The sequence below is a fragment of the Eubalaena glacialis genome, chromosome 8 (assembly GCF_028564815.1).
Source record: "Eubalaena glacialis isolate mEubGla1 chromosome 8, mEubGla1.1.hap2.+ XY, whole genome shotgun sequence".
Lineage (NCBI taxonomy): Eukaryota > Metazoa > Chordata > Mammalia > Artiodactyla > Balaenidae > Eubalaena > Eubalaena glacialis.
This window is the reverse complement of record NC_083723.1, coordinates 18,429,027-18,550,922: the sequence shown is the minus strand read 5'-3', so window position 1 is coordinate 18,550,922 and position 121,896 is coordinate 18,429,027. Positions and strand designations below refer to the sequence as shown.

Sequence of the window (121,896 nt, the reverse complement as noted above, 5' to 3'; positions counted from 1 at the left end):
GGGCACCCCTCTCCCAGCAAGCAGTTCTCGAGTGAAAGGAGCAGGAGAGAGGGTCCAAGTCCTGCTTCCTTCCACTGTGTCCACTGTCTTCCTCCTGCCCCACGTTGAGGGCATGGGCTGCTCCACCACCACCTTCCCTCTGCACGGCCACTGCTCCTTGTCTGGGTGGAGGCTGGACTCGAGCTGTGGTTCACTCACTGGGCCTTGTAGCCTGGCACAGGGCTGCATGGGGCATGAAAGCACTGCACAGGGCAACACCTGGCCCCAAGGGATGGGCCACATCACCCCCCCAGTGGGCAGAAGCTTCCTCCAAAATCTTCCTCCAAGGACATCTTTGAGGGCTGGAGGGGCGGTGGATGGAGTCAAAGGGCAGTGTCTACGGTTGCAGGTCTGCCTTGAGGAGGGGTCTGGCCCCAGCTCTTGGTTCCTCTCTTTATTTTATTTATTTTTATTTATTATTGTTTTTTCTTTGACTCCTCTCTTTAGAATGAGTGCTTTAGTCTCCAGCTCTGAGTCTGACTCATCAATTCAGGACAGCAGAAAAATTCCTACTTGCCTACCCCTGTTTCCGAGAATGACAACGTGCCTGGTGACAGGAAGCCCATCATGGATTACTCTGTTTATGTCCAGCTTTTACCATCCACTCTTTCTTTGCTCTTTTGACTTTTCTTCTGGGGTTCTCTGTGCAGATGCATGGTGGGTGTGGACTTTTAAGATGGACTCCTAGCTGATCCGGGCTGGTTGGCTGGCCTCTTGGTACCATGCGGTCACAGAAGGGGGGAATCAAAGAACAAACAGTCCTGTGGTGTTTGGAGTCTCCCTTAGTGACACTAAAGCCTCTGTTTGATTTCTCGCATGGTAACAAAACCAGGAGGGGAAGGTGAGTGGCACCTGGAATAGACTCTGGGTGTAAGGCGGATTTCAGGTCCTGGATAACATGCTGGAAGGGTGCACAGAAGTGAACTAAAGATGCAGGAGGCCGTCCCCTTCCTGCTTCTCCTGGGCGCCCTGTCAGGTAGGAATTCCGTTTTGCCACCTGTCTTGGCCCGTTCAGTTTGCTTGATATCATTGTGTGATAAAGTCCCCAAAGAGGAAATTGCCTCTGGGAGGCTTTGTTCAAGTGTGGGCTTCTCAGCATCAGGGAGCCCTGAGAGGCTGGGATGGCGTATCTGGAGAAGAGGGTACCCAAAAAGCCACCATCTAATCAATGTTCATACAGACTTCACTTCCCCTCTTGTGCTAACTGGCCTGTGTGGTCCTTTCAAGACCTAAAATTGGGAAAAGAATTTTCCTAGTAGGGCTTTTTATGTATGTCAGCCAGTCTTTGTGGAGATTCTGGCCTTACTCTGGAACCTTCTAGGGGCAAACTGAGGTTGCAAATCACCCTATGGGAAAACCGAGGTACTGAGGGGCTAGTGTCTCAGTCTTGAGCAAAGAAAATTTCTGATAGAAGCCAAAGATTCACCTCGTGCTTCTGGCACTCCCTCTTCCTAATTCAAGAGCTTCAAGGATCTTGGATGATTTTTCAGTGTTGTCACCCTGGATTACTTAAATTGAGCTTTTTAAATTAAATCTTATTTTTGAATAGGTAGTATATGCATTATGTATGGAATTCAATCATGTTAAATTTGCAGATTAATTTAGGGATAATTTACATCTTTGATGAGTTATATAGTAAAAATGCTTAGAGGAGTGTCTGGTACCTAGTAAATGCTTAGTAAATGTTAGTGATTATTATGTACGACGTTGAGTCTTCCTATCCAAGAAGAGGGCTCTAGAAACTTGTTCAACTCTTCATTTGTTTTCTCAGGAGTATTTTGAGATTTTTTCCTTCATATAGATCTTGCACATTCTGATTGTTTATTTCTAGTTCTTTTTCTCTTTAGCAGTTGTAAATGGAATTTTCTCTTTCCTCTTATCTTTCAATTGATTGCTATATAATGTATGGAAGTTTTTTGATGAATTATCTTATTATTTGTAATGATGTTTCAGTTGATTCTCATGCGTTTTCCAGGTCTGAAGATGATAAATATTTGTTCTTTTCCTCGCTTGTTTTTTTTTAATCTCTTATTTCTTTCTCTTATCCAACTACTGGGTCTGTACCTTCAGACTGTTGTTCAATAATGATGAGTGTATACTCTTGTCTTGTTCTCCATGAAGCATGATGTTAGCTTTTGGTATGAAATAGCTTTGGGTATGTTTTATATGTTAAGGAGATAGCTTTTATTCTTATTTAGGCTATTTGCTTGTAAATCAAAATGGATTTTTAAATCAGATGTTTTTTCAAGATCTATAGAAAGGACCACTTGATTTTCCTCTTTGATCTGTTAATAACATAAATAAATCACGGTTTCCTAATAATATTGAACTGTCTTTAACCTTGGGCTTTTAGAGGGCAGGAGGAACTGTGAGTGTGAAGCTGGGCCTTGAGCTTCTCAGACTCTCACTTGAAGTAAACATTGGAGATTTTCCCAGAAATATAGGCTTTTAGGATCATAATCATTTGAGTTAAGAGGTGACTTTTATTGTCATTGGGGGAAGAGTGAGGTTAGGAAGAACCCAGCATCTTATACTGAAACACTATCATTTGGAACCTTCTCATCAGATGTGTGAAAGGAACAGATCACAAAAGTTTGCAAGAAATACTTGAGATTCTTTATAAAAACCACATTCCAATCCCTCCCTCTCCAAAAGACCATGCACTGTACTGCACTTTTGCTTCCACAGGTCAAATCCTGTTTTTTGGAAGGTCTGCTGTGATGCAGACTGTTTCTCTCTCACCTTCTTAGGTGAGTCTGAGAACCTGATCCTTACCCTTGATCTCAGAAACATCAGGGTCACAGAGGACTGGGGGAGGGGAACAGCCACACCAGTCCCTGCCTTCGGGGAATTGGAAACACGCATCACCAAAATAATCTCAAACAAAGTAACATTCTCCAGTATCCTTTTTCCTCTCATTTGGTCTAACTCCTATGCATCCTCCAAGGCCCAGTCAGGCCCAACCTCCTCCATGGAGCCTTCCCAGATTGCCCTAGCTCTTGGTGCACACTCTCCCTGCTGCACCCTGGAGCTCCTTTCGTCTGCACATGGAATGCGTTTTAAGGGTTTAGTACAGAGCCTAACACAGAGTAAGTGCTCAATGAAAGGTAGCAGGAGTTATACTATAATTCATCCGTTATGTGTCTGCCCTGTCTCCTCAAGTGGAACGTCAGCCCTGCAATTAGAGGTTTCACGTTTCTTCTTGCTCTGTGGTCCCTGACTGCCAACACATATAGGGTAGCTAATAAATGTTGTTTTTGTTGATCATTATCCCTTTGGGGACCTGTTTTTCCCCCCACATTTACTGATATCCCCTAAATGCAGAAATTTAGATCATCTGCCTGCTTAATATTGGCATTGAGATTGGCTTCTGTCTTTTTCACCTCCTGTTAAGATGAGGGAAAGAAAACATTTTCTCTTTGGGATGCTAAAGTGTCCCGTTCCAGTGACAAATTAGAAAGGAAGGCCCTAAAAGAACATACACTACACAAGACTCCCAACTGTAGCAGGGGAAAGAGTTGAGATGAAACAATCTCTGGCTCCATCTGTACCAAAGGACCATGTGTCTGTCATTCCTGGGAGATAGAGGACTTAGCAAAGGCCCCTTGGTGTATTTAAATCCACTGCACACTGAAGTAGTCTCCACTTTGAGAAAGTCTCCAGGGAACTAGCTTTTGTCTGAGTCTCAGGGAAATGAAAAGTACCAGTGTGTTTAATGAAAGAAGGGCTCCTTGGTAGCTGGAAGACCCGCATGAACATGAAAAAGTTACCAGGCCCATTGACCTGAGTTTTGTCCACGGAGCACCAGGTGTGAGGCCATCTTGGTCTCTCTAGGACAATCCCCAAGTCTGCCATCTGGGCCTAGACCCCTGCTAGGTGGTGTCAGGAATCAAAAGAGACCCCAGGCTCAGTGTATTTTGCTGCTTGAGGAAGCAGGTGCAACCCCTCCTGAATGCTCTTATTAATTTGAAAAGGCAGGAAGGTATAGTCCATTTCCAGAAAGTCTTTCTGTGGGTGATTAATCCTTTGTATGGGATCCAAAGAACATTACAAAAAGTTTCTACTTTTTCTCTCATGTCACTTTCCTATTCAGACAACCTCAGAGAAGCAAAAGGCCATCCCTCCCCTCAGTCCTCCCTCCCTCTTCCTTTTCCATGGCAACCCGGTTGTCTCCCCCTCACCACCAGCTGAAGCACTCACTTCCTGGAATCTGCCTGCTTTTCCACCTCCAAGGAGCTGGAGGAGGTTTGCGAGAAGCCAGCCCTCCTCAGGCCAGCACCAGAGTGATGTGGCAAGACGAACAACCCCCCCTCTCGCTAATGATGACCTAGTGCCATTTACACTGTAGGTGCAAGTGCAGATTTTACAGAATCATTACAAGACTCACCATCCTTTCTTCTGTGTCCTACTAAGGGCTCCCTTCTATTAGCCTTTGCGGGGCATGAATCAGCCCCCCAAAGTGGGTGGGTGAGCATCCCATCCAGGAAGGCATACACTGTGGAAATGAAAGACATAGGATAGGAAGATGTTGCATATAGTGAAACAACAACATTGTATAATGCTTTATAGTATGTTGAGTGTATGCATTTTCTTATACAGTACCTGTGAGAGTGAATTCCAGTAGGGCTGCAATTAGTCTGAGTGGCTTTGGTAAAGTTCCTGCACAGAGCTGACTCCCGTTCAAGGCAGGAAGCCTGCTGATTAATAGCACTGCTTTGTAACCACGGGTTCCGGGAGTTTGGGGACGGTTTGCAGTGGCCTGGAAGCATTGTTATTGATGACGGTGAGACTGATGATTGGCACCTGGCCTCGGTGAGCTCCTCAGAGGGCTCTGCTCTTGGCGCTGGTTATATAACAGGATGGTACTTACATGAGCATCAAAATAGAAACAGTTCCAGCAGAGACTCTAACTTGGGCTCACTGTTTCCAGCGTATCAGTGACTATGTTGGTGGTTCCTGATCTGAGCAAGTGCACTTTGTTCTGGCCCTTAGGGACAAGAGGACAGCAGGAGCTGGCACCAGGCCTCTCCCGTCCTCTTGCTACGAGGCAGTGTTCAGCTGGGTTGCACATCCTTACTTTAATGTTGTTGCTATACCGTATCCTCTTTCTGTAATCAACTATAGATGTGGAAGCATTCTCATTTGGGTCCTGTGCGTCTTCTTGAACAATTGAACAATTAGAAGTGTTTAATGGCTACTGTCAGTGTAGCACCACAGCCCTGAGAGATAGAGTTGACAGAGGGCCCAAGAGAAGTTAAGGGATCAGCCCAAGGTCACACAGTCAAGTAGCAGCAAGGCACAAATCAGCTGATTCCAAATCCCTTTCTCTTTTCACAACACTCCTCTGACTTCTTTCACTACCATTTGGATTGGTTAATAGAGAGAATGAAGAGGTATTTATCACCTCAGATGAGACCTGCCCTGTGTACCGAAAGCAGAGCTGTAACTAAGAGCTGCTGCATCCCCGGAGGGAGAAGATGGCATTGCCCCACACTTCCTGGACCACGTCATCAACTTTGGTGTCAGAGACCCAGATGGTCAGCTTCCTCCCCTGGAACCGAGGCTGCGGAGGCCTTCATTATCCCCACACGTGCTCCAGGGAGGGGGCCTCCTTGGTTCCCTTCTGGCAAGGCAGTGGTTTTGCTCATTTGGAAACAAGCGAGCCCATCATCCAGCCAGCTCTCAACCACAAGCTAGATGTTTCAGTGGGCTCAGTGACTGATAATAAACCTTTTTTTGTGCTTTTTCTTTTTCAAAGTGTACCCGTCAAGCAATTATAATTTGCTTCTTAATTAAGATGCATGTGTAAGTCAAATTCCATTAAAGCCTCTTTCTTGCTCTCAAGCACTCAGACCACCAGAGAAAGTTTGGAACACCAGTCTCAAAAGGAAAGTGCATGATGTCTTAGGGAGAGTGGGCCCCTGGCTCCCAACCTTCCCTCTGCCACTGATTAGGTGGGTGCCTTTGGACACATCCCTTAAAAAAAAAAAAAAGAAAAGAAAAAAATGTTTAACGTCTTTACTGGAGTATAACTGCTTTACAATGGTGTTAGTTTCTGCTTTATAACAAAGTGAGTCAGCTATACGTATACTTATATCCCCATATCTCCTCCCTCTTGCGTCTCCCTCTAACCCTCCCTATCCCACCCCTCTAGGTGGTCACAAAGCACCAAGCTGATCTCCCTGTGCTATGCAGCTGCTTCCCACTAGCTATCTATTTTACATTTGGTAGTGTATATATGTCCATGCCACTCTCTCACTTTGTCCCAGCTTACTCTTCCCCCTCCCCATGTCCTCAATTCCATCCTCTACCTCTGCATCTTTATTCCTGTCTTGCCCCTAGGTTCTTCAGAACCATTTTTTTTCTTTTAGATTCCATATATATGTGTTAGCATATGGTATTTGTTTTTCTCTTTCTGACTTACTTCACTTTGTATGACAGACTCTAGGTCCATCCATCTCACTACAAATAACTCAATTTCGTTTCTTTTTATGGTGGAGTAATAGTCCATTGTATATATGTGCCACATCTTCTTTAACCATTTATCTGTCGATGGACACTTAGGTTGCTTCTATGTCGTGGCTATTGTAAATAGAGCTGCAATGAACATTGTGGTACATGACTCTTTTTGAATTACGGTTTTCTCAGGGTATATGCCCAGTAGTGGGAATGCTGGGTCATATGGTAGTTCTATTTTTAATTTTTCAAGGAACCTCCATACTGTTCTCCATAGTGGCTGTATCAATTTACATTCCCACCAACAGTGCAAGAGGGTTCCCTTTTCACCACACCCTCTCCAGAATTTATTGTTTGTAGATTTTTTGATGATGGCCATTCTGACCGGTGTGAGATGATACCTCATTGCAGTTTTGATTTGCATTTCTCTAATGATTAGTGATGTTGAGCATTCTTTCATGTGTTTGTTGGCAATCTGTATATCTTCTTTGGAGAAATGTCTATTTAGGTCTTCTACCCATTTCTGGATTGGGTTGTTTGTTTTTTTGGTATTGAGCTGCCTGAGCTGCTTGTATATTTTGGAGATTCATCCTTTGTCAGTTGCTTCGTTTACAAATATTTTATCCCATTCTGAGGGTTGTCTTTTCAACTTGTTTATGGTTTCCTTTGCTGTGCAAAAGCTTTTATGCTTCATTAGGTCCCATTTGTTTATTTTTGTTTTTATTTCCATTTCTCTAGGAGGTGGGTCAAAAAGGATCTTGCTGTGATTTATGTCATAGAGTGTTCTGCCTATGTTTTCCTCTAAGAGTTTGATAGTGTCTGGCCTTACATTTAGGTCTTTAATCCATTTTGAGTTTATTTTTGTGTATGGTGTTAGGGAGTGTTCTAAGTTCATTCTTTTACATATAGCTGTCCAGTTTTCCCAGCACCACTTATTGAAGAGGCTGTCTTTTCTCCATTGTATATTCTTGCCTCCTTTATCAAAGATAAGGTGACCATATGTGTGTAGGCTTATCTCTGGGCTTTCTATCCTGTTCCATTGATCTATATTTCTGTTTTTGTGCCAGTACCATACTGTCTTGATTATTGTAGCTTTGTAGTATAGTCTGAAGTCAGGGAGTCTGATTCCTCCAGCTTTGTTTTTCTTTCTCAAGATTGCTTTGGCTATTCGGGGTCTTTTGTGTTTCCATACAAATTGTGAAATTTTTTGCTCTAGTTCTGTGAAAAATGCCATTGGTAGTTTGATAGGGATTGCATTGAATCTGTAGATTGCTTTGGGTAGTATAGTCATTTTCACAATGTTGATTCTTCCAATCCAAGAACATGGTATATCTCTCCATCTGTTTGTATCATCTTTAATTTCTTTCATCAGTGTCTTATAGTTTTCTGCATACAGGTCTTTTGTCTCCTTGGGTAGGTTTATCCCTAGGTATTTTATTCTTTTTGTTGCAGTGGTAAATGGGAGTGTTTCCTTAATTTCACTTTCAGATTTTTTCATCATTAGTGTACAGGAATGCAAGAGATCTCTGTGCATTAATTTTGTATCCTGCTACTTTACCAAATTCATTGATCAGCTCTAGTAGTTTCCTGGTAGCATCTTTAGGATTCTCTATGTATAGTATCATGTCATCTGCAAACAGTGACAGTTTTACTTCTTCTTTTCCAATTTGTATTCCTTTTATTTCTTTTTCTTCTCTGATTGCTGTGGCTAAAACTTCCAAAACTATGTTGAATAATAGTGGTGAGAGTGGGCAACCTTGTCTTGTTCCTGATCTTAGTGGAAATGCTTTCAGTTTTTCACGATTGAGAATGATGTTGGCTGTGGGTTTGTCATATATGGCCTTTATTATGTTGAGGTAAGTTCCCTCTATGCCTACTTTCTGGAGGGTTTTTATCATAAATGGGTGTTGAATTTTGTCAGAAGCTTTTTCTGCATCTATTGAGATAATCATATGGTTTTTCTCCTTCAGTTTATTAATATGGTGTATCGCATTGATTGATTTGCGGATACTGAAGAATCCTTGTATTCCTGGGATAATCCCCACTTGATCATGGTGTATGATCCTTTTAATGTGCTGTTGGATTCTGTTTGCTAGTATTTTGTTGAGGATTTTTGCATCTATGTTCATCAGTGATATTGGCCTGTAGTTTTCTTTTTTTGTGACATCTTTGTCTGGTTTTGGTATCAGGGTGATGGTGGCCTCGTAGAATGAGCTTGGGAGTGTTCCTCCCTCTGCTATAATTTGTAAGAGCTTGAGAAGGATAGGTGTTAGCTCTTCTCTAAATGTTTATTGAATTTGCCTGTGAAGCCATCTGGTCCTGGGCTTTTGTTTGTTGGAAGATTTTTAATTACAGTTTCAATTTCAGTGCTTGTGATTGGTCTGTTTACATTTTCTGTTTCTTCCTGGTTCAGTCTTGGAAGGTTGTGCTTTTCTAAGAATTTGTCCATTTCTTCCAGGTTGTCCATTTTATTGGCCTATAGTTGCTTGTAGTAATCTCTCAGGACCCTTTGTATTTCTGCAGTGTCAGTTGTTACTTCTCTTTCTCATTTCTAATTCTATTGATTTGAGTCTTCTCCCTTTTTTTCTTGATGAGTCTGGTTAATGGTTTATCATTTGGCTTATCTTCTCAAAGAACCAGCTTTGAGTTTTATTGATCTTTACTATTGTTTCCTTCATTTCTTTTTCATTTATTTCTGATCTGATCTTTATGATTTCTTTCCTTCTGCTAACTTTGGGGGATTTTTTTTGTGCTTCTTTCTCTAATTGCTTTAGGTGTAAGGTTAGGTTGCTTATTTGAGATGTTTCTTGTTTCTTAAGGTAGGATTGCATTGCTATAAACTTCCCTCTTAGAACTGCTTTTGCTGCATCCCATAGGTTTTGGGTTGCCGTGTTTTCATTGTCATTTGTTTCTAGGTATTTTTTGATTTCCTCTTTGATTTCTTCAGTGATCTCTTGGTTATTTAGTAGTGTATTATTTAGCCTCCATGTGTTTGTATTTTTTACAGATTTTTTCCTGTAATTGATATCTAGTCTCATAGCATTGTGGTTGGAAAAGATATTTGATATGATTTCAATTTTCTTAAATTTACCAAGGCTTGATTTGTGACCCAAGATATGATCTACCCTGGAGAATGTTCCATGAGCACTGGAGAAGAAAGTGTATTCTGTTGTTTTTGGATGGAATGTCCTATAAATATCAATTAAGTCTATCTTGTTTAATGTATCATTTAAAGCTTGTGTTTCCTTCTTTAATTTCATTTTGGATGATCTGTCCATTGGTGAGAGTGGGGTGTTAAAGTCCCCTACTATGATTGTGTTACTGTCGACTTCCCCTTTTATGGCTGTTAGCATTTGCCTTATGTATTGAGGTGTTCCTACGTTGGTTGCATGAATATTTACAATTGTTATATCTTCTTCTTGGATTGATCCCTTGATCATTATGTAGTGTCCTTCTTTGTCTCTTGTAATAGTCTTTATTTTAAAGTCTATTTTGTCTGATATGAGAATTGCTACTCCAGCTTTCTTTTGATTTCCATTTGCATGGAATATCTTATTCCATCCCCTCACTTTCAGTCTGTATGTGTCCCTAGGTCTGAAGTGGGTCTCTTGTAGACAGCATATATACGGGTCTTGTTTTTGTATCCATTCAGCCAGTCTATGTCTTTTGGTTGGAGCATTTAATCCATTTACATTTAAGGTAGTTATCGATATGTACGTTCCTATTACCATTTTCTTCATTGTTTTGGGTTTGTTATTGTAGGTCTTTTCCTTTTCTTGTGTTTCCTGCCTAGAGAAGTTCCTCTAGCACTTGATGTAAAGCTGGTTTGGTGGTGCTGAATTCTCTTAGCTTTTGATTGTCTGTAAAGGTTTTATTTCTCCATCAAATCTGAATGAGATCCTTGCTGGGTAGAGTAATCTTGGTTGTAGGTTTTTCCCTTTCATCACTTTAAATATGTCCTGCCACTCCCTTCTGGTTTGCAGAGTTTCTGCTGAAAGATCAGCTGTTAACTTTATGGGGATTCCCTTGTATGTTATTTGTTGCTTTTCCTTTGCTGCTTTTAATATTTTTTCTTTGTATTTAATTTTTGATAGTTTGATTAATATGTGTCTTGGCGTGTTTCTCCTTGGATTTATCGTGTATGAGACTCCCTGCACTTCCTGGACTTGGGTGGCTATTTCCTTTCCCAAATTAGGGAAGTTTTCAACTATAATCTCTTCAAATATATTCTCAGTCCCTTTTTTTTTCTCTTCTTTCTTCTGGGACCCCTATAATTCGAATGTTGTCCCAGAGGTCTCTGAGACTGTCCTCAGTTCTTTTCATTCTTTTTTCTTTATTCTGCTCTGTGGTAGTTATTGTCACTCTTTTATCTTCCAGGTCACTTATCCGTTTTTCTGCCTCAGTTATTCTGCTATTGATTCCTTCTAGAGAATTTTTAATTTCATTTATTGTGTTGTTCATCCTTGTTTGTTTGCTCTGTAGTTCTTCTAGGTCCTTGTTAAACGTTTCTTGTATTTTCTCCATTCTATTTCCAAGATTGGGATCATCTTTACTATCATTATTCTGAATTCTTTTTCAGGTAGACTGCCTATTTCCTCTTCATTTGTTTGGTCTGGTGGGTTTTTACCTTGCTCCTTCATCTGCTGTGTATTTCTCTGTCTTCTCATTTTAGTTAACTTACTGTGTTTGGGGTCTCCTTTTCGCAGGTTGTAGGTTCATAGTTCCCATTGTTTTTGGTGAATGCCCCCAGTGGGTAAGGTTGGTTCAGTGGGTTGTGTAAGCTTCCTGGTGGAGGGGACTGGTGCCTGTGTTCTGGTGGATGAGGCTGGATCTTGTCTTTCTGGTGACATCCCTTAAACTTATCTGTAGAATGAATGAATTGAATATTTGGTGAATTTTATATCTTATTAATTGTTCTATTTTTAGGGTGTGGACCCTAGCCACTAATTATTATTATTACTATTGCTTTAATACTGCTACTACTGTTTTTAATAGCAAGGAAGCTGGAGAAAGTGGGTGTTGGACTAAGAGTTGGGAGATCCAAGCTTGGCCACCTTTCTTATCAGTGTCCCTGGAGTGTCTGCCTCAAAGTTTTTAGGGTTCAGTTACATGACCCTGGCATACATAACTTTTTCCTGGGAAGAGAGGCCTCCAGATGAAGAGAAGAACAGCTCCGGCAAGAATGTCAGCAGAAAGGGCATATTCAAAGACACAGCCTGGTTTTATCCATACATGGAATAGGTAGTTCTCAACACAAAGTGCTTAAGGGCCACTGGATAGATCCACTTCTCCCTCTGAAATATTTCCCTCACTGCTATGTGAAATAGGACCACTCAGGGAAGAGCACAACAAGCTCTATAAGTGTAAGGAGGCAGCACGGAGCCATGCAAAGGAGTCCTGTCCTTGGAGTCAAAGACTTGGATTGGAAGGTTGGTTCTTCCATAGAGTTACCCTCTCAAACCTAGGGCTTATCCAAGTTATAATTAACGCAACAAGATCAATGGATACACTCCCCACGAAGCAAACTAGGAGCTTCAGCTGGAGATATTTGGGGAGCACAGCCTCTCCAGTTTGCCACAGGACACGCAGCAAGGTTGGTGGCTGTGGTAATCTATCTGTTCAAGGTGAGGCTGTGGGGAGCCCTGAGTAGGGCTTAGCAAGCCTCTCATAGCCGAGCCCATATCAAGCTAATACTCCAGCACCATGCCTTATGCTGTTCCCCCAAATGGCCTCTTACAGATCACATCACCCAAATCTAACATCTTGGTCATGGGTCCAATCTCTTACCAGCTCCCAGCACTATCTTGCTATGCTGTTACCAGGTCATAGAATAACCACGATGCATGCCACATGCAGGGTCACCTGATGAGCATGGAGCAACAGACTGTCCATAGTGGGGGACATGCAGTCTGTTATCTACAGACCCAGATGCATGAGCCAGAGCCCCCCATGGCCACTTACTGGGTGTGTAGTCTCAGGTGTGTGAAATGGTGGCAGCAATACCTACAACCGTGGACCACCTAGCATGATGCCCAGTGAGTAGGTGCCCAGTGAAGGCGAGTGGTTACTAGTTTCAGTCTATTCCTTTGGGCTGGGCACTACCTTACCCCAGGCTATTCTTGAGAAAAATGTAGTGAGTTACATCTTTGCTTAAACGTGCTCAGAGGCCTCCTTCCTCGTTGGCAAGAGGGGCACGAATCACTGGGGTGAGTGGGAGGGGGCAAGATAAGGTTGGGGGTGGGATCCTTGGAGACAAATTGCCAACCTTTCATTTTGCTCATGACCATCTTGCCCTGCTGAGCTGGGAGGGAACACTCTTGTGAACAGCTTGGGGGAGTGGGGTGGAGATTCCAGTGGTGGGAAAAGAGGGCTTGAGGGAATTATACCTACGAAACCCAACCCACCACAGCAGTTGATTATTTTTCTCATTTTGAAAAACTATTTTGGGGAACTTTTTGCCTCTAAATACTCCAGGCATACTACTTTGCTGCTGGTTTTTTAATCACAAGAATGCTCTAATATTAAAGTCAATTTTAATAGATTAAAAAAATCCATTTGTATTCACATCACCCTAAACCTCGGCTGTTTTGATATTTCTGAGTCCTTGCACAGCCCTTGTCCATAAAACCGGGTAATGCCGCCAGCAAAAAATAACTTATGCATAATGCATTTTAGTCTCTAAACGAAATCAGATGATTTTAGATTTAGGGACGCTTGTATCGGTGAATGTGTTTATATTTCATTTCCTCCTGCATTTCTACCTACCTCTCTGCATCCCCTCCCCCAAGTTTGAAATAAAAACATTCTCTTATAAAAGCCAACATTTTCCCATGGCTTGTTGGTTTCTAGAAATTTTGCACCTTTCAGATCTTTCTACTGTCCCCCCCCACCTCCTCCCATTCCAGGAATTTTTGTCCCCAGTGGCTAACAGTGGCCAAGGTGGGAAGCTGGCTGAGAAGCAAGACCTCAGTGTAAATTTTGGCTTCGTTACTTATTATTCACCATGTGTCCTTCAGCTTGGTTTCCTCATCTGTAAAATGATGACACTAATATTTATCTGAGAGGATTATTCTGAGGAGTAAATGAGAGAAAGTATTTTACATGATGCATTTATTTGGACCATTGGATAAGTGGTAATTGTATTAATTTCCTAGGGCTGCTGTAACAAATTACCATAAACTGAACAGCTTAAAGCAGCAGAAATTTATTCTCTCACAGTTAAGGAGCCCAGAAGTCTGAAATCAAGGTGTTAACAGGATTGGTTCCTTCCAGAGACTCTGAGGGAGAATCTGCTCCAGGCCTACCTCCTGGTTTCTGGGGGTTGCTTGCCATGCCTTGGCTTGTAGCTACATCACTTCAGTTTGTGCCTCTTTCCTAACATGGGCTTCTTCCTTCTGTGTGTGTCTCTGTGTCCTATCCTGTTCTTATAAGGACACCACTCACTACATTTGGGGCCCACTCTAATGCAGCACGACCTCCTCTTAACTAACTACATTTACAAAGACTCTATTTGCAGATAAGGTACATTCTGAGGTTCTGGGAGGCCATGAATTTGGGGGGGCACTATTCAACCCCTACAGGAACCATCATTATGGAAGCATAAAGAATATGACCCACTGCTCTCCTCTGTGCTGGCAAAATCCTGCAGAGTGTCAAGGAGACCTTAGACTGTCCAGAGGCTTTCCTGGAAGAAACACATTTTCTCTGACATCATAACATTCCCTGTTTGTAATGCAGCCCAAGGTAATTCACAGGCCTGCCCTGAGTCTCTCACTACCTTCTCTGTGAAATGGGAGTCACTCTATCGAGCATGATGTACTGATCGACCCTCTCCATGACGCCCACAGCATCCAGTAATAACAAGTCATTGTCCGTGAGATTCCTTAGGGATGTGGGGAGAGCTGGCATGATTTTGGAGTTCTCCAGTCATGCACACTCCATTCTCAATGGCCTCTGAATCAAACACTGACACCGAGAAGGAAAATGAATTCTTAGAGACTCCCTGGCCCTTGTAAGACAGAGGATGCCATGGCCAGACTGGGTCCTCCAAGGGGTGTCTGTCTTCTAAGGCATCACATTTCCCTCTCCCTGGCTCTTCACAAAGGCTGGGAGAAACCAGAAAGGAAGCAGAGAGACAAAAGAAAGACAGCAGCGTTATTTCCAGAATGACAGAAGCAGATTTCATGGTTGTTTGGTGGTGGTTGTTTTCTTGGCTTTGAGATGATCTCGCATTCCTGTTTCCAGCTCTTGGCAAGAGTCTTCATTCTTGGGGAGTGACCAGGTCCCAGTGTTGCCCTGAGCTACGAGTTGAAGCCACAGACCAAGCTGCTAAGTCCTTGTTTCCAGCACAAGGCTTTGTGCTCATGTCATTTTGCATCCTTTTTAAATCCGCAGTGGGACATGCACTACACCTAATCCACTTACCTGCTACAAGCCACGTGGCAGAGAATTCTCCACCTGAGACTTCAGTGCACAAGTTTTCTGTGAAATTATCAGCATCACTGTCACCTGTGATCCCAGGGTTCCCCCTAATCAACTCAAGTCCCCTCACTGAGGCCTTCAGGGTGAACTGGCTGTCAGACACTGACTTTGAGGTAAGCACCATCTTACCCCCGATAGGAGCTGCTCACGAAGAGGGGTCCTGAAGACGGGGTGGATGGGATTCTGGATCAGTGATCATTTCCTCCTCTTTCCCTGGTTTAATCTCCCTTATTGTAAGATCCGGGCATTCTGTTTGGGGCATTCTACAGCCCTCCGTGCTAGATGCCCCTATAGCTTTGGACTTTTTCTCCATTTAATTCAGTCCAAATGAACAATATGTTCAATATGTTACAAATAAAAGGTTTGTTTCTTATTGCCAACCACCCTCACACGATAACAGGTGTTAGAGGTGCTGACAGTAACTGAATTCTTTGGGTGAGACAGTTTGTGTGATGATCTCCTTAAAAACGAGGCCCTGATGAAATTTGTACCTGGTGATTCTTCTTTTCTATGATTCTGTAATTTTTCAGAAGGAAATTTATGAGGAGACATTTCATATGGAAGAACGCACCCTTAATAAAAATATAAGTCTGGATGTCCAGCCATACTATGTGAATGTTTCCTCTTGGACAATTCAGACCCAATCATTCACATTCAAGAGCCACGCCACTGCTGCTGTTCTCTAGTTTGTCATTTGGGTCTTTTCCAAAGTTTTTGCTTCTCCTTAGGCAGGACAAACCTGCTGATTCCATGTCAACTGGTAACCTCAAAGGCCTTCTAAGGATGTCTTTAGGGTCTAGGTGTCTGGACCCACTTGTACTACATTATCCCCCAGGCCTACCTCATTCCTCAATGGGCATAGGGACCTCCTACAGTCATCATCAGCTTTGCCCCTGCTCCCAGAGCCATTGCTCTGGGTTTCTGGTGGGACCCAGTGGGCCTGCTTGGTCTAGGCTCGGTTGCCTCTCTGAGATACATAAGGTGTTCTTAAACCCAGCTGATGATTAGAGCCACTAGGGGAGCTTTCAAAAAGTGTGCATATCTGGGCCCCAGAGCAGACCTGTGGAGCCCAGGACTTGAAGGCAAGAGCCCAGCATCTGGTATTCTCTGCACCCCAGGGGTGGGCCCTCTGGTATGCAAGGAGCACACATTCAGGAAGACTTCACCTCACCATCCAGTGTACATTCCCAGGGCCCACATACTGCTTCTGTGACTTCCCTGCCTATCTACCTGCTCCCTTGACATCTGGTTCATCTTTAACAGCTGCTGCTTATCTGTGCCTCTAAGCCTTGCCAGTTGCTTACACTTATAGGGCACGTAGTATACACCGGACACTGTGGAAAGTGCTTGACACGTGTTTACTCTTGTAATATTCACAACAAGCCAATGATTTTATTTGTATGATTATCCCCTTTGTAAAGATGGGGGAAATGATGCAAAATTTAACAGAGAGGTGAGATAACTTGCCCTGGGCTGTACAGCTACTGCTGTGCTGAAACTGGAAGGCAGGTAGTTTGGCTTTAGAGCTCTCACTATTTTTTTAAACAGCTCTATTGAGAAATAATATGAATAGCATATAATTCACCCGTCTAAAGTACACAAGTCAGTGGTTTTTACTCTATTCACATACCATCACCACGATCTAATTGTAGAATGTTTTCATCACCCCAAAACAAAACCCCAAGTCCATTAGCAGTCGCTCCCCTGTCTCCTATCCCCCCAGGCCCTGGGAACCACTAAACTACTTTCTGTCTTAATGGATTTGCCTATTCTGGACCCCTTCATATGAATGGAATCATATTGTATTTGGTTTTTAATGACTGGCTTTTTTTCACTTAAGCATACAATTTCAAAGGTCACACATGTTGTAGCATGGATCAGTACTTCAGTCCTTTTAATGGCTGAATAATATTCCACTGAATGAATATCCCACATTTTGTCTATTTGTTCATCAGTTGACAGACATTTGGGTTATTTCCACTTGAGAGCCCTCATTCTCAGCCTCTTATAGTCTATTTATTTATTTATTCGACGCAGCCGAATAAATAAATACATATGTACATACATACATACATAAATAAATAAACATTAATTTAAAAAATGAGGGCTGTTTAAAAAGAAAAAAAGCACATTCACATCCTGGTCTCTTAATTGTTACTACTAACACTGATATTATCACCATTAAAATTGCAAATCCCTATTCTAGAAATAACATCACAAAGAGACAGCAAGGTTAACTATTTGTCTGAGATCACAGAGCCAGAAAGGACGAAATAAGAACTTGACTCAGGTCTTCCCATTCCCAGTGTCAGGCTCTGTCCCCTACACTGCCCTGCACATCTACTCCTGCTTGCATGAGCCCCCAAATCCTCTGCTATCATACCTGCCCTTCCCACATTCCATGTGATTCAAACAGGGCTGTCAGTCAAGGAGGAATTCCATCCTGTTCCTGACCTCTAGAAATGGAGAATTTCTGAGCCTCTCCACTGATCTAGGTCACGTGTTCAGTGTATAGCCCCAGTCCTGGTGCCCTCCTGGCACCACAGCTGCCCAGGACCCCGTGTCGGTACTAGGATGGGCCACGGGTTCACACATCCTGAAGCTGTTCTTAAGAATTGGTTGCTGCTCTCCAGAAACTACCCAGTATTATCAACCATCCCCTGCAAGAAGCTGCTATTCTCCAACCCAAACTGCTCACAAGGGCTGTTCCTACAGAACACAACAATGCCATCTCTGTGGCAGAACCTGGCTCCTCCTTGACACTCTGCAGGATGACCTAGCCATAAGGTGCTGGGGTCTCCGGCCCAGAGGTCTGGTCACTGTTGGCCTTGGGACTCAGTCATGCAGGGCTTTCTGAGGGTGACCTCCAATCATGCCAGAGGCAGGTTGCCCTACTTTTGGACAGAGCTGCTGAGACTTCAGGGGTGGGGGGTTAGGAGGATTAATAATGCTGATGGTGATGATGATGACGACAACTCACATTTATGGAGCATTTACCATATACCACGAATTCCCCTAAACATTTTGTGAATGCATTCATTTAATCCTCATAACAATGCTATGAAGTGGTACGCTATGATTACTTGCATGTCAAAGGTGGGGAAACTGAGGCATAGAGAGGTTGAGCAACTTGCCCAAGTTCACACAGCTAATTGGTGGCAGACTTGAGATTTGAGGTCAGGCAGGCTGGCCCCAAGAACACTTGCTCATCGCCCCCAAGCCGCGCTGCCTCACTGTTGCCTCCCAAGAGGGATGTCCGAGCCTCATCCAGCAGCGCATGTGGCTCACCTCTGGAGTCCCCTCCTGGAGCAGCACCAAGAAGGAAAGCTCCGAGGAGTCAGGGAGGCGGGACTAATGGGCATCCATGAGAGCTGTAAGGGCAGCCGCTCTCTGAGGTTGCGTGCCGGCCGCGCCTGCCCCCCTGCCATTGGCCCATCTCTGAGCCTGACACCCCTCTGTCCTCATCTGCTGTCGTGAGCACTGTGGACCTTGTAAATTTGCTCAGCCTTGTCCAGAACAACCTCAAACTTAACACACCTAAAACTAAACTTATCGTCTTTTACCAAAACTCTGCAGCCAGATTGCCCACCATCAGAGAGACTCCACCACTCCCAGCTGTGACCTTCGGAGTTCCTTCTCCTCCCTGCCCTGGTCTCCTGATGTGTGAAAGGGGAAAGTTTTTCCAACCTATGGTTATTGCGATGATTAAATAAAATACTCCACAAAATGGCTTGGCAAGAGCCTTGCACATGAACAATTAATTAATGCTGGTAAAGACAACAGCAAAAGCAACTTTTCCATGTGTTGGCAGCAACCTAATTCCTTTGGTTCCAAGATATAACATTTTAGACCTTTTTTTGACTGTTCTATTTTCTTGCTCTAGGGTGTTAGAGCCAGGCCCCAAGGAGAAAGGCTGTCAATAGGTAACATTGTGGTGAAGGATCTGCAAGCATGGAGTTCAGGAGAGGACTCCAGGCTTAGGTAGCTGGAAGCTAGGGTGTAAATCAGGAAGCACAGAGGACCGTTGTGACAGAGGGCAGCTCTGGTGGACACACATTCACTGAACAGTTTTCGACATCTAATGATAATAAAAGTCAGCATTTGCTGGGTGCTCGCTCAGCACCAGACAGGGATGAAAGTATTCCATGGATTAGCTCATGGAATCCTCCCAACAACTGCAGAAAGCAGATGCCATTAGTATCCCCATTTTACAGATGGTAAAATTGAGGCACGGAAAGGTTAAGTAATGGGAAGGCTGAGCTTTGAAGCCGGTCAGTCTGGCTCCAGAGTCTACACTCTTGACTCCTATGTTATGCTGCCTCTCACCTCCCACGTGCCAAGCAGAGAGACAGGTCATCTCCACTTGTGTGGAGCCCAGGCTGACCCTGCTCGTTGGTGGTGACAAGATTACTGTGTTTTCCCCTCTCAACCCTCCTCCGTACGTGCTCCCTCCACTGCATGTGCTCATTCACATCTGTGGCCATCCTCTCCTCTCATAATCAATCCAGATCGTGCAAAGTCAAACACAATGCCCACCACCTCCTCCATGAAGTCCTCCTTGACTAAACACATCTCACAATGAACTTTTTTCCCCATGATTTTCCATAGTACCGTGATCTAGCTCTTTGTTATAAAACCTTGTATTATACTTCAGTTGTTTAACTAGGGCGAGAATTATTTACCTAACGATAGTCGTGTGGAAACAAAATCAGGGAAAAGTCAAGTAACTTTCCCAAGGTCACACAGAAGTCCAGTGGTGGAAACTGGATAGGAGCTAAGTGCTTTTCTCAGTAGAGGATACTGAATGCCTCTCTGCCTGGCCCCAGTCGTATTAATAACCAAAAGGTTCTTCTATGAGCATAAATTAAGATATTTATGAAATTTAGTCCTTGATATCTCAAAGGGCTCTGGGCCTTCTGGAAGCTCCACAGGCTAAGCTGGTGGCAGGGATGTGCATATAGATGTGAGAGGTCACAGACGGGCCTCCAGTTAACCTCAGCAGGGCCCTTCCACCATGTACCACGGGGGTTCCTGCTGGCAACAGCCTAGATTCTGGTGATATGTCTCTGGCCCTGGTGCTTGGTGCCCCTTCCACATCTCCACTCCAAAACACTTGTCTTGCACAGGACACATTTCCGACAGTGGAAGAATGTGTGGAAATGTACCAAAAACCCAAAGAGCCTGTTGGTGTAAGTAAATATCATTTCTTATTTCTGCAGATGTATCCTTCTCTTGTTTATTCTTAGATGTGGCCTTGGGAAACTTAGAGGGGAATGATGAGTCAAGACGTAACTTAACAGCAGTCCCAGGGAAGTGCAGCATCTTATTCTTAAAGACAAGAAAATCAAACTGTATTCAGGGTAGCTAAGGGACTTGTCTAGGAGCCTACCCCAAGTAGTGACAGGTTTTAAAATTTTTGGGCTTTCCATCTCCAGTAGATGGAACTAGGATGTCTCCTGAATATTTGTCTTTCCTATGAAGAGCAGTATCCCACAGAGGAGTCCCTTTAGTGAAGTGTCATGGGGTTTATGTCAGAAAGACACAGGCAGAACAACCGGTTCCCCTGACAGTGAGTGAAAGATGGTTTCCAGGATGCTGGTTGCCTCCTTCCTAGTAATATCCCTTTGCAAAATGTGTGCATACAAAACAGATCTTCTTTCACATGGTTACTAAGAATTGTGCATTTGCTTTCAGGTTGTCACCACCGGGAAGGAACAACTAGATTTTGAAACAGGACCGCACATATTTGATTTGCAGATTTGTGTGAAGGATGACGTGGGTGTCACTGACCTGCAGGTCCTGACGGTCCAGGTAACGGATGTGAATGAGCCGCCTGAGTTTCAAGGCAACTTGGCAAAAGGTAAGACACACTGGGGTGTGCGATGCAGCCCAGACGGTGGCATCAGGCAGGACGCTGGGGGACAGAGTGAAATAGAAAAGTAAATAAACAAGCAGCTGTTTCCCTGGAAAAGGCAGCTGCTTAATGAGTGGCGAATAAGTGAAACGTCCACCAGCCCAGGACTCCTAATAGTAACACCCAATAATTTACAAAGCCCTTTCCATCCATGGCTTCTCTTGGGCCACTCCTGGTCCTGGGGAGGAACCTGGGGCTCAAGGACCTCAAGTGGATCATTCTGGAGGAACCTGGGCTGAGCCCGTTTACAGGCTTAGCACTGGATACCGGCCACTGACTGACTGGTTCATTCTCCCCATGGATGCTGACCCCTCAAGGGGACTGTGTATTTGGGGTCTGCTACAGGGTAGGGACAATATAGGGGACCGGAGCATAGGGTAACATCCTGCGTGATCTCCCCCTGGCTCATGGCTTTGAAGGCCATCCATGCACTGACAACTCCCAAGTCCACTGTTATTTTTGTTTGTTTTCTATTTTTTGGATTCAATCATCTTTATTAATCTATCAATGTCACATTTTATATCAGTACATACTACCTTGTTATTTTTTCAAAGGAATCTACTTTAGTACATCATATTAATAGCAAAAAGTCAAATAAGATGGCTAAACATCAACCTAGCGTATTAATGTCCTCTGGACAAGGCAAGCTAGAAACGCAGTCACTTTACACACATGTAAGGGTAGTGTTCCAAATTAACTAAGAAGCTGCTACACCAGCTTCACCCTTGAACTCCTGACTCAGATAAAAACTGTTCTACCCAACATCTCCATTTGGATGTCTAATGGACATCCATGATATTGTGATTTATAATAAGAAACATATATTTGGTCTTTGTCCCCTCCTGGCACAGATCCTAAAACCGCTGGAATGTCCTAAGTGATGAGAGTGATAAAGGTGTCTTTTCTTACATTAATGAGGTGACTTTTGGACCCCACCTAAGGATGGGGGCTGACCACTAGAGAAACCAACCATATGATTAGAAGGTTGGACAGTGGAGAGGGGGGAGGGGCTGGAGATTGAGTTAAATTGAGTTCAGTCACTAATGGCCAATGATTTAATCAGTCGTGCCTATGTAATGAAGCTTCCATAAAAGCCCAAAAGAACAGGGCTCAGAGAGCTTCCGGGTTGGTGAACACGTGGAACCTGGGGAGAGTGGGTGCCTGGAGAGGGCATGGGAACTCTCTGCCCCTTTCCCGTACTGTGCCCTATGCATCTCTTCCATCTGGCTGATCCTGACTTATATCCTTTTACAATAACCCAATAATCTAGTAAGTAAAATGTTTCCCTGTGTTCACTAGAGAGCAAACCCCTCTAGCAAATTATTGGAACCCGAGGAGGGGGTTGTGGGAACCTCCCATCTAGAGCCGGTTGGTCAGAAGCACAGGTGACCACCTGGACATGTGATTGGCATCTGAAGGGGCAGGGGCTGTCTTGTATGATGGAGCCCTGCAGCTGTGGAATATGACGCTATCTCTGGGTAGACAGTGTCAGAATCGAGTTGAATTGTGGGACACCCAGCTGGTGTTGGAGAATTGCTTGGTCGTGTGGGAACCCCCCTAGACACACACTGGAACTGGTGTTAGAATCTGACATCTCAAACTTAATGTGCCCCCAAACCACTCTTGACTCCCATCTCCCTCCCCACCATCCCAGCCCAAATCTGCTTCTCTCATCTTTCCCATTTTAGTTACTGGCAACTCCATCCTTCCAGTTTCACGGGCCAAAACCTCACAGTTACCCTTAATTCCCCTCTGTCTTTCACACCCAACATCAAACCCATTAGGAAATCCTGCCAGCTTCTAAGTTTATGCAGAATCCAACCTCTCCCCAGCAACCCCACCATGGCTCGCCGGGATCACGGCAGTGGCCACCTAATCGGTCTCCCTGCCCTGCCCTTTTTCCCTCTGGTTGATTCTTCTTACGACAGCCAGAGGGATCCTGTTAAACATTGGTTAAATCAAGGCACTCCTCTGCTTAAAACCCTGCAAGAACTTCCCATCTCCCTCACAAGGAGAACCAGAGTCTCCCTAAGGTCCTATCAGATCTGATGAGCCCCTACCAAACCCCATCTCCTCTCCAACACATCTCCCCTTCACTCCTCTGCTGCCGCAGTCCCGGCCTCCTCACCCATCTGTGAATACCCCAGGCACGCCCTACCCCGGCATCTTTGCATCCGCCGTTTCCTCTGCCCCTTCCTCTGCATCTCTATGTGTCCTCCTTCCTTTAAGAATCTTGACTCCAATGTCAGTGAACCTTCCAGAAGCACTCTATTTAACATGGTAACCCAACTCACCACACTCCTTTCCCTGATTCGTCTCCGTAACATTGCTCAGTAACATTCACATATTTTACTCATTTATTTTATTATCTATATCTCCCCACTAGAATGCAAGCTTCATGACAGCAGGGTTTTGCGTTTTGTGAACGGCTGTACTCCCAATATGTAGATCCGTGTTTGGTACGTAGTGAGAACTCAGTCAATATTTTTTGAATGAAAGCCTGAGCAGTGATCAAAGCAAATGTAAGCTGGAGCTTGGATGTAAGACGGCCTGGGTTTGAACTGTGATTCTATTACTTAGCAGCTGAGACAACCTCACAACTTCTCTGAGCCTGTGTCCTCATTTGTAAAGTGGAGATAACTACCATACCTACTTTACAGGGCTGTTGTGAAGATGAAAGGAGAAAACATAAGTCCTCGGCATAGTGCCTCCAAAAGAGTGAGTTAATGTTAAAATTCTCAGTCATCTCTCAGAAAGGTTCTCAGAAAGAAATGCCAGGGCAGAGCATGGCGGCCCCTCGGGCAAGGCTGGTGGTGCCAGTGACCCTGTCTGCTCCCTCCTCACCCTGACGGCCGAGAACTCCGAAGTAGACGGAATCCATGTGTGGTCCCTTTCCTGAACCTTTGTAGCCCTCCCTCTCCTTTTCTCCATATTCTCTCTGTTCTACTATAAGGCCTCTCATTTCAGGGACTCATTTCTGCTGAGATGCTAAGTGCACTTGAGGGGTGACCTAGGCTCGGTTTAGGAGGAATTTGCACGTGAAAGTGGATCTGGAACTCACACTGGAGGTTCCCACTGGGTTACTTTCCACCGCTCTGTCCTTATCACTCCCCTCCCCCACGAACAACAGTACCCTAGTCACCTCTCAACCCAGGAGATACATAAAGACTTGACACCAGCTTGGTCAACCCTAGCTCTTTCTTAATTCCCATAAATGGATCCGCCCACGCAAGCTGGTCAGTGGTCTTACTCATGGCCTTAATCACTGCTTTCTTCTTTCCCGCAATGCTTGGCTCCCTTTGACTATATACGGCTGTCCTGGTTTGGGAATTCCTCGTTTGCTTTATTTAATAAAATGTTTCTTTTTTCCCCTTTGCATGCTGGTATAGGTCTAGACCTCTACATAGTGGAAGGAGCAAAGCCTGGATTCGTTTACCAGGTGGAGGCCTTCGATCCAGAAGACACAAGTCAAAACACACCCCTCAGTGTAAGTCTCCTTGTTAAACCGCAGAGGGGCTTTTCTGTGTGGTCTTTGACACAGGAGCCTGGAGTCTCAGCAGGGTGGGCTGGGTGGTGGCAATGGGAGGAATCTGCTGTCCACTGCCAGGCACAGAGCCCCGGGGAGGCTGGAATGGGTGAGGGGCTTCTGGGGACAGACACCCCACATTGGATCCATGGCTCTGTGTGACCCTGGACAAGTTCTTAATCTCTCTGAGCTTCAATTTCTCCATCTATAAAATGGAAGAATAATAGTATAGCACCTACCATAGTAGGGGGATGGTTAGTATTAGATAACGCACATAAAGCCACTTAGTCCAGTGCCTGGTGTATCAAAATTGTTGATATATTTTTTAAAATATTTAAAATATAAAATTTAAAAATATTTTTTAAATTCTAAGGTGATAAAAAACCAGCTATATTATTCTAAAAATAAGCATAAAATGTATACCTCAAAGGCAGGCATTAACACTTCCTTTCCAAGAGATGAAGACAAGCTGCTTGGAGCCAAGTTTTAAAAGAAAATTAAAAGACAGTCCCAGGAGTTCCGAAGAAAAGGAGGATTTCCACAGAGAAAAGCAGGAGACTGAGTCCTGGAGCATTCCCTCATGGTTCAGTCTGAGACAGCTGATCCTTACCTTTTTAATCAGTTTCCTTAAGGGGGCTGCCAGTGGAGCTCTTGTAACCACTAACCCTCAGGCCAAGAAGCCTCTTAGCTTATCCCTGGGCAAGGATGCCTCAGCTCCCAGCTTGTGCACCCACCGCAGCTGGGCAGCCCAGGCTGGAGAGGAAAAAACCAAAGCTAATGCCACCTGACTAATCTCGGAGCAGACAAAACTCCAGCAAACCCACCGTACAGAGAAGAGAATTCTTGAAATATGACACCTGGGGAATTGGCAACGCCAGGAGGCTGTCTCTGCATTTGCTGCATGATTTGCAGCTTCAACAGGACTACTTTCTCTAACAGGAGGGAGCTTTGGGAATGAAATCCAGAACCAATAGAATATGGTTCTACAGGGTTTGCAACAAAGCTATTTTAAGATTATTGAACATATCTTAAGTTAGGAAATAGTTTATCATTGGAAGACAATCCTTCTGTCAAAAAAACAACCAATCAACCCATTCGTTCATCCAAGATTCTATTTGCATGACTAAGTGATTAATCTGCAAACACTTAGTGGGTCCCTACTACCTGCTAAGAGCAATACTAGGTGCTTTAAATGCATACTTATTAATAACACGCTTGTTATATAACTTACAAATGTGTTTGTCTGAAAGTAACAGAAAACTTAACCACAGTGATGGATGGATATGAGATTTGTTTTCCTTCCATAACAAGAAGACCAGAGGCAGGCACGCAAGCAGTCCAGGGCTGGCACAGTTGCTACCCTCAGAAACCTTGGCTCTTCCTATCTTTCTGCTATTTCATCCAGTGTATGTTGGCTTTGTTCTCCCTTTGTTAACCTCATGATTACAAGATGGCTGCTGTACTTCCAGGCTTTACCTCTAAGTCTCAGGCAGGAAGAAGAAGAAAAAAAGAAAGCAGGATGGGGTACAGGATAAAGGAGGCAGGCCAACCCAGTTTGTCCCTTTTTTGGTGGGGAAACCAAGACCCTCCTGGAAGCCCTACCCAGGGGTCTTCTGCTTACTTCTCACTGGCCAGAACTGTGTCTTATGGCCACTGTTGCTTGGTGGTGACCAGGGGAAAAGGGATTCTGGATGGACCTTAAGTCAGCAACCCAAAGCATAGTACCACACTTATACATTTAGTTCATTTCAACATTTACCAAGAATCCACTATGTGCCAGGCTTTCTATTAGATGCTTTGGATACAAAGATGAATAAGACACATCTTTGTACCTCTGGATGGGAGACATTCATGCATACACCAAATAATGATAATTCAATAAGATCATTATTATAAAGTTTGAACAAGATGCAGTGGGGGCAGAGTGGAAGGAATCTCGGCTGTGAAGAAAAATATTTATTTTTAAATCTCCATTTTAATATATATTTCGAAAATTAGGCAGAAGGAACAAGGTCATGGCCCTTTCAAAAATACCTCCTAAGTCAGGTTGTTACCCTTTCAGATGAAGGGAAGCAGCCCAGGTGGGGAGCAAATACAGTAGGTGTCGCTCCCTTAAAAGAAAACGTAATGCTATCCAAAGATATCGGAGAGCAGCTGCAGGCCCTTGGAACCTGGAGTCGGGTGGCTGCAACTGTGGTTTCTGCAGTGAGTTTAGGATTGTTTGGGGAGGGGGCACTGCAGCAGAAATTGTTAATGAAGTATTTAATACCTGTGCTGGAACTGACAGCTGCACAGAAAGTCAACAGCCAGCCCTCAGGAGCAGTGAACATAACCTAGAAGGAACCTTTCTCAGACTAGCAAAAGGTAATAACAGTTCAGGAAGTAACATGCCACGGCCTTTGTACATAGACATTTTATTCTGCCCACTTGGTGGTACTAAATGATATATTTTGCTCCCTACAAGGAGAAAGGAGATGGGTTAATTTGCTATTGACCAAACCTGTGCTTCTCAACCTTGGCTGCAAATTGAAACTACCAGAGGAACTTTCAAAACCACAGAGATCTGGGTCCCACACCCTAAGAGTCTGATGTGATTGACCTGGGGTGTGGCCCAGGCATCAGGTTTTTAAAGCACCCCACCCAGTGATCTCTTGTGCTGCCAGGGTTGAGAACTGCTGCTTTTTTTTTTTTTTTATTGGAAGTATAGTTGATGTACAATATTACAGGTTACAGGTGTCCAATATAGTGAATCACCATTTTTAAAGGTTATACTCTATTTAGAGTTATTATAAAATATCAGCTACATTCCCATGTTGTACAATATATCCCTGTAGCTTATTTAATACCTAATAGTTTGTACCTCTTAACTCCCTCCCCCTAAATCGCCCCCCTCTTCCCTCTCCCCACTGGTAACCACTAGTCTGTTCTCTATATCTGTGAGTCTGCTTCTTTTTTGTTATATTCACTAGTTTGTTGTATTTTTTAGATTCCACACTATCATATCATCCAGTACGTGTCTTCCTCTGACTCATTTTGCTGCTTTAAGACACTGTTTCCCACAGTCCCCAGGTCTCTCCCTTGGAGTTTTGGATTCTGTGGTTCTGAGATGGGCCCGGGAATCTACAGATTTGCCAGATACCTTGGGTGATTGTTCTGGTCAGAAAGGCTGGGAACACTGGTTTATGAGTGCTTCTCACTGGGTGTTCAAGCCCCTGCATGAGAACATACCTAGGATGCTTCAAAAACGCAGATTCCTAGACTCTGCATCGGAATGCTGAATTGGACCACAAACTTCCCAGGTGATTCTGATGCATTCTGCCCTTGGAGAATCACTGACCTGAGTAAACAAGCACAGACTTTAATAAAATACACAGCACAGACTTTAATAAAAGCACGTGCAGGAAGCCACCTGGGCTTGGTTTGTGCCTGTCATCTCACCTGGTGGGTTCCAGGAGTCACCCTGCTGATGGCAGCGACTCGAGGAGGAAGGATAAATTAAATATTAGCTCTAGGACATCTCCGGAACCTGCAACTCTTTTACAACAAATCCTCCACACTCATCCAGCTTAATAAAGTGAAACTGTGTCTGTCACAGATTGTGTAAAATTGGGGCTAATACAGAAACCACTGGTATTTGCTCCCTCCCTTTTAAAGAAAGTTTTAAAGCATGTGGTTGTACATTGTTTGGACCCGCACTGCCCAGTAGAGCTGGACTGTAAGCCAGAAATGAGTGCTGTGCGTTTAAATGTTCTAGTAGCCCCATCAAAAAGGTGAAACGAAGCAGGTGAAATTCATTTTGATACAGTTGAACTCCATATATCCAAACTATTATCATTTCAACATGTAATCAACATAAAAATGACTCGTGAGATATCATACATCCTTTTTTTCATAGTATCTCTTCGGACTCGTGTATTTTACACTTAAAGCTCATCTCCTTTTGGACCAGCCACAGTGCAGATGCTCTGTGGTCACAGGTGCCCGTGGCTGGTGGTCTCTGTGCTGGACGGTGTGGCTGGGGCCCAGCATTCGCTCCCCTGCCGGTGCACCTTCTGTGTTGTGATGGGTGCAGATGGAACCGGCTCAGAGGCGAGCATCAGGACACAGAGGCGCGCAGGACGGTCCCTATGTGAATAATTATATTGACTGGCATTTCTTCCTGCCCTTTCTCCACCTCCTGAAGGAGGCTCTCTGGGGCCCACTCCCTCCCACTCAACTCCCACACTCCCCGCCCCTCATGCTTGGAAATGGCCACTGTGACTGCAGCAAAGCTGCCTTGGAGACTCGAAGGACGTTAATCAGTTTCGCAGCTGGAGGCAAAGTGACCTAGTGCAGCAATTCTTCCATTAAGGGGCTTTCTCTTGTCCTTTCCATTAGGGAAGGACTTTTGCATAAAGTGAAATGTGCTTTGTCTTCACCAGGGCAGACAAAGGATGAAATTAAAAGAGCAATAACCTTGCTACCAGCTGGGCTACCAGGAGGGCAGCAGGGGAAGCAATTCTCTCTCCACCTCCATCTTGCTCATGGCTCTGAGAAGTGGCATCACCTTTCAGTCTTCCTGAGAGTAAAGTGATCATCAGATGACTGTCAGTCCCACTGGATGGAACTTTTCAGGTCCCTGAGCAGCCCCCTATTTCCTGGTGAGGGAAGGAACTGAGGCCCTCGCCTGGGCCAGGTAATGCCAGTGAAAACCAAGGAATCCTGCTCACCCCCTTCCACCCTGTTCTGGCAAATTATCTTCGGTGTCCTGCTCCTTTCTTTCCTGAGTGACAGCGCCCTTCCTGTTCCCCAGGCACCTCCACCCCTATGACACACACACACACACACCCCCCTACTATTCACTGCCCCCCAGGCATCTGCCTAACTCAGGAGTCTCCACTGGAAGTCTTTGCAAAACACTTTATACTCCAGGTTCTCGTGAGAATGCTTGAGAAGGGAACAAGCAGTGCTATTGGAAAATTCCCACTCAAAATACACCACCACTGATGACTGTTCATACGTCGGGAGAGATACTTCCTCAAATAGAAGGGGATCATTGTTCTTAAGATTAGTGACGCCCGAATCAAAGAACAGGACCCAGGCTGATCACGGAAAAAGACTGACAGAATACAGGAAGATCTGCAGCTTCCTCAGTAAAGGATTGCATCCTTTACATATCTATAGCATGTTGCATTTATACATGTGGCTCTTCTTAAAAACAAATATTTGTCTATAACCCACCTAGCTCACCCTCATGATAATAACACACGCAAGCAGAGCCCAGCTGAGTTAAGGGCTTGCAGTAGGTTTTTCTATGGTAGCTGTTTTTTTCCTCCTAGGCGCCCTTCCCTCCCACTCCCGTCCCCCACCTCCCACCTCTGAGCTCCTTTGGGGTGGAATAAGGGGAAAAGAGAGGAACGGAGGCTTTTATAAAACATTCAGCTTACACTGAAAAATAATAGGACTGTGGTGTCATCTTTAAAACTTGCCCTGGCCCGGTAGAGAGATGCTGCCTGTCTGGGCCCTCTGGGTGGGCTTGGGGGCAAGTTCTCAGTGGCTGGTAGGGTCATTGGCACTCCCCGGACTTGGGAGGAATAAGGGTCCTGCTTCCCCCTGGAAACTTGGCCCCTGGAAATTGACTGCTCTCTTCCTACGAGCTGGGAGGCTGAATTCTTGCCGCTTGATTCCACTGCAGGCCCGAAAGCAACCAGCAACCCGAGGGCTGCAAATCAGCACAGGTTGCATCATTATTCGCCCGTGACTCCAGCTGTAGCGGGGGTGCCGGCCTGGAGGTGGCGCGCCCTCCCCAGGGAGCCTGACATTTCAGGAAACTGGGCCAGCTCCCTCGCAGCCTTTCTTCTCCCCGCACCGGTGGCACAATAAAGGATGAATGGGGCAGGAAGCCTGCACATCGTCCTCCACCCCGAAGCTCTGCATCCGTGAGCAAAACATTGCTGCCAACGGGCTGCAAAGAGAGAAACCTGGGGTGACGGTAAAGGAATATTCCCTGCGGGGACGCTCGAGAGCTTGTCTGACAAGCATTTGTTCACCGAATTGATCTGATTACTCAGGACTTTTCTTAGCCAGTATCGGAGCAGAGAGGGGCTGCCGTTGTTTTTCATCCTATTTAATTTCTGTTTTCCAAGAACGAATATCAAGGGAGCAGCTTTGATTAAACAAGCCTTTAAAAAGGGGAGAGAATGCCAGGTTTTACAGAAAGCTTTGCTGAGTCGCTGGCAAATGGCCACATGACATAATATTTTTAGTCTATGGATATTATCTCCTTTCTAAGTACCAAACTGCTATTCCCATTAACATAAGCTCGTAGGTTCAGGGATAAAGGAAATTAGCCTGGCTCTAAAAGAAAAAAAAAATCGGGATTCCAGGAAATCAGCCTCTTAATAAAAATTTAAAAGAAATTCCCCGTGCTCTAATCCTACAGCTCTCCACCCTTTCTGTCTGCTGCTGTTGCTTTTTTCTTGCTTGCTGAGACTGGAGGACGATTTCATACCCAAGTCCAGCATTACCAAACTGAAACAGACTTTATAAAGGTTGGCAAGGTTTTTGTTGTTGTTACCTTTTTGTTTTAAGATCCTTTCAGGTGGGAATGGGGGTCTCAGACGGGAAATACGCGAGAAGAAAGCCCCAATATTGAACATTTAACAAATATTTATTGAGCACCTAGTATGTGTTAGGCATAGGGATAGAGCAGTGAATAAAATGAAGCCCTTTCCCTCATGGATCTCACATTCTAACTGGACAGTAGTCGTTAACATACATGGACGGCTTACCTCTGGTAGGCACTGTTCTAGAACTTTACGTGATCTCCCCAGGGGGCATGCCTTATTATTATTCCTCTTTGTTGCACAAGCTCTCATAAAGTGGTAGAACCAGGATTCAGATTCAGCAGTCTGGCTCCAGCCTGGATCCAGAGCCACTTCACGACTCAACTGCCCCAGTGTGTGACTCATGTTCCGGATGGGTCTAAGAGGCCTCCTTCTCTGTTGCCGTCATATCCTATATTTATCCCTCCTGGAGCACCTGCCCCACATCTTCTTTGTATGTTCCTTCGGTTGACCATCATATTTGGCAGAGCAGGGCTGTCTGTCATCTCCTTATCCCAAGACCTTTCACTGTTTGGGAAACAACCAGATCCGGGGACCTATCTCCTAGAGCATTTCAAAACACATGTGGAAAGGCATCCCGATTCAGGTGCATATAGTAAATGCCTTGCCGGGGTCTCTGAACTCTGCCATTCCAGCCCATCCAGCTTGGGCCTCTGATATGTGGATATGTGAGGCTTCTCTGCAGGAAAGGCTCCGCTCACAGAGCCAGGACTGCTCCACGTGCTGCCGGCTGCAGGCCCAGGCAGTGAGCTGGAGAGTTGGTGGGGGGCTTGGGATTTAAACATCACACCTTTGAGTGCTGTCAAGGTGCTTATACAATTTGGAAGGCGGGGTAGCTGGCAGAAGGGCACTCCTTGGCATTGCCCAAATATTTCCTCTTAAAAAAGGGTTGGAAGCACCTAAGTAACCAGCAAGAAAGACTTGGTAAAATAAGCCCTTACAGTAGAATGCCATATCATCATTAACCAACCAGTCTATAAAATAAGACAAGAATATGGGCCAATGCTCAAGCTATAAATAAAAAGAACAAAATATTATAATTGTGGTTAGAACATCATCTCAATTTTTTGGAGGGCGTACGTTTGCATAGAAAAGAACAGAAGACTTCATGAAAATGATGAGATTTTACAGGTGACTAATATTTTCCTTTTTAGACTTTTCGGTCCCAGTTTTTTGGTTAAAAATATGTTCATTACAGTTAGAAAAATGTTATTAAATAATAAACGGAAAGTAAACACTTTTAAAAATGGTTTAAAAATCTTACATTGGCCCCAAAGGAGAGCGTTCATCTATTTTCTGTACGTTCTCTCTTCTCTACGGGGAGCTCAGCTGCGATCACAACACAGCAAATCACTGGGTTAGAAAGCTCGGCTGACGTTTCCTTTGATTCTAGACTTCAGGGGCTGTGGCTCTGGTTGCATAACCTCCACTTATGATCTGATCCAGAGAACATCCCTCACCCTAGTGGGAAATAATGAAACCTTCTGCCCTTAAAGCCCTTTGGAACAGATGGCTATAAATACGTAAGCCTCACGTGTTGCCGTGCAGCCCTTCACGTTTTCCAGTGTGCCTTCCGATTTAATCCTTACCATAACGCGGAGGAGCAGTTGGTGGTCTCAGCCCTAAGTTACAGGCAAGGAAGGGACTTGTCCCAGGTCCTGAGGTGAGAACCAGAGTTTGGACTCAGCTCTTCTGATCCAGGGCCTTCCCCTGCTTCTTGACTCCACGATGGGAGCAAGGAAGCAATTCTGATGAGCGCCCGTGGACGGACAGGGGTGGGCCTCCTATGGGCTGGCCCTCAGTGGGATGTACAAAGAAGCCTGTGTTCTTATCAGAGCAACTGATGCTGGGCAAGGGGTCCTCAAGAGAGCTGGGCTGAGCACTGGGAACCAAGGAGGACAGACCCTCAACTCCCCAGGATGTGCAAAGACTTGACCAGTGGCCATAGCCCTGAGATGGGATGTTAAAAAAACACGTCTACATCCCAAACCAGCTTCCAACTTGGACTCTAGTACCTGCCAAGGTTCATTCTCTCTAACACTTGTCTCTTTCCTTTTCCCTGCCATCATCGTAATGAACGATGCTTGTGAACATTTTCACAGCGCACCATATCCTGAGTTATTTTAAGGAAAGAGACCGGATCGTATTTGCTTTAGTACTGTCCTATTTCCTAATGCATGGGAGCTGTGTTGAAACAGTGTTGGTTAAAGCCAAGACACCAAATCAAAGCCAGAAGTTGTCCTGGGAAGCAGAAGTGAGAATTCGGTGATGGGGATAAGTATGCTGGACTCAGAAGCAGGGAGCTGTTTATGTGTATTTTCTGTAATTGAAGCAGGATCCAGTGACCAGCTTCTCAGGGTGCAGCCGATCAGGGTCAGAGACTCAGACCAACTGATCCAGAACCTTCTGGAATCAAGAACCATTAAGCCTGAGAACTGCCCATTTGGGCCTCATCCTGATACATCAAAAATGTTGCACGGGCCAAGAATATAAATTGGGAAGCGAGTAAATTCATCTCTTGGGGAAAGCTACATAGGTGTGCTTAGTAATATTTTTTTCCTTGTTTTTTAGTATTTCCTGATTTCCCCTTCAAAGAGTTTCAGAATGTCTGCTAATGGGACCCTCTTCTCCACAACAGAATTTGACTTTGAAGCAGGACACAGCAGGTAGCCTTTGCCAATGACTTTGCTTGAAGTACCTTTTATCTGAGTGTCCAAGGAACAGGCCTAGTGCAGCCTGAGGGCAGCTGGGGAGGCCCTGAGTGGTCTGCTGCCTTGCTGCTAGGTTCAGAGGGTAGTGAGCTCCAAAGAGGGATCAGGAGTAAGGCCATTATCTGAAGGCCTCCTTCCCACCCAAAATCTTCATCTCTGGATCACAAGAACGAAGGTGTGGGAGGGGGCCCCTGAAGCACCCGGAGGATGGCCTCAGATGCCCTTCTGGCTCTGGAGAGGCAGCTGTCAGAGCTGTTTGCCGACATCAGAGCAGAATGGTGGAGGCAAGCAGGCCTCTGAGGAAAGAGGTAAGGAGAAGCCAGGGTCCGAGGGTGAAAACACACAAGCCTTGGGGTCCACGCAGGTTTGGCTCTGGGATCTGCACCAGGTGTGAGAAGCAGGGCTAGTTATCTAATCTATGGCAGCCTCAGTTTCCTTACGTGGGTGGATGAGGCACTTTGCCGAGATAACGCGAGGGAGGATGGAGACAGGTGTGCAATATGGCGGGCGGGAGATGGCAGCCATCAGTAATAACTATAGGATGAGAAATGGAGGGGTGGGGTTTTAGAGATGAGGAAAGAAGGGTGGACCTAGCAGATCTGACTCTGCGGGGGGATACGAAGGGGGGTGGCCAGAAAGCGGACGGACACTTTCCTCCCTCCCTCCCTCCCCTCACCCCATTTGTGGTAGTGTCAGCGAAGCTTGACTCCCTGACTTGGGCTGTTTCCTGACAGTTACCATCTCATCGTGGAAGTGAGAGATAGCCAAGGGCTCAGAGCCTCCATGGAGCTGCAGGTGAACATCGTGAACATCAATGACGAGATCCCTCGCTTTACCAGGTAGGCCTGAGGGCTTGGGCGGGGGTCTACGTGGGCCGGGGTCACCATGTCTCTTAAGTAGCTGAGCCTCCTCAGACACATTTCATGCAAGGCAGAGGGCTGCCCTTTGCTCTGGCCTGGAGGAGAGGTAAGAGGCTCCAGATCGTCAGTGTCCTTTACCTGGGCCTCCAGACTTAACATCTTCCACCTCTGTTCCCCCCGTCTCCACACCCCACAGACGTGTGCACCATGGGATTCTGGGTATGGTGGGGAAGGGGTGGAGGCAAGACACCACGCACCTGGTGCAAGGCTTGCCACTGGGCACGTGCAGAAGGCAGAAGGCAGGTACTCATAGGATAGGATGCTCACCGCTAATAACGGCAGAATCCTAGAGCACGTCATCAGTCCAGGCTCCATAAAGCCCACTGTCAGGAGGTCATCCTCTCCGACTGAGGAAAGGGCTGTCTCGATAGTGCCTAAGGGGCCTGCCCACTGCTGGGTGCTCTAAGTTTCCTCCTGTTGTGGTGGATTCAGAAAGGAGATCTGCCTCATCTGGCAGCTCCTCCATCCAAGAACGTGAGGAAGGTAAGTGAATCTGGTAGAGGCAGCCTGTGGGAATGTGCCCGGCACCAGCCCAGGCACAAAGGCGAGACCAGAGCCTGTCACAGACAAGGATTTAGGAGGGGGATATGGGATTCTGAGCTGGCATGTGACCCTGCAAACAGCCTGGTTACTGGTTACAAGACTCCGCCCCCTACCGTACCCCCCCAGTTGCTGAGCCAGGCTCAGGAACCAGCCACAAGGAAACTGGCAGACTCCCCTGCCTGGGTTCACTGTATTCATGGAATACATTCAGCTCAGGAGACTCCACCAACCAAAAGCCACTGGGCCCCAGAACTATGTAGAATGCTTGCAAAAGTATTCTGAGATTGAGGTATTAAAGCAACTCCACTCACAGGCTAACCAAGTGCCTTGTGGCAAAACACACCACAATTGTGAAACTTCTGGACGTTATCACAGTCTACAGCCCAGTTGCTGAGTGTCAACACGGAGGGGACAGCAGCAGAGGCACTCCCACAAAATGCTTGTTGCCGGGTTAAGCTCAGCAGGACGGTGCAGTGCATTTCTGCTGACGGGCTCCTCCTCCAGGAACACAGTACAGGCAGTTTATAAATAGTTGTGACATCCCAGCCTGGATTCGGACTCAAGTGTTGGCCAAAACAGCAATGCAGATTCATCAGTGATCCCCAGAGGAAGGTGATGGCGGTGGGGCTAGAGCTGACACGTTCTGCGATGCCCTCTCCACACCCCCAGTCTGTGAGGTGGGAAAGCAGACTAATGGGCCTGCAAAGGGGAAAATAATCAGTTTGCCCAAGGGGCAGAACGTGTAGGCCATCTGGTTTGGACTGTGTCTTCCAAAATAAAGCAGTTGGCCTCAGCAGAAAGAGAACATGACCTTGGCTGTTTGTTGGGGCCTCCCAGAGATTGCTCTGGAACTCTGGTTCTCATTTTTGGTTTGAGAGATGAACCTGTTAGGCTCCATCCCAGACAGGAAGCATGACCTCTGTGACTGTCTAACCATTTTTTTAAAAAACAGTCGACTTTATTTCAAACAGTGTTCCCTGGATGTTGGTAAGGATGGGTCTGCGAGAGCCTGTGATCTAGAAGGATGTGAGGCAGGATTTGGGGCAGGATGGCTGCCCTACTTTGCCCGGGCTGCTCAATTAGAGCCAACCTAGTCCCTCAGCCATCCTGACTTACAGCAAGTTTGCTCAGTTTCAAGCTAGGTACTAACTTTGAGGTTTTCCTGGTTCCCTTGAACTATCATCCTTCTTTTCTCCCAAATCAGTGCTAGGACTAACCATAAGTTATTTAATTCAGGATAAACAAAATTAAATCCTCAAATGGACTCAAGTAGACTGAGTCTGAGTGTGAAGTTAGAAATGCAAGATGTGGAAACAACTTTTCTATCTTTACTATTTGTTAAGGTCCTGCAATGAAATACAACCAAAGCAAGTACTATTTCTGTTGTTGAAAATGCGTCACCATTTTTCTCCCGGGTGGTGACAAATGCTGAACGTTTCATGTTCTCGTGATGTGCACTCCAGGATGCTGCCATTATGAAAGTCGGGCAGTTTATTATAAGAGTACCCGACTTACATTCACTCTCTACCTCGCAAACAGTGCTCGCTGTTCTTGCAAAGAACTTTGTTTTAGAGTCAGGCAGGTGGGGCTTTCTCCCCTTCTGCCCATTTCTTTTGCATTCATTCAGAGTCCTTTTCAACCTGGCGCCAGGCAGTGTAGACACACTTTATGGACTTACAGAAGCCATCCCATGTCATGCCGGATTCACACCCTTTCCCCTGAGTGTGGCCCTGGGTCCAGGCTCTGGTGAGCCAGTGTCACGGGGAGAGGGGTGTGGGAATTAGTGATATCAGAGCTTTCCCCTGTCGGGGGCGCTGCAGGGGTCCTGGCTTCACCGCATTTGAACAGATTTCTACTGTGGTTTGAGGGTAACACTTCTAAGTTAAATGATATTTTATACACACTTGGGTCTTGGATCCCCAAACCAAATAAACCACAGATTTTATCTTCTGCCAGGCTCAATATCAAGTCAGCCAAGGACAGGATGTTGTACCCGGGGAGTTGTGTCTTCACCAACAGCCTGATCAGTCCTCTTCACGAGGACCTGATTTCCCGGAGCGCCCAATGTGGACTGCAGAAGCCCGCAGATGAGGGTCTTAAACAGCTGCACTCCTGACATTTGGAGCGGGATACTTGCTGCGGTGGGGCTGTCCTGGGCATCGTAGGCTGTTTAGCAGCATCCCTGGCCTCGACTCACTACACGCCGAGAGCAGCCTGCTCCTCTAGTTGTGACAAACCACATAATCATCTGCAGCTGAGAACCACTGTCTTCGAAGGGAAGGAGGAGGGTGGGAGCAAGGGGATTTCTCTCCCAAGGTGTCCTCTGTCTGTCCTGTGAGAGGCTGGGAGCCTCTGGCTGTCACCTCTGGTGACTCCTCATAATAGTCCTTCTCAAACTTTAAAGTGCTACCCCGACCCCGCCCCCGACCCCGCACATCCTGTGAAACTCTGGCTCCTGATTCAGTGGTCTGGAGTGGCCGGAGGACCCAGCATGCTCAGGAAGGCAGTTAGAAAGGCGGGGACCACCCCTGAGGTAGCAAAGGCGAGGCTGGGAAGGTCGCACGGGTGTCTTAGTGATCTCTCTGTTGGAAATTAACGGAACCCCCTCAATGTAGCCAAAGGAAAAAATCCAACACGTGAGAAACAGGGTCTCTCACACAGTGGAATAAGGGCTTAGTCCAGCCTGGGGAGCCAGGGCCGTCCCCCTCTCTCCTCTGGCTCTGCTTTTGGCTCCTGCCGCCCCGCCTCCTTGGCTGCATCCCACTTTGTCCATCCCTGGACCCACTGGTGGGCGGCACGGATTCCCTGACAACGGTGTGTGTCAGGTAAGTAAATGGACAAACGGCAGCTTCTGGGGGACCCCTGGTAGTGAGAGGTCCAGAGCACTGAGGTGGCCTCTTGGCCTGAACAAGATTACTGTCTCCCATCAATGGAGCGAGCCTACAGGAGGGCGCCCCAGGAGTTGCGGCCGGCCCAGTATCCCGGGAGCAGCCTGCCTGGGGAGTGCCTTGTTCCAGCCATTCTCGGCCTGCCTCTGACTCCCCTGGAGGCCCCCTCCCCTTTCTCCTCCCTCTGGCCCTACAGATGATGGGATAGAACTGCAGAGACCTTCTGAGCTCATGAAACGAACGCAATCCTTTAGATCCGAGGTAGAGTATTCCCCTCTTAAAGACACTCCCACATGGGAAAACCCAAATTTAGGAAACTGGTAAATTAAAGATGACTATTTGTCCCACTGAAGTGATTTTCCCTCCACAAAAGGACTTCCTGCAGAGTTATTTTAAACGATAAGCTTCCCTTGGTACATTCAAAATTATTCAATTTACGCAGGGTGTGCAGTTAAAACCTCAAACATATCTGTCTGGTTTCGGGCCTTTTCCAAGGCAGTACAGGTCTGAGGAAGGTGCATAAGTTAGCAGTTTCGGCTTACTTTGTAAGAAGTCATCCTTGGAGGGCAGCACGCTGACCTTAGCTTCTGCCAGCGGGGCTCGTTTCTCCCTTCAGAGAGCTGACCTCACGGTTAACGCAACTTGGAAAGGCATACACGTTCTGTGTGTAAATTCTGCCTCCTCAGAACAAAAAAAGAAAAAAAAAAGGGAAGAAATAAAAAGTGAGCAGAGGCCCTGGGATACAGAAGGTTCACAATTTAATCAGCTTCTGGTGGCAACCATGGTGTGGGCATCAGGAAGTTATAGTTTTGGATATTGTGTCCAGAGGGATTTTTAAAAGAATTCAGGAAAATTCTGCACACGAATTGGGAGAAGAGAAGACAGCTGGACAGGCCGACTATCCTTATTTTAAAAGATGTTAATGCCAAGGCTGACCTGAAATGGCATCAGGCCTGCGTGGAGTCAGGGACCGTGGCTGGTATAAATCGTTGCCATCGCAGCACAGCAACTTCTTTGCATCCACAGGGATGTGATCTGTGGAAACACAAAAGCCAGTCACCCCTCCTTTCAGCTGCTGAGCTCTCCCTCCCCAACACACTGATGCAACTCCAAGAGCTCAGCGCTATATTTAGCACGAACCAAAATACCCACCTCCCAGACTCCACCCTCCTGTGCCCCTGAAATGAGCTGTGTCTGCTGTATTTCTGTTCCAGCCCAACGCACGTGTACACGATTCCCGAGGAGCTGGGTCCAGGAGCAATTGTGGCCAATATCACAGCTGAGGACCCTGATGATAAAGGTTTCACCAGCTTCCTCTTCTACAGCATCACTACTGTCAACAGCTATTTCATGATCAATCAGTGTAAGTCACACACACACACACACACACACACATCCTTATGTGCATCCTTTAATTCAGCCATTTGGATTGTTTTACAAATATTTTCTCTGTCTTCTGGTCTGGGGCATGCCTTTCCGTCTAGACTATCGTAAGTTATCAGGGTAACAGGTGTATTTTTTTTTTTTGGCCGCACCTCGTGGCTTTGGGGATCTTAGTTCCTGAGCAGGGATTGAACCCAGGCCCCGGCAGTGAAAGCGTGGAGTCCTAACCACTGGACCGCCAGGGAATTCCCTGTAATAGGTGTATTAAAAGCAGCTGGCTTAAGGTTTGGGGACATTGAACAGGGCCCTGTGTCGACAGCTGCATCATCAGCTGTATCACCACTCCACCTTTGAGGCAGGTGGGCATCTAAGGATGGATGAGTTCACTATCCTGAGGGTACCTTGAAGTCTCCTGAACAGAGGATCCAGACCAGCACTGTCCAGAAGAAATACAGTGGAAGCCACATATGTAATTTTAAAGTGGCCACAAAAAGTAGAAACAGGTGAAATTAATCTTAATAAGGCATTTTATTTAACCCAATATATCCAAAATATTATCATTTTAACTTGTAATCAAGATTTTAAAGTTACTCATGAGATATTTTACCTTATTATTGTTTGTGCCAATTCTTTGAAATCTGTTGTGTGTTATACTTACTGCATCTCAATTTGGCCTAGCCACATTTCAAGTGCTAAAGAGCCACATGTGGCTAGTGGTTACCATATTGGATTGCATCAATCTATTGATACATCCATCTGCGGATTCCTGGGAGATTTTCCCATCTAAGTATCTTGGTGCGGAGAAGGAGAGTTTCTCCCTCTTAATGACCACCTTTTAGTCCATACCAGGCAGGATGCTGCGTGATCCACATGCATTCTATCTTAAGTACCCAGCAGAGCAACCCAGTGAACTACCATAATCCACATTTTACAGATGACGAAACTGAGGCTTAGAGAGAGACTCGGACAGGTTAAGTGACTCATCCAAGGTCTCACAGCTTGTAGGTTGTGAAGCAGCGATACAAACCAAAGCTGCCCGACTCCAAAGGCTGTGCTCTTCCCTACTCCTAGACTATACCACCTCATAAATCCCTGTCACATCACCCAAAAGGACTTCACTTTACATAATGATTTTGTGGAGGCCAGCACTGGACAACCCAAAAAGACAATGTGTTACTCGTCCCATAGGCTTTAGGGCAAAGGTTACCTGTGCCCAGGAGAGGCAGGCAAAGGTTACCTGTGCCCAGGAGAGGCGGGCAAAGGCGGTGCTGTCTGTCATTGAGGACCTCACTCCAGTGATCATGGCGGGATGGACAACTGTGGTTTAGAATTCTGTTCGTTTGAGTATTGCAAATTGAACTTTTAACAAATAAGTGGGGGTTTTTTGGTAGTATATTCATTAAGACTCTTTGGTTGCAAGTAACAGAAACTAAGGCCAGCCAAACCAAGCAAGAGAAAAAAAAAGTAGAGGACACCTATCACCAGGATACTGCATATCTCATGAGAAAGAGTAAACAGTCAGGGTACAGGAAGGATGGGGAGCAGCGCTGCTCCAGCGCCCTCAGCAGCTAGAGTTCTGGCATCTTATCTGTAGCTCCACTAGGAACTTGACTTGTGTCTCCCAGTTACAAATTCTCCAGAAAGAGAACCCAGGGGTTGGAGTCAGCTGTCTATCAGTCCAATGAATGATGGACAAGGACAGCTGCCAGAGGGCCCAACCCTGAGGCATGAGGTGCAAAATTCTAGAAGGATCAGGCCAGACACCCCAGTCAATGTCCAAGACAGGAACTTACACTAGGTTTTTTTTTTTAATGTACTTGTATAAAGAATATTCTCTTTGTAAGCCAGTCCTCACATGAGAATGTTCTTTTCCAATGTACTCCAAGTCTCCACCTGACTTTGACTCTTCATTTCTCTCCAAAGAGCCATATTCTGACCTTTGCTTTCTCACAGTGACTGGGACCATCCAAGTTGTGCGCAGGATAGACCGAGATGCAGGTGAATTAAGACAAAATCCCGCCATATCTCTGGAGGTTCTGGTGAAGGATAGACCCTTTGGGGGTCAGGAGAATCGCAAGCAGATAACCTTCATTGTGGAAGACATTAATGACAACCCCTCGACATGCACCAAGTTCACCTTCAGGTATTTGCCTTCTGAGACACGTGTGGGCACGTCACCTCTTTGGGGGCGCTTGGATCTTCTGGTATAGCCTGGCGGGGACTGACGGATTGTGGGCACCTGTGACACAGCTCCATAAAATAAGTAGATTTGAACTGTCCCTTTAGGTGAGAGATTTTCCTTCCTCATCCTTTTTTCTTCCCTCTCTTCCATTTTCTTTCCTCTTTGTTATCTCCCTTCTCCACTTTCTTACTCTGTTAAAAAATATTTTTATTTTGCTCTCTTCTACAACACATTCATCTCCATTGCTGACAAGTCCACAGGACTTGTCAGGCACTCTCTGGACTGTACCTTTTCTTTATTTATTGCCACCCATGGCAAGATGGTGCTGTTGGTTAGCAGTTATGGTAGATACTTGAGACTTAGGATCGGTAACTAGGAGCTCCCAGAGAAGCGCGCCACCAGTAATATGAATAAATGAAACCAAGTATTTACTTAAAACAAAACAAAGCATCTAATTCACTTTACACAACTTAACTGCCTGTGAACAAAAGGCAATGGAGAGGGGGGAAAAGGCAGATACAAATTCTTTTGGATAACTTGACCTGTTCTTTGTCTCACAATCTACTCACCGTTATTTTAAAATAAAGTCCCTTGGAGGAGGAACCAAGATGGCAGAGTAGAAGGACCTGTTCTCACTCCCTCTTGTGAGAACACCAGAATCACAACTAGCTGCTGGACAATCATCGACAGGAAGACACTGGAACTCACCAAAAAAAGATACCCCACATCCAAAGACAAAGGAGAAGCCACAATGAGATGGTACAAGGGGTGCAATCACAGTAAAATCAAATCCCATAACTGCTGGTGGGTGACTCACAGACTGGAGAACACTTATACCACAGAAGTCCACCCACTGAAGTGAAGGTTCTGAGCCCCACGTCAGGATTCCCAACCTGGGGGTCCGGCAACGGGAGGAGGAATTCCTAGAGAATCAGACTTTGAAGTCTAGTGGGATTTGATTTCAGGACTTCAACAGGACTGGGGGAAACAGAGACTACACTCTTGGAGGGCACACACAAACTAGTGTGTGCATTGGGACCCAGGGGAAGGAGCAGTGACCCCAGGGGAGACTGAACCAGACCTACCTCCTAGTGTTGGAGGGTATCCTGCAGAGGCGGGGGGTGGCTGTGGCTCACCATGGGGACAAGGACACTGGCAGCAGAAGTTCTGGGAAGTACTCCTTGGCATGAGCCCTCCCAGAGTCTGCCATTAGCCCCACAAAAGAGCCCAGGTAGGCTCCAGTGTTGGGTTGCCTCAGGCCAAACAACCAACAGGGAGGGAACCCAGCCCCACCCATCAGTAGTCAAGTGGATTAAAGTTTTACTGAGCTCTGCCCACCAGAGCAACAGTCAGCTCTACCCACCACCAGTCCCTCCCATCAGGAAACTTGCACAAGCCTCTTAGAAAGACTCATCCACCAGAGGGCAGACGGCAGAAGCAAGAAGAACTACAATCCTGCAGCTTGTGGAACAAAAACCACATTCACAGAAAGATAGACAAGATGAAAAGGCAGAGGGCTATGTACCAGATGAAGGAACAAGATAAAACCCCAGAAAAACAACTATATGAAGTGGAGATAGGCAACCTTCCAGAGAAAGAATTCAGAATAATGATAGTGAAGATGATCCAGGACCTTGGAATAAGAATGGAGGCAAAGATCGAGAAGATGCAAGAAATGTTCAACAAAGACCTAGAAGAATTAAAGAACAAACAAACAGAGATGAACAATACAATAACTGAAATAAAAACTACGCTAGAAGGAATCAATAGCAGAATAACTGAGGCAGAAAAACAGATAAGTGACCTGGAAGACAGAATGGTGGAATTCACTGTTGCAGAATAGAATAAAGAAAAAAGAATGAAAAGAAATGAAGACAGCCTAAGAGACCTCTGGGACAACATTAAACGCAACAACATTCACATTATAGGGGTCCCAGAAGGAGAAGAGAGAGAGAAAGGACCCGAGAAAATATTTGAAGAGATTATAGTCGAAAACTTCCCTAACCTGGGAAAGGAAATAGCCACCCAAGTCCAGGAAGTGCAGAGAGTCCCATACAGGATAAACCCAAGGAGAACCACACCGAGACACATAATAATCAAACAGGCAAAAATTAAAGACAAAGAAAAATTATTGAAAGCAGCAAGGGAAAAACGACAAATAACATACAAGGGAACTCCCATAAGGTTAACAGCTGATTTCTCAGCAGAAACTCTACAAGCCAGAAGGGAGTGGCATGATATACTTAAAGTGATGAAAGGGAAGAACCTACAACCAAGATTACTCTACCCGGCAAGGATCTCATTCAGATTCGATGGAGAAGTCAAAAGCTTTACAGACAAGCAAAAGCTAAGAGAATTCAGCACCACCAAACCAGCTCTACAACAAATGCTAAAGGAACTTCTCTAAGTGGGAAACACAAGAGAAGAAATGGACCTACAAAAACAAACCCAAAACAATTAAGAAATTGGTCATAGGAACATACGTATCGATAATTACCTTAAACGTGAATGGATTACATGCTCCAACCAAAAGACACAGGTTTGCTGAATGGATACAAAAACAAGACCCATATATATACTGTCTACAAGAGACCCACTTCAGATCTAGGGACATATACAGATTGAAAGTGAGAGGATGGAAAAAGATATTCTATGCAAATGGAAATCAAAAGAAAGCTGGAGTACCAATACTCATATCAGATAAAATAGACTTTAAAATAAAGAATGTTACAAGAGACAAGGAAGGACACTACATAATGATCAAGGGATCAATCCAAGAAGAAGATATAACAATTATAAATATATATGCACCCAACATAGGAGCACCTCAATACATAAGGCAACTGCTAACAGCTATAAAAGAGGAAATTGACAGTAATACAAAAATAGTGGGGGACTTTAACACCTCACTTACACCAATGGACAGATCATCCAAAATGAAAATAAATAAGGAAACAGAAGCTTTAAATGACACAATAGACCAGATAGATTTAATTGATATTTATAGGACATTCCATCCAAAAACAGCAGATTACACTTTCTTCTCAAGTGCACATGGAACATTCTCCAGGATAGATCACATCTTGGGTCACAAATCAAGCCACAGTAAATTTAAGAAAATTGAAATCATATCAAGCATCTTTTCTGAGCACAACGCTATGAGATTAGAAATGAATTACGGGGAAAAAAACGTAAAAAACACAAACACATGGAAGCTAAACAATACATTACTAAATAACCAAGAGATCACTGAAGAAATCAAAGAGGAAATCAAAAAATACCTAGAGACAAATGACAATGAAAACATGACGATCCAAAACCTATGGGATGCAGCAAAAGCAGTTCTAAGAGGGAAGTTCATAGCTATACAAGCCTACCTCAAGGAACAAGAAAAATCTCAAGTAAACAATCTAACCTTACACCTAAAGAAACTAGAGAAAGAAGAACAAACAAAACCCAAAGTTAGCAGAAGGAAAGAAATCATAAAGATCAGAGCGGAAATAAATGAAATAGAAACAAAGAAAACAATAGCAAAGATCAATAAGACTAAAAGCTGGTTCTTTGAGAAGATAAACAAAATTGATAAGCCATTAGCCAGCCTCATCAAGAAAAAGAGGGAGAGGACTCAAATCAATAAAATCAGAAATGAAAAAGGAGAAGTTACAACAGACACCGCAGAAATACAAAGCATCCTAAGAGACTACTACAAGCAACTCTACGCCAATAAAATGGACAACCTGGAAGAAATGGACAAATTCTTAGAAAGGTATAACCTTCCAAGACTGAACCAGGAAGAAACAGAAAATAGGAACAAACCAATTACAAGTAATGAAATTGAAACTGTGATTAAAAATCTTCCAACAAACAAAAGTCCAGGACCAGATGGCTTCACAGGTGAATTCTATCAAACATTTAGAGAAGAGCTAACACCTATCCTTCTCAAACTCTTCCAAAAAATTGCAGAGGAAGGAACACTCCCAAACTCATTCTATGAGGCCACCATCACCCTGATACCAAAACCAGACAAAGATACTACAAAAAAAGAAAATTACAGACCAATATCACTGATGAATATAGATGCAAAAATCCTCAACAAAATACTAGCAAACAGAATCCAACAACACATTAAAAGGATCATACACCACGATCAAGTGGGATTTATCCCAAGGATGCAAGGATTCTTCAATATGCGCAAATCAATCAATGTGATACACCATATTAACAAATTGAAGAATAAAAACCATATGATCATCTCAATAGATGCAGAAAAAGCTTTTGACAAAATTCAACACCCATTTATGATAAAAACTCTCCAGAAAGTGGGCATAGAGGGAACCTACCTCAACATAATAAAGGCCATATATGACAAACCCACAGCAAACATCATTCTCAACGGTGAAAAACTGAAAGCATTTCCTCTAAGATCAGGAACGAGACAAGGATGTCCACTCTCACCACTATTATTCAACATAGTTTTAGAAGTCCTAGCCACGGCAATCAGAGAAGAAAAAGAAATAAAAGGAATACAAATTGGAAAAGAAGAAGTAAAACTGTCACTGTTTGCAGATGACATGATACTATACCTAGAGAATCCTAAAGATGCCACCAGAAAACTGCTAGAGCTAATCAATGAATTTGGTAAAGTTGCAGGATACAAAATGCACAGAAATCTCTTGTATTCCTATACACTAATAATGAAAAATCTGAAAGAGAAATTAAGGAAACACTCCCATTTACCACTGCAACAAAAAGAATAAAATACCTAGGAATAAACCTACCTAGGAAGACAAAAGACCTGTATGCAGAAAACTATAAGACACTGATGAAAGAAATTAAAGATGATACTAACAGATGGAGAGATATACCATGTTCTTAGATTGGAAGAATCAATATTGTGGAAATGACTCTACTACCCAAAGCAATCTACAGATTCAATGCAATCCCTATCAAATTACCAACGGCATTTTTTACGGAACTAGAACAAAAAATCTTAAAATTTGTGTGGAGACACAAAAGACCCCGAATAGCCAAAGCAGTCTTGAGGGAAAAAAATGGAGCTGGAGGAATCAGACTCCCTGACTTCAGACTACACTACAAAGCTACAGTAATCAAGACAATATGGTACTGGCACAAAAACAGAAACATAGATCAATGGAACAAGATAGAAAGCCCAGAGATAAACCCATGCACCTATGGTCAACTAATCTATGACAAAGGAGGCAAGGATATACAATGGAGAAAAGACAGTCTCTTCAATAAGTGGTGCTGGGAAAACTGGACAGCTACATGTAAAAGAATGAAATTAGAACACTCCCTAACACCACACACAAAAATAAACTCAAAATGGATTAGAGACCTAAATGTAAGACCGGACACTATAAAACTCTTAGAGGAAAACATAGGAAGAACACTCTTTGACATAAATCACAGCTAGATCTTTTTTGATCCACCTCCTAGAGTAATGGAAATAAAAACAAAAATAAACAAATGGGACCTAATGAAACTTAAAAGCTTTTGCACAGCAAAGGAAACCATAAACAAGACAAAGAGACAACCCTCAGAATGGGAGAAAATATTTGCAAACGAATCAACGGACAAAGGATTAATCTCCAAAATATATAAATAGCTCATGTAGCTCAATATTAAAGAAACAAACAACCCAATCCAAAAATGGGAAGAAGACCTAAATAGACATTTCTCCAAAGAAGACATACAGATGGCCAAGAAGCACATGAAAAGCTGCTCAACATCACTAATTATTAGAGAAATGCAAATCAAAACTACAATGAGGTATCACCTCACACCAGTTAGAATGGGCATCATCAGAAAATCTACAAACAACAAATGCTGGAGAGGGTGTGGAGAAAAGGGAACCCTCTTGCACTGTTGGTGGGAATATAAATTGATACAACCACTATGGAGAACAGTATGGAGGTTCCTTAAAAAACTAAAAATAGAATTACCATATGATCCAGCAATCCCGCTACTGGGCATATACCCAGAGAAAACCATAATTCAAAAAGAAACATGCACCCCAATGTTCATTGCAGCACTATTTACAATAGCCAGGTCATGGAAGCAACCTAAATGCCCATCAACAGGTGAATGGATAAAGAAGATGTGGTACATATATACAATGGAATATTACTCAGCCATAAAAAGGAACGAAATTGGGTCATTTGTTGAGACGTGGATGGATCTAGAGTCTGTCTTACAGAGTGAAGTAAGTCAGAAAGAGAAAAACAAATATCGTATATTAACGCATATATGTGGAACCTAGAAAAATGGTACAGATGAACCAGTTTGCAGGGCAGAAATTGAGACACAGATGTAGAGAACAAACATATGGACACCAAGGGGGGAAAGTGGCTGGGGGGGTGGTGGTGGTGGTGTGATGAATTGGGCGATTGGGATTGACATGTATAATTGATGTGTATAAAATTGATGACTAATAAGAACCTGCTGTATAAAAAAATAAATAAAATAAAAGTCAAAAATTAAAAAAATCAATGAAGTCCCTTGTGATTCTGGGTTAATATGACTCTTGCAAAACAGTACTGTCTTTCCACTAACTATTTTGTCTCAATGCCACAAGATGAGTAATTCCCCAGGTTAGCTTCATCTCTGTGGTTTCTTAATAGCTAGTCTCCAGTTTGCTGGGAGTCTGAAGGTGGTTCCTCCTGGGGGTGGAGAGGGCACCTCTGCAGCGACCCTTGCTGAGAGAGTGTCCTGTGTCTGGAGCAAAGCTGAACACCAGAGCTGGTCTCACTTTCAGATCTCCCTAGGGAAAGAGTCTCCCTCTGAGATTATCTTTGCTTTTGCAAGTTCATTTTTTAAGCTCTAGGTAACTCTGGACATAGACCCCATACATAGTGTGGCCATGCAAAGGACAAAGGACCCTAGACAAAGATGATCTAGGATAAGTAGTAGAAATACAAACTCCTTTATTATGCTCTTCAATGTTCCCCTGTTTTCCTCACTGGCATGCCCAGCATAGCGCTAAGAATCAAGTGGTCTTGAGCCTGGCATCAAAACAGCTAAACCCTGTTCTGGACATACCCTACTTGCCTCTTCAGATCTAGCTCCCAGCCTCCCCAACCCTGCTCTGTGCCCCAGGAGGCTGACCTCTATGGAAATCAACTGCTCCCTTGCCCTGCACCTTCCCGTTGGCCCACGGGAAGCCCTGGAATGAGGGGGAGAGGGAAGTCAGGGTATTTATCCCCTGGCTCCCTCCCTGTCAGCGGCATGAGCCCCTCCACCTCCTGAAGGTCTCAGTTCCTATTAGGCCGCCCTCTGCGCACAGCACCCTCTGTCCCTGGTTCCGGTTTCAGGAACTGCTCCCTCCTCTGGCTCCTTGAGGCCTAGCAGTGGAAAGGGAGGCCCACTCTTCCTAGACCTAGACCATCCTTTGAAGTTTCCATGTACCGTGTGTACACGTTGTAACAGTCCCTTTACTAAACCCTCCTGGAATTATCTTAATTTGCCATCTGCTTCTTGCTGAGGCCCCTATCAAATCAATAATGGCCTTGACCATGTGATAGGTTCCTATCCCAACCCCAAGAACAGAGTCTGTTTGATGGGTGAGAACAGTTGTCATGGATAGTTAGGACCGTGACTTCCACACCATTTTCTGCATAAATCAAACCCACTACTGTTAAGAGAAGTCTGGTCCCTGGGATGGAGTAGAGGTGATCCACAGAGTCACTCTTCCACTTTCTTTGAAAATCTAAAGCTATGCTAGTGCCCTTGGGTGGCTCCAGTGCATCTTGGGAAATTCTTCTCCTCATGTCCTGCTCTTCTAGACCCTCCTGCTTTCCCCTTTGTTCTCCTGCTCTAAGAGGTGGGGGAAGATGGTTGAAGAGTAAGAATTCTGGGTATCAATGATTGGAGAGGACTGTGCTATCTCCAGTCTTCCTGGTCAATTTTCTCCCCTCAGTGCATTTCTGGTAAGTGTGTGCTGTGGCTTCCTGTGGTCCAGAGTCCCCTGACGTGTGAGATGACAGTTTACAAACTGCATTCCATATTAGCTGGTAAACTCACATTTTGAATATCCTAGACTGTCCAGACAAGCCCATGCAGAGTCCTGCCCTTGATAATCTTCTCTCCAAATTAGCCTTGAAGGTCAACGCCAGCCAGTAACTGAACTAACTGTATTTATTACTAAAGGTAACTCTAAACAATGTTCCAGGAGGGCTCTGGGCTTTTGCAGTGGGAGGAACTTGCAGTCGTCCTGTAAAAGCCAAGATATGAGGAGGGGCAACAAAAGGGCTCCTCCCTCTGCAGTCCGAGTGAGAGTTTTTACTCCCAAACCCCAGCTTCGTTTGCATACTCCAGGGAGGGGCTGGGAAACCAGCAGTATGCATCACCCACCACTCTCCCATGCCTAGCATCTTGTCCATTCCCACCACACCAGAGTGGAAGCACCCGGGCAGGTCAAAAGCAAGCCAAACGACAGCACTGGCGCTGCCACGGGCTCTGGCAGCCCTGTCCCTGAATATTTACTCTTTCTTCAGGGCTCTTGGCACAGTCTCTGCGGTGGAGTTTGAGGGAGCAGGTAGAATAGGCTGGGAGGGCGCCAAGCACCCAGTGGATCCCATGAGGCAGGTGGCTTCGTGCCAGGTCCCCTGCCATCCCCGTGGGTCCACGCAGGCTCTCGGGCCGCCGAGAGACAGAAACAGCCCCTGCGGCTTTCCCAGGCTGGTGATGAATGAGCCCAAGGCCCTGATGGAGGCATCAAAGGCCCCGTAACAGAGCCGCTCTGGTTGTAAATTGTCAGGTGCTTGGCTGAAAGCGCTTAGCAAGCTGTTTGTGAGCCAGAGGCAGAGGATGTCGGCTGGGCCTGTCACCTCCAAGTAGGGGGGGAACCGTGGTCAGATGGCTGGGAGTGAGGGCAGCCCGCCTTTCAGGCAGGGAGTGATGAATGGGGGGGAGTGGTTTTCCAAGTCATGCGTTTAGGGGAAAAATACCAAGTGGCAGGGGAAAATGAAAAGAACATGCCAGGCGGCCCTAAGGGGCCAAGTGTGAAGGCCTCTTTTGGAGGGCATGAAATGTCTGGCTTCAGGACCCTAGAGTCTTTGGGTGATGCAACCTTCCGGCTTCTGCAGACTTGTAATCAAGGCTCAGATCCCTGAACCCTCTGTGGGCCTGGAGAGTCACTGATAGAACCGAAAGTAAAATTTACTGTGACTCTTAACACTGACAAGAGGATGGTGCCTGGATGCATCAGCTTTCTGGGACAGGTCTTGAAACCACCCTGAACCAATCTTTCTTCATCTGTAAAATGGGGACAAGAACACAAACCTCTAGGCAATGAGGGGATGAGAGATAGAGTTTTTAAAGTGTTTGGTAGGATACCACATATAGTTGGTATTTAACAAATAGTATCTATTCTAAGTATTTATGAGTAAAACCATGACATTGTGCCATCAAGACAAGAATGGAAATGCTCGGACTCCAGTCCTGCTGAGACACAGAGACATCATGGAGATTCAGTTACACCTGTGAGAAAGACCGCTTTCCCAAAGCAAACCCAGTTATCCTCAGCAGCACAAAAACAACCTTGCCGTCAGACTTGGCTCCATGTTTGCTAAGCCCATTTTAGCTGCCATGAAGAGCTGATGTGGAATGTAGAAAGCAGCATAATTCTGTTGCAGAGAGAGGTGATAGTACAGAGGATTAGAGACACGTGTTGATGCTCTGAGAACAAGATGCCAAGACAGGATTAAATGTGCGAGGCTTTTATTAGTGGAAATGCCTGTGGGAGAAGATGGGGAGAGAGCTAGGCTAGGCTGCGAGGGTCATCAGACCGTGATGCTAGTCTGACCTGAGTAAAGGAAGGAGGGAGGCTGCATGGGTGGGAATGTTCTAGTCTGTTCTGCAGTCCATGAACTTGGCTAGGGCACTGGGGAGTCCTGGAGCCAAAGTCAGCTGTCACAGGACAGGAATGAGTCTGCCTTAGTATCTCTGCCCTGCCCTGTCGTTGGCACACGACCTCACTGCAAATACAGTGATGGATTTCAGAGCCGAGCAGCTGGGGTCTGTGATCATTCTATTCCTGCAGCTGTAGATCTTCCAGGCACATTCTCCTGGCAGCCCCAATATATTTTTGTAAGAAATCCTTCCCAAAGCAAAACATGATTGTGGTAGGGAAAGAGAGAAAGGGAGAAAGGGAGGAAGGGAGGAGGGAGGAAGGAGAGAGAGAGAAAAAGAGAAAGAAAATACTAGCCACACAAATTCCTCTTTGCCTGTACATGAGCCACTTTGCAGTGTGATTTTGCCATTCCTCCCATCAAGAGATGGGTATCTCTTTCTACTCCTTGAATCTGGACTTGACCAGGTGAATTGCTTTGGCCATCGGAACATTCACAAACATGGCGCAGCAGAGGATTGAAAGGTGTGTATGCACTGGGACTTGCCCTCTCTTGTTACTTTTGGAAGCCTGAGATCTCCATGAGAAGAGCCCAGACTAGCCTCCTGGAGGATGGGAGGTAATATGAAGCAGAGACCTCCCACCTTCCCACCATACCTGTGAGTGAGGCCGTCCTGGAGCATCTAGCCCCCACCGAGCTGCCAGTGACTGGAGAGACCAGCCAAGCTGGGCTGGAACCAAAAGAGCGAATGGATAACCCTTAGTGTTGTAAGAAAGAATAAACGCCTGTTGTTTTAAGCCACTAGGTTTTGGGCTGGTTTGTTATGTAGCAAAAGCTAATCAACATGTCCATCTTATAGACGGAAAAACTGAAACCTGGAGACGTGTGAAGTCCCTTAATGGGTCTGGAGGTGTTACCATGCTTCCTCAGAGTCTCCCACTCCAAGCTGGGCTTGACCAGATGGCTCTGAGTTTGGGGGCAGCTTTACTCATTTGCATACTATTTGCCTCCCCGCTGGAGTGAACTGAGATTGGGACCCAGAATTCAACCTTTAATAAGCCTCTATTGAATGAATGATGCTAAGGTGTCAGGAGGCCCTTCTATGACTTCGAAGCCATGAGAACACAAGTGGAGGAATTTCCAGTCTTCTAAGCATGGGAGGGGAGGGAGGGGTGCAGGGGTACAGCGATCCCCCCCAACCAGATTATCAATTCCTACAGGCAGGGGCAGAATTTCTATTTCTCTTATATTCTTCTTCACTCCTGTGCTAGTCCCATAAGCTACCATTCATTCATTCATTCAACAAATATTTCTTGAGTGTGCCAAGAACAAAGCAGATAAAGATCCCCAGTCTTGTGGAGCTTACATTCTCGGGGGCAAACAGGCGATAAACAGGATATGTAAGTAAACTGTATAGTATATTGGAAAATGGTAAGCACCAAGCATTAAACCTAAAGGGGGGAAGGGGAGAGGGAGCAATGGGCTGGGGGCGTTGACATTTTAGTTGGGGTAGCCAGGGAGCCTCCTGAGAAGGTGCCATTTGATTCGAGACTAAAGATAGGGAAAGAGCAAGCCGTGGGGACATTTGTGGGAAAAGCATTGCACGGTAAGTGCAATGGCCCTGAGGCCAGAGCCTGGGGAGGGTCCAGGAGCACAGGGAGGCCAGGGTGGAAGGAGAGTGAACAAGAAGAATTAGCAGGAGATGAGTTCAGACAGGTAAGGGGTGGAGGTGGGGGTGGGCGCACGTCATGAAAGATGCTGTAGATCAGAGTTACGACTTTGAGTGAAATCAGGAGCCCTTTGCGATTTAGGAGCAGAGGAGCAACGTGATCTGACATTTTCACAGGATCCCTCTGGCTGCTGTGTTAAGAATCCTCTGAAAGGAGTCAAGGGCAGAGTGGGGACACCAGTTAGGCAGGTACTGCCTTAACCACGGACTTGCTTTCAATTGCAATGAAAGCTGGGGTGTCTAGCCTGGGGCCTGTGCTAGAAGGAATGCTCAGTCACCATTTGTTGGGGAGAAAATATTGAATCGTGTCTTTTCGCCAGCATTATGGTGCCTGAGAGAGCAGCCAAGGGGACGTTGCTTCTGGACCTGAACAAGTTCTGCTTTGATGATGACAGTGAAGCACCAAACAACCAATTCAACTTCACCACGCCATCTGGAGTGGGCAGCAGCAGCAGATTTTTGCAGGATCCAGCTGGCTCTGGGAAAATCGTGGTCAGTTCACGGTCACTGCATCATCGAAAGGGCATTGGGGAAGTTGGTCTAACATGCATAGTGCTTTTGCTGCCCCATAGGGAGAAATTTCCAAAGTAACTCCCTCCCAAGCGACTGTAACTGACAAACTTAACAGTGACTCTGTTTTCCCCATTTGCTCTTTATTTTACCCAAGTTCCAGGAATTGTTTGTTATGCATGGTTATGCCTGGGGTGCTAAGGACTGGATTCTTTCTTGCATAGCTCGCGGTTTGCAGGCTGCGTGCCTCGTTAGCGTGCTTCCACAGTCGCATATCAGTGCCCTCTGGGCTCAAGCACTTTTGTTTATTTCAGTGCTCATTCCTCGCTATAGAGGTGTGAGGTGAGAGACAGCAGGGCCAGGGCCATGAGTGTGTCCTGCTAAACTCCTCACTGTAGAACCACTGGAGACCCAAAAAAGAGGGGCATCTCCACTGGGGCAAATACGTAATTGGAAAAAGAATGGGAGTAAAAGGCAGGTCTCAATGAGCTGTGTGAGACATTTAACAACAAGGTTCCCACTGGAGGGTTGGGGGAAAAGGAGGAGAGAGATAGAAGGGCAAGGTAAGGTGGGGGTCTTACAGGGGGTTGGTCTTGATGGGGGAGATCTTTGCATCAGAGATAAAGCCTCAGGAAGAAGAGCAAGCAGCCCACTAGCCATCCTCTCAAACACCCCCTTCTCTACCTCCCATCCCCCAAAAAGTCGTACCAATTTTCTTCACTGTGTCAACTAAAAATAACTTCTATTTTTTTCTGTTTGAGAAATTAATACATGTTCACTGTAGAAAGTGTAGGAAACACAGAAAGGCATTCTTATTCAGTAATAACCACTATTAACATGTTGATATATTTCCTTCTTGTCTTCTTCCCTATGCATAGATTTTATGTATAGTCTATACATATATGCATAAGTATTCTAAATGATGGAAATAACCTTGCATGTAGGATTCTGTATCATGCTTCTCTTTGACTTAACCTGAAATCTTGAGCCTATGCTGGCCAATAGTGCTTGATGAACATCTTTAAACAGATTCTCTCTCCTGATAAATTCTTTCAAATAAGTTCTCTAGCAGTGAGCAAAGGTACGGACATAACTTTTTAAAGCTCCTCCTATGGGAAAAAGTGCTTTCCAGAAAGGTTTTGCAATTTACATGTCCACTAACAGTACATGAAAATGTCAGTTCAATTATAAGGATTGTTTATTCTGTGTAATCTGATCTCTCTGTTTTAATCTAGTTGATTGGTGATCTAGATTATGAAAATCCAAGTAATCTAGCAGCCGGCAATAAATACACTGTGATAATCCAGGTGCAGGATGTTGCCTCTCCTTACTATAAAAGCAAGTATCATTTTGGTTTATTTCATGAAGCATCTTCCTTGAGTAGCAATGACTAAACTGTGCTGGGCAATGCTTGGGCTTGGGCTGGGGATGTATTTATGTTCAAAAGGAGACTTCCAAAACCCCAACACTTCGGAATCAGCCCAGCCTCCTCCCGTCCTTCACCAAGAACAGTTAATCAGTCTCCAAGTCCTTTCTTCTGTGTCACCTACTAAAATCTCGAGGATCTGCTGCCTTCCCCCCAACTCCGCCGCACCTCCATCCCACTAGTATTGCTCTAATGCAGAACCTCCTCTTTCGTAGCCAAATTACAACGCTAAGAGTGTTTCAAGAGTCTTTCTGCCCACCTTTAGTCTTGTCCCTCTCCAACGCATCCACCACATTTCTGACAGTGATTTTCAGGAAACGCAAATGCCACCGTATTACTTCTTGCTGAAAGCCCTTGAGTGTCTCCCCATAGCTGTCAAGTTCACATTCAAACTCTTTGGCTTGGCACAAAGCAATAAAGCGAGTCACGTGAATTTTTTGGTTTCCAAATGCATATAAAAGTTATATTTACACTACATACTGTAATCTGTTAAGTGTGCAATAGCATTGTCTTAAAAAAATAATGTACACACTTTAATTAAAAATACTTTATTGCTGGGCTTCCCTGGTGGCGCAGTGGTTGAGAATCTGCCTGCCAATGCAGGGGACACGGGTTCAAGCCCTGGTCTGGGAAGATCCCACATGACGCGGAGCAACTAGGCCCGTGAGCCACAACTACTGAGCCTGCGCGTCTGGAGCCTGTGCCCCGCAACGAGAGAGGCCGTGATAGTGAGAGGCCCGCGCACCGCGATGAAGAGTAGCCCCCACTTGCCGCAACTAGAGAAAGCCCTCACACAGAAATGAAAAAAACCCAACACAGCCAAAAATAAAAATTAAATTAATTCATTAATTTAAAAAAATACTTTATTGCTAAAAAATGCCAACCATCATCTGAACCTTCAGCGAGTCATAATCTTTTTGCAATGGTAACATCAAAGATCACTGATCACAGATCACCATAACAATATAATAATGAGGAAAACGTTTGAAATATTGCAAGAATTACCAAAACATGACACAGAGACACAAAGTGAGCAAATGCTCTTGGAAACATGGTGCCGATAGACTTGCTCAACACAGGGTTGCCACAACGTTCAATCTGTAAAAGACACAATATCTGCAAACTGCAATACGTAAAACGCAACAGAATGAGGGATGCCTGTATTGTGATTTAATTTTTTTTCCTATTTCCGTTTGTAGATAATATCTACATTTATATCCTAACAAGCCCAGAAAATGAGTTTCCTCTTGTCTTTGATAGCCCATCCTACGTATTTGCCGTGTCGGAATTAAGCCCACGTAAGTAACCGACGAGACACAGATTCCAGCGCTCTCGACAGACCCCCTCATCCGGACGCGCTTGGGCGGAGGGAGGCTCGCTGTCAGAGGCCCTGGTGGTGCTGTGCACAGCGACTCACAGCTGATTCCTGTTTATTGCATGTCTTACTTCTTTTTAAATTCTCCTCACTGTGGAGGAGCCCTTCAGGTGAAATCCAGATTTGGAAAACTGTTGATTAAACTGCATGTCTCTGAACCCCCTGATTGCCTCTTTGTCTGGGTGCCTGATTCCGCTAATCCTCTCTTTTTGCAGCCTAAGTTTTCCCTTGGTCTCCACTGTGATTTTTATCCAGCTCACTCAGAGAATTGAAATTTAAAAATAGAGAGAAGGCTTCCCATTTCTAGATTTCTTTCATTTAAAAACAAAATAAAGATGTTTTCTCTCTGCCTTTGAAGGATTCCCTGGAGGCCTCTTTTTCCGCCCTTTAGGACGCCTCGATTTCTGCAGGCTCCTCCCCACTCCAGCTGGGTTTCTCCCCGTCTCTCCCAGTGAAGGGGAGACTGTTAACTCTAGAATAATCAGACCTCACCACCGTCTTTGAGACTTTGATTGTGGATGCTTCTACACTCAGAACCAAACAAAACAAACCCCACAATCTCCCTCTAAAATGATCTCCATTTCCTTCTCTCTCTTTATGATGAGCTCCATTTCCTGACATTACATTTTAAACAAAACACAAAACGAGGGTCTGAAGAAAACGCTGTCGATTCCTTATGCCTTATCCAGTGAATAATGAGTGCAACAGGAATAGGCTTTTTATGAATTCACAGATCTTGCTACAATTATTAATCACCTACTCTGGGTCAAGCACGTAGTGCTGTTCTATACAGTTGAATAAGAGAAGATGCTGCCCTTGAGGAGTATAATTTATGAGGAAGAACTTCTATAAAACAAGCAGGCCAGAAGTCCAGCAGCCCAACAACAAGACTTGTAAAATAAGCAAAATGGAACAGGATTTAAAAATCAAAAATATTCCAATCATCCTGTTGCTAAACCCTTAAAAATTATGTTTTTCATCTTGTTTTATAAGAGCAACCCATGCTCGTTATAGAAAATTTGAAAAATAAAAAAGACAACACTGCTGCAAAAAGATGTATATGTGAATGTTCTTTGCAGCGTTAGGATCATATAATAATTGGTGTGCTTGGAGTCTATATGAGGGTATGAATTGTCTTAGACTTCACAGTACTGCTTGAATCATACGGCCAGTTTCCTAGTGGGTGTCATTAGCATAATTTGAATTTAAAAGATGTAAAACATACAGAGTTTGAACAGCAAAGAGGCCCCCAAAAGTCTTTCTGCCCATGGCACTGAGAGTGTCTGCTCCTGGTTCCTCCTCTCACCCCCAAAGCAGGATTAATCTCAGATATTATTCTCAGCAGTAATCACAGGTACTTTATTTTTCCAGCTAGAACCCGGGTTGGATGGATGCAAGCGACAGATAAAGACTTCCCCCAGAGAGGCATCGTGTACTCCATCTCCACCGGAGGGGCCAGCCAGCACCACCCAAACATATTTTGGATTAATCCCCAAACGGGAGAACTCCAGCTGGTGACTAAAGCGGACTACGAGACAACGCCCATCTATATTCTCAGAATCCAGGCCACCAACAGCGAGGACAGCAGCTCAGTCACTGTGAGTGGGGCTATTTGGTGCATTCACACCAGCCCAAGTGGTTGACTTCGGGTCTCCCTGGCACCCTCCAGGTGTGGCCGTAGCAATAAGGAAGCTTAATAGGGCACCTCCTGCAGACATGACAAGAAAGGGCTAGTGGTGTCCCGGACAGCACAATCGGACACCCATAGCAGTGCCAGGAAATAAAGATTGACATCTATAAGCCCACGTTTATGGGTGACTGGGAGGAGCGCTGAGATGGATGGCCACCCTGGGGGACAAGCTTCCTCCTGTTGCCCTTAAATCCCCCCTTGCTGTTGAGGTGGGCTGCAGCTGTGCATCGCCCCCAAGTAGTTTTACCCTGTTCCTACCCCGAGCCCCATCACACCAGATGGGATAGGTCTTAAAATGATCTGGCTTGACACAGCGCTATGCTGCTTTGTAACCTCTGATGTTGAGAATCTGGTTAAATGCATTTCTGAGTCAGTAGGTCTGAGTAGGGCCTGAGAACCTGCATTTCTAACATGCTTCCAAGTGGTGCCGAGGCAGCTGGTCCATGGCCGTACTTTGAGGAGCCAGGCTTTGACAGGTCTGTGCTGCCAGTGGTTAGGAATATTTGAGGGTAATATGATGGTCACAAAGAGGGAACTATTTCTTGGTCTTTCCCGTTAGTAAAGTGAAAAAGCATAAGGCAAAATAAACTCAGCTAGCGGCAGGCAGCCCTGTGTGATAGAATGACTGGTTCAGGGTCAGGAGACAGAGTTCATTTCTCAACTTTGATCCCAATGTGCCAAGGGGGTCCGAGCAATGCTTATCTTTGTACCCTGATTTCTCTCTCATACATGGAGAGTCACCTCATAACCCAATGCCTGAATAGTCCAGTTCCTCTGATGATTTGCTTTGAATTAGTGGGACAATGTTTTCAATGATGTGTAAGGCTTGGCGTTGCTAGCTGAGAAAAAGATGTGTTAAGTTGAAGGTAATTGTCGTGTTTGCTAGCCTGGGTTTTTGAGAGGAATGAATGGAGTCCACTTTGGGAGCTAACTAGAGAGAACATTTCAATTTATTCCTGGGCTCAGAAATAGCTGAAATCCCCAAATTTCAGAGGTAGAATGAATACGACTCAAAAATTCATAAGCTTTTAAAAAGGGTGATGATCGCATAAGTCCGTTTCAGGGCTGACATTCTACGATTCCGTGCTGGCAGGCATCCCAGTCCATATTCCAATTCACCAGGCATAAAAGACAGTGATGAAAGAGAACAGGCTTGCCCCTGCTTGTGGCAGGCCAGCGCCACCGGCTCAGTGCAGTGCTGAGATCCCGGGTTACACACAAGACCCCGGCTAAGCCAGGTCGCCTCCTTCTATCCCAGTGGTTCTCAACCCTGGCTGCGTATTAGAATCGGCTGGGGAACATAAAAATCGTGCCTGGGGACTTCCCTGGTGGCGCAGTGGTTAAGAATCTGCCTGCCAACGCAGAGGACACGGGTTCGAGCCCTGGTCCGGGAAGATCCCACATGCCGCAGAGCAACTAAGCCCGTGCACCACACCTACTGGGCCTGAGCTTAGAGCCCGTGAGCCACAACTACTGAGCCCACGTGCCTAGTGCCTGTGCTCCGCAACAAGAGAAGCCACCGCAATAAGAAGCCCGTGCACCGCAACAAAGAGTAAGCCCCGCTCGCCGCAACTAGAGAAAGCCAGTGCACAGCAACGAAGACCCAAGGCAGCCAATCAATCAATCAATCAATCAAGGAAGAAAAAAAAAAAATCAGGCCTGGGCCCCACCCTCCAGGGAGTCCAATTCATTTGGTCTGGAGAGGGCCAGACAAAGTGGAGCCATGGTTGAGAGCCATTGCTCGATCTTCCAAAGTTAAAGACAGAACTTCCAACTCACAGGGGCAGCAAGCAAGGAAGCACAGGAGGGTCACCATAAATCCATCATCGTTACTGGAAAAACAACTCAGCATCATCTGGGGATGAGCACATGTGTCTAGCTGCATGTGTGTGGGGAGGTGTGGAAATGTATTATTACGTATATTATGCACATGTGCATGTACACACACAACACACAGTAGAGAAGTTAATAGCATAGGACTTGGAGTAAGACAGACCTAAGTTCACATCCCAGCTCTGCCACTCACCAACTGAATGGCCTTAGGTCAGTTACCTAATCTCCCTAAGCCTCAGCTTCCCCATCTGTAAAATGGGAATAAACATATTATCTATCTCGGATGAGGTTAAACCTCACTAATTCACAAAAAGCACATAGCCCAGTGCCTGGCACACAGTAAGGGCTCAATGATAACTACTCAGTAAGGCCACTTTCCTGCTGCTCTAGGTTACTGTGAACATCATTGAAGAAAATGATGAAAAACCAATCTGTATCCCAAACTCGTACTTCCTGGCCATCCCAGTGGATCTGAAAGTTGGCACAAATATTTACAATTTCAAGCTCACGTGTACTGACCTTGATTCCAGCCCCAGGTCTTTTCGTTACTCCATTGGCCCAGGTATGGTATTGATGTCAGTGGTCCTGGACCCTTGCTGAGGGCTCCTGGTGTTGGAGGCTGTAGCAGCTGTTTAGGGAGAAGGGGTGGGGGTCTGAGCTCACACACTGCTCTGGCACAGCATGTAGGGGGTGGGGTGTTTTGAATGAGGAAACCAGGGATGAGGAGTCAAATGGTTCTGGAATTCCCAGTTCCCCACCTTGGCTTCCCCTTCTCACCTAAGTCTTCCCAGACTCCCATACCTGGCTGCCCAAAGGCCCAAGGAACAGTGAATCCCATTGATGGTGACCCGCCCCCCCCACCCCCAATTCCCAGCCTGTCGTAGGATTCATGAATCAGATTAGTGTAGTTTAAAAAAATTTTTTTAGTCCAACTCCTCCCCCACCTCTTTTCCTGCAAGCTTGTAGAGGGGGCAGGGGAATCCCAGTCCTCTCTCTGGATAATAATAGATGAAATAGATTAAATGCATTTTGAAACGTGTCCTCAGGAATTCTCTTCTGCTCCATTCATTTTCTCTCTTTAAAAATATACCATTGTGGGAGGGAAAAAAAAGAGCACCCCTCAATGGAAATGAGACCAAAATAGTTCATCTAATGAAGTGCCGGGGCCAGAGATTTAAACCCAAACAAGCAGAGCAGTTTCACGTGAAAGAGTGAAAATCCAGCTCCGCCGCCTGCTGAGCCCTGGCAGAGCCGGCACTGGAGCAGCAGGAAGCCTCTCGAGCAGGCTGTGTCACAAAACCCAGGGGCAGAGCCCACCTCGAGACTGCAGTGGCCAGAGATGGAAATAATCCATACTGAGAACCCTCAGGCCTTTATGGGGCACTTCATTGCTCGGGAGTAAAATTGCATCATCCCCTGGTCCATTTACTGGTTTTTAGTTGGTAGTGAGTCTGCAGCCACCGGAGGAATGAGCAAGAGATGCTTGGGCGGGCAGCCTCTCTGCTCTGGGCTCCCAAAGCTGTGAGCCTGCAGCCCCAAACGAGCCGCTGGGGAGGTGGGGATGGGGACTACTGTCCCTGCCAGCCCAGGGCGCACCTTCCTTTGGGGGACTCCAGGGACATCTGTCACGGGCGTGACCAGCCCGGTTTCATGAAAGGCGTGCAGTGAACTTGGCCCATGGCTAGGGACGTGGCCCCCTCCTCCCTCTTGCCGCCCACTGATTGGTCTGAGCGTGAGTTACACATTGTTACCAAGTTAATGCTGATGATGAGCCTTGGCCGCACCAGGATTGCTATAGCTCTCTGCCTGATGCTCAGCGCGATGGCGGCCATTCTCCCTGGACACCTGTGCTGGTGCCCTTTTCTACTCTCATTTTCGTTGCAGCCACACTGGTTGTGAGCAAGAGTCTCTCTGTACTCATGAAATCTCTGGTGCTGTTAAGGCCCATATCCTATCACTGCCCCAGCCCTGGTACATCAGAAGTAGTCTACACCTGAGGTGGGATGTTTAAGAAAAAGACTGAATGTAGTTTTCTTCTAACCCTTATTTCTCACGCTCTTTTCTTCCTTTTCCCAAACTCCTTGCATCAAATCTCATTTAGGCAACATCAACAGTCATTTCACCTTCTCTCCCAACGCCGGGTCCAATGTTACAAGCCTGATCCTGGCGACTCGCTTTGACTATGCTAGTGGGCTTGATCAGATCTGGAACTACAAACTACTTGTCTACATAACTGATGACAACTTGCTGTCCGACAGGAAGAGAGCTGGAGCTCTTGTTGAAACAGGCACAGTGACGCTGAGTATTAGAGTCATTCCTCACCCAACCACGATTGTCACCACAACCCCCAGGGTAAGGGTTTTGGGAGCTGGACTTCCCAGTTACATCCCTTGTAATTGATGTTGATGGAGCCCCTTGACCTAGGAGAAATGTGGGGTGGACTGAAAAGGGTTGAGGTGTTAGGATGTTGCCAGGAACGCCAACCATGGGCTGGATTGGAATAGTCACTGGGTGGTAGAAAAAATCTGGGTGAGACCTTGGGCTTATAGAACCACTGACTTTTCCTAGTCTGGTAAAGAAGGAGGTACACATATGCACAGACTTGTGACAGATCAGGCATTGCCCATCCAGGGTATGGACATGTTGCCGCCTTCACAAGCCCTTCTCTGCTTGCTCTTAAGAGCCAATACAAGTCCGTGTCCATGAGAGCAGCTAGCTGCCAGATGCTCTTCTCTACTTCTTCTGAAGAGTCACCATTTGTCAATCTGTACCCTACTCCCCACCTCCACTCCAAAAAAAAATCCACTTATTCAATCTGCAGATATTGATTTAATACCTATAATATGCCAAGCAATTTGGTGAATAAGCCAGAAATGATCTCTGCTCTCTCATGGAGCTTATAGTATAGGTTAGTGGTTCTCAAGTGTGGTCCCCATAGCAGAAGCAGCAGCATCACCTGGAAACTTGTTAGAAAAGCAAATTCTTGAGCCCACCCCGGAACACTAAAGTTATACCTCATCCAACCATGATCATCACTACGACTTCCAGGGAAGGATGTTGAAACCTGGAGTCCTCACCACATCCCCAGACCTACTGGATCAGAAATTGTGGGGTGGGACCCAACAATCTGTGTTTTTAATAAGCCTTCCAGGCCATTCTGATTGCACTAAAGTTTTAGAGCCTCTGATCTAGAGGGGGAGACGGATTACAAACAGGTGTGCAAATTAATAAACTACCTACAGATTGTCGTAAACAGTAGGAAGAAAATAAGCAGGTGCCACAATAGAATCAGTGTGATGAAGGAAGGGAGCGTCTTGGAATCTGACAAGAGGATTATCGCCCCTGGCTTCTTGGATGACCTGGCTTATATTCGTGCAGACCCTTTTTTCCCTTTTCCTCCTGATCCTCGTAAAAGTTGAGCCCTTGGTCGGCAGCCCCATACTTGGAGTACGCCAGAGGAAAAGGAACCAGAACCTCAGAAAGCCACCTGTGACAGGTGGTCAAATTCTGCTTCTCAGAGTCTTACCAAGAGCTGCTTAATATTCCTTTCCTGTGGGCTGGAGTCAATATTACCCCCAATGAATGGAGGCATTAGGTGACCTGAAGGGCTTTCAGTTGTGGTAGGAGCCAGTAGGTGCCCCAAGTAAGGAATTGCCACCTTTCTGCAACTTACAACACAATCCAGCTCTGACATCTCCAACCTGGAAATCTCCATAACTTGCTTGTTATCGGTCTCCCTCTCTGGGAAGCAAATGCTGAACTTGAGGTCTCACTGTGATAACAGCCTGCTCAGCTGGCAGCACAGCTGGTAGTGAGTGAACACTGAGAAGCCTACAAAGTGTTAAAAAAAAACAAAAAAAAAACCCCAACTTTCATGGCTCATGCCTTCTCAGTGAGAGACAATAGCTATATTAGTCCCTAGCTTATGCCATAATTTGGCAGGAAAAAAAGCCAATGGAATTTTTAGCTTTGGGGAAGGAGAAGAAAGAGAATGAAATTAGGCCTAGAGTTGCTCTCCAGTTCCCTACATTTTCTGGGTTTTGGTCTCATGGATGTCTGGCAAGACTATAAATAAGGTGATGGGTTGAAGAGTGAGAACGATGAGCACACAGGTGTCCGATGTTTAGAGCAAGAACAAAGAGCCGAATGAACATTCAACCACCCAACGTGAGAGGGTTCTGATGTCACAGACGACCAGCCTCCACTCATCCTCCCCCTCCTGTCATTCAAGCCCAGGATCACCTACTGGATCCTGAGGAAGAACGTGTATTCTCCATCGGCCTGGTATGTGCCTTTTGTCATCACTTTGGGCTCCATGTTGCTTCTGGGTCTCCTGGTGTCCCTGATCGTCCTGTTGGCCAAAGCCATCCACAGACACTGTCTCTGCAAAACTGGGAAGCACAAGAAACCTCTGTAAGTTACCAGTGGGCTGGGCCCTTCCCCCATTTCCTTTCAGAGGATACTGCTTCTGGTGATGTCAGGAGAAGGAAAGGTAGACAGTTAGGATTTCTCCACAGGGTAGAGAGGGTGCCTGGAATGAAGAAAGGAAACGGAGCTATGGGGGAGACATCCCAGCTCTCCTTGTCCTGGTGGACCCCCTTCATCACCTGCCAGGCCAGGAAACTGTTCCTTTGCTTTTCCCTGGCACCTGCCCTGTCCTTGATGAGATCTCAATGAAATCGGGGCTTCAGCCTCTTGGTGACCTCGTCCTGGATAAAAGCTCCAGAAACAAGGTCGGTTGTGAGTAGTAGTGGAATATGCCGTGCTGTTATTTGTGGAATATTTAAAGGATGGGATGGAATTAGAGGAAGCACAAAAAACTAATAAGGGAATTAAGCTTTTGGCTCCAGTGACTGAACTGGGCTTTGGTGTGACTAAATAATCATTGTTCTTTTGCGTGTGGCCCTCTCAAGGGCTGTAAACGCAGGCCTGCTTCCTCTCCCTAGGAGGCTCACCTGCTCACTTATATGCCTCTTTCGGTGACACTCTGCAGAGTGTCTTTTACTGGCTAAAGGGAGGTACTAGAGTGAAGTGGAGAAAGCATCAAATTGTTACAAGCTTCCCCAGAGCCAGTTTCTTGAATCTTAGTAGCTCTTACAATGAGAACGTGATGGTTCTGAGCCTGGGCTTTGGAGTCAGATAAGGTTGAGGTTCAAATCTTGGCTCTGCCATTTTCTGGGTATATGGCTTTGGGCAAGTGACAACCTCTGTGAATCTCAATTTCTTTATTTGAAAACCAAACAATTAAATGAGCAAATGCAAAGGAACCACTTAGCACTGTTCCTGATGTAGAGTAAATGCTTAATACACTATTTTTTTTTTAATCTTGTTGCATGATTTTTCATGGCTGAGTCCCAGTGAGCTTAGGATTCTAGATGCTAAGTTTAGCTCTGTACACCCAAGTATCTTGAGGTATTGGAACCTGAATTTTGGAATTTCTCAACGGCATAAAGAAGGGGTGATAAGACTCATGTGCCTTTTAAAGGTATTTTGAAGATTAACTACTACTGTCAAATAATTTAAAATCTATGGATGAAAGGCTGTATAAAAGTATAAGTATTAGCATAAAGATGTGCATTGCATTTTGCCATATTTATTGGGGACATTCGTTGCTATTGGCAACCTTGACTTCAAGGTAAGAAATCCTTGAGCATCTGCTGAAATTAAAAAAGGCCTTTTTATTTGGACTCTACTCACAAATTGATTTGAGAAAAAAAAACCAGCTCCAAAAGAGTGATGCTTAAGCTTGTAAGGATGGCGGTGCTCGGTAATGGGATTTGGGCAGAAGTTCTTACAGGAAGTAATCCAATAGACACTGCAACTCACATGCAATTTATGGTTAAATGTGCGCCTTGAACCTGGTGGTTTCAGTTACCGTCTAAATATTGTTTTCAACATGGTTGACTTTTAAATTTTTTTTTTTTTAATTTATGTTTGGCTGTGTTGGGTCTTCGTTTCTGTGCGAGGGCGTTCTCCAGTTGCGGCAAGTGGGGGCCACTCTTCATTGCGGTGCGCGGGCCTCGCACTGTCGCGGCCTCTCTTGTTGCGGAGCACAGGCTCCAGACGCGCAGGCTCAGCAGTTGTGGCTCACGGGACCAGCCGCTCCACGGCATGTGGGATCCCCCCAGACCAGGGCTCAAACCCACTTCCCCCGCATTAGCAGGCAGACTCTCAACCACTGCGCCACCAGGGAAGCCCCATGGTTGACTTTTAAAAAAGTAGCTAGTAATTCAGACTCAGACCTGGCCTCTCTGGCAATTTGTTGTACCATATGGCAACCAATATTTGTCCCACAGCAGAGAATAAAATTAGAGTCACAGAATAATAGAATCCAAGGTTATCATGGGAAGGGTCTTAAGAGTCCAGGTGTCCACCTCCTCACGTTACAGGATGCCAGGGTTTAACTGCTAGTCATCGAACCTTCCCACTGTGAGCCAAATCTTCTGCTCAGATGGCTACTGGGGAGGAAAACCAGGCAGGAAGAATCGCTGGGCAGTCTGATGGGGTCGTCATGCTCTCACTCAGTGTTGTCAGAGAAAATAGGTTCTCTGAAGTTCTCTAAAGCAATAGTTTTCCAACTTATCAAACTCCCAAACCTCCTTAGTCCCAACCCAGCAGTGATGGAGCAGGGCTGGGAGCCCATTCTGCATTTTAGTCCCCTGCCCTGGTCCCTCTTTCAATCGACCCCTGAATCCTGGGGAGCACAGTTGCCCGAAGGCCCCCATGTTGTCACGTGTGTACCAGTGCAGAATGCTCTCAGGTTAATTCTTGTTCATCCCTTCTCCCCCCATACAGGGTGAAGAAAGTAGGTATGTACGGTGCCGATTACCTTTGTTTGTTGCTATTATTGTTTTTCGCTTGCTCTGTTGTACTACATAAAAGGGTTCCAACTCGGTGGAGAACCAGGGCACAGTCCTGTGTTGGTGGGTTTTCCGCCACATCATCTGTGGATGGAACGAAACAGAGGTCGGATGTAGTTGGAGGAAGGGGAGGGCAGGGCAGGGTGCATGGGGCCGTTGGCCCTCTTGGATCTCATTCGGTCCTGCCTGTTCCTTACTGAGTCACCTCCAATCAGCTCGACATCAGCACCTAAAGGTCTGTTCCCCACCAAGTGGGTCAGGAATGGAGAATTCTCTGTGGGTTAAACACAGAATCTACTTGCTGCTACACACGGAGGGGGTGACCCCTCCTGAGGACAGCTAGTGCTCTGTATTAGACAGATGCCTCTTTTTAAAGAACAAATGATACTTTATTCTCAGATTGTGATGGATTTGATCATTCTCACATGTTACTTAAGTTAGGGTAGTTAGAAATGGGGGCTGGGTGCAGTCAGATGGGCTAGGAGAGCTGAGTGATTTCAGGGCGTTGGTGAATTGAGCAAGGCCCATCTGAGGAGATGTCACCACTGTCTCCAAAGCTGTGGCCTCAGGGAGACTCCAAGCTATGGGGAGAGACAGGACAAAGAACTGGAAAGATTGTTTTTGAAAAATGATTACTCTAATCACTCCAGCCATAGGTGTGTGCATCTGACATGCACAAGGGATATCTCAGCAGGGTTAGAAATTTAATGACAGTGGTTATTGATCATATCGAATGAGATAATTTTAATAAATGAGATTTTTCACAAACCATCTCCCATCCTAGTTACTTTGTAAAAAGGGTATAAGGAATGGATGCAAAGACTCCTCAGATGACAAATAAAGGTAGCAACCCCCTCTTTGTTTTTTACCTATAAAGCCATTTAAAAGCTAGTTTCCAGTAATGACAATAAGCTGGAAAAAGAATTAAAAATTTTTAATTGTGTATTATGCGTGTGTGTTTGTGTTTCTGAGAAGGTGGAAGGAAGTAAACAAACATGTCTAGAGACAGAAAATTCTTTGCTATGCCTGCAATACTAAGCTCAAATCCTGTTTAAGAGAGATCTCATTGTAGGGGTAAAATTTTAAGGTCAATTTAGTGTCCAAGAAGCTTAACTTCTGTCTGTCCTCTTTCCTGCAGAAATGAAGAACACAAAGAGAGAGGCGGCGGCGGTGAGGCTGACTGGCCCCGGGGCGCCGGGTTGGGGAGGGGGCTCTGGTCTCCCCCCAGCCGCCTTGCCACAGTCCCACGGGGGTGTTTATCATTCAGGGAGATGCTTGTATCTGGCCACTGGAGCAGACTGCTGTGTGACGAGCTCCTGATAGAATTTGTTCCCTCCACTGAACCTGTCTGCTGCTATATTTGCAGAAGAACTGGATTTCATAAATATTGAACAGTGGTGTTTATTATCTACACTAGTTCTCCAGGAGAGTGAGTTAGGGGAGAGGAGCTTAAAGACCAGAACTGGTGCTTCAGCCTTCAATGGGATTTACTTTTGCTTTGCTTCTCCACACCTGGAGGGAAAAGTGATAGAAAAAGAGCACGGTGGGAAGCTGAGGCCGGCTCTGCCCTCTCGGCCATATGACCTTGACCTCAGGGACTCCCTCGGCCTCTTTAAGCTTTAGATTCCTCACCTGTGGAATGGGAGTGAGAACAGCTGCCCTAACAGGTGGGGAAATACTGGGAACATTATGAAGAGTCATGTAAATGCAAAGTGTCACAGGACAGCTGGGGAGTTACCTCCTCACGTGACCTCCTGATTTTTCTTTCACTGAACCTGATCCACCCACTGGAAGTGACGGAACTTGAAGGTGACCCCCTCCCAGGTCTCCCCTAACCCCTAATAATAGGACTTTGTTATGATCTAAGATCCATGAATTTGGGAAATGACAGGCAGGGCGAGGAGGAAGTATCGCTTCAGGCCAGTCCCCTAAGCGCTTATAAGCACTGGTCTGCAAACAGGAGGAAGGGGTGATCTCCTGTCTCCTGGGTCTTATTATTGCCTAAGGCAAGCACCCTTGATGATGCCACTCAGAGACTTAGACATATGTATAGTTAAATTCATCGATTAAATAAATCAATCCCCCTGGCCGTAAAAAGTGCAGCTTCTGAGTTGATCAAATGGATGAAAGCTGTACAATCTCCATTCCTTCTGGTTTCACAGAGGGGAGCTGTGGGCAAGTGAGTAGGTAACGGCTTATGTGATGAAAACGGGGGTCAAAGGCCCATTAAACTCCAAACACCATCCTCGTGAGTGTGCTGAAGAACAGCATCATTGGAGGGCACCGTGTGAGGGAAGGGGGCGTTTCCACGGGGCAGAGGTCAGGTCCTGGAGGGCGGCACAGAGTACAGGTCAGGGGAAAGAATAAGGTGTGGAACACCAGGCTTAGGTGAGGCAGGCCGGGCCCAGATGCAACGTTGCATTGGCCTAGGCTGACTCATCTGTGCCTGCCCTGCACGTAACATCTGCCTGGCAGATCCCGCGTAGGTGATGTCGATCTTGGCCGGTGCTGCGTGGCATTTCTGCTCTTCCTTCTGTGCAGCTTAGATAGCGTTTACTCAGGATGCCTTCCTACCCCCCAAGTCTGGATTAAATGTCCTCTTCCCACCCCCATTCCCCCATGCCCCCATAGCATCCTATATTCCCCCATCATAGTCTTTATCACAGTAAATTGCAGTGCCTCTTTGTCAATGGCTCCTGCTTGATTGCAAGCTTTGGGCGGGCGGTAACCAGCCCTGCCTTGTTCACCGATGTGTCCCGAGCATCTAGCACAGTGCCTATTGAATAAATAAATGTCAGGAAGGCCCTGGGTAAGCAACCTGGGCTGTAAGGAAGAACAGCCTCTCCTGGGGGGAGGAGTGCAGGGCTGTGCTTGAAGCCGTCTCTTTCTTTTCCTTAGGAAACAATCCAGATGAACACTGTCTTTGATGGAGAAGCCGCAGACCCAGGTAATTAGGTGGCAGTGTCGCCCATAAGGGCATTGTTCATATTCCAGGCTGGTGGAGTCACGGAGGACCATATCCCACGTCCTGCTCTTCACTCAGTCTGTCAATGCGTTTGGTTGTCGGGCCTACACAGTGCTGATCCTTCTAGGCGGCACCGCAACGTGAGATCAGCTCAAAACAGAGCTGACTTGTAGACGCTCAAGCACGTGATCACGTGTGAGGCCTCAGCAGGTTTCCACCTAAAGGGTCCCACTCAAGGACCACGCCCCTGTCCAGCCTCCCTCCCTGAATCACAGGCCAGTTCAGGGAACTGGTGAATTCAATAACCCACTGTGTCTTCTGCTCACTGGGACTCAACCTCCCCCACCCCCCCCACCCCGCCGCTGCCTCATCCTTTCTGAATGCTTCTAAACACCATCCTATTGGTAACGGGAGATATGGAGAAATGGCAAGCTTGGCTTCTTTTTTTCCTCGATCAGGGCCAAGAATTCCTTCTTGGACAGCAAGATGAACATAAGGTAAAGCTGGCCTCCAGAGCTCTCATCACCCCCATGAAATCAGCTCCAAATTTAGCTCCTTTACACACATCCCTTCACTTACAAAGGCTCAATTATAGACGTGAATAAAGGGAAGGAAACCAAATTCGGGAGGCAAGTGCGTTGGCTCCCTGCCACCCTCACATGCGAACGGCTCCGCTTGGTCCTCCTCAGAGGGAGGATGGCTCCCCTCCAGGACAGGCTGCTGCTGCTGCTGGAATTAAATTTCCCTCTATTATTAGGTACTTGTCACCATAATGTGCCCACATTAGCATAAGTGCTGGTGGGATCCTCTGCCTGAGAGGCCACTCATGCTGTAGGGAAACAGCAGGAGCAGGGGCACGCCGGAAACTAGATCTTCTGGGGCAAAAGCCAGGGAGGACCGAGGCTGTTCCGCGTCTGTGTGTTTGCGAGAAGGAAAAAGGAAGAGATGAGCCAACTGGACTAATGTGAACAAACATCAGTTAGCATCTGCAGGCTCCGACACAATAAAAATGGCTCCCTTGCATCATCTCAACTGGGGCCAGATTTGTGTGTCTGTGTCTGCAAATCTCTGCTAACATAACATAGATAAAAATCAAAGTCTTTTCCTCCTTCCTTGGTGAATTCAGGTTTATATCAGGGATTCAGGGGATCTTTTTAAACAAACAAATCAGAACGTAATGGGTCACCCCATGAGAAACTGAACCTAACTTATCTGAAGCTCACGTTGAGTTCAAGACTTCTGTGGCCTCTCATCATGCCATTGAGGTGACCTTGAGACTCTCCTAAACCTTTCTTTCCACAGAAGCGTGAGATTTGCTACCTGTGTGGTCAGAGCCACACAGCTCAGCTCGTGGAAAGGGCAGGCTGGTGAAGATTGTTTGTGTTCTTCACAAGCCTGCTTTCAATCTTTCTAGCTGCTTCATCTTTCCCTGGGGGTGAGAAGAGAGCAGGGTGGAGATGGGGGAGCAGAGAAGCATTTGGATTCTTTTGTTTATACACTGGTGGTGTAATTTTTTTCCCTAGTTACTGGGGCAATATATGAATTCAACACAAAAACTGGAGCCAGAAAGTGGAAAGATCCCTTAATCCAAATGCCAAAATGGAAGGAGTCCAGCCCTCAGGGAGCTGCTCCAAGAAGACCTGTCACTGGGGAAGGGACCGGGCCACCAAGGAGCACCCACAAGGAAGGAGATGGGCTGAGCGACAAAGCACAGGCCAAGAATACAGGCCCGTGGTCCAGGAACCAGGACGGCAAGCCAAGCACCCCAAAGAACAGAAACTCAGCCCTTACGCGTGGGGGGTCCCCCAAACCGCACCCAGAAAAGTGAACGGTGTCTGGCTGCCTGGCCCACAGCACAGCACAGGGAGGGAGCTTGACTGTCTGGGACGCTGCCTCACCCTACATTCCTCGAGGGCAGGGTGGGGGTAGAGGGCTGAAAATGTGGAGGATCCAGGGTCCCAGGTGGAATGTTTGACAGACTTTAAAATGAACAGAAAGGGGTTTGATCTCAGAGTTGCCTTTTTCTGAGACAGCCCAGGAGAGATTTTGCCCTGGCCTCAGTACCTCTGATCAGCTGGACTGCTAACTGGTGGGTGTGGACTTGTGTTTCTTCTTCACATTGACCTCTAGGAAGCTCTGTTCCGTTCGCCCCTAGGAAGTGCACGAGACCTCCTGCCTAAATTCTGAGGATTACCCTCCCACCTGGTTTCACCTTATTTTCCTGCCTTTATTTTAGCATCACCCAGATTTCTTCACTTATAAATACAGTTCAACACCGTATACCATTGTAAGTCACGTCTAATCTTTTTCAAAAGAGGCAGAGCAGTGGGAAAAAAAGGATGAATAATGAGTTGTTCACCTGGGAAGAAGAAAACACACTAGATACCTTTAATTCTTTTTCATTAAGGTAAAACTGATAATGCAATAAAGCGCACAGATCGAAGGCATTCAGCTCAGTACTAGGTAGACTCTTCCCCAATGCAACCAATATTCGGGTCTTTATTGTCACGGATTACTTTTGCCTTTTTGAAATTTCCTATAAATGGAAAAAGAGCTCCCCAGTTCTTTTGTATCTGGCTCCTTTGGCTCAGCACCATGTCTGTGAGATTCACCCAGTTGTACTGTGAACCAGTCATGCAGGGCTCTTCACTGTGTCTCTTATCCCACTGAGGGAATCTACCACATGTCATTTATCCATTCCACACTTGGGTAGCTGCTCCAAGTTTTTTACTATTATAAGGTATAGCACTGTGCACTTCCTTGTACATGTCTTTCCATAGCATAAACACGCGTTTCTTCTGAGCCTATTCCTAGGAGTGGGATTGCAAGAGCCATTGCTGGAATCTGCTGAGAATTCTGAAGTTGGTGGCTCCAACTTATGCTTCCAACGATGGAGAGTTCTGACTGCTTTACCCCCTTGATAACACTTGGTGTTGTCGGTCCTTTTCATTTTAGCCATCCTGGTGAAAATTCCTCTTGAACTAAAGTCACTGTTTTTCTCAAAGCTAAAACAACACCAGCCCTACAACCTACCTGCCCGGCTCCTTCCCTACCTTCTGTGATTGGTGGAGGGGGGAACCACAGGACTCAGAGCAGAGACACAGTGGGAAGCTCTAGCCATTCATACAGCTGGGACTTTCACCTGTGGCCACAAGCAGTGACCTGAAAATAAATCTCTCTGCAACGCAACAGGAAGTGGAAATTTTCAGTGCGTGCCTGGTGAAGGCCAAGCAATCCTCACCTTCGCTCCACGTCCTGCTCCCCAGCTGCTGGGCCCCTAGTCCAGTAACCAGAGGAAAGGACCAGATGAGAGTCTACTGGAGCAGCACCCAGTTTCCCAGTTGGAGAGCCAGATGAGAACTCTCCAGGCCCAGGATGGCCTGTAGAGGGCAGGCAGGATCCATCCTGCAAATGCAGAACTTCGGAGGGAGGAGCTGCCCGTTTATTGTGTGCCCGTGCGTCGGTGTGACTTCTCAAGAAAAAGAAACATTTTTAAAATGCCCTGTCCTGGCCTAGAGCAGGAGCGATTTATTAACAAGGCTTGGTTGCCAGGGAACTCCCTTGAATAAGTTTAAATTTTGCAAAGAAGGCAGAGCTGCTCATTTGTGGAGGTTTAAGTGGGTGAAGTGGCTGATTACCCATTTAAGACTCTGCAAGTCTGTGGAGCCCCGGGTAAAAGACCTTCCTCAGAAGCTCTCAGCCTCAATGCAAGTAAAATGAGGCTCTGAGAAGGCTGAAGGGGGTGCCTGATAACTGTTTATGAGCCCATTAAGGATGATTAAAAGGAGGGCGGTGAGCAGCTGTTATCCCTCCTCTGGTGATGACAGGGCAGGAGGGGATCATGCTTCTCGGCCAGAAGAAGAGATTTAAGTTAGGCACAGGGAGGGACTTCCCGAAGGCTGGGGTCTGTTTGAAGAGTCAGTTCTTTCCCTGGTGATGGGCAGGAAGAGCTGATTATCTTCTGAGCCCCAAGATGTGAACCTCGAGGAACCCAAGACATGGGTCAGGAGTGGTACCAGGAAGCTTCGAAACCACCTTTTCTTTTTGCATATTTGACTATTTGATCAGGGGAAATCAGAAATCTCAGGTCCAGGGCTGAGGCCATTTGGTTTCTAACATTTACCAGGTTTCAAAAATAAATTATCTGAATAAAATCAAGCCAGGGACCATTGGGGACCTTGTAAAAGTTTTCTTACATTTCTCTCCCAAGGCCTTAATCATGTATGAATTTATTGTAGCTAATGTTGACTTGCCTGATGTTGAGTCATTAAAAATTAAAGCAAAGATGTTCAGGGATCAGGCCACGGAGGGGTCCACTGTTGAGGGATGTGGAACCCCGTGGTGAATTCTTAAGTTTGAGCTTTCCCTGTGCTCAGCAGGAAGCCAGGTCCGCATTGCTGTCTGCCTGTGTTAAAAGCATGTGTGGCTCATGAGCAGAAACTGGGCAATGATGCTTTCGCTCCTTAGAGCCCTTGCTCGCGTCTGTAGATCTGTCGTTTGCCTTTTTATGTAATGTGTTTTGTAATGGCCGAGAAAATTAAAGCAACCAAGTGAGTGAATCTAGAAAATGATGGCTATTGAAACATGGCATTTCTCATTTCAAACTAGTGTGTTTGTACCTCCCATTCATTCAGCAAATATTTATGGAGTGACTACTGTGTGCCAGGTGCTGACTCATTAGTAAACACAGCAGCCCCAGGACGCTGCCCTGGAGGAGCTTACATTCTGTCTGCTGCAGCTGAAGGCGGCCTGCTGATACACATCCCCAAAGATGCTATTTCCACTTCCATCCTGGCCTCTGTTTCTTGGTTCCCTGAGTGTTCTATCTGAAAGATAAATTAACCCAAGTCTGGAATTTCCTTTCTGGAAGAAGATATTTCAGAACTACTTAAATATTGTTTAAAACTTAATGGGGAGCCTTTATCAGAAAATAGTTGAGGGCACTTCCCTGGCGGACCAGTGGTTAGGACTCCGCACTTCCACTGTAGGGGCCACAGGCTCGATCCCTGGTCAGGGAACTAAGATCCTGCATGTGCACAGCGGGGCCAAAAAAAAAAAAAGAAGAAGGAAAGAAAATAGTTGAGATGCCCAAGGAGGGGCCCCGGCCTTGGGTTATCTGACCGGCGTATGGCTTATAACCTCCGGATGGCATCTCTGAGCAGGTGTGACTTCCTTGTGTGGAGGATGGGAGTATCCTGAGGCCAGTGAGACCTTTGATCTGGAGCCCAGGGAAAAGGTCAGACATAGGATGGGATGGAGAATCGGGGGGAGACTCAGATCACCGAGACCCTACTATGTGTCACCTGTATTGGGGGTGAGATGTGGCTCCTGCTCTAAGGAATAATCCCACTGAGAAGGTAACCAGCTCTTTGAAAAGACAACAGCCACCCCCCAGGCACTGCATGAGAAGTAAATGAGTTTCGTAGGTAGTGGGTGTGGGAAAAAGCAGATGGAGCCCCAGCGGTCTCTAAAAGTGTGAGGGAAGACCTGGACGCTGAAGGGTTCTTAAAGCTAGCTATGCGTCCAAAGTGGGAGAGGAGAGAAATGTTGAGCAAAGGCTAAAGCATTCAGAATCCTGGTTGTCAATCAATTTTCAGCCAGTGCTTGTCCTATGTCTCCTGGGGTGAATAACCACAGCCCATACAGAGCCTCCTGGGGGTGTAGCAAGCGCTCAAAAAACATTTGCAGAACTGGATTGAGTTAAGCAAGCTGGCAGTTGGTTTCCAAACCAAGTTATGTAGCAGAGTCACAACTTTTCTAACTAGATCTACACGAACATTATGATGATCAACAACAAAAAATTACTGAGTGCCGACTAGGTCCCAGGCACTGTTCTAGGCTCTGGGGAGATAGCAGTAAATAAAACAATGTTCTTAGTGTTTACATCCTACTGAAGGACCAAAGACTGAACATACAAACGGACAATGGCTGGACCATATATAAAAATAGAACTTGGACCTACAACCTGCAGCAACCTGCCCAGGAAACCAACCCCCTTATCTACAATAAACAGCCCGGGAAGCCAGCCTGCCTAAGTCAAACTTGCAGGAAGCTGAATGGCTGTTTCTAGTAACAATCCAGGAAGCTAAACAATAACTTCTGTAACAATCAGCCCCAAATGGCCAGGACTCGATTAGTAACAGACAGCTTCCCTAATTTTTATCCCCGCTTCTAACTTAGGACCAGCCAGAGAAAACTAAATATACACCATAGGATGGACCGCCTCCAGTGAGCCCACCTACAGCTTCCCCAGGCCAACAGCCTCCAATCAGAGCACCCCTGAGCCTTCCCTTTGTTCCACGACAAAGGTCTCCCACTCCTCTGCCCGCCTTTGAGTCTCTGACAAAATGGGAGTGATGGTGGCTGACTCACTTGCTTTAGTAAGAGAAAAATAAATACCCTTTGCTTTTCCCATATGGTGGGTCTTTGTTTATTTCCACAGGAATGATAGATAAACAGATTATACATATACGTGTATATATAGCATATATATGTATATCTCATATGTATGCATATATCGTAGGTATATACATATATATATATTATATGCATGTATATGATATTTTAATGGTGGTAAATGCTATTGAGAACAATGAACAGGGTCAGCGTTATGGAGGGTGGGGATGGCCTCTTCAAACAGGTGGTCAAGGAAGGCCCATGGTGAGGTGAGAGTCAAGCAGCAGAAGTGGGGAAAGAGACATGCAGGTAACAGGGAAGAGCCCCCAGGCAGAGGGCTCAAAGGCAAGGCCAAGTTGAGGATTAGTTGGAGGCGCAGAGTGATGAACATGAGGCCCGGAGGAGATTCCTTCGCACAGGTGCGTGTGGGGAAGTAGGTGTGTATTTGGGGGTGGCGGTGGGGACATGTGGCCTGCGGGGCGTGAATGGTGAGGCGGAGGAGGAGGGTATGCTCATCGTGTAGGGCTCTGTGAACCGCTGTAAAGACTGGCTTTTACTCTGAGTGTGATGAGGAGACATTGCAGGGTTTGGGGAGCAACGTATTTTCTGTTTTGAAAGCATGTCTCTCTGAGTGCTGATTTGAGACTAGATTTCAGGAAGGCAGGGAGCAGGGGTGGAAGCAGCGAGACCAATGAGGTGGCTATTGGACTAATCCAGGTATGAGATGGCGGTGGCTTGGTCCAGGGTGGTGGGCACATGGAAACCTTACAGGACCTTTTGGAAGGAGTGTCCCAGCTGCAAAAGAAGCCCTGAGTTCTCCTGGGCCTACTCCCATATTAGATAAAGGTGCCCCAGCAGGGTCTAGCCACTCCCTCAGTGGAAGCTTCCAGATTTCACACAACACCAAACAGTGCTTCCTGAATGCAACTGCCCCCTGCCTAGTCTGTGAAATCTGTTGCTGTTGCTATCCGGCATGGTGGTGAGTGTGTGTGTGTGTGTGTGTGTGGTGTGTTGGGGGAGAGAAGCCCTTAGTGTTTCTGCCACATTGAACTGAATCCTGTCAAGATTCCAAACAGGCTTCATGGAAGCAGAGCAAATAGGCCTCGACGGTGTTTTCTCTTTCTGGACTCTGTGCCCTGCTGTGGAAAAGGTCGCAGGTACCTCATTCATCCGTGCCATGAATTACATTAGCTCTCAGTCTGAAAAAGTACAGTTCTGATTAAAAGCCTTACACCAGGAGACCTGAGTTGTATGAAAAAACTGTGGCCTGTGACTTCCAAGAGAGTCTAAGTTCTTAGGAAACCAGTCTGTTAAGAGGGAAACAGGGAGGCAAGTGTGTCCTAGAAAACTGGAGCCTTATGATCAGATTTTTGGAGACAGTCGCTACTTAAAATGATATCGCCTCCTGTTCCCATGAGTACGAACCATAATTATCAGTCCTGATTTTGGGTTGGGAGAACATGATCCTTGCAAGTCTTAAGACCAAAGTAAAGCATGCTTACGAGAACTTTGCACTCTTCTGGGTGGTGCCTGCTAGGTTAGGCAGGCCCAGTGCTTGGACGAGAGCATCCCGCTGCCCATCTGGGGCCCCAGCGTACTCAGAAGCCCTGGGAATCTTGCAGTGTTCAGAAACAATCTGCGGCTGCTGTAGCCCCTGCAGATCCAGGCACAGCTGAGGGAGGGAAGCTGGTTAATCTGATTTATAGGTGAGGCTCACAAGAGCTCCTCTCCCTGCACTGCCCTTCTCATTTGCACGTCCACAGTCAGAACACCCTCCAGCTGGTCTTTTTTTTTTTTTTGGTAACACTTTTATTGGTATTGTGATTTAATTCACATACCACTAAATTCAGTGGTTTTCAAATATATTCACAGAGCTGCGCAACCATCACTACTATCTAACTCTAAAACACTTTTATTACCACCCCAATAAGCCCCATACCCATTAGTAGTCATTCCCCATCCCCAAGCCCTAGCACCCACTAATCTACTGTCTGTCTCTATGGATATTTCATATAAATAGAATTGTAGCGTATTTGTCCTTTTGTATCTGGCTTATTTCACTTAGCATGTTTTCAAGAATTATCTATGTTGTAGCAGATATCAGTACTTTATTCCTTTTTATGGCTGAATAATGTTCTACTGCATGAGTATACCACATTTTATTTATCTACTCACTGGTTGATGGATATTTGGGTTATTTCTACCTTTTGGCTATTATGAATACTGCGCAGTGAACGTTAGTGTACAAGTTCTTGTGTAGACACATGTAATTTCTCATGGGTATATACCTAGGAGTGGAACAGCTGGGTCATATGATATTTCTATATTTATCTTTTTAAGAAACTGCAAACTGTTTTTCAAAGTGGCTGCACCATTTTACATTCCACCAGTCTTTCACAAACTTTTTAAACAGACAAGAGGTGCCCTCAGCCCAGGTTGTGGTGGTGTCAGCCCTTCCCAGACCGTGTCAGGCTCTGGCATAAGGAGGCTGCCTGTGGTCTGGAGTGCTGGTCGACCTCACTGAGCTTCCTCTGCACCTGAGTGGTCTGCAGATAGGTCTCTACAAACCTCAGGATTGCAACTGTGTGTCTAACATATGCTGGGCACACTAGCTACACAGTCTCCAAATCCTCACAGTACTCTTTTGAGGATGGTCCAGTTAGCTGCATTTTACAGATGAGAAAGCTGAGGGGTGGAGAGATAAGGGAACTTGCCCAGAGGTCACAGAGCCGGGACACCAAACTGGGTCTGTCTCATTGGAGCTTATGCCAAAGGGCTCAGTTATGGCCTTTGATTTGTGTTCTGGGGGAGCTTTCAGGGAAGAAATACTCGGTCAGAGGATGACTGAACCCTCAGACGGATCCTCTGACCGCGTATCTCTTCCCTGAAAGCCCAAGGCTACTCATGGCTGCAAAAATCAAACCCTCACACATGCAGCATCAATACCAGCTTCTGGACCAGCAGACAGGCTCTGAGAGCATCCTCTCCTGCCTGGCTTGAGCTGGGATCTGAAATAGCCGCCGGCCTCCTGCAGCCCTGCAAGCTCAGAGCATGCGGCTTTGGGCTGTGTGAAAGACACAGTCTATTCTTTTCTCAGTTCTGCACACATTCCCCACCTGTCTGCTGCTCAACAGAAGCAGTCTCATCTTGGCTATGAGTATTCAAGTGCCTTCCAAAGACGTTAAATCAAGGTCTGGGTCACTCAGAAACAGCCCCCTCCTCCCCAAGGGGAAGGGGCTGCAGTTACACATGTTGGCCAGCAGGGGCTCTTTTTGCCATCTGGCTTCCTCTGAGTGGTCCAGAAATGCCTCCAATAAACTGGTCCTCCTTCTTTCCACCTTTCCCCAAGCTTTTCAGGGTATGTGGCCGCAGACCCTGCAGAGAGCAGCCGCAGGGCACCCATGGTCAGGATTCCGCCTTGTGGCCACCCACAAAAACCCACAACAGCAATGTGGTTGCTAGAAACCTGGAGGGCCCTACCAAACTTTCTGGAGGAGGGAGTGAGTGGCCGACTCCACCCACGAGTAGCCTTTTCCCAGAAGACCCCTGGACAGTGATTAGGGCATTTGGCCAAGCAAGCTATGGCTAGTGATGAAGACAGCTCCCAGCTGGGCTCAGAACAACTTTATCACTGTTGACTTAAGAACAGAGGATTAGAATCAGCTGTGGGGCTTGGCATCTCTGAATAAATACCCCCAGATTTTGTTCCCTTAACACACCATCTTGCCACACGTTCCAGAGAATGAGGGTCCCAAATTCTATGCCTTTGTTTGGTTGAGTGTGTGATGTGTCCGTGTAATAATAATTAAAATCAAATTTTGCATTTATAGAACGCTTGTAATGTGCAAGATCTTGTGGGGTCCTTTGTATTTATAGTTTTATTTAATATAATGCATTTGGAGGTACTCTCTAATTTACCTATGAAGAACTGAGGCTCAGAAAGGGTGATTTACCTCCCAAAGGTCTCACAGCTAGTAAGTGGCAGAGGGAGGTGGAGTCTGAAAGCAGGTGTGGCTTCTAAGCCCCTTCATGCTCCCACCCCAACACTGCCTTAAACTTGGGGCTGCTTTAGAAGAAGGGGCAAGGCTGGGCGTAGAATCAGAAGGGGAACGTGTGGACAGAATTTACAAGCTAGTTTATGCTGGAGCTGGTTTGGGTGCCTTGAAATTCACCAGGGCTTGGACGAGTCTTCCAGGATGGGGCCCCTTCCCATGGAGCAGCCAGGGGCTCATTAGTGTCACTGAGCACCGGGTGAGAAAGATAAAAAGGGAAGTGAAAGGCAAAAAGGGAGGAGGACAACAGGGCTGAAGCAAGCAATGGAGAGCGGAGAGCAGAGGGAGGTGGCTGGTGGCCTGAAGACCCTTGCCTGGGAGCCCCCTGCCTGGGGAGCTGGTAGAGCAAGAACAGCCTTCATTCTCTCCTGCAGGACCAACAAAGGGCAGCTGAATCACAGGATTTCTCAAGAAATAAAAATTCCTAGCACACCCCTGGGGCCTCGGGGAGAAAAACTGACAATGTGTTGATTGAAAACAGACCCAGCTGAAGTGTGCCCACAGCATGAGGCCAGGCTCTTGCAGGTTCACAGCGACACCTAGTGGTCTCTGTGGGCACCTGCCGCCATCGTGGAAACGATGAGGCCTGTGGTCTGGTGAAGAGTGTTATCTGGGATCTAGAGCAGAAGTGTCTTCTTTTCCCTAGCTGCCAAAGGCCATATTTTGCTCTGTGTAATAGGTCAGTATTCTAAGGGGAATTCCCAGGGATGGCGGGGGCACTGGTCAAAGACTGGACTTCCTACTATAGCCAGTTATGTATATCCGACAGACTGCGGCGGCTAGATTTTCTGAAGTGGTCGTTATTTCTTCTAGTTTTATTCTTTTCATGTGTTAAATCTAACTGAATGTATTTAGTGGTGATACCTTTAGAAGACTTTTACACAAATGAATTGACCAATCCCAGACATTTCTTTGTTAGATTACGTATTGAGAAAATATAATGACTATGCTTCTACATTAGGTCAAAGACCTTAGCTTCCATCATCACCCTGATCAATAAGTCTGCTTAAAAATGAAAACTATGCATCTCTTTCCTGGGTAATGGCGCTTGAACATTTCGTCCCCTTCCTTGCCTCCCCTCGCTCCATTTAAGCTTTGGCTAATTTACTTGTCTGAGGGCTCCCTGGGGGCAGAGTATGTCCAGAGTTAGTACAAGGCCTGGGACATGGTTAATACTCAAAAACTATCTCCTAATTGAATGACTTCAGCTGCTGATTGGGCAGTGGCGGGGCAGGGGAGAGAGGCCAGATAATCCAATATCCTGGGAAGCGCTGCTATAGGATTCCAGACTCCGAGGGGAATTTATCAGACCTTGGCAACTCAGCTTCCTGTCAATGGCTGGGGATGGTCTGTGGTTAAACAGTAGCCCAGGGTGGCACTTGTAGAGCTCTGTAAAAAGACCTATTAAATGTTTGTGGGTTGGCACTCCTGGGAGGGCTCCTTAAGGCCATATTTAAAGGGACTGTCAAGAGACCCACTGAAGGCTTTCCTGTTGAAGAAGAAACCATGAGCTTCTGCAATCCAGTTTTACTGGGAAGGAAACACTACCCCCAAGCTAAATTTTATCTAAATTACATTGGCCAAATTACCTGCATTAACTGGGTTCCATTGGTTGCAAAGATCAGAGAAACTCAGATTTACTGGGAAGCCGCTTGTGGAAATAAAGAGCATTGGCCCCATTGCTTGATCTCTCCAGAACCCAGAAGATGCAGAAGACCTGACTATTTGAAGTGTGGTGGCATGGATGGGGGTCATATTGGTGCCAGCCCAGCATCATTTGAATAGCCTTCCTAAATTAGGAAAACAGGCCATGTTAGGGTCATTACCTCACCAGGGTGGAGATCAGAACTCAGTTTCCCAGACCAACTCTGCAGCTAGGACACAGACATGTGACCTAGGCTCTGCCAGTTGGATGCAGCAATGTGAAACTTGTACAGAAGCGTGAAAAGCAAGGAAGCAGCTGCTGCATGGGATTGCATCTTGGTGATGGGGGCCAGGCCTGTAGAGCCCCCAGAGGCAGCAGCGGCAGAGATACTCCCAGTAACATGAGCCAAAGGCAGTGGGATCAAGCCCGTGACTGGACCAGTGGGGATATGAGTATTGTTTATGGCTACAGAGCCTCAAGCCCCCTTCTCTAACTCTGCCAGAGATTCTGTGAGCCACTAATATCCTCTTACACATTCCTGTTTAAACAAAGTAGAGTGTTTTGTTGTTTGTAAATAAGAACCCAGATTGATAAACCCACCATGAAATTATAGTTAGGTTTCATGGACATCGGAATCAGAAAGTCATTCCACATTCAAGGCAGCTATAGGAGGTTCATGTCAGCAAGTTCAAGGATCACTACCTCAGAGAGGTTGTACTCAACTATTTTGTTTGGGGCTGAGGTGGATATCTGTTGTGACTGCCTATTCAACATGCCTCCAGTTACAACCATTTTTCTATTGTTAATTTAAGCCTTGTCTTCTGGTGGTACTGACATCATGCCCTAGATCCAAAGCCGAGCACATGACCCAGGCCAGGCCAATCAGATTGCTGCTTTTCCCTAGCCTCAGTGATTGGTTCAGGGATGGATACACGTCCCAAGGTGGACCAATGAGAGCTATCCGTGGGACTTGCGCTGTACCCCTAGGGAATTACTCTTTTTCTGCTGAGGCTGCTCAGCTGGGAGGAGGTAAGCATGAAACATACAGCCAGTGTCTGCCACCATGTCAAGTGTGGGAGTTGCTGCCGACCAAAGAATAAAGCCAACTGGAGGAAAGCAAGAGTAAGAGAGAGGTAATAATTCCCGATGATACTGCACATTTGGATCCATCCAGGACCGAAGTCAATTCCATCCTTAGATTTTTCAATTACGTGAGCCATCCAATTCCTTCGTAAGTTAATTTGAGTTCAGTCTCTGTCACTTAAAACCAAAAGGGTCCTGACTAATACCATAGTGCACGTTCAAATACTAGAATTTTTGGCAAGGCTTCAAATGGATTAAATTACATCCCCACTTATCATATCATTCACTTGATTACTCTTCAAGCCTGTGTTTTCATTTGAGGATAACTGTTATGGCCCCAATTGTGCTCTCTTCTGTACTCACGAGACCAAGTTTGCACACATCCTAGGAAACACGTGGTTCCTTTGTACATGCTTGTCATTATACTCTACCTCTGCCATCCAATGTGCCCGTCTGGGATTCTCCCATTCTACATGAAGCACTCCTCTCAACATTCTGTCTGAGGAACACTGTTGTAACAACATATATCCTCAGTTACAACAAAAGGTACATCCTCCAGCTTGAACACAATATGGTACCCACCTGTGAGGGTGTGCACAGCCCGTGTGCACAGGTATTTGGGTTCAGAACCACTGGTCCAGGAGCTCCAGCATCAGTGTGACTCAGTGACTGCAATCTTCACGCCCCTCTTCTAAGTGTATCTTCATGATTCTTGTCCTGCTACCAGCTGGCTCATCTTCTCTTTATTTCTAAAATCAATTCCCAAAGAGAGAAAGATATAATCTGATTGATCTCATTTGGGCAGGGTTGATTGAGCTGGACCACATCAGACAATACCAGTCAGTCCATGTATACATGGAGGTCCTGGGCAAGGCATCCGCCTCTGTCCAATCAGTGGCCAAAGGAGGGTGCAGGTCACGTGGTCAAAACACAGCAAAGTCTGGATGAGCCAGCTTAGGGACGCTTCTCTCCTTGTGAGCTATGACTAGGGCAGTTTTCTTAGTCAGAAATGGGGTGTTTGATAGCTTCCATGTTCCATGTGTCTGGTACCTGCTCCTGTCCTATAAATAACAGAATAAAATCGTGATGAAGTTAGGGATGGGGATGCTAATAATAATTGTGAAGAGCTGGCTTCAGGTTCAATACCTCCATTCTTCCTGCGTCACACTTACTGGATGTCTCTGAAAGTTGTCAGTTTTTATTTTCCTATAAGCCAAAGGATTAACTGGGTTTATGTTCTTTGAGGGACTCTGAGGGGACAGCATGGATTTAAACACCACTTTTCGGGCTTCCCTGGTGGCGCAGTGGTTAAGAATCCGCCTGCCAATGCAGGGAACACGAGTTAGATCCCTGGTCCAGGAAGATCCCACATGCCACGGAGCAACTAAGCCCGTGAACCACAACTACTGAGCCCACGCGCCTAGAGCCCGTGCTCTGCAACAAGAGAATCCACCGCAATGAGAAGCCCGCGCACCACAGCGAAGAGTAGTCCCCGCTCGCAGCAACTAGAGAAAGTTCGCATGCAGCAACAAAGACCCCCAGCGCAGCCAAAAATTAAAAAATAAAAACCAACCAAACAAAAAACACCACTTTTCCCTGACACAGAGTACCCAGCTGCCACCCTCACTGTGGGTCAACTGCCTTTAGAGGCGTGAACATTCTCAACTGCTTTCCCTAAGCCCAATGAGAGCCTATTTCCCCTGTCACTGGGAGAGGGCTGTGAATATCCACATGCTGGCATCCAGCTTGTTCCTAGTTTATTCTGTGGTATTGCATCAACCCTCTAAGGTCAACTCCAGAACCTCCAGCTTTAAGCCAAAGTACTTTCAACATAACAAGAAGTTCATACCTGGGAGGCCTGCCTCAGGCCAGCCACACACAAGGGGTGTTGGAAGCTCTACCATTAACTCATTGTGTGATTTTTCAGTGAATTGAAAGATACTAGGATGCCTCCCCTCTTAGTAAAATAACCATAACCACCAGGGTTGGCAGTGGGAAGGAATCTGGTGAGGAGGGTGGGCTGTACCAGAAGCCCACACTTCAACTTGGAGTTTCCCCCGGTCTGGCACTGACCCTGGTTGGGCCAGGATGTTAAACTGGGGATGCACCCTCTCCCCCTGGGCTGACTCCTTCAAGGTCTAGAATGCCATCAGTAAAGTCTAATTCTCTTTTGTATTTGAAGGCGACTAGAATCCTAAAGATAAAACTTCTCAAAACTCAGTAGCTAATTTCTCCAAAGTTGTGGGACCTTTGTTCAGGTTTATATATTTAATTCACCTCCTGAGGACTCTTTGGACTTTTGCTGCCAGACAGTGTCTCAAGACAAAAAATGGTCTCTAGCCTACGTGGACAAACCAAGGTGACCTGTTCCTGCTCTGGAGGAGATGTGGCTTAGTGGTTAAGGATGTGGACTCTGATATTAAATACACTTGGGGTCAAATATTTGTGACCTTGAGTAAGTTATTTAACATCTTTGTGCTTTGTTTCCTACCGTGTAAAATGGGGATGATGATGACATAAGTCTGCCCCATGGTGAAGTGTGTATGTTAAATGAGATCATGTACATGTAAGCGGTAAACACCCACTGTTTTTTTCCAGCTAGGTGGGATTTCCTGGGGACCCATCAGAACTTTCCCCTAGAAACCTGCTGGGGCTGCCTGCACTTTGGAGCCCTTCCAGGTGAAGGTGACAGAAACATCATAGCGGGCATATGGGGTCCTCCTCCCAGCTCTGTTCCTCCTGCCTCTCTGGGGGCAATGTCACTGGTTCCAGAGAAGACGGCCAAGGCTACAGCTGACATGGAACCTGAAAGTCTGGACTGGGGCCTCTCACTGCATGGAAAGTGTGTTAAGCACTGATGGGCGTGAGTGACCCACCACTCTTCGGTGCTAGATGTCCTTTTAGGCATATTGCTGCTAGATGTCACTGGGCCTGTACTTCAGGTCAGAGGATGGGCGTGGGTGAGAAGCCCCCGCCCCTGCCAACCTCCTGGTCTGTGAAGGTCACATGGCTCTAAAAAAGTGGCTCCACCGGACAGGCCCTCAAGTCCTGGCTCCGAGAAACCTGACCCGGGCTCAGCCAGGCTTTTGTTAAATCGCTGATCTAAGAGGCTGGCAAATCCATTAAGAACAGTATCTGAGGGACTTCCCTGGTGGCGCAGTGGATAAGACTCTGCGCTCCCAATGCAAGGGGCCCAGGTTTGATTCCGGGGCAGACTTATGTGGTCAGGGAACTAGATCCCACGTGCATGCCTCAACTAAGGAGCCCAGGTGCTGCAACTAAGGAGCCCGCGAGCCGCAACTAAGGAGCCCGCCTGCCACAGCTAAGACCTGGCACAACCAAATAAATAAATAAATATTTAAAAAAAAAAAAAAAGAACAGTATCTGGGAGGATTCCTGGACCAAGCAGGGCTCACAGACTCATCTTCACTAGAAGGGCTGGTGTGCCCAGTGCTTTTCAGTTTCCAGGAGCTTTCATGCACCTCGTGCCAGTCGCAGAACAATCCTGTGGGTTAGGCAGAGTTTAGAGGAGAGAAAACTCCCCATGGAGTCTTAAACCTGCAAATAGCTTTGAGGTCAGCTTCTTCAACCCCTTTGCCATGCAGATAAGGAGAGGAAAGTCCAGAGAGGGCTAGGTGACTGAGCTAATAGGAGCAGGGCCAGACCCACTGCCTGGGACCTCTGTCCCTCTCCCACACCAAGCTGCACCTGAGGCCAGGGAGCCCTTGCTTGGCTGGGAAGACAGCCTCCCTGAAAGCCCAGGCTGAGATTTAGGCTGCTTTGTGCCTGAGCCCAGGTCCCTGTCATTAGCACAGCTTCAGCAATAGTCCTTGGTGGAGGAGAGGGGACAAAGCCAGCCTGGGTGACTGCTCCAGCTTTCAGCTGCCCTAAGGAGTTTCTGTGAGTCTTTACAAGTCCCAGATTGGGAATGTCAGACCTCAGGCAAGAATTCTTCAACATGAAGATGAGTCAACCCGGGCTCAGGGAGCATTCCTTGGCCTGTCCTGCTTTTCCCAGAATCCCCTAAAGTGCTGGAACTTAGGATGGAACTTGAATGATTGACCCCTGGTTTTAATCCATCAAAGTTGCTGAGCACAGACTATTTTCCCAGCACTGGACTGGTAGGTGCCACTCGAGGTCAGGGGCTGTCGCTTTCTCACTGAAGGACCCCGGAGTCCTCAGCACAGAGAGGAATGGAGCGGGGAGGACGGGAGGGAGGAGGAAACTTCACGGAGGGGGCTGGGTGCCACTTACACTTTCAATTCCCCCAGAGAGGCAGCTGCGGGCACTCTCCTCCAGGGCACCAGAGGCTGGCCGAGTCTGTGGTCTGTCTGGGCGGAGGGGGTGAGGTTACCCATACAAGCACATTTCCTCAGAAGCATCCGCTCAACCGCAGGAAAAACAGCAACTCCGATGACTTATTTAGCGCCCATTAAGTTCATATTCAAATGAACATGCGGGGAAGGAGCGGGGCGGGGTCACAGCAGCACGGAGGCTGGGAGAGGCATTTAAAATGTATGAAGATCTGTGTACCAGATGTTCGTTTCACCTCACGAAAATAAAATGATGGAACAACACAGAACAAAACATCTCAACCAAACCTCTGACTCTGAGAGCAGCAAGGGCAAGTCTGCTCTGTCTCCTGTCCTGCCTTCTCCGGGTCTACTCCAAGTTCACATGCAGAGGCTTCCAGTCACAGGGTTTCAGCTCTTGGTGTGAACGACACAGTCACGGCTGAGACCACTAGCGCACATGCAAGACTTTCCAAAATCCTGAACAACACAGACCCTCTTTGCACATGGAGGGTCTCAGACAGTGGGCTGGTGTCCAGTGGGCTGTGCCAGAGGCCCATCTGAATGCTAATGAGCAGGCAGCTGCCCCCAGGGTCGCAGGGCAAAGGGCAGGAGCATCAGAATGGGTCCCTGGAAGCTCTCTCTGCATCACTGGGATGGTCAGCTAGCTGGGACCAGGTCCCCTCTCCCTGCAGGAGGGGCTGCACCCAAGCTCATGTTCCTGCAGACCAAGGCTTTCTCCCCTGCCCCCATCGGTGCCCAGGGAGCATTGCAACACCCCAGGTAATGCCTGCACATCTCCTTTGCCTGGAGCCCAGTAGCCTGTGTGTTCCTCCAGCCACCTGGGGAAGGGTCCTCCAGAGACATGAAAACCTACCCTGTGGGCCCACTCACCCTGACCCCAGGAATGATGACAGGATGGGGAACGCATGTCCGTCTGTGTCTTGGGGCTCTCCTTTGGCCTTGTGAGTTCCCCCACCCCCACCCCCACCCCGGTTTCCTTAACCCATGCTGTGTGATGTTATGGAATTGCCTCATATCTGGTTCCTGAGGGGAGGAATTCAGATAGGACCACGTGGCAGGACACCTGAATAAGGTATCTAGTCACTCCAAAGAGCTGCTTCCATCGCACTTAGAAACACAAAGGCCCAGTGACAATGAGCAGCACTTAAATGCCACCACCAAGCCTAGAGGCACAAAGCAAGGGAAGGGCAGGGCCCTCCAAGGAGCTCTGGGAAGGAACTTCTGTAAGCGGTGACTGCACAAGGGAAAGGGCTGTGGCAGCTTCTGCCGAGCTCCTGGGACAGTCCTCCTCATCTGTCCCTTCTAAGAGCCCAGCCCTGCTCGATCTCAACACCCAGCCCATCACTGCCTGCTTTATGACTCTCAAAGTCTCCCGGAAATGGACAATTCTGCAGGGTTGCTGGGATCTTTCTGAAGCCTTTGCAATAACCGGCATTTCTCACTGAATAAGGTGGATGGCCCTGTCTTCAGGCCAACCTGAGCTTGTGGTCCTGGGGAAATAAGTCCCTTTGCTCCCTGACAAAGGGGGAGAAGAATGCTCTGCCCCAAAACCGACCAAGCCCTGATGAGCAGTCTGTGTAAGCTCGGGCAGGAGGGGTAGCTGGGAGAAGAGCCACTGAGGTCACGTTCACTGAGTTTCTTTCGGTTCCACAATGCCCTGTGCTTCCTCACATCTCAGCGCGCCCGGCCCTGCAACCCTGCTGTCTGGATTCAGTCACTCATTCATTCAACACACATCTGCCGGGATTCTCTTACACACCAGCCACTGTCTCCAAGGTGCGGGGTGAACAAGCAGCTGGTGTGGTGGGCTGCGGAAATGACAGCGAGTTGTGGCCTGTGCCTTTGTCATCTCTAGTACCCCGTGTGCCAAAGCATCACGGTGAGGATATCTGACTTGTGGTTCTCAGGGTTGATCAGCAAAGAAACCCACAGGGGCACATGGGTTGAAAGAGAAATGCCAGCCTCTGAGGGTGATCCAGGAGGGCTGGAAATTCAACCCCTCTTTTTCCCCAATATTCATCAAGGCAAGCTCTCAACTTTTTGACCATGATCCACTAGGAGAACCATCTCTAACATTACAATCCAGTACACACATACGTATATGTGTATGCATATGAATATACACACAGCTACAAAATGTTATATTATCAAACTTTACTATGTATGATGAATTCTGATATATTTTTAATTCTATCTTATCCTATCCTATCCTATCCTATCCTACTCTACTCTATTCTATCCAAAATGCCGGTCATGAATTTTGCAGCCCACTAAAGGATGACAAATGTCAGTTTAAAAAACACCAAAGTAGGGAAAGAAAGGAAGGTAACACTTTGTGTCAGGAAGAAGTTACAATCAAATCTTATTTTAAATGCCTTCAAGGAACCTTCGCCTTAGATTCTTCTATAAATCAAATCAATCTACTCTTAATTTGCATTGATGGGGACCCAACCTTCTGCTTTGGGGTTTGCTTAAAGCAAAGTATGGCCTACCAGCCAGATCCAGCCCTCTGCCTGTTTTTGTAGACCCATGAGCTAAGAATCATTTTAAATGGAACAACAACAAAAAAAAGAAAATCAAAAGAAGAAAAATTTCCTGACACATGAAAATTACATGAAATTCAAATTTCAGTGTCTGTATTTGTTGGATCTTAGCCATACTCATTTATTTGCATATCGTCTGTGGTGGCTTTTGCACTACAATGGCAGACTTGAGCGTGGCCTGCAAAGCCTAAAATATTTACTATGTGGCCCTGACCCCTGGCTTAAAGCATGGTATTTCTCATGCTAGGGATGGGATGACCCCCAAAGAAATGGTTTTGCTGGCGTGGGGCCTTGAAAGGAGCAGCTGAATGAGACAAACTTGGCTTTGCTGAGGCTGCCTTCTCTGATCCTCTCCTTGGCCAGCAGGAGGATCATCTTAACCCCAGGACTGATGGGTGAGCAGCCATCCAGCAGCTGCCCAGAGGCCCCTGCTGCCCTCAGGCACTGTGTGGCCTTGGCCCAGGGGGATGGGGCCAGGCTCAGGAAGGACAGCCTTTGAAAAATCAGCCAGCATTAGATTCAGATCTCTCTCTCCACTTGACCTTTCTTTTCCCTCCTGTCTAGCTAGCAACACTTTTCTCTGGTCCTTTTCTATTTTTCTTTGAGCTTATATGGACTCTGGGTCACACCTTCCCAGCAAAGCATATGGCAAAGTCAATTTTTTGAAATATTAATAAACACCTTCTTCCCCCCTGGTCTTTTCTTTTTTAAATATCTCCTCTCCTCAAACTCCCTGCCACTCCCAAGAGCCAGGCTGTTCTGCGCTCTTGTCTCGAGGCAGCTGGGGTGAGGGGGACAGGGAGCATCTTTGGCTTTAACTTCAGGGCAGGGAGGCCTTAAGAGCTCTCAGCCAAAACTGTTTCAGGGGAACATTAAGGTAGAGATCGGGGCTTCCCCCACCATGTTCTCTGGGCTGAAGGGGGTGGAAATAGAGGGGGAGGCTCTGTGCAGAAAAATCAGTGGGCTGAGGGAGGGAGACATAGCCCCTGAAAACGCAGAGTCCAGCACTCAGGAGTTGTCAGCAGACACCTTGACCATCAGCCTTCACTCAGGGCCACTGGCTGGCCTTCCCTCATCTTGGTGGGAGTTTCTTCTACGGCAGCCAGCATGTCCCCACAGGGCATGATACCATCCTAGCCTCCAGCTGTGGCTCTGTCCCCATCTGCCATCTGATCTGCCCTAGGAATTCACTGCCCTGCAAGTTCCCGGGACTGGATTTAATCCCAGAGAGAGAGAGGCTTGACATTTAGTGGATGGACATACTTGAGATTCCTCTCTGACCTGGGACAAGCTTGGTGTGTCAAAGTGACTGATATATCAGTATTTACCACGGGGTGTGTGTGTGTGTCTTCCTGAACACTCATGAAAGTTAGTGTGTCTATGAGGGTGTGTAATGGGATTTGGGACTTGGTGGAGGTTGAGAATGAATGGATGAACAGCAAAGTAGCCAGACAGATGTTGGAATGTGCAGAAGTAATGCCTGCTCTCCACATAAGTGTCCAGCCTACTGGGCCTGGAAAAGGCTGGGCCCCATGCCGCCACCCTGACTTTGGGACAGAGTCTCTGCTTTTTCTGCTCCATTCCTAATTTTTTTTCTTCCCTGGATGGTCCCACAGTGGAGGGAGAAGTAGAGCAAGAAGAGGTTGAATTTTCTCATCTCCCGACATCTCTGACCCAACCCTGGACCTGTGGTAGCTTTGTCTAATTTGAGAGATGGAGAGGCTTTCTCCAGCCCCTCTCTTGCTAATGGACAGCAGCAAACTTCCTTCCTCTCATCTGCCAGGGTTTGAAAGCTTGACCTGACTTTCACAGAAGTCAGCTTGAGTTCATTTACAGTAGATTGCCTGATCTCATTTATTTTCTCCTGTATACTTGAAGTTAGGACAGCTGTAATTTGAAATGGAAATTTATGCAAATACTATGTAAATCAGGTCATTCCCAGATTAACTGGGGGGAAAAAATCTGGTCGCCTTAGCAGGTACCATCTGTTCCCTCCTCATTCTTTCCATATCTGAACCCCAGCCCCCTCTTCCCAATCCACTTTGAAACTTGTTTTCCTGTGGCTGAGAAAAGAGATCTTTCAAGGGAAGGACACAGATCACCCATCAGTGTTCCAGGCAGGCCGTTCTAATGTCCATTCAGTTGTGGGAAAAGGTTCAGGTGAGGGGCCAGGATGAGGTTTAGGGTTAGCCGCAGGCTAATGGTGCTTCCTTGAAGGAGAGAGTCTCTGGGGCTGGCTGTGCTGGACTGTTCTGAGCTGTCTCGGAGAGACCTGCCACACACCACAGGTCTGTCATGTTCCCCCTCTTTCCTCTCTTTCCTCCTGGCCTCTGTTTTCCTTATGATTCTTCTTTCATCCTTCTCATTGCCTTTGCCCGAAGCCCTCTTACAGCACCCAGAAGCTCTCTTATTCAGTACTGTGGTAGTTGGAGAAGAAATGTTTAGGAGTCGTGCAATCTCGGGCACCTGTGGGTCCAGGTGTATGTTGGTTGGCGGTGCCGGGGGGCTCCAGTGCCCAGGCCTCTGGTCCCTCCCCTGTGGCTGCAGCCCATTCCTGCTTTGTGGCAGTGACAGCTTCAGTCCTGCTCTGGGAAGGCAGAGCCTAGTACCCCTATAGCCGGAGGAGGAAGTTTCTATTCCACAACTCTTAGCCTTCCTTTTCTCACAAAGGCTGTTAATGTGGGGTAAAAGGAGGGCTCCTGGCTCCTTTGTGCAGTGTCACTTTCGCCTTGAAGGGGGTAAAAGTGAGAGACTGCCTGGCAGGTCATTAGCTCCTCCAATCTGCAATGAAGAAGCCTCATGGAGCAAAGCCACAGCTGACTCCCAGCAAACAGGTAACTTCAACGTAAAGACTTTTGTGGCTGTTAGCCACCGAGATTTTGAGGTCGTTATTGCAGCAAAACTTAATGAGAGCTGACCAGTATACCCTCCATAATCTTCACTGACCTTTCCCCAAAGCCTCCTCAAATTTAAAAAAAAAAAGTGCTCGTGATATTTTCTCCATCTGAGGTCAAATGAGAATAAAAGCATCTTCATAGAGATTTGCTTTTTCTTGATTCGTTATATGACAGTACAAACCACATTTGCATAAATAGTTTCAAAAGCACACCTCCAGGCAGCAGGAACAGTCAGTGCAAAGGCCCTGAGGCCAGAATATAAAGAGCTCAGTGTGGTAGGATCAGAATAGTACGAAATGAGGTCAGAGAGTTGGGGGTGGACGGTGGGAGGCTTGAGCTTGGCCCCAGAGGAGGTGCAATTTCAGAACAGGAGCACAAGGTGGCACCATGATATTCCTCACAGTCACGGTTGACCACACATGCTGGTAGCAGAGGAGGCGGATGCCCCCCAGAAAGGTTCCGCCAGGGAATCAAAGTCCAGCGGGCACTAAGTAAATCATAAAAGATTCTTAGAAATGGAAAAGCTTTTGAGATCTCCCCAACCAATCGATTGCCGTGTGGGGTCCATGATGCTTATGGAGGGGCTCCAGGATTCTGGGAATCCCTTGAATTGCAAAATTCACTATACAGGGGAAACCTCCAAAGCTTTCACGCCAAGGGGTCTATGACCCAAAGAGGGTAAAGGACCTCTGGCTCCAACCAGTGTTCCTTCCAGGGTCGGTCTTGATGAGAACTTACTCAGCTGCACTCAGCCTGGGCCAAATCCACATGTTACCAGGTGCCCTGGACCCAGACCTGGGCTGTAAGCCCTGTTCTTTCTTAGTGGAGGAACCCAGAGAATGCCCTGAAGCTCCAGGCCTGAGGATACCAGGGCCCCTTCAAGAAACTAGGGCTTTTGTGAGGGGGCTACAGACTCTCCACTGCCTTTCCACTGAACAAACAACAAACCTTGCACACCCAGGCACTGGTGGTTTTCAGAGGTGCCTAGATGTTCTTTGGATAAATAAAATGTCACTTAATATGGTTACTGAATTTATAGTCGCTTTGATCATTAGAGAGTTTCTCAACCTACTGGATGTTCTCTCTCTCTATATCTTACAAGTCTAATATAAGTCTAATATATATTGTATTCCATATGAGTCTATTATAATGGGGGGTTGTCTGCCAAATATTTTGAGCTAAATGGGAATCTTTACACTCAAAATGGTCCGTGGAAAGAGAGGGGAGACCGTGTGTGGGAAAGTCTGATGACTGGGGTGTGGCTAGGGCATGGACGCCCCAGTGGGAAGTCGTGGTGGGTGGCAGGCAGAGCGTGGAGGCAGAAGTGAGACCTGAGCCGTGGGACTGCTCAAATGGAACCACAGACGGAGACCAAGGCTCGCTCCTCTGACAGGGAAGATGCAAATTTTTAATTCAGCATCTTGTTTAAAACAAAAAATCCCCTGATACTACTGTATTTGCTGTCGGTGTCTTAAAACACCAATTTAAATACCACATTTACTGGTGTCCCTTCTCAAAGCCCAACTTCCCCCTCCTTGCCTGAGAGTGGGGCTCAGAAAACCCAAGCATCTACCTCGGGTGGTTAGACCTGCAGGTGGGCGGTTCCCCGGGGACCCTTCCAAACCAAACCCAGAACAGAAAGAAGAGCTGAGGACTGGGGTTCCTTTCAAGGGCTCCAATCATCTTTTCTCCGCTTCACTGCCTAAGCATGTCCTCCAGATGTGGGCCCAGGGGCCAGAGCGACTGAATATTTATCAAGGGCCTTCTGGCGGGCGTGGAAGACTGAGAACAGGAAAATCAGGCCCTGGTGGGTGTCTAGGGAGCCTGCCTGGGTGCTGGCCGGACTTGGCCAGGTTCAAGTTGCCCAGGTGACTGCTGAGTCACGCCCTGCCCCACTGCCCACCTTGAGAGGCATGCTGTGGACTTGCCCCTTGTTGCCATTCCCCACACTGACCACACTGCTCGCCCAGACCCCACTGTGGCTCCATTGTCCACGGTGGCCTGGGCTGACCAGCTCAGCCTGGAGCCCTGCCCTGGGAAGATGCAGGCTACCACGGCATCACAAAGCACTGCTTTGTGGCCCTGACAGGAGGAATTTGTCTTCAGCTGTGAGATGGTCCCTGGCAGATCCTGGCATGTGGTGAGCAGACAGCTCTGTGCTGGTCGCAGTATTTTGAGAAGCCCCAGTCGGATGTGATGCCTCCACCCCCACGTGGACTCCTACGGCCTCGGGTTCACTGGCACCTTTTGTGCTGACCCAGAGTAGGGGTAGGGCTGGCACAAAAGCATGTAGTTTGTGCCCAGTGCCCATCGCTATGGAGGTTGACAGCAATGGCGCCATGAAGATTGTGCCCTGAAATGGTGGTCCTCCTGGCATCAAGGCATGCTCGGAGCCTGTCCATCCCACCTGGGGCCTGGGCCTGGGTTCCTAAACAGTGGCAGCATCCTGTGGGTGCCATATCCGACCAGAAGAGAATGGAAGTGGGTATTGTGGCGTAGGGAAGAATTTCTTAACCGAGACACACACACACACAAAATCACAAACCACAAAATTAAAGATGAATAATTTCAACTACTTTAAATTTGAGAACCTCAGTTCATCACAGGTGCTTTAAAGAAACTCAAAAGATAAGCCACAAACCAGGAAAACATATGCACACATAAGTGACAAAGGATTCGAATATAGAATATTTCAAGAGTGGTCCTCCTAGCGGGGTGGAGGCGGTAGGAAAGGGTCTAACAGTTCAGTAGAAAAATAGGCAAAAACGATGGGCAGTCTACAGAAGAGGAAACACATAGGGCTAAGTAAACATGGAGATGCCAACCTTGTCAGGATCCAGGAAAACGCAAACCAAGACTGTGATGAGGTCTGGCTCCTCGGGTGAGGCATGAAGGGCTCCCGGCCTGGAGAGCTCTCTTCGGAGGGTTCTCAGTGACCCTGGGGCTTTCCCTCGGAGGGAGGCCTGGCCTGCGGGGCCCTGCAGAGTGTCTGCTTTGACCTTCCCCCAAGTATCTTCCCACCCAGAGCGTGAGTGGGACCCCTGTCCTTTCCCTTCCTGTCCCCACCAGTGGGGGTATGGGGGTGAAGATCTCCCAGTCTCAGGCAGATCCCTCCAGCCCCCACTCTCGGCATCTTCCCTTGGCTCTTCTCTCAGGTCTCAGCCTGGCCACCTGGGCTGCAAAAACATCTTTTCAGTCCGAAATTCAGACAGAAAATCTGTGCACGTCACCTCACAAGCCCATGGGGAACTCAGGGCAGACTATTTATGACAATGTAAATATGCTGACAATGAGCACCTTCTAGACCAAGTCCAGGTAAAAGAGGGCCTCCCTTGTAACCAAGCAAGACCCTATGGGGCCTTCCTGGGGCACCCCCAACCCACCCCATGTCCTCCGCCTGCCTCCTCTCTGTAGAAAAACATCAGCCTCCTAGGCCTTCCCCAAGTTCCAAAGATTAAATTTAATCAGAGAAGTGAGAAAATGCAGAAAGAAAACAGTCAAGCAAGACAAAATGTAGCCATTAAACAAAGTCAAGGACCTTTAGTTCCTCCTCAGGGGCTATAGATTCTGAGCCATGTCCTTTGAGCTGTTTTGCAGATACTGAAACCCACACCAGGTGGGAGAAGTTAACTGCAGGCTGCCCACAGCACGTAGACCCCAGACTGACTGGAACCAGGCTGATGGTGTTGACTCCTGATTCCCTCACCACCGACCAATCAGAAGAACGTCCACGAGCTGGTCATGCACCCGGCAACCCTCTCCCTCATCCTGTCTTTTAAAAACCTTTCCCTGAAAGAGCACTGGGGAGTTCAGGTCTTTTAAGTTCTAGCTGCCTGGACTCCTTGCTTGGCGCCCTGTAATTAACACTGCACTTTCCATCACCACAACCCCGTGTCAGTAGATGGGTTTTACTGCAGTGCAGGTGCTCGGACTGAGATTTGGCTGGATAATACCCTCAGCTGATTGTAATCCGCTCTCCTCCCTCGTGGGCAGCACTGCCCTGCTATTGGCTGAAGCAGAAGCCATGTGTGACAAGGAACACGTGCGGACTTGGGCTGAATTTGAGGAGGCCCCCTCCTAACCACCGCTCCCTTGGTCTGCCCACTCCAGAATCCTCACTTGCCCTTTTCCTTTGGGGCTTGCCTGGCCATGAAACCTTTCCTGATCAGCCTTTAAGAGCTACTAAACAGGCAGCTAAAAGAATATCCTGAAATCACGGAACCCACGTTTGTAGTGAGAACCAGATGCAGCTTAGCCTATGGAGGACTTTTGCATAATTATGTGTCCAACAAATAAACACTGAGCAGTGGCGGTTGAGTGCCACTTCCAAACTCAGTGCTCTTAGGAATGGTGAGACGTTTAGTCAGGTGTGACTGAGGGACTGTAATGGGTCGTGGCACTTCTAGGCACTGAGGATACATGAGTGAACAACGTAATCACACAAATCCCTGCCCTCAAGAAAATGATATTCCAATTTGGGAGACAGGACATAAATGAAAAGCGAAACCCATGACATGTGAAGTGTGGTAAACAGCCCTGAGAAGGATTTCTACATGCCCGGCACCACAGCCATGAAAAGAGTTCACTTCACTGGCCATTGAGTGACAGTGAACATGGTTTGAGCGACCACTGTATACAGGAATAGCGCCCAGTGATTTACACGCATTACCTCATTTAAATCCCGTAACAACCCATATGGTAGGTGCTATTACCGTCCCCACATGAGGAATCTGGCACACAGAGAGGTTCAGGGGCTTCCTAAGATCACCCAGCTGCTAAGAAAGGGAGTCAGGATTTGAATCTAAGCTCCGGGACTCTGCTTTCTTTGTTCTTATGCCTCCCAGCTCTGCCCTCACCCTGTTCAGTGCGCACACTGCAGCCTCTGGACGGCGCCACAGTGAGGAGGACACCCCTGGACCACATCGCAGCTGGGAGGGGGTGCATAGCCTCGGAACATGTAGGTGATGAAAAGAGTTCTCAGGTGGGTCTCAAATGACCACTGTTTTCCTTCTGTGCCGAAGGCACTCGTCCTGGCAGTGGCTGCCTGGCGGTGCCTTTAGAACCTGTGGGGTGTATGGTCAGGCCCCCGCCCACCCTGTCTGAGAGAAAGCACAGGTCAGAGGTGCCTTCCGTGGCTTCTTAGCCCAGGACCTCAACAAAGCAGGCCCTAAGCGAGCCCCCGGGTCTGGGGACAGCCTGAATGTGCCCGGGGCAAGACTAAAGGTGTTCTCAGACTCCAGAGATGCCACCAGGCCTGCAGCCCCTACATACTGGTTTCTTAAAGTGGGGTCTGTAGTACGGGGTCGGGAGTAACTTTCCATGTCCCTTCCCTGCCCATAGTGACAGGACAGTGAACCCAGGAAAGAAACAGAACGTGGGTGTACGCGTGTATGCAAAATGTCTTCCCAAACTCAACACATGAGGCTGAACAATGGCTCCCTCCTGCCTGGCCTGTAATAGGGGGAGCACCGAGTCTAGGGAGCATGAGTTCCAGTCCTTCCAGTAATAAGCTGTGTGACCTTGGCCAAGTTGCTCAACCTCTCTGGGACTCAATCCTCTTGTCTGTAAAATGGGGCAAAGGACTCCTTTCCTGCCTGCCTCGGGATCTGTGGTGACGATCATAGGAAACAGTGTACCCGAGTGTGCTGTGTAAAGTGTAAAGTGACACGCAAATCCATCTTCCTTGCAGCTGAAAGGACTGAAACACCGAATTCCACCAGAAGGAATCGCGGTGAGGCTTGTATAGGTTTAGGCCAATCAGGGGTTAAAATTCCTGCTCCCGGGAACAGGCCACACGTATTGAAAACCCTCCACTCTGTTCCAGAACCGTTATTGGCAAGACTCATCCCTCCCCTTCCTCCTCAGGGCCAACAGGTGAGAAACTGGGGAGGTGGGAGGAGCGGGGGGGGGGGGGGGGGTGGAGCTGCGAGAGAGCAGACGATGCCTAAGGACGGGGTTGCAGGGAGGCCCTTCCGCAGGGCGCCGGGCAACAGCCGCGGCATGAGGCCTCTCCCCAGGCTAAGTGGCAGCCCAGTAGATGTACCACGCGCTCTCCACGGTGTGACCCTAAAACCAAGAAGGTTCCTGCCCCGACAGGCTCAGGCGGCTTCACACCCTCCCTCTGGAGGGAAGTGATCAAGGATTCCAGTCACTCAGAAAAAGAGAACTCTCATTTATCGGGCCCCCTCCTGCTTGCCACATGTTCCTTGGTTTAACGCACCCATCCGCTCTGTGAAGTATTAGCCACACTTTACATCCGAGAAAGCTGAGCCCTGGAGAGGCGGAGACACCTCGGGCCTCACGGCTCCAAGTGCAACCGGGGTTCGTGGCGCCCCAAGGCACCCTCTGACAGGGCTCATTATTAATCAGGCAATGAATACTGCTTAAGTACCTGTTCGTCCGGGAACTGCTGAGGACGTGAACCTTGCAGGAGGCAAGACGCGGCCTCCCGGCGTGGGGCAAACCTAGGTAGGGGCAGCAGGGGTCCCGCAGGGGTGTTTCCCTGCGCCCAGGGCCGTGAGGGCCGCGAGGACCAGGGCGCCCGCTAGCAGGGCGGTGTGAGTCCTCCAAGCCAAACCCCTCCGAGGCTGGAGGCTCCTCTTGGGTCCTGGGGACCCTGAGTCACTAACTCGTGCTCCGGTGATGAAGCTCCTTAGTTGAGCCAGCACTTGAACTTCCAGCGCAGGGCTCTTTCTACAGCCACCACTTGTGAGGTGAGGCTTGAGGCGGCGCGGTGGGCGTGGCTGCGACCACTAAGGGACCAGAGCCTGGGGCTCCGCCTCCTGCCCTGGAGTCTGCGCAGATCTGCGCTGGCCAAGCCGGCTGTCCGTCTGAGCAGCTGTTTCCACTTAACGTGCGGCCAGGGTTCTGGGAGCCCCGCCAGCATTCAGAGCCGTCTCCCTCCCTTTCCTTTGTGTAAAATAGAAAACTGCTCAGGACTGCCAGAGTAGGCAGCTTGCTCCCGGGGGGCCTTGCCCACCATTTGCCTGGTCTGGAGGGGAGGCCTCTTGGGAGCCCCCTTTTTCTCTGGGGCTGGCCATCTGGGACCTTCCCATCCAGCAGCTGCTGGAATCCACTCTCCTGTAGCGCCTGCCCTCATGGGGCTCCCTTTTCCCAGTCTCAACCCCCTGCCCTTCGTTCTGAAATCAAGCAGCGTTACTGAACCAAACGTGGGTGCCATCACCTGCACACAGTAAAGCCAATCTCCTGACACTGGGTTGTGGTGAAGGAAAAGTGCAGTGGTTTATTTTAAGGCGCCAGACAGGGAGTCCCAGGCATCTAATGCTCAGAAAAACCCCAACTCCCAGATGGATGTCAGGGAAGCAGTTTTAAAGGCAAGGTGAGGGAGGGGGGTCGCAGGGCATGTGATCAGCTTATGCACAATTCTCTGGTTGATGGTGAGGTGACAGGGTGGTGTCACAGGGGTTAACATTACTAATCTTCAGGCTCCAGCGGGTCTGGGGGCTACATGCTCATGGTCATCATGTAGTTAACTTCTTCCACTTGGTGGGGGTTTTAGCATCTGTAAAACAACTCAGGAAATGTGCATCAGATACTGTTATCTAGGTACTTCAGGGAGGAACTAAAGATTCTGTGACTGCCATATGGCTGATATACTGTTTAAATTGTTACCAGTTCTCCTGGTTCAGTTGCTAGTTTTGTCACTACATGTTCACATCCTTTCAATCATTAATTCTTGAGCCAGGTTTCTGTGACTCAAGGGAGGCCTGGGAGACTACAGCTTTTATACAAAGAAGAGGCAGGCAGAGGGCATGGGGGAAGGGGTCTGTCCCGGGAAGGGCCCATAGGGTCCTGCTCGGTTACAGCAGCTTGTTGTCAGTCTGACACCTCCAGTGGATGGGGATCCCCTTGGTGGAGTGTCCTGGGACAAGGTCTTGCTGGCCACGGTGACATGGGTGACTTAGAGGCAGCTTGACCTGGAACTCTCTGAGGTGTGTCTGAGAGCTGAGTCTGAAGCAAGGGGAGGGAAGCCTCATTCACCCTTGTCCCCCAGCCCCTTCCCCTGCCTCCAGGACTGGCTGTTCCTATGTGAAATCCAGTGTCCTGGGATGAGCAGAGCTCCTTTCCAGAATGATCTGTAGCTTGTTTTCTCACCCCACTGGAAGGCTTCTCCCAAACTCAAAGTGCCCCATGCCAACAGCAAATTATTCCACAAACACATGGAAGTTTCATTTACAAATCTCTTGTTTTCTTAAGTGACTTTCTATGACTTTCCCTGGAAGCTTTTATCTACATAAGCTCTTTTTCTAGGTAAACAGGAAGGGAGATTGATTCACTATCCTCAGAAATTAGGAAGAATGCAATTATACAGGCTCTGACACCCCCGCTGACACTCCCATCAGCACTCAGCCAGCGACTGCCCTGCCCCAAGCTGGACTGTGCTCCCCAGCATCTTCCTGGCAGCGAGGCAGCTCCCTTGAGGCTCTCCCAGGCCCCAAGGACCCCAGCTTCCTTCATTCGTGACCTGGGACTAACCCCTGTCCCAGGGCCCCTCTGAGAGTTAAGTAGTGTGAGAGGAATTTCCATGCCTTTGAGTTGTTCCCCTTTGGTCTTACAGATTTCTGGAAGTCACCACGAGACACTGGTGTCACCTTAAGCTGTTTAACCCTGGGCTACATGTGATTCTGGGTTGGTGTTAATTTAGCCTCAAGACCTATGATTATTTTCCATACAAGAAAGTCATTAAAGGCAGCGGAATTCCACAGAGTCATTTGAAAGATAACACTTTTTTTTTAGACCCTAGAGACAGTGTGAGCCAGGCTAGGAGGTCTGCTCCTGCTTACCCAGTCTCTAAAGCGCAGTATGCTGGAGGAGAAAAAGTCAGACTATCTGAGATCAAATTCTGACCCTGCAGTGTGACTTAGGGCAAGGTGATTAACCTCTCTGCACTTCTGTTTCCTCATCTGTCAAAGGGGAATGACAATACCTATCTCACTGTGTTGCTGTGAAGATTAAATAAGGAAACAGATGTAAACTCCCTCACACAATACCTGGCACATAGCAAGGGCTTAGTCAATGAGAATTCTCTTTCTCTTCTGAAATCTGGGGTTGCCTGAGAAGGAGTCTAGCATTAGAGATCTCTCAACATTTCAGTAGAGTTGCTTGAGAGATCAGAAATGTCTGGGAAGGGGCTTAGAAGGGAAATAGGGTCTATGAGAATGTCATGTGGTCACCAGGAATCAAGGATGTGAGAAGTTCTTTAGCAGAAATTAGGAGATTACCTCTTTCATTTGAATCCTAGTGATGGATGCTTTACAGTATGAGTATAATTACACAGAAATGAAAACCTTTTCCATTGTGATATAGGAAAACCATCTCCCTGACTTAGGGCCACAGGCTGTAGGCAGCTCAGTGCCACTCTCCAGGTACATGGGACCCATCGTACATCCTGGTTCAATCTCCTTCATCAGCCCTGGTCTTTGGGAAGTGTGTAAAAGTCTTCATAAGTGCATGAGAATAACTGCTCAAGACCACTGGTGTGTTTCCCCCAAATCCTCTTGCTCATTAATAAAACAGAAACAACTGAGGTAAAGGGATATTACCCAGGGTCACTGGGAATTGAGTTCCGGTCCGGTGCTCCTTGGACCTGCCAATTGCCAAGGCTATCTTAGGCAGAGACCAGCAGCAGCAAGTTCAAGGCCCTGTCAAGAAGGTTTTCCTTTAATAACACCCATCCATGCACATGAAACACAAGCTTCCCTGGAATTGTTGAAAGAAAGTAGAGATAAAAATACTTGAACAAGAAAGTTCATTGCAGGGGACCTCCCTTGTGGTCCAGTAGTTAAGAATCCACCTTCCAATGCAGGGGACAAGGGTTCGATCCCTGGTCGGGGAACTAAGATCCCACATGCTGTGGGGCACCTAAGCCCGCACGCTCTAGAGCCTGCGCGCCACAACTACTGAACCCATGTGCTATGGAACCTGCATGCCACAACTAGAGAGAAGCCTGCGTGCTGCAAGGAAGAGCCTGCGTGCTGCAACTAAGACCTGATGCAGGGACTTCCCTGGTGGCGCAGCAGTTAAGAATCTACCTGCCAATGCAGGGGACATGGGTTCGAGCCCTGGTCCGGGAAGATCCCACATGTTGCGGAGCAACTAAGCCTGCAAGCCACAACTGCTGAGCCTGCACGCCTAGAGCCTGCAAGCCACAACTACTGAACCTGTGCACCTAGAGCCCGTGCTCTGCAACAAGAGAAGCCACCACAATGACAAGCCCGCGCACCGCAACGAAGAGTAGCCCCTGTTCACCGCAACTAGAGAAAGCCCGCGTGCAGTAACGAAGACCCAACGCAGCCAAAAATAAATTAAAAAAAAAAAAATCTGATGCAGCCAAATAAATAAATAAATATTTTTTTAAAAAAGAAAGTTCATTGCAGCTTTATTCCAAACAACCCAAATGCCCATCAGCAGGAGAATGGTAAAAAATTGTGGTATATTTATACAGTGGACTATTACACAGCTATAAAAAAAGAGCAGATTTCTGAAGCACACCAACGTGAACCATTATGCTGAGAGAAATAAGCTACATACAAAAAACGTATACACTGTCTGCTTCTATTTACATGAAGTTCAAAAAAAATCAGCAAATATAATCTAAGATGACAACATTGTAAAACAACTATACCACCCCCCCCCAAAAAAAAAATATCTAAGATGATAGAAGTCAGAACACTGGTTACCTTGGGGTGGGGATGGTTACCTTGGACTTGGAAGGGGCACAGAGAACTTCCTGGGGGACATGGGGATGCTCTGTATCTTGATTTGGGTGGTGGTTACATGGGTTTATGCATAGATACAAATTCATAGAGATGTCCACTCGAGATCTGTGCATTTTATTGCCTGTAAATAAAAAACTGAAAATTTTAATTATGTCAATAAAAATATTGAAAAAGAAAAGAGGAATTGGAGAAGAGTGAAAAGGTCAAGTTAAATGGGGGCTATCCAACTTGGAGCTGGCCTCAGTCATCAGAAAGCCCAGTAACCTGCTTCTCCTTGGGTTTGTGAGCCATAGGACTGAGGCTGAACCGCATTCTGACCCTGGTACCAGCAACAGACTACTTGCTATTGAATTTATGTCAAACTATGCTTCCAGGCCCTTACTTCAGTTTTGCAGATAATATTAAGCCAAAATTTTTCCCTTTGAAATTCTCCCCATTTCTCCTGAACTCCCTGAACCACTTACCTAGTCACCCCAATAGCCATCTGTGACCCCTACTTGTTTGCACCCCATCAATCACCATGTCCCGTCAGTTCTACATCCTTACTAGCTGTAACACTCATCCATTTTTTTCTCTACCTCTGACGGCCTAAATCCAGACAGCGTCATCCTCTTAGATTACACACCAACCACCTACCTGGTCTTCCAGCCTCCCATGGTCTTGTTCTCCTTCAGTGAGCTCCCCACACTGCTAAAGGGATCATTGCTCTAAAATGCGAATCACAAAATACTTGAAAGGATCTCTATAGTTGCCAGATAGATGGGATGGTCATAAACAGGATGGTCAGGTAAGGTAATATATGAGCAGAAGCCTGAAGGAAGAGATTGCTTGCCACCTCACACCCCACGTGTATGCCATAGTTATTCTGATCTCCTGGCAACTCCTAGAATAGGCTGTGATCCCTCCAGCCTCAGGGCCTTTGCATATACTGCTTCCTCTACCTGCAGTGCTCCAAGCTGTCAAGAACTGTGAAGCGCCTGCAATTTTACCCTACTTGTGGGCTCATAAGTTAACCTGCCACAATCATGGATGTTGGTGGAAGACATGAGACTCCTGGGTCAGAGAAGGACACTTTATTATCCCTAGAAATAGTAGTAGCCAGAGTGTCAGCATTTTTTCACTGTTTTTCTGACCCCCAGATGACCCATCAGTCATTGGTGGTGATGACCCACCACCATTCAGTAAGACAGATGAGGTCTAAATAAGTAAGTAAACTGTTATGCAAGGAACTGAGACCATAGCAATTAAGATGACAATAGTTGAGACAAGAATCTTTGGAACTGACTGCAATCTTCACAGAGCTTTGGCATTGGCAGAGGCCTCCTTAGTAGGTGATGGAAGCCCCACCCTGAACAGTTGCCGCCCTTGAGAATCTGCTCAGGGCCTGGTGGGGAGACTGACACATCTACAGATGAATGGCAAGGCTGTGCTCTTAAGCTCTGGTAGAGATGTGCACAAAGGAAGTGCACAGGATAGACAGGAGGAGGCCACTGGGGCTAAATCTTGACTGAGGGACAGGAATTCCTCCAAAGGACTTAAAGACTGGTCTTGAAAAGAGCACTGCTTATGGGAGGAGGGCAAGTGCGTTTCTGAGGCAGGAGCTCCTTAAGTCTCACATTTATGCAATAACTTTGAGTGTTTTTTGGTGGGACAGGGGGATATGAAATTCTCTACAGATGTGCCCTTGGCTACCTGCCCAGATGAGGTGAAATTCCTCTCAGGTACTGCCTAGCAACCAATGAACGGGAAGAGGAAGCTGCAGGGCTGGGGGTGCAGCGGGGGCGCTCTCTGGGGTGGGGTCACTGTGATGCTCACAATTCCAGAACAAATCCTCGGCACCTCTGCGGCAGCCAGAATCGAGTCTGGCTCCTCCGGTGAGAACATGCCCTGGATTCCACCAAGCCTGCTCCTCACGCCCAGCTGGCAAGATTTCAGGACCAACGCTGCCACACACTACTCCCCGCTTGCCAGGCAACGTAGGACACCCTGGGGCCGCCCATGACCGTCTTTGGTTTCTGGAGTCAGGATGAGCGTGACACATCCCAACCCCACCTGCACGGCCCTCGGGCTGGGCTCTGTCCCTCGAGAGCAGAAAGCTCTGCAGAGGAGTGGGTGAAGGGAGCTGCAGACACATCAAGCCAGCAAGGCCTCAGCATCGTTCCCCACCCCCTGCAACTCCTTTATCTGGCAGGTGAAGAAGTGGGCGCCTGGGAGGGCAGGGGACCTGACCAGGGGGATGTGACTGCTTGGTAGGGGGCTCGCTCCCCACCCCAATCCCGTGCTTTACTACCTCTCTTTCTAGCTTTCTCCCAGGTCCCCTGTCAGGGCCCACTGAAGACACCCCTGAACTTGTCTCCTTCTCCCTGGACTTCGAGCTCCCTGAGGGAAGAAACAGCACCTTTCCCATCGGGGCACACAGTGGGAGCCCAAGGAGCGCCTGGTGAGGGAGGGGTTAAGTGGACAGAGGCTACAGGCTGGGGGCTATTTTGGGTCATTGCTTTTTAGTCACAAACGACAGGGCGTAGCTGGACCCAACATCAGAAAAAAAAAAAAAGGGTTGTCTTTGTTTAAAAAGTAATGTTATCTGATTCCCTTTATTATAAAGCAGAAACTAACACACCATTGTAAAGCAACTACACTCCAGTAAAGATGTTAAAAAAAAAAGAAAAAGTAACGTTATAAGTTTAACAAACTCCAATGTTTCCTTTCCAAATCTTTGAGTAGGACTGAGGAGATGGTGCCATTTTGATTCCGTGGCTCCTCTTACCTTCCCGTTGTAGCCCACTGCCCAGCTCCATCGTGGTCCTGTCCTTGTCATACTCCTAGCCCAGTTTCAGAAGCAGGACTTGGGGAAGCTGGGCTGAGCGGGTGACTTAGTCACTGGCTGTCCCTCCTCTGCCTTTCTTTCCCTGCCTCTTGGTCAGAGTCAGTCTCTCTCTCTCTCAGCTCTTGGCTGGGCCTGTCCACTTGGTCTTGACATTGGAGGAGCAAGTCAGACGCTGGGAGGAGGGCGGGGCACAGGACGGAGGGAAACCTCGTGTGTGTCCAGGCTCCCGGGAAGCCCTGCCCCGTGCGGTTCCTGAAGGAGCTAGAACCCCCTGCTCTTTTCCACCCCCCGAGGAAACAGCTCTCCCGGTGAGGTGGGTGTGAATGAAAAATGTGGCTGCCATATCAGTAGACAAAGGACGTTACAGCCATCAAGCCACTACAGCCACCTCTACAGTGAGCCCTGAGGGAACTCAGGATGGAGACTAACAGGCTGCCCATGGCCAGGCCCTCAGCCCCTGCAGCCACCCCCACCGGTGCACCCTGAGGGGACATCAGGATGGGAAACCACAGGATACTGGCCTTAGGTAGCACAGGTGCACATCAAAGGAATGACTTCAATGAACCCAGGCTCTTGCATCTTCCCATAGGCAGAAAAGCACTAAATTCATTAACTTGAGATACTGGTTTTCTTTAATTAACAGTAATCTTTTGATGTTCCAGTTACCTGGTCTTTGTTGCAAAACACCTGTATGTCCTGGCCCCTCCCTTACCTCATGGGAGCAGTCCCTTAGAACGATCTGAGAGGCTGCCTCCTGGGCTTGGAGTTCTCAGGAAGACCGCCAGGTAACACATAATTCTCAAATTTTAGGTTGTGCTTTTTTTTTTTTCCAGCTGATGGGGGAAGGCAGGAGAGGGCCAGATGGAAGGGGTCAAGGCCTTGCCATGTTGCCAGTCCCATCCTTTTTTCCTGCCTGAACCCTCTGCTCTGAGCTCTGCCTTCAGCACTGCTGCGTTAAGTTTACAGGAAACACGGTTGAGCAGACACCCCCTTAAGACTCTACAGAGTAGGGGGCTGTGCTGCTCCAGCTCCGTGCGTGAAGCCCAGACTCTGCCAGGGTTCTTGCCCCAGAGACTCTCGGTGGTTGGTGGTTGATAGCCATTGGTCTCTTGTAGGAACCTTGTGTCTATTCTTCCCACCTCTTGGGAAATGACCTTTGTGGGCATTAAAAAGTAAAAGTACTCCCAGTTCCCTTCCTGAGCCTCTTAGGCAACATGAGACGCTAAATAACCAGTTCTAGGGAGGGGTGCTGGTTTGGAGTTTCACCCACAAAGGGCAGGCCCTGTCATGCCCACCCAACTGGCGACATGAAGGTCCTGCCTGGAAAGAGGGAAGGATCAACCCTGGGCAGCTCTGAGGCTGCAGCAGGCATGGTGTTCACGATCAAGTACAAAGGTAAACAGAGCATAGCAGTGGGTTAAAGAGATCGTTCATCTTCCTGTCGATGACAGACGTGAGCTTTGGCCCAGGGCCCAAACTTCTTATCCTTGAAAAACACATTTTACATATCGCTGGCAAAAGCAGCCAACCCAGATTAAGCCGCCAGACCTAACTATTTTCGATCTTCCTCCTACTCCTCTTCAAATATATGAGATAAAGATTTTCTAGGCTGCTTCTTCCCTCTCTCCCCCAAAAGACAATGAGAACCACTAAAAGGAAGGCAGGGGCTCTCTTGGGGGTTTGCTCCCCTCCAGAAAGCCCACTTCAGGCCAGTTCCATAAGGACGAGAGTATTTGCATTTCAGAAGGATTCTTCAGTTTCTAATAGGATTCCTTCAAAAGGCAGATTCCTGAGGACATTTAAGGATTTATTTACAGATCGTTAACTTACTCATCAGAGAGGCTGAAGGGCAGAGAGACTCTGAGCTGACATTTTGTAGGTGGCACCTCAAAGTGTGATCAAGCAGAAAGAAAGATAAAGTGCTTTTGAAATGATAATGTGAAGTAATGGGGACAAGTATTTGTTACATAGGCACCATTTTAGGAAAACATGTACGGTATAAAGTGAAGTCCAGATGGATTGCTCTACACCGACTATGTGATTAATATTTTAGTGAGGGGGCAACCCTCAGCTGTTACTATAAAAATTTTCTCGAAACCATCACATAAGTTGGAGCATCATAAAACAGGTTTCTGCCAAGTGGACTGTATTTTTTATCACGAGAACAAGGTTATAAACTTGGAGTTACATTCCTGATTAGGGATTTGACATCAAACACATCAGATATGATTTGATGATTTCTGTCAGAAATGCAAACTGAGGGCTATAATAAGTTCTCAAGAAAATTTTAACCATGAATCACACAGAAGATAAGACAAAGCAGGTTACAATATAAACGTGACCTAAAACGCTGACACTTACAATAAACATTGACTTTGCAATACCCTGATTTGTTTTCTCTAGAATTTAAACGAGCCTTTTGGAACCAGATTTTTAAAACAAACTAAGCACAGTCCCTGAGGAGCCTTAGCTGACACCTTTTTTGTTTCTTTCCTAAAGTTCCCCGCCAAAGTTTTCCAAATCATTCCCCTGACCTTAGAGCTGCTGGAAGTGGCACAAGTGGCTTGACAGTTTGTTGACAAGAACAGCAGCACTTCACACTTCATTGGAAAGCCATAGAGGCATGTTCCAGGTCATTAACTGACACTTTGAAGAGGAGTTGCTTGCTGCACTGGGGTAGTGGGATTACGGAAAATTTCTCTTACTGTTTTCACAGCGTTTTTTTTTTTTTTTTTTTTTAATGATTTAAAAAATAGATTTCAAGTGCACAGAATGCAAATAATAGAAATTCTTGATTCACGGCACACTCTCATCATTGCTCCTTGCACAGCTTTATTTTACTTTGTTATTTTTATTTGCTAATGAACACCTGCTGAAACCAATGCCCAACCAAGAACTAGACCATCACCACCATTTTCCCTTGACCTCAGGGCACCCTCTCTATCCCCGTCCTCTGCCTCTCACATAGGTTGCTCCTCTCCTAAATCTGGTGTTTGTCATTCTTTTGCTTTTTAAAATGAATCTTACCAAATATGCTTATACACCTAAATAATATATAACTGGGTTTGCTTGGTTAATAAAATGATTATCACATTGTATTTTGTTTTCTGTAGCCTGTTCTTTTTACTCAACATTGATTCTGAGACATCCATGTGGTTAGTAAAACCGTAGTTCATTATTTTCACCTCTGTGTTATAATCCATTGTGTGAGTCTACCAAATTCTATATATATTTTCTCCTGCCAACAGATATTTGGGTCGTTTCTATTTCTTTTTTCTAAAACAAGCTTTCCTGCTATGAACATTCTCCTATCTATTTCATATTACACAGGTGCTAATATTTCTTTTGGGTATGTACCTAGATGTGGAATTACTGGGTCTTAAAGCATGAACTTTACAGGTCAATGACATATTAATTTCCAAAGTGGTTATATTAATTTACACTCCTACCAGCAATGTGATCACACTGACTCACATTCCCTTCAAACTTGACGTGTCAGACTTTTTAACTTTTATCAATAGTTGTAAAATGGTATCTCTGTATGGTTTTCATTTACATTTCTCAAATGTTTCTTTGCTCTATTTCCTTTTCTGTGAGATGCCTGTTTGAATCTTTTGTGCAGTTTTCTATTAGGTTACTTTTCTTTTACTTATGTCTGTAGAAATCTTTATATATTCTGCATGGTAATTCTTTGTGTAGTAATAACTTCTCCCAAGTTGTAGATTTTATTTTCTTTAAAGTATCTTTTGATCACACGTCTTGATGGCTCATTTTAATGTATCTGAATTTGTTAATATCACCTTTTATGATTATTAGACTTCTGTCTTGTTTAGAAAATTATTCCTTAATATCCGAAAGACATTCACTTATATTTTCTTCTAAAAGTTAAAGTTTGCTTTGGACATTTAAGCTCTTAATGTTTCTAGATTGGATTTTTATATATGAAGAGCGAGCTGATTTCAATTTTTTGGCCCCATTTGTTTGTTAGTGTTTCCTTTTCCCACTACTTCCAGTGTGTCTACATCTCTAGTGTCTTAAAATCTCCAGTATGCACAGGTTTGATTCTGGGCTCTCTATTGCATCCATTGGTCAGTTTGTTGGTGCAGCCCTGTACCAGTACTACACTATCTTAATTACTATAACTTTATAATAAACCATTGTATCTTCGAGGATAAGCACCCCCTCATTATGTTCCTTCTTCAGTAATATCTTGCTTAACCTTGGTCTTTGGCTCTAAAATTTTATAATTTTCCTCTGTATAAAATTTGCACATCTTTTGTTAGAGTTTTTCCCCTGGAATTTATAGTCTTATGGTATTGTAAATCAGGATTAATATTTTAAAATATTTTTTGTTTGTGTCTGATATATAGAAATGAAATTGTATTTTTTGTATTCATCATATCGAAGTCTTCTATTATGTCTAATTTATTTTTAGATTCTTTGGGGGATTCCTATGTAGACATTTATCTGTAAATAATGACAGTTTTATTTCCTTTTCAACCATTATGTGTTTGATTTTTCTTGACTTATTGTGCTGTATAGGGTGTCTAAAAAGTACTGAACAGAAGTGATGAGAGCACTTTTTTCCTGATTTTCAAAAGAAAACTTCCAGTGTTTTCCTACTTAGCACGATTTTTGTTGTAGTAGTTTTATTTAAGATTGGATTCTAGTGAAATGTTTGCCGTTTCACACAACATTCTGTTTTCACTCCGTTCGCGATAACTTAGCCATCAAGCTACTCATAGCTGCAAGAGAGCTGGGAAATACAGTCTTTTAGCTGGTGGCAAAGGGCAAATGGAGTTCTGTTCATTTGATATAGAAAGTCAGAATGGATATTTGGTTGGTAATGAGTAGGCTCTACCATATCTTGGGGATGTTGCCCAGAAACCAAGATGGGCAGTTTGGCTAGTATCACTTGGATATCTTGAAAGATTTTAAAATGTCTTAGGCCTTTCTGTGAAATTATAAAAACAAATAATAACATTGCAAAAAAGCTGCAAGTTACTTCCTTAACCCACAGGTCAACCTCATGTACTTCCTGATCTCAGAGCTCCATTCTGGACCAAATCCAAGACTCTCCTCTTATCAAGGAGGAAAGAGTAGAAATCACATCACTGATCATTTGATTTAAGATGCTCAAAGTGGAATTAGCAGGACCGGAAGTATGACAATGTTCACGGTAGAATGCAAATTTGAAGTCTTAACTGGTTGTAATCGCTGGTGCCGTTTGTTACCCCTGCACTTTTACATAACTGACTCTAGAGTGAGAAAACAGTTTACCTTTTGCAATTTCAAGACTCTAGGTATATATATCATGAAATAGCCCAGCAGAATATGGGCTCCTCAACTGCAGGAACAGTATATCCATCACGTTTGTATCCCTGCATCTAGCAGAGGGCCCAGCACTTAGCAGATCAATATTTGTTGGATGAAACTGTTTTCCAGAAATGTTATTAGCCATTTGTGTTTCTACTTTAAATGTTGTGCATTTACTTTTTTAATCAATTTGAAATTTATTTGGGGGAATAACATTGAGAATCTAACTTGCTTTTCCCCTAAATGTCCAATTTTCTCAATACCAATTAGTGAATGATGCTTCCATAATCCATTGATTTCTGACATTTCCTTTTAATTCTAAGTCACTGTTTATAAGATGGTATATTTCAGGGCTAGCTATTATACTGATGTGTCATTAATTAACTGCTTAGTTATTCCTTTTAAAAGTCACAATTACTCCTCGGCTCAAAACCTGCAAAGGGTCCTCGTTCAGTAAAACCAAAAGGAACAGTATCCAGAACATTGTAAAACTAAAATAAATCAATAAGGAAAAAAAAAACAGAAACAACCAAAACCAGTAATTTCACAGAAAGAAGAATATGAACATTAAAAAGTGATGTTTAACCTCACTCATAATCAGGGATATTAAAACCAGTGTGAAATATTTCACATTCACCAAATTGGCAAAAATTAAAAGTGAAGCAACTCCAAGTGTTGGTAAGACAAACAACAGGCTCCTTCATCCACCACTGGAGGGGATGTAAACTGGTATAACCATTTGAGAAATGGTCTAGCATTACCTAAATTGAACAGGCATATACACTACAGCTCAGCAACTCCACTGTATTATTCATAACAGCAAAAACTCCAAACAATCAAAAAGTCCATCAATGCGATGGACACACGAACTGTGGTATATTTATACAATGAAACTACATCACTGAGGATGAATAAACTACATCTAAATTCATCAACATGGATACATTTCAAAAATGTCAAAGACAGTTAGCAAAAAATACCCCCATGATTTTATTTTTATAAATTTCAAAAGCAATCAAAACCACAAATTATTTAAAATAGTAAAAGCTAAAGGAAGAGATTGGTGTAATATTTACAACTGCAGATCCAATCAGGGAGGGGTAGTGAGAGGACTTTGAGGAGCACTGGAATGTTGTTTCTTGGTTAGACAACTGTACATTTTCATATACTTTCGTATATGGGCTGTATTTCATAACAGAATTATTTTTGAATGGTATAGTAGGTTGAATATCAAATACTAATCCTTGGAGTTTATAAACGTTACCCTGGAAAAAGGGTCTTTGCAGTTGTGATTAAGAATCTTGAGATTACTCTGGATTTATCCAGTGGGCCCTAAATGCCATCGTTAAGTGTCCTTATGAGAGGAAGAGGGAGATTTCACACAGACACACAAGAGAAGGCAATGTGAAGATGGAGACAGATGTGGGAGTGATGTGGCCACAAGTCAAGGAAGCTGGCAACCACCAGAAGATGCAAGAGGCAAGGAGTGGATTCTTCCCCAGAGCCTCTAGAGGGCAGACACCTTTATTTCACAGATGAAAAGATTTTGGACTTCTGCCCTCCAGAACTGTGAGAGAATATATTTTTGTGCCAAGCCATCATGTTTGTAGTAATTTGTTATAGAAGCCTCAGGAAATGCATATAAATGGTGAAAAATGGGAGAGCTGCCTACGAAGGGTTGCTAAGGAGACCTAGTAAAATTCCAGACATTTATAGTAAGATCAATCTGCACAGCTGAATGGTTTTGTCCAGCAATATTCTGCAGTCTTAATGTAGGAACAGAGAAAGCTGAAAGAATGATCTGTGGTTGGGCTTCTGCTAGGCAAGGACGTAGAGAATGCTGGCATGAGAGTGGAGTAGCTAGGTAGGGAAGAAAGTGAAACCAGAAAAGGTGGCCAGAAAGTAAGGACACTGACCAGCAATTCTGATAAGATCAAAGAACAGATGCAATAGGAATTAGAATGAGGGAACTAGAAAGATGGCTGGTTTGGTAAGAAAGATTTCAGAGGAGGGGCAATTAAGGTAAAGAGATCTAGTGTGTGGTTATGGAGCTAAGAGAATCAAGTGTAATGGAGTCAAGGAAAAGCAGAGCACCACCCAGGCCCTTGAGTATGATACTGTGATTAAGGCCCTATTCATTCATCTGAGATCTCTACCCCGGTCATATACCTCCCTTCTCAGTACTGATGATAGACCAACACATGCTGTAAAAAGACTTTAACTTAATGTAAATCCATTTCTCTAGTTCTTAAAACAATCTGGTAATGGTCAGAACAGACTTTACATTCCCCATGTGGGATAATGGCTTGAGACTCCTTTCTGTAAATTATTGACAAATCTAGTTTTTCAGCTCTGTTCAGAAGGTGCTTTTTGTCAATAAGAAGCGATACTACTCAAACTTTAATATACATACAAAATCACTGGAGGAATTTGTTAAAGTGCAGATTCTGGTTCAGTAGATCTGAAGTGTGGCCTGAAATTCTGCATTTCTTCAAGCTCCAAATTGATGCTGATGGCTGCTGAACAGTGGACAAATCAGATTAAATATTTCCCTCTCTAAAAAGGTGATCCTTAAAACCATGGCCCATTTGGAAGTGATCTTCCCATCAAGGAAATGAAGCTTCAGCAGAACCAATGATGCATTTGTCATTTCAATCTCCTGGGGTTATGATGATGGCTAATGGGGTACTGTGAATACCCAAAGACTATCAGTGTGTGACAGGGAATCAAATCTATCCCTTGGAAACACACGAGATAGTTCATATCCATTAGAATAAGTGAATTTAGCAAGGCTGCAGCATATAAGATCAATATACAAAAATAAATTATATTTCTATATACAAATATTGATAATGGCATCAAAAATATTAACTACTTAGGGATAAATCTGACAAAACACGTACAGAACCTGTACACTGAAAACTACAAAACACTCCTGAGAGAAATTAAAGACACATATAAATGGAGAGCTCTATTATGTGCATGAGTTGAAAGACTCAGTATTAAGATACCAATTCTTCCCACATTGATCTACAGAATCAACACAATTCCAATCAAAACCCCATGAGGCCTTTTTTGTAGAAACTGACAAGATGATTCTAAAATTCATATGGGGGCTTCCCTGGTGGCGTGGTGGTTAAGAATCCATCTGCCAATGCAGGGGACACGGGTTCGAGCCCTGGTCCAGGAAGATCCCACATGCCGCGGAGCAACTAAGCCTGTGAGCCACAACTACTGAGCCCGTGTGCTGCAACTACTGAAGCCCATGCACTTAGAGCCCGTGCTCTGCAACAAGAGAAGCCACCGCAATGAGAAGCCTTCACACTGCAACGAAGACCCAACACAGCCAAAAATAATAAATAAATTTATTTATTAAAAAATAAATAAATAAATAAAATAAAATTCATATGGAAATGTAAAAGACCTCTAATAGCCAAAACAACTGGAAAAAGAAAAACAAAGTTGCAGGGGTAGGCCTACCTGATTTCAAGACTTATTATAAAAGCTACAATAATCAAGACTGTGGTATTGCATCAAGATATGGGTCAGTGGAACAGAATATAGTGCAAAATGACCCATACGTATATGAACAACTAATTATTTTACAAATGTACAAAGGCAATTTGGTGGAGAAAGTATAGCTTTTCAACAAATGGTGCCAGTACCATCAGATACCCATAGGCCAAAAAAAAAAAGGAACTTTGGTCAATATCTTGCATCACGTACAAAAATCAACTCAAAATGAACCATAGTCCAAAATGTAAAACCAAAAACAATAAAACTACTAGAGAAAAAAATAGAAGATATTTATGACCTTGGGTTATACAAAGATTCCACAGATATAACACCAAGAGCACAATCTACACATGATCAATTTGAATTCATCAATATTTAAAACTGCTCTTCGAATAAGAATGAAATGACAAGTCCAATAATGGATTTGTATCTAGACTGTATTCTTTTAAAGAACTCTCAAAGCTCAATAAAAAAACAAATAAAAGTAGGCAAAAGTTTTGAATAGGTACTTCACCAAAGATATACAAATGGCAAATAAGCACATTAACCATTACAGAAATGCAAATTAGAATCACAAAGATATACACACCTATTAGAATGACTAAAATGAAAAAGACTGACCATACCAAGTGTTGACGAAGATGTGAAGTAACTGAACGCTCACACTGCTGGTGGGAATTTAAAATGGCACAACACTTCGGCAGTTTCTTAAAAAGTTAAACATTTCAACCATATGATTCTGCTACCCCACCCACTCCTAGCTGTTTACCAAGAGAAGCATGTGTTCATACAAAGACTTTTATATAAATGTTCGTAACAACTTTATTTGTATTAGCCCCAAACTGGAAACAGCCCAAATATCTACCAGCACGTGAAGGTATAAACCATATGTGGTATATCCACACAGTGGAATAACAGCTATAAAAAGAAAGAGCTGTTGATATACCCAATATGGATCTAAAATAATTATGCTTAGTGAAAGAAGTCCAACAAGAAGAATACATGTTGTATGAATCCATTTACATACAACTTTAGAAGATGCAAACTAACAGTAACAGAGATCTTTGGTTGCTGGGAAATATGTGGGATGGATGGGTGAGAGGGATTATCAAGGAGAATGAGAAAATATTGAAGGGTGATAGATAATAGGTTCGTTACCTTGATGTGGTGACAGTTTCATATATACATGTATATTTAAATAAAATAATACACATATACATATTGGGTTGGCCAAAAAGTTCATTTCGGGTTTTTCTGTAAGGTTATAGGAAAAGCCGAATGAACTTTTTGGCCAACCCAATACTTACTGAATTGTGTTCTTTAGATATGCGTTTACTGTATATCAATTATATCTGAATAAAACTGTTTTTAAAGCTCTAAAGAGCTAGGGACTTCCCTGATGGTCCAGTGGTTAAGACTCAGTGCTTCCACTGGAGGGGGCACGGGTTCGATCCCTGGTCAGGGAATCAAGATTCTGCATGCCACATGGTGCAGCCAAAAAAAAAAAAAATCTAAACAGCTATATTTTTCAAATTTGACTAGCAAGCAAGGCTTCACTTGTAATTATTATTCTTATACACGTAAAGTCCAAATTGTATCAGTTAATAGACTCTGTATGACAATATTATAAAATATATTAGTATTATCTTAATCAGTTTAACTGATAAGTATTTTCCATCTATTTGTCCGTTCCACAACACTAGAATTGTTGATATTGATCAAATTTTACATATCACTAGAATGACCAATATACAGTATGGTGTAAATTTGTAGTTTTGTGGTTAAGTTTACTACACTGAAACAAAATGGCAGCTATTATATTTTCAAGTAACTATATAGTTTTCATTTTTCATGGATTCCAATCACAAGTATAATGTAACTATAATTAGAGAAAGATAATAGGAGAAAAAAGACTTACTCTAACTTCCAAACACAATGAAGAAACAAAACGATCATTGTTCGCAGATGATATAATTATCCACAGAAAAAGTAGGAGAATCTACAAATTATTAAAATTACCAAGAGGTTTAGAAAGATTGCCTTGTAGAAAATCAACAGATAATAGAGAAATCCTGTACACCAGCAGTAAAAATTACAATTTAGAATATAACTTAAGTGTTACTATGTATAATAGTAACCAAGGCTACAAGACACAAATGTAAATCTAAGTCTTTATGCAGAAAATTATAACTTTATTGAAGGACATAAGACATAAATGGAGATATACTTTGCTCGTAAGTACAAAGCCTTGGCATTATAAATATGACAATTCTCCCAAATTGATCTATAAATTCAATGCAATTCTTTTCAACTGAAACTCCAAAGGTTTTTAGGAACTTGACCAGCTGATCCTAAAATTTCTATGAAAGGGTATAGGGCTCATGACAGCCAAGACCACTGTCAATAACAATAATGATGGTGCTCTGGCGCTTATCCTCTCAGATGGTAATTCCTTCCATAAAGTTACATAATTAAAGGGTGATAGAGCTGATATGATATTGGTATAGAACATAAAGAGCTACAAATAATATGGAAAAGATAAATGAAAGAGGGAACAAAAAGAACTTTTTAAAAAAATTTTTTCTTTTTTAGGTAAGAAGTGGATTTATTTAGAGAGAAACACTTCACAGACAGAGTGTGGGCCATCTCAGAAGGTGAGAAAGGCCCAAAAGATGAACTTTTAAATAAAGGGTACTATGAAAGTTGGGTATGAATATTAAAAATTATAAAAATTAGATCCCTACCTCAAACTATATACAAAAATATACTCCCAATGGCTTAAAGACCTAAAAGTGAAAAACAAAACTAACATATTCAGAAGAAAACAGGGGTGGATATCTTTGTGATGGTGAGAAGAGGACTTCTTAAGACACAAAAAGCACAAACCATGAAGACAGTGAAATCAGTATTACGATAAACTTTTGTATGACAAAAATCACAAAGTGAAAATACAAGCTATGGACAGGAAGAAGATATCTGTAAAGGATTAGTATCCAGAATAAAGAGCACCTCACATCAATAGGAGAATGACAACCACAATAGAAAAATTGGCAAAGGACATGAACAGGCAGTGCAGAGTAGGGCAAACCTAAGTGGCCAATAAATACAGAAAAGGACCACCAAACTCAAATAGCAATCTGAGAAATACAAATTTAAAAACATCAAAGACATTACCTCAAATCCATCACACTGCCAACAGTACAATAACATCAAGCATGGGCAAGAATACAGGGCAACAGGAACTCTTACATATTGTTAGCGGGAGACTAAACTGATATGATACATGCACCTTATTGAACAATTTTGTAATACCTAGGTTACAACTGAAAATGTGAATACCTCACATTCCAACAGTTCTACTTCTAGTGATATGTCCTAGAGAAGCCTTCACACATTTTGCAAAAATATTATTTCAGTGCTATTTGTGCTATTTCTAATAGTGAAAGGTGAGAAAAATCTACTTCAGTAAGGAAAAGGCTGTATCTGTAATGTTTTATTTCCTTAAAAAGACAAAACCAAATCTGACATAAATAAAACAAAATGTTAACGTCTGTTTTCTTTAGTGGTGGAGACTTGGTTATATACTATTTATTATACTTACCTATCTTAAATGCTACACAATTTTAAATTTTTAAATTAAGTGTGAAACATAAAGTACATAACAAGCAACTGACCTTAACATTTACAGTAGGCTAAAAATTAAGTATCTTTATCCAAGTGACTTCAATTCACAAAAACATTAGTAATAATGCTGTTTACAAAAAATTCTTTGCAACCTATCATCTAGTAAGTCAAAGCTTTTATTGCTTCTGTCCTGGAAATTATCCTATAAATCACTTAACCCTGTAATGTTGACTCAAAATCAGAGAGTGAAAGGCAACAGAATCGACTCTTTCCTAGATCTACTGTGATCTCATTAGCTATTAACATTTAATGTCATTAACTTTATGTACATCTAACATCAACAGAAAAATATACATCAAAACATCTAGGACTCTGAGGAATATAAAGGGAGACCCATGTAATCCTGAAGCTCATCCTACCTCTCTGCCCAAGACCACCACCCTCCCCCCACCTTAGCCCTGTGGACTCAAGAATCTCTATCTTACATGCTGTCAGAAGTTAGCAATCACAGACAAAATTTATAAAGTAATGCTAAACACTGTTCCAAGGACTTTGCATTTATTAACTCACTTCAACCTCATAAATACTCTGTGAGGTGAGCATTCTTATTCCTGTTTTTCAGATAAGCAAACTGAGGCATACAGAGAGTAAGTAATTTGCCTAAAGTTAACGAGCTAGTAAGTGGTGAAGCCAAGATTCAAATTCAGGCAGTTTGGCTCCAGAGCATACACTCTTAATCAAGAATCTTTGCTGCCAATTGGACAGTCAATTAGAAAAGGGTTATCAGTAAAACTTAACCTGAAAGTTACAAATAAGCATTTGAAAAATGAGATTGAAAGAAAAAAGGATAGAACCAGTGTCTCCAAAGCAATTTTTTAAATTTCTTGCCAAATATTAAAAAAAAAAAAACTATTGTGATATTCTATTTCTTGCTTTGTAAATCAATTCCATTTTGCATTGCTCATGCCTTTAAGAGGAAGGTTCCCTTTTAATATAACAATCAGTGCACTCTTTCCTTTAACTTCTTTATTAAGCTGGTTGCAAAAAAGATATACATTCTCATATTGACAATTCTTGTCATGAACAAAAGCAACAAAAATAAGGCAATATAAGATGTGCTTCACATATAAACAATTATGTGGTAGTAGGAAATCTGGCCCTGTACAGCAAAAATATTAGGTAGCAAAATGTGAATAAGCCCTATATTCAGAAGATACCCAAATGTGTGAGCAAAGACAGCACACCCATAATAGAGCCCACTTAGGTTCCTTGTTTATTATGCATAATTCCTTAATTATCCATTTGTGAAATAAGAATAAACATTAAGAAACATGAGATCCAAATGGCATTCGTTTTCACAATATCAATACTAAACTCAAAATAGCAACTTCATTGAATATAAATGTTAAATGTTTCAAAAGTAAAAGGCAACCTTAATTTTTTGTAACCCTATGAATAGAGTCTGCAAAAAAAGGTAGATTATTTTACTGTACTTACAAGGAGACGAGGCCTCAGCCTGCACTGAAGGAGCATGAGCAACAAAGGGCAGCAAACAAATATCATTAGGAGCAATGCCCGTACATATCAGAATATCTCCGTGAACCACGTTCTACTTATATAGCCAATCTAGTAAACAACCAGCATAATGGAAGCTTACACCTCATGCGAGAGAATTACTAAATGAACTATACATCTATTAGAAATTTCTAAACCCCACTCCCAAAACAATTTTAGTACACCTGTCAAGTACTGTAGGTCATTTAGAAAAACAGAAATAAAACATACATGCAGCCTTTGTATTAAAATTTTTTCATAACATATAAACAATGTTCAGATATAAACCGTGAACTAAATGTTTTTTCTAAGTATGATTTATGTAATCAAGACTTTCTTAAACAAAGACAGGTCTTAGGAATATGATCTGTACAAACTTACAGTAGTGTATATTCCAAGAGATTTTCTTCCTATTATGATATAACAATATAACTCTTTTCTGAGTGAAGATATATGTTAAGGCTTAAGGTGTAAACACTTTGGAAGGCAAACAACTTAGTGAAGAAATTACTGTTCATTTAAAAATGTGTATCATCTCATAATAGGCCCCAGAATTTTCAAATTCACATGTGAGAATACATTTACATCTTAAATTTCTAGGAAAGGCACAAGCTTTATGTAAAAAAGCAGCAAAATTTTAAACCCACCGATTTTTTGAAAAAGCCATTACTTTTATTAGAAACAAAAAATGCTTCTCAAGATGTTGGCAACAGGTCATAGTATAGACATCTACTTCAAACAGTGTACTTCTCCCTTCAATTATATTCCAGTTGGAGGAGGAATACCTCCTTGGCTATGGGAAGTAGAAGTATTTGAGGGACTGTGTAAGCTGGTCTCCTTGTACACAAACCATGCATTTCCTCCCCAAAGTATCATATTCAGAAAGCCAAAGATCTAAGAAAGAGAAAAATAAACATGAAGATCTAGTATATAATTAAAATTTCATAACTATCTTTGTTTTCCTGTAAATATTTAATATCTACAGGCCGTATACCATTATTTCATTTAAAGTTTGAACTACACATAAAGTGGAATTAAAAAAGGAAGACTTCGCATTTCAATGCCAGATTTGGATACATAATGACTTATTCCCAATGAAATCTCTAAATTTGTAACATATAAAATCATGACTAAAAGATATCTTATTTTTGCATGCTCATTATTACAAGATGGGATTAAATTTGAGAAAAGTAACTAAAACCTTCCTTTTATTACTTTATATTTAGACTTCAGCGCTTCCAGGTGAAGAGGAACAACAGGAATCCATGGTTCCTTCTTTGGGAGGGCTTTTACTTTTCTCCCATCTGAATGGTTATAAACATCCTTTGTGCATCTTTTCCTATTTCCCTACTTTATCCCCCTACTACCATCTCCCTTATTTCCATAGCTGCAGCCAGAAGAGAAAAGGAGTCACAGAAGAACTTTACTTCACATCTTGCATTAGTCAACCTAAAAGAAATTAGCCTTCCTAGGTATAAATCTG

General features: G+C 45.6%; 2 protein-coding genes across 2 annotated transcripts in view; one reads left to right on the top strand and one right to left on the bottom strand.

Moving 5' to 3' along the window:
* Window positions 1-969: 969 nt before the first annotated feature.
* On the top strand, window positions 970-71,733 carry CDHR3 (cadherin related family member 3). Its single transcript, XM_061198231.1, has 18 exons — window positions 970-1,015; window positions 14,890-15,089; window positions 20,671-20,836; window positions 24,280-24,377; window positions 33,593-33,687; window positions 34,467-34,571; window positions 39,298-39,446; window positions 41,420-41,609; window positions 53,567-53,738; window positions 54,992-55,094; window positions 56,382-56,480; window positions 57,929-58,155; window positions 60,471-60,642; window positions 62,182-62,432; window positions 64,312-64,493; window positions 66,876-66,885; window positions 69,839-69,887; window positions 71,429-71,733. Exons 1-18 carry the CDS (start codon window positions 970-972, stop codon window positions 71,731-71,733), a joined length of 2,619 nt encoding a protein of 872 aa, XP_061054214.1.
* A 48,137-nt stretch (window positions 71,734-119,870) lies between these two features.
* Window positions 119,871-121,896, bottom strand: part of SYPL1 (synaptophysin like 1) — a 25,536-nt gene continuing 23,510 nt past the window's right edge. Inside the window, exon 5 of the mRNA XM_061197605.1 lies at window positions 119,871-121,307. Coding sequence (XP_061053588.1) covers window positions 121,173-121,307 — 135 coding nt within the window. The 3' untranslated portion in view covers window positions 119,871-121,172. The remainder of the gene's footprint in view (window positions 121,308-121,896) is intronic.

Bases quoted from the DNA above. Each gene is read 5' to 3' on its own strand.
- CDHR3 (XM_061198231.1), top strand. From the start codon at position 970: ATGCAGGAGGCCGTCCCCTTCCTGCTTCTCCTGGGCGCCCTGTCAG. The intron at 1,016-14,889 runs GTAGGAATTCCG...TTAAATCCGCAG, and splicing joins TCTCCTGGGCGCCCTGTCAG to TGGGACATGCACTACACCTA. The intron at 69,888-71,428 runs GTAATTAGGTGG...TTTTTTCCCTAG, and splicing joins TGGAGAAGCCGCAGACCCAG to TTACTGGGGCAATATATGAA.